General features: G+C 35.0%; 3 protein-coding genes across 5 annotated transcripts in view; 2 read left to right on the plus strand and 1 right to left on the minus strand.

Moving 5' to 3' along the window:
* Window positions 1-40,344: 40,344 nt before the first annotated feature.
* Window positions 40,345-112,834, plus strand: LOC149805921 (lysosomal alpha-glucosidase-like). Of its 2 annotated transcripts, none has more exons than XM_089950701.1 (20): window positions 40,345-40,676; window positions 43,098-43,448; window positions 45,636-45,784; window positions 47,998-48,166; window positions 54,824-54,920; window positions 57,989-58,227; window positions 66,254-66,385; window positions 71,833-71,943; window positions 77,072-77,185; window positions 77,925-78,012; window positions 81,443-81,560; window positions 84,046-84,179; window positions 85,802-85,953; window positions 90,053-90,201; window positions 94,780-94,870; window positions 100,320-100,501; window positions 101,311-101,402; window positions 104,055-104,104; window positions 105,596-105,748; window positions 110,873-112,834. In XM_089950701.1, exons 1-20 carry the CDS (start codon window positions 40,485-40,487, stop codon window positions 110,930-110,932), a joined length of 2,823 nt encoding a protein of 940 aa, XP_089806827.1. In that variant the 5' UTR covers window positions 40,345-40,484; the 3' UTR covers window positions 110,933-112,834. The 2 variants fall into 2 exon arrangements, with proteins under 2 accessions (XP_089806827.1, XP_089806825.1); XM_089950699.1 differs by lacking the exon at window positions 57,989-58,227 and adding an exon at window positions 58,518-58,756.
* A 4,557-nt stretch (window positions 112,835-117,391) lies between these two features.
* Window positions 117,392-126,842, minus strand: LOC149805922 (transcription termination factor 4, mitochondrial-like). The gene is made up of 2 exons (XM_089950702.1): window positions 126,735-126,842; window positions 117,392-120,542 (listed from the first exon to the last, which is right to left on the minus strand). Exon 2 carries the CDS (start codon window positions 120,540-120,542, stop codon window positions 119,340-119,342), a length of 1,203 nt encoding a protein of 400 aa, XP_089806828.1. The 5' UTR covers window positions 126,735-126,842; the 3' UTR covers window positions 117,392-119,339.
* Window positions 126,843-127,133: 291 nt separating this feature from the next.
* The window catches only part of LOC149805923 (nucleosome-remodeling factor subunit BPTF-like), a 90,659-nt gene continuing 73,613 nt past the window's right edge, over window positions 127,134-144,179 (plus strand). For both annotated transcript variants that reach the window (XM_089950703.1, XM_089950704.1), the window contains exons 1-4: window positions 127,134-128,523; window positions 133,711-133,831; window positions 138,045-138,166; window positions 139,862-140,067. In XM_089950703.1, the coding sequence (XP_089806829.1) occupies window positions 127,490-128,523; window positions 133,711-133,831; window positions 138,045-138,166; window positions 139,862-140,067 (1,483 nt within the window). In that variant the 5' untranslated portion in view covers window positions 127,134-127,489. The remainder of the gene's footprint in view (window positions 128,524-133,710; window positions 133,832-138,044; window positions 138,167-139,861; window positions 140,068-144,179) is intronic.

Genomic DNA, 144,179 nt, shown 5'->3' on the forward strand with positions numbered 1-144,179 from the left:
GATGGGCATTCTGTTATAAATACAATTTACTCCAAAATATTCCGACCAATCAAAAGACTGCATTGACCATGCTAATGTAAATTTCATTGCTCACGGTTATATTCACGTACGCTGTAACTGTTTTATAAAGTTGTACACTTGAACAAATATTCCGTATAAGAATCATAATAGTAAAGACCAGCTATTTAGAGTAGAACTGCATGCAGATTATTATTATTTTTTTCGATTTCTTTAAAATTATGAAAACAATGTTGCATTCTTTGCTCAGCGTCAGTCACCGTAATGGATCGTTTCCAAACTCAGTGATATGGCCTAATAATCATGGTTTGAATTCATGTTAAACGCTAAATGAACTTGTTTTAATTGCAGGTAATGTTTAGACGCTATTATTATATGCTAGAAATGCAGATAATGTTTAGACAGTATTTGCTAGAGTTGCTGATAATGTTTAGACGCTAATGGTAACTGATAAAATGCAGGTAATGTTTATACGCTAACAATAGATGCTACCAATCAGTTAATGTCAAGAAGCTAAGGGTCGCTGCTAAAATACATTTAATGTCTAGAAGCTAAGGGTAGCTGCTAAAATACAGTCAATGTCTAGAAGCTATATGCTAAAATTCAATGTCTAGAAGCTACGGGTCGCTGCTAAAATACAGTTAATGTCTAGAAGCTAAGGGTAGATGCTAAAATACAGTTAATGTCTAGAAGCTACGGGTCGCTGCTAAAATGCAGTTATGTCTAGAAGCTAAGGGTAGCTGCTAATATACAGTTAATGTCTAGAAGCTAAAGGTATATGCTAAAATACAGTCAATGTCTAGACGCTAAGGGCAGCTGCTAAAATACAGTTAATGTCTAGAAGCTAAGGGTATATGCTAAAATACAGTTAATGTCTAGAAGCTAAGGGTCGCTGCTAAAATACAGTTAATGTCTAGAAGCTAAGGGCAGCTGCTAAAATACAGTTAATGTCTAAAAGCTAAGGGTATATGCTAAAATACAGTTAATGTCTAGAAACTAAGGGTAGCTGTTAAAATACAGTTAATGTCTAGAAGCTACGGATCGCTGCTAAAATACAGTTAATGTCTAGAAGCTAAGGGAAGATGCTAAAATACAGGTATAGTTGTTAAGAATACAGTTTTATGAAGTTTATCCAAATTAAATCCGAAAAAAATTATGTTCAAGTCCAAAGAATGAAAAGTTTTGTATAAACTTCAGAACCAAAAATATATACTGGTCCGCCAAATATCTTGACTTTATCAAAATGGCGTTGTCCAGAACTCTTGACTTTATCAAAATGGCGTTGTCCAGAACTTCATTTCTTCTCTCGAGAAAAAAGCAACACAGTATCAAACAAAAAATGAATGCCCAACAATTTTATCTGAATTAATCACATATTGGTATCTGCAGTCTATGGTCATTATTTATCTATTTGCTAGGCATGACAGAGATTTACCCCAATTGTTTACTACGTTGTGCATATAATCAGGTGAAAAAGTTTATATTCCAAAGTAATTTTTATCTTCTTGGTTTCTTCTCGTAATATGTAAAATACAGTTTTTGACTAACCATACTTTGTACTTAAAGTTTTTAATGTCTTATATATATACAAAATAGCATTAATCTTAGAGTAAACCTACTTTGTACATACGACTGCGTGTCAGTACGTGCAAAATTGTCTTAGTTTAAGCCATTTTAGTCCGGCTGCTTTCGGGCACTGTATATGTATATATGTCGGTACCTACTGTATGATTGTGAAGCATATAAACCAAGTCATTATGTATTTCTATAGCAAACAAGTTGTGTTGCTATACCTAGTGTGGTGAATCTAAACTTTACGATACGTTGAAACGCAAGTAGGTATGAAAAATCATCTTTAATGTTCATTATCGATGCACCTTTTTTGTCTTACATGGTAAAGTAAGGAGAACATCTGTCAGAACTCACAAGGGATTGACTTCAAATTCGTCTTTCACAGGTATAAGTTGATTACATTAGCAGATAGTTCTTACTCCAAATTTGAGAGACAATCGAAAATCTTGCGTTCAAAGATGTCGCCAGTATCGGTATTTTTCCTCCTGGCTCTCCTTGCTGGTGCTAAGGCAGCTACTTTATGGTAAAGCATTCTTCGGTCGAGGATATTAGTAATAAATACAAACTTATGACATGGTTGGTATATAATCACAGCACAAAACATGCATATATGCAAGGGTTTTACCATTGCGAAGACATTATCAAATGTTAATGTTGAATCCGCTCTCTATCTCTCTAACAACGTACAATTTAATTTTACTGTGTGATACCTAATGGCGTAACAGTCTGTTCAGTAATGCTCACATGTTATTTAGTTCAGTGATTGAATTTATCTCTTAAAATTAGGAAATAGCAAAGCTTGGATGAAGCACATTTTTGTGAAATATATTGCGCACATAAAGCCGTCAAATTTTAATAGTTATGCTTTTCCAGGATTCGATATTTTCATTTTGATTTTACATGTTTTCTACCTTTGAAAGAGCGTTGATCCGTGGATCTCAATGCTATTTCTTAAAATCTTTTTATTACCAGTCCAGACACTGATATTTGAAATTTCAACCTTTAATATTTAAAACCATAAACACACTGACATTGCATCCACTGGTTTCATTAGTCAATGTGTGAAGGTAGGTGTTGATTGAAAGTGCAGTTCGACCTCAGCACTTCAGGCAGTGAAATGTGCTTGGATATTTTCAGTATAATACGTGTGTGTGTGTGTGTGTGTGTGTGTGTGCCAGCAAAGGTCCAAATTCATATGGGCTATATCAGAATAAATTATAGTAAAGTTTACACATGTTTGCCACTGTTGGAACGCAAGCATTTGTTTGGTCTATAAGTATTTAGGTAGCAAGTTTACAGAGGTCGATCAGCATTAGGACTGTCTTATTGGGAATGAAATATGGGACCAATCTGCAGAGTATTCCGTGCTGTAGAAGGGCAGGTTTAATAATGTTTCGCTGTACATACAAAGGTAATTTCACCCCCCAAAAAATTCTTATAACATTCTTGTCTCTTAGCACTTAATAGAAAAGACAAAAGCCGACAAGGTGAATGTAGAAAAGAAAGATAACGAGCGATTAAAAACAATCGAAACACAAGACATATGTTCGCTGACATAATACTTTATTTTAATCAAGTGAAAGAGATATATGACAAATGATCTAAATATACATGCGCATGCATCCTTCATGCTTCTTGCATTAAGAGACATAGGAGCAAGTAATCCACTTTATCAAAAGAAAAAGAAACTCCATTTGCTAATTGCATATTATCCCATAAGCAAAAGTGTTGTAACATCAAGTCTGAAGACGTATTTTGTGTTGTACTTAGCTATTATTTAAGAGGAAAAATATTTCTTTGGGCTGTGGAAATAAAACGTTCTCATTTCTTTTACTATAATATTATTCTGGAACTATACTGATTTAATCTTGTTTTCATTTTATATTATCTTTATTAAAACGTTGAAATGACTAAACGTACTCTAAAGTGAGCTTTCAGTTACAAAACAAGCACTCTTGTTAAGACTCTATGGTCTTAAAGTATGAAACAGGAAGACGTGAAAACATCACGTTTAGCAATATTCAACTTATAATTTTCCTATAATACAATGCGAAACTTCAAGTCATTTACAGCATTGTGAATAAAATCCTAAATAATCCTAAATGTTCTATCACAAGTCCAAATTTATAGAATGTTCCGAATGAATTACAATAATTGTGAATGTACTGTTGTAACTGTAGCCTCGAATGTGATGATGCACTCAAATTCCTGATTGTGCTGATTTACCAATGCTCTTGATGTATCACAATGATATAATCCAGAACGTTTATGAACGAATTTACAACAATTTCACAGTAGTAGTTTAGTCCAAATAGTTCATAAGTACCTTGTAATTCCAATGCAAAATTTAAATAAGTGCTTCCTCTCGAATTACATCTGAACACAGAGATAATCTCTGGCCATAGGTTCCCAAAAACTGATATGAAACGGAAGAATTATTTACAAACAGTTTTATAACCAAACTCACCTGACCTATGATGCAAGAGAATGTTCTAAAGAGAAATGAAATGGAAAAAATCACTAATTTGCAAAAAAGGTCAGACCTTGATCTTAAAGTTTAGTAAAGATTTTGCTTACCACTTATTACCACGACAAAAATCAGGGTGACGTTGACCCAGGTGATCGATGTAGATGCAACTGTCTATGTCAAAATACAACACACTCTCTCTTAACTGGTGTAACGCTTCGTACAATTTAAGCGAGCATGGGCTGTCATGATGATATTTCTAAATTCGTCAACCTGTACAAACTCCAGTTCTTCGTAATTGACCAGGATCAAGTCTTCAGGAAGGACGTTCACGTGATTCATGTATTTTATTTTGTCGTGAATCTTTTGGAAGTAACGGGAAGATTCTGTCAAATACTCCAAATTGGGTAAACACGGTAGTTGTGCCAATTTTCCCCCACAATCATATCAACATCACTATGGCAAACGATCGCCTGCCTTCGTTTTTCTCAATGTGGTCTAAAGGGATGCCCTCCTGCTCAAAGTATTTCTCTTTGAATTTCTCTTGGTTATCGGGAGTGTTGCACCAGGAAGGATAGCCGCTACAATATTGTTTCAGTTTCAAAAAGGCATACACGTAGTCTGCGAAAATGTCTTTCTAAGTCTCGTCATCTTGTGGTACTGTTATGTCTTAGAAAAGTGGTGAGTTGCGTACATTTCTAACAATTGGTATCCCAGATCCAGAGCGTTCCACATTTCCACGATGATGCATGTTCCCGTCTTCCTGGGTGTGATGACAAGATTGGTCTTGGTTGCACGTTTAGGCACAAGTGCGACACGAAGGAACCATCAGTTTTCCTTGGCAATGGTGAGGTAAAACTGGGTGGTTCAAGTCTGTGGGAGGCAAGACTTTACATTTAATCAATCCTTCGTATTGTCGAATGTTGTCCACGTCGATGTGTTCCGTTAGCATTTGTGGGAGCCATGAAGAAAACTAACAATGTTTGCACACGTATGAATACAGCGATGACACGTCCATGTATTTGATTTCTTCTCCTTTCTCTTCGTCGGCGGGGTACAGCAAACAGCTGACATTCGTTCGTCCTCCATACAAACTGTACCGCGGGTTCAGAGGGTCCACCAGCTTGTAACTTTCCACGATGCATGTAAACTCTGGATCGGTTTTCAAACGGTGATTTACTCGTGTTCCCACATTTCCACGACTTGGTATCCTTGCTGTTCTAACTTCAAGTGCCGTTGACATGAGGCCTAATTGAAATCTTCCATGGTACGTTGCAAAAACGGATTTTTAGTGTCACGTTGAGGGTAACAGGTCGGACATCTGTGAAATAAGCATCCGTTTAACTCGTGCGCGATCTTGGGGTTTGCTAAGTCTCAGCCATCCACCGAATACGTTCCGACGGTATTTTAGTCTTCTCCGTTTCGGGAATGTTGAATCCATTTGGTGAACTTTGGCATGGTGTAGACTCTCTGGGTCTGGATTCTAGTTCACTCATGTCATCTTGAAAATCACTGGCACGAATCTGAGCCAAAACTTCAGCTACCGTTCGAGGCAATATAGCACGTTTCTGCCTCTTACATTCTTCTCCTTTCTCGACCAAATGATACGAGTGTTACTGCCCTAAGAAACAACAGGAGCAAGAGGTAGAGAGGGGTTCAGAACAGGAAGAACAGGTACTCTCTAAAAAGAAATAACCCAAACACGTCAAGAAAGAGAATAAAATAAGACGAGAAGAAAGTGATGATGAAGAAGAGGAAAAATCTGTGGAAGTCAAGAAAGTCAAGAAATTGAAAAAGAAGAGTGAAAAACGAAGAAGAAGCTAATAAACTTTTTAAAGTGATGTGTTGTGACATTGGATTGTAAATTTGTACTTGAATATACCAAAAAGAAAACGTTAGTGTCCCTTAGCTTTGATTTTTATAATTATATGGACCTACACTCACGCACACACACACACACACACATACATCATGGAGCAATAAAGGGATTTTGAGTTTTAATTGATTTTGGCAAATGAATACTATCTCTTTTCAAGTGAAATGGGTGGCCCTGAAAAGGACTGTTGGGAGTTTTTTGTTAAACAACAAATTCAGGAACGGGAAGTAATGAGCTTTAATTGCGTTATCCATTTTCCACGACCAAGACCTACTTCTGGACCTGCTACTGTCGATGAATAGGTAGAATTCACTAGGGTTGGTATCTCAGACGTAGTAGGCGTGTGGAAGGGGTTGGCTCGAGAAGGTCTTTTACTCTTGGGACGTACTAAAGAAGTCTGATACATTTGTTTCAGTCTCCTTAACTCTGCCAAATGTCTAATAGTACCGTGACAGTTTCACATTCACTGTCTTATCTCTCTCCTAGACCTTGTTTCTTCTCTACTTCTTCTTCTTCCTATCGTTTTCTTCTTGCCTCTTCTGTTGAAACAATCGTCATAGATATTAGATCCAACATCGAGAATACAGAAAAGACATTTCGGACCAACTGTTGTATTCACTGAAATGCTTCCGATCCATCCTTATTGTAGAGGTCTTCGACATTCCTAGGCATGTAATGTCTACCGCTGCTGAAACTTCTGCATTAAACAGTAGTATCTATGTTCTATACAATACTCAAATGCAGGAGGTCGTGGGGTCGATTCCCATCAATGTCATATCAAAGACTTATAAAGATGGTACCAACTGCTGCCTCACTAGGCATATCGGCATTAAGAGGTTAGTTTTAGGACTGGTTGGTCTGGTGACAGGAAAATGTTACTGGGTATGACATCATGCTGTATGTCTGCGGCATCATGCCCCAATGCTAGACATCACTATAAATTGACATTACAGACATCGTAGCTATATGACTGAAAAATTACTAAAGCTAGATTAAAAATCCAAATCACACACACACACAATGATTTCAACAAACATTACTCTAAACTCTTGAGCTTGGCAAATGTATTACCTCTTAAAATTTCCAACATACTTATATGATCTATCAGTTTTTTCTTCAAAAATCCTCTTACTCTATGGGCATGTTAACACTTTGAAGACTCCAGTATAAAAGCATCCATTTATAGACTACAATCTCTTAGGTATCACTAGTAGTAGAATTTAAGTGGGTTTCGTAGCCAAAAAAATCGATAACTCTTTATTTCACAACACACTCTCTAAGGATGGTCTCGTATAAATTTTAGATCATTCGTGATTGTCGGATTTCACGATGGATGCTCTAACAAAATTATTTTACACAGCCAATTGCCGAGATATTCTTAAAATTTCAGCTTTCTCTATGACAGAACTTTCATCATCCTGACGGAACAAGCACAGATTAATCTTACCATTAATGAGAGAGGTTCTAGATGCTTGACAAACTTTCCACGTGAGACTATTGATTTATCGACATAATATTTTTTAAATTCGTCATCGACTGTGATCTTAGTATGTTTGTTCTGTTATATTGGATTGTAAAGATTATCAAAAGCATTAGAAAATGAGTCTGTAACCCAGGCAAGCTTGCTAAAATAATTTTAATTTTCTGTGCGAACCAGAGAAAATTTTATCTTATTTCTGTTTTCGAAATGCGTGTTGTACTTTTCATTGTCAAACATAATCGTCATTATCTTACCTTAGAAAAGAATTCTTTTCATCTTTAACGTAGTATCTTCTACTGTAATATCTTCCATTATTTTTCATATTACACACAAAATTTTACAATCCTTTTTTTACCTAAAATCTTATTATCATGATTTTTTAAATGAAATCGCAAACGATTTCACACAAAATTTACTGAGTATCGTTTTTTGTATTTCACAACTCTATTCGATATTATATCAACAAGCAAATCGTCTTTTACTTGCAGTTCCTGTATCAGATCTTACATTATAAACTTTTCACCTCTGAGATATGCTTGAAGTTGATTAATGATTTTATTATAGGTCGCGATTGGTATTTTACAAGACGTATTTTTGTTCTCGTATTTTGGACCGATCTTTTTATTCACCGCTAATACAATACCTACCCCTGACACTATCAACAATAATGGATTTGCGGTTCCTCCCGCTGACGTAATTCCAGATGTTTTTAATATCATAGGAATGTAATTTAGCGCCTTTATTATTTTCCTATAAAATTTCAATTTGTAGCCGGTTTTACTCGCACTCACTTACAGGATAGTATTTGCTAATTATATCAAATTCTCTAATTCCGTATCTCATTTGAGGTCCTCTCTTTCCTGAAACTCTAGCAACGTTATCAACTGTTCTCACTGAAACCGGGTGAACCTATGGTTGATTTTTTCACTCGAGCAATTATATTCACCGCTCTTGCTTCCTCAACACTTTCTGGGTCTAGGGAATCAAGATCAGATATTTCGATCTCGGGTTTAGTATAAAATTATAAAACTCTTTTGTGACCCTGATCGATCGATCATAAATATACATTATACATTACAATTACATTAAATCATCAAGTGTATATACCTGAAACATAGATAAACCTGAGTAAGTACTTCTAGCGGTGAAAACATAAATCCGGAAGAACGAGGGCTTGTTTGTGGCTAATTCAGGACAAAGTGTAATGCTGAGAAGTACTAAAATGATCACCCAATCTCCTATACCTATACAGCTCATCCCATGTCGAATCATCATTTGATCCTTCTAATTACCAATTAGAAATGAATCCGACATTAGCACTTATTCTACCTCGCAACTGAAATTTCCAAATCGTAACGGCTGCTGGACACCTTATTTTAATCCAAAGTCTAGATGTTTCTCCGTCTGTTACCCAGTCCAACCTGTCAGGTAGAGGGCTGTTAGACGCAAACACATAATCTGGATTATTTTCCGAATAATAAGTTGATGCACTTGCAAAAAAAAACCCAACGATTATTTATAGCATTAGCGAGATGTGGAATGTGGCCGACACTATTTACAGCTCGTTTTGTACTAACTCCAATTGCTTGTGATTTGGTAAGACTATGCACGTACTGTTTATTGACAAAATCAAATGCAGAAACAGGCACATACTTAGAAGCTGTCTAGTTAGCAGCCATATCGATTGCACATGTAAATGTGCCTCCGGATTTTTTAAAATAATTGGCATCTGTGTCAGTAATTATACTCGTTGATGCTGCACTTTTCTCAGTGCTAACATACAACTTATTTGTAAGATCAAATAGAGCGACTAGATTATAAGTCGTTATTTTACTCCAGCCCATGATTAAATTACATGTCATCGTACACCGGATTCTCCTACTCGTGATGTAGTATTTTCTTCTATCATATTGTCGACGTAATTTTTATTTGTTAAATCTGATGTTGCTGATGGAATCGCCGTAGTTGTTATCTTATTCGATCCTATGTCCAGATTTCCCACCATAGTGTCGCCGGATTTTATGACAAAGTTGTCCTTGACAAATTTGAAATTTGTTACAGAATCGTTATTAGTCAAAGTTGTGTTATCAAGTTGAGTATTAAATATTAATTTCCCGCCCATATCTATATTTCCAGCAATTTTCCCACCAGTTAGTGGCAACTTATTATTATCAACCGTGCTAAGATGTCCGTAACTTACTGCTTGTGAGATTGTTTCTTGTTTATGTCAGCGGGGTATTCAGTCTCAGGATTTACAATTTGTTTTACTCATATTGATATTTCCAGTTATCTTTCCACCAGTTATTGACAACTTACTATGCTGACCGCACTAAGTTGTGCAAAGCTTACTGTTTATGAGCTATCTGGGTTGATTGGTAGATATCTTGTTTCAAGGTCTAACACTGACCTGACATATTTAAGTTACCTGTCATTGTATCTCCAGATTTTTAAATGTGATTTGCTAAATCTGCGCCGGCCGTAGTGATTGTAGTTGAAGCTATTTTATCCTCTGTTGAGCTGGTGATTAATGCACCAAATTTTGTGTAATAGCTTACTCTTATTGTTACTGCGAGATAAAATTTAACTTTGACCGACTGACAAAATTTAACCATGACCGCGAGATAAATATTTGTGAAAACCTGGTATAGAATGAACAAAATGAACTTTGACATAGAGCGATTAATAAAACATCAACAGAATCACGACCTACCAGACTGCCATTATCTGATAGCAGGACGAAGTGGATTGGGCAAAACTAATATTCTGATGACTTAACGACTTCTTCAACTCCGATCCACTTCATATATACACAATCAATACACAGTAGGTTAAGTATGGGCTGATCAGCGACTGCAATGGAAAAACTGAAAATGAACTTGGCGTAGGCGATGATATACGTATCATAAAACAAGCTGAAGATTTAACTTGTATTGCTGAGCTAGATTCTAACGAACATAAAATAATTCTCTCCCGTGACATTCCGCTAAGCAATGCAAAGATGAATAAGATAAATTCTTGTTTTTCACTATCGCGCAACAGAAAATGTAATGCAGCCTACCTAACTCATGGATTTTATAACATGGATCAATTTATCAGGCGAAATATAAGTTTTTTTCATATCATTTGCTGGACAGGAAATATTGACGTACAAAACAAAGCACGAGAACATTGCGGGGGTGTATTAAAAGACAAATTTGCCGAACATTATCATAAACCTACTGGTGATGGCAGACACAACATTTTCTTCTTTGATAAGCTAGCACGAAATTAAAATCGTATGTTTAGATGTGGAATAGATAAGTTTTTCGATTGTGGAAACTAAACTAACGGTAGACATCTGAAAAGTAGTCTTCCGGTCAAAATCTAAAATTAGTCTAACAAAATAAATAAAACGAAAAAAGGATGCGAAACGAATAAAGGTTCTAAAGAAATGTGTTGCAACAAGAGCAGCTTTCAAGAGGAATGTTGGGCAGGAACGTCGGGGTCTACAGCAAACTGCAGAATAAACTGCTAGACTTTTTAGAACAGTGACCGAAGCTGTACTTGATAAACAGCCAGATATTTCTGCGGTATCACGAGAAGTCACCAAAAAAAATATCGTTAAAAGGATTACTTTGTCTACTTGAAGAGGAGCACACAAAAAATTGCTGAACAAATTACTGAAAATAGGAGATCCAGCTGCACGACAGATTGTAGTATTACAAAAAATTAGAGAGAGTAGGTTAAGGGTACTGAAGAATATGTGCTTACGTTAAAGGAAACGATTAATAATTTAACAAGGGAAGCTAAATATCAAAGAGGATATTAGTGAGTTAAGAGATTTTTAGAAGATATTTTTGGCGTAAATAAAATGACAGTTGATGATGTAAAATAATGGGTCATAATAAGATAGATAATTACACTGAACAACTAAGAATTGTGAAAAAAATAAAGAAGTGGCTTTTGATAAGCTCAAAGAACTTACTAATTGCGATGACGTACGAAAACATTTTAATATACATTGAGAAGGTATTATTGCTGATTTTTTATGATATTATATTATCAATCATGAAAAGAAAGAAAAAGGTTTTAATTACAGAATAACATCATTCGAAAACTTAGCTTAAAGACGAATTTAGAATAAAAGAGAAAACAGATTATGGTATTATGTTTTTTAATAACTCGACTGCATAAATAGTTGACTGCATGATGCTGTTAGTAGCATCAAAGGAAGTCGGAAATACGACCACAGAAATCGACAACGAAATTCTTGAAATTTTAGATAATCTCAGATCATCTAACAAACTTACGAATATTATATTTTGCACAACGATCTGATTCTCTAACAGCAACGCACAAACTGTCAGCAGTTCAGTTTCATCTATCAGATAAAATAGGAATATTATCAACCACATTACTACTTGATACATCGTAGACAATGGCGGACAGTGGAAACTTCTGTTATTTATAATCCACCAATCGAGCTGGACTCAGGAAATATGATTAACTTCAGCTAATACTTGACACGCTATGGCATATGTCAGAACTAACGTAGATGATGATTTCACATTTCAATCGATCCAGCCTGCTGACCCGGCTTGGATTTCTTCTAAGGTTCCGCAGGGCGCTTATAATGTTACAGATCTAAATAAAGCCATAAAGTTATTTATTGCATTTAAAGTTGAATCTACATCAGACAATTTTGAGATCATTCCAGACAATAACACACTGAGTGTCAGAATCACTTTGAAAAACAATTTTCCAGTTGATTTTATTATCGGCAATAGTATCGGGCCATTGTTAAGATTTGCTCAAAAATAATACGGTTCTGAATCGCAAAGTGCTTCAATTTCATACGAAGGCGAGTCACCCGTGGATATAAAAGAAGCAAATTAGATTTTAATAAACTGCTCACCTGTCAGCGGGTTGTATATAGCACGTGGTAGTAAAGGTCAACAATTTATTCTTTTTCCCCTGACGTACCACCAGGTTCACTGATGCAAATAAATCCAAGACAAATAATCTACTATCCTGTTAGTGTTGAAAATCAAATATCTTCTGTCATGATGACACTGATCAGTCCAACCGGCAGCTTAATCTCAATAACGAAATTGTAGCATATTATACACGAGGTCCATCAGCTAGCTGATTTTGTGTAATAAATTTTATCAGGCAGTTTTGTATTTTAAAAAAAAATGAAACAACGAAAAATTCAACACAGAAATATCGTAGGTTTCTTTGGAAATATATTTTCTGAAATAATTGAAAATGTCCCTGGAATTGTAAAAAATAGCACCTTTCGCGTTAGACGCATCTAAATCTTTTGCCACAGGAGCCTTTTCTGTGGCAGGTGCATTTGCCTGACAATAGATTGTTGATAAAATTATGGGCGGACAACAAAAGTGGTCTACCAACGGCGTCGGTGCCAAGCGACAGGGAGATGAAACAGGCAACTTTTGAAATATCCCCAATATCAGAAACTACTAAGGCGTTATCGACCAGATATTGTATCTTTCTAATTTGATCTAACAATAACTGATAAAAGATGTCTGTCAAAACTTACCTTGACCTGACCGAGGAAATAGCAACAGTTAACTCAATAACACAATTTGAATACGTTGAGTATTTCGATGAAAATTTAAACGAACCTAACAAAACAGGAATACAAACTTTTAATATACCAGACAAGGACGTGTTACTCCTACTTCATAAAGCCGTACTTGAAATACGAGTTAGTAACAAGTGATGATGTAGATACTGGTACACAAGTGACACTTGTAAAGAACGGTTGGAGTTGGTTCAGAAGCGCCAGATAGCAAACCGTAGAAGATAGTTATATGTACCTACCAATTGCAAGTACTGTTCTTAAAGTAGTTTCATTCAGCGGTGACTACTCGCGATCTATTGCAACAAATATGTTTGTGTTTAAAGATACTGGACTTGGTGATGCTATTACAAATGAATTTGCTTATTTTAGTTAAATTCTAGCAGGCGGTGATGTTAATGCCAATCTAGATTTAGTGAGAACTTTTCTTATTAATAATGCTACAACTCTTGGAATTGCTGCGCCAGATGTATCCGCAAATGAAGCTGCTGTAAGGACTCTGCTGACATATATTTGTAATATTAACGGAATTGCTACGTCAGCTGCTGATGCTACTGGAACTGCAATAGTAGCAATCGTAAACAGAACAAAAAAAAAATGGAACCAAAGTGTATAACGAGAGCTATGCTAATCGACGAACATTCACAAACAACTCAGATCAGATCACAATGATGCTGCCGTGGGATAAAACATACACTTATACCTGACCGAGCCAATAAAAACGATTGTCTGATGCATGATGCAGGTGTCGCTGATGCTCAGCTTGTAATTTTACGATTGGCGTTGTGGATGACACGTGTAGTCCCATTGATCGATAAATCAATAGAACTTGTTAGCATCATTCCCAAAAAGATGCATTTATGCAGAACAAATGTATCAAACCGCAATACCAAATTCGATCATTAACACCTGTCGAATAACAACAGTGCCAAGCGAGCAGTTACCAAGGCATGTATTTATTGTATTTAAGCTACAGAATAGACGTGGAAGTCAGCTTCAAAACAATTATATAGTGGATAGTCCAGATGTCAGACGAATATTTGTCAGAATAAATTTTAAGCAGTATCCAGTTATTGGATCAAATTCAGACATTGAAGTTTCAGGGACTCTTGGATAGGCTCCAGAAGCTGTTGCGTATTACGCATACAAGCTAATTGTATCTGACAGATTCTTAACAACAGATTCTATAAAAGGTTGAATGACCGTAGGGAGGAAAACTTTTTCAGACACGCGGTGGAATGTATTGATTTTTCAGCAAGAGAATGACTACCAGGTGTTAGGTCCTCTGCATTTGAAATGTACAGCATTTTACAGCAGACGTGTATTGATTTTCTAGTAGGCTGTGGAATATATTGATCCACTAACAAGCGGCGGAATGACTGCAGTACAAATTTTATCAGACACAAAAAAAAGAAATACATTGCACACGAAGTGAATTTATAGCAGGGACAAGTTAAAAAATTAACGCAAGCTATTATCATATGACAGTATGTTTTGCTGACAATAGATTTCGTGAATGTTGATTTTCTGAAATTTATATTACAATTTACACCTAAAAACCAAGCTTGGGAAACGATATAATTGCAAATTGATCTTACAAGCAAATACAAAAATGACCAAGTATTGCTTGAAGTGCCGAATTAAAACGGAAAATAAAAATTAAACCACGGAAACTAACAAAAATAACCGGCTAATGCTGCAAAGTATCTCTGCTGCCTGTGGCAAGAAAAAGAACATATTTCTCAAATGTGGCTCACTAGTATATGGTTATCAGGGAATGCCCTGAATTCCTAATACTATTTTAGTCGACTATTAAATTATAACAAAAATGCAAAGCCATAGCGTGTACATGTGAAGAGGACCACGATATCTGTATAGATCAAGATAAAATAGTAACTTATGGCCAGTGTTGTAATAGCGAGCTCTAATCGGATCCATCTTAGATATTCACAAGTTAATTGACAAATTACCGAAACCCAGCAAGGGATGGACCCTGCCTCCCCATCATTATACGGTACCTAGAATCCGCTCAATAAGCAACTTGATGAAAATGATATCCCATCCCGGGAGCTGTACAATCAGGTCGACGAAATCGCAATGCGTCACGGCATAATTTACCGTGACGACGAAAATAATAAATCTGGTTGCGACCGAATTATGCTTGATGACCGAAGGAATATGAAACCTAGTGGAATAAGAGTGAATTGATTGTAATCTAGTACAAGGTATCATTGGAGCGAAATATAAACTTGGGCTCGGTAAGGCACAAGTGCCTCAGCCCCGCCTTGGTAAAGATGTACTTTATGACGAAGGATTGCAGGGCGCTCGAGCACATGAACTTCACAGGTCTGAAAAATATCATTGACGAAACGTTGTCGCAAATTCAGTTGACATGATATGGGCAATAGATCTAGCTAATATGTCAAATATTTCACGGTACAATGAGAACAAAAGGTATCTGATGGATGCAGTTGATATGCTTAGCATACACTCGCTTATTTGACATGTTACAGATAAAACAGGAAAAACCATATTTGATGCGTTGAGAGAGATTATGATCAGCACAGAATAAAACGAATAAAGTATGGACAGATCACGGAGCTGAGTTTGTTAATAGCAATTCATGCACGTTCTGGAACAGAATAACACCATCAAATACATGAACTGTAAAAAGGGGAAGATGTCAACGTCGAGATTTAATCGCATACTAAAAGAAATGATCTACAAGCAACTTATAGTCATAAACACTAACAGGTATGTTGATGATCTACCAAAGATTATTTCAGATTACAGTAGCACAAAACACTTGGAATGTCGCCAAATGGATCCATTAATTATCCAGTGCTTGTGAACGACAATGTATACCGAAGACATATGTTTAGGGGGGAGGGTGGATGATAGAGTTAGAATTTCACCAGTGAAGAAAACATTTTAAAAAGGACTCACCCGAATAGGTCTGAGGAAGAATTCGTTGTGGATAAAAATGTAACAATAATACCTGTAACTTACAAACTAAAAGACTCAGCAGGAGAAGAGATTGGACGTTCCTACGAACAGGAGCTGTAGCGGACAGAACAGGATATATTCGTCATCCAGCGAGTAATAAAAAGGAAAGGTAAGCGAAATTTGGCAAATGGAGAGGCTACGGTGATAGTTTTAATAGCTGGATATCAACTAGTGAAATATAAAATTTTTGATCAAATCGCTAGTGATTCGATACCTCGGTGTTATACATCCCCACGATCAAATCCAGTCACTATAAATCTCTTCGTATTTCAAAAGGACAGACTTACATTTCACTGGCCTACACAACGGTATCAAATGTTCTCTTCGCGTTGTTTTTAGTGCGCATTATCCCATCAAGTTAAAATCTTAGCAAACAGAAAATCAAATTTTATATTTTTTCCACGGCCATAGACTTCTAACTGTTCACGATTCACAAAAGGCCTTAAGAACTCCCACAATATCTGATATTCAGAGACAGTAACATTAAACGTTTTGATCTTTTTAGCGACGTGATCTTTTACATTATACCGTGATTTTACTGCAATAGAAATTTATTCATCTACACCTGGCTTATCTGCAAATTTATTCTCAACGACAGGGAATAAATAGGTTTCTAGATCGAATTCAAGATGTTTTGCATGACTGTCGATATTGGAATTCGAAGAATTCTGATGCGCTGACTGATGCTCTGCATCACGATCGATATCATCTGACAGTCGTTTTGGAAATATAAAATTTGTTTGAGACATCGCAAACATTAGACTTTTATATAAATTACTGTAACAGAATGCCGGAAGAAATAAGAATAATCGTCAGAGCTAAAATCTTAAATATGAACTTCTTATTCGACGCTGTCAAGCTGTTTATGAGTAATCAAAAAAAAAAAAAAAAACAACAGATAAAGTATGTGAATTTTATCGTTGACTACGATCCTAACCCGGCGTTTGATATATTATTGACAAATTCTGAGGTATCAGAACTTGAGAAATATATTAAAAAAATATTTGCTAGATATGACATAGACACTATTATGAAATGGATTCACTGCTGCTTGACAAGGGAAGGTCTGAAAATATTCTGAATTTTAATCTGTAAATAAACTGCAATTTTGTGTTAATTATCAAATAATGGATATATTTGTTACCAACTGGAAAATGCGGTAATAATTATATTCCGCTCAGACAACAACGTTGTAGCTCATTTTGAAGTAGAGAGAGAAAAATAAATTGATTTTGTTAAGCAGCATAGAACTTGATTTCATGCTGAAATGCGGAAAGATATTTGTCAAATACGACAAAGAAACCTTAAATAAATATCTGAACTTCTACTTGACAAATAGCGAGATAGCAAATATTTGAAATAAGTGATTCGTATCGAAAAACGATTCTATGACCACTTGTTCTTGAAAAGGCGGATTTAGCGATGCCATCAGCACTAAATGTTATTGATTTTGTTCAAATATTAAAATATTTTGATGCATCTGAAATACAAGGAAACTACATTTCTTCGTTAGTTTCAGAGTTAGTTGATACCACCCGTCTTAGAGTTTGAATACGTTAGGATTTCCATTATTACCTTGCTTTCTATTTTGTTTCTATGTAACAAGATCAAGATTCTGAAGTTGATTATCGATTTTGATAATGTTGATATGATCAATAACTAAGGCACTTGCGATGAATCCAAGAAATAACTCATAAACAAAATATGTAAGTATAGTCAACATAACCGGTATTAATACCTCGTATTATCACCTTAAAATAACCCATATTATCAACATTACCAACAACTTTTTTTGTTTTAGTATATCTGATAATAGCTTTGTCGTTGGTTTCGTAATAATCATAAATATGATGTGGTTGAAACTCGCCTTGTAATGGCAAATTGGCTGTGTTATTGACAGTAATACTCTTATTTACCTGTGAGGCTCGCATCCCAGTTGGAATGTCATCACAAAACAAGGAATAAATGATGCCCTTGATTAACATCTCTGTATATTCGGTATCATCAACACCTTTCACTTTTATCCTATAACCTACGGGAGTTCGAATCCCAAACGAAGCCTTAGTTTTAAGAGATTAATCACCACTCCAAGCATATTTCCAGCATAGCATTTGTACTTCTATTGAATGTAGAATATCTCCTGATCTCTACCTGTTGGTGTGAGTAAACTAAGCATAATTTTGCTCATGTTATAATAACAGCAATTTTGTTTCTTTAATTGACAATTTTCACAGCACACTCAAAGAAATATAAAACAGTAGATATTGCGATGTTGAAACTTGCCAATATCGCAAAGAGAAGTGTATTCTCGACACAAAGATATCAACCTAGAAAAATTACAACCGCATTTTCTGAGTCTGATAACAGGGGACAATTTGATAATAAGTGTTTGCTTCAAATTTCTCTGCCAAATATTTATATCATTTGCTTCTGCCAACAATTAAATCTGAACTTGCCACGCATAAGGGTCTAATGATTATAGTTCAGTTTAATGTTTAATTTTCCAAGGTAAATATATCTCTGGAATACCAACAGAAAGCTGAGGATGGGGCAATCAGATGCCTAAGCCAGGACAGTTTACTGCTCAGCAACGTGAAGAATTTGCCGATCCTTATATTACATCAAAATTTAATTGAATTCTAACAGGGACGGATTTATTATCGCTGTCAGATAATATATTTCAGGAGATATGGAAGAAAATCGATGATTACACTGCATATGGTTTTGTCTGGAAATGTGATAAAATAACGGAAATACTTTTCACACTATGAAATATAATCCATTGCGAGGTAACTCTTATGTCGAGCTGCCAACTAAGATGAAAAAAGTCGAAATGTTGTATTAATGTAAACAATTATGATTTTAAAAAATGTTTTCAATGGCCAATATTATCAGCGTTATTTCCAGCACGAGATCATCCTTATCGAATATCAAATTATGCTGGTCATGTTAATAATGTAAACTTTAGCGGGATGGACTTTCCCGTTCATGAGAATCAAATTCCAAAATTCGAAAAACAGAACAATCTCCTGTTTCCTGGAGGTATTAACGTTTTTGGTGTCAATGATAAACAAAAGATATATCCAAGATACATCTGCGATCGAGCATGTCAGCAGACAGTAAATTTACTATTTTATAAAAATCATTACTCGTGGATCAAGAACTTAAACGGGCTAGTAGGAGGTCACCATAACAAGCACAAGAAAAATAAATATTTCTGTTTCAGGTGCTTGCTCGGTTGTAAGTCTCAGCTGATTCTTGATAGATATCTAGAATACTGCTCTAATTAATCAGCGAATATATATGTCTTGTGAAGATGAAAAGATATAATTTAAAAATTACAGACGCAAGATGAATGTACCTTTTATAATATATGTAGATTTCGAGTATATTTTACTTACAATGCAAGGAGCAGAAATAAACACTGATACATCTTTGACAAGAAAAATACAAGAGCATATTCCTTGCGGAGAAGCTTACAAGGTCGTATGTGCTGCTAATACATCTTTCTCAAAACCTAATAAAGATTTATAGAGGTAAAGATCCTGCTGTCTGATTGCTAAGAAGCCTTATCGATGAGATCGATGCTATTATGATGTTACTCGCTAAGACAAAAAATGAAACCACTAACAGTAAAACTTATGCATCGACTGTTTTTGTACTTAAACAAATTCTTTCTGCATTCATTGTGTCATCGTCAAGAGACTCCTCCTTGTACAAGCACTTAAACATTACAGTCAAAAAATTCATGGCAGTATGCCACATTTAAAATGTAATAGGGTAAAGGTAATTCAGTTTCTCTATTTCGATGAAGCAACCAGATCTAAGTGCTTTGCCACCAGCAAACCGCTCTCTGGTAAGCTGATTACCCCCAATGTATACTGGCCATTTCACTTCGCCACCAACCGTGTATATTTCTTCCACAGCTGGTTCATATTTGTTCAATAGAGAAACATCTGCATACTTTTGCTCATTCAGTGGAAAACCTCTAAAGACATCACTAATTTCTTCTTTGTCAGCTCCTCACTGTTGTTATATTTAATTTATTGTCAGATTTAATTGTTTGTAAGTTTTAAAATCTTTATATTTTTTAATTTCATTTTATGTCAAAAGAATGTAGTTCTGTTTACTAGGAACTCGATACTTTTTCCAGACCATACATGTTATAACTATTTCCCATATTTTATATCCCGCCTTATTTTCTTATTGTTAACTCATATATGAATATACCACTGCTTGCTAAATAACATATTTATTCCGAATTAGTGGGGGGGGGGGGGCACATATGCTCTGTGATACATTTCTTCATGCCTTCCTTTAATTTAATGATGGTAATTAATGCTTATATATACGGTACATTAATACCAGGTGTTGACTGATCTAAGTTTCATTGTGGGTATGGAGATACTACTTTGCTTGTCGAGAACAAAATCTACAGCATTGATCATTCGTGGGATTTATGAAGCAATTCACTGCAAGCAAAGCATGTAAAGCGCGGCAAAAATAAATTTCTGAACTCCTGGTTGACGAAGATGTACTTTTTGAAGCATGCCCTAAAATTGGGAGGGGGGATTTAATTACTGAATGCATATAACCGACGGTCGCATGATACGTCACTTACCTTATATTGCAAAGGGTTTTAGTATAAAAATGTCATTAACTGAGAAAAATATTCACTTCTTGTTTTGGCAAAAAAAGTTGAAAATTGGCAACAAAATATTGACGTTGGCGACTTTTTTGGACAACTTTTTAAAAGCCAGGACGATTCCTGTATAGGTTCTTAGAAGAAAAAACATGACTTCCAATGAACTTTTATAATGTTAAGTTATAATGAATGTTGATAGTACAAGGAATAAATCTATAATATGTTTTCAAACATTAAGTAAAACAATGAGAAAGGAGCAAAATATGTTAGCATGTCCAATATAAAGTCTGCAGTCTTTTGATCTGTAATCAGAAACAAAAAATACTCGGTGACAAAAACAATACTTGCATCACATTATGTCACTGTTATCAATGTATCAAGAAAATATGTTTGACATGCTAAACAGTATTAAAATACCACTCAATTACTCAAGGGTAATTTTTTTTTATCAAAGTAAAAACCATCCAGTCATTTTGCATATTTTACCAAACAAACTAATATTTATAAAGACCTATTGTGTCTCATCAACCTGTAACTATTATTTCATCGGTAAAATAATAATGTATTGCTAACCTTCAGTTAGTAGGCAAACATCACTTTGTAATGCCAAGCAGGACTCTCCAACCAGTGACAACAAAATTATGACATCTTTGTACAAAATTAATATGCCAATGAAATATGGAAAATTAGACCAGCACTTTCCAAATGCATAATACTGTTGTCATACAGGGCAAAGGGAATGTCTGTCATATGGAAGAAAACTAAAAAAAAGAAACAATAAATTATAAATGAAAATGTTTTCACATGCAGTTATTCAACATTTCCTGCCTTTTAATAGGCAGACTTAGATGACAACCCCACAAAACAATTAAAACAGGTATAGAAATAATCTTGTAATTTTACTTTAAAAAAATTCAAAACAGATGCCGTTTTAATGTTGCCTTATATTATCAACCACTAAAAGAAACTTGAGCAATGAAATGCTTTTGTTCTTAAAGCCATCACTTAAATTCATCATACTATATAAGCAAGTCCCAATCTGAGTTTAAATATTTCTCTTGCATTTTGCAATTATTTGTACACTCAAATGTAAACATCATGATTATGTGATTTTTTTCCTAACATTAGCTAAAATTAATTCTGAAGCAGATAATTATCAAAGTACAATAATAAAACGATCACGTAGCTATTGCAAGTATGACAAGGAAAAAATGGAATTGTGGTCCTATAAGAATACAATTTTCTTTTTCTTTATTTTCTGTGAAAAGAAGAAACCCAATAGTACTATTTGTTACATATTTACAGTTACAAGCAGAAATAGCAGAAAAACTAATCCAGATTAAATGGAACATTGAAGATGAAGTTATTCAAAGTGAAAAATTCAGACCAAATGAAAATAATAAATTTTCACTCATCTATGTTTTAATCACTTTTGAACTAATTACTTTTAGTTTTCTCTAATATTAGAAAGATATATATGAAGTAAATCTTAAAATGGTACCAAATAATACTTCTTTTTGACTGGTCAAGAAATCCTTTGTTAATGCACATGTTAATGTATAACAATAACACAATCTGTAAGTGCAAAAAGGTATGCAACATGTAACACTATGGATTTAATAAATGAACTTTTTAGGGAAACTGCAACAAGTAAACAAGAAAATACCAAAACGATAATCACTTTTTCATGAAGACATTCATCCAGTAGGCAATTGTCAGTACCCTTTGAAGTCAAGGGAGTTCGTGAAATCTGTAAGACATTTGAAGGCTGTAGACAAGTCCAAGGCGTGGAATCAGGTCTTGTATTAATTTAATACTACCAACTCTGCTTATTGGCACTGAAACAGCCAGAATGCTCTCCAGAAGAAATGGCTGACATGTTGCTATTTTGGCCACTAATTTGTGAAAATCAAACTCTTTTAATTCTGGATATTCTTTTAAAATAGATAACTGTTGTCAGATCTAACACACTTTTTTCAATATCCATTAAAATGGAATTCTTTACTGCCATTTTGATACTTTTGATTTGCAGTATTGTTTCAGCAACTGTGGCTGCATCAATATATAGCACACACTGCAATAATTCTACTCTGTCTTGGTTTGAAATATCCCCAGCAACAAACCTTTGTCTTAAAAACATCAATCAATATTTCTGCACCTGACTGCTGCTCTATGGTAATGTGTGGGATATTAATAAAACTCCAGTAATGAGAAGACGCGCTATAAAAATAATTTGATTACAGTACTGAAAATAAATTGGGTTTATTTCACAAAAGTTTCTAAGGAATTGAATATCACCTGCCATATGCTTATCAGAAATATCCATTTTAAAAGTGTGCGTGTTTGTGTGCTTGGATTTTTAATGTAGCTTTTACAATTTTAGTCATATCACTACGATATCTGCAGTGTGGCCGTTTATAGTGATGTCTAGCACTGCTGTCTGCAGCATCATGCCCCACTCTATCACATTATCTTGACACCAGGCCAACTAGTCCTCACAATAACAACTTAATACTGTGCAACAAGTGAGGCAGCTGTTAGTACCATTGTTACAAGTCTTTGGTATGACTCGGCCAGGGTTCGAACCCGCAACCTATTGAATCCAATGTGGATGATCTAACCTCTAGGCCCCTGGAACGGTCCCATTATTAAAAGTGACTGTGACCTTGACCAATGGTGGTAGGTTGCTGGATGTGTAGGCTATTGAAATGTCAATGATGTTACTGACTAAATATTGTAACTATCCCACAATGTTTTCTTAATTCATGATCGTGCAGAAAAACTGAAACTAAAACCTTCAGAAAAAATAGTTAATATTTTGGTAAAGTGCTTTGACTGAAAACTTACTGCTTTGCAATAACTGGAAGAACAGCATCAGTTTGTATCTCTTTTGTCAAGGAAAAAGTCTATCTGTATTCCTTGTGTAGTTCCAACTGGAAAAATATTCTTTACATTTCAGTATCTGCTGCGATACATCACACCTGAATTATGGTAATGAATTTGAATAATAAATTACTACTGTTCAATAAATTTCATGTAATCTGTACAAGCTGTCATAATGTTTTCACTCAAACCGGTTATTAAAAGTAACATACTTTAGGCAATCACTGATTTCCAATAGTCTTTCAACATCACAAGTACCAACATGGAGGGGCCCCCGAGTGGTCTAAAGCGCTCACCTTTACAGATCACAGCCATCTCACCTCTGGGTTCGAGTCTCAGATTCGGCCAATGTGGGTATGTAAGAAAGCTTGCCAGTAGCTTCTCGTGGGTCTGTGGTTCTTTCCGTAGTTTTCCATGGTTCTTCCTCCACCATTAATACTGGCCGCCATGTATAGCCTATCGTGTGCTGAAGAATGGCGTTAAACTCTACAACAACAACAACAACAACCAACTATGGAAAAATGAACCATTATTAACACACCTGTCTTTTATGATGAGGTCTGAATATTATAATACAATATATCTCCATGTTCTACCATATAAAATATAATCATACTCCACTCACATCTATTTAAAATTATTTAATAATATGTTAGAATACTACACACACACACACACACACACACACACACACACAATTATGGATATATCATTTGTTCATATTATCATCATCACACAAGAACAAAAGGAAAATAATTATGAGGATTTTCAGCATTGTCGAACCTAAATGGATATCTGCATAAAAAAAGAAGCCAAGAACATACAAGCCAATAAATATATAAATAATATGGCAATTAAGTTAAACCATTGATAATTTAAAAGTAAGCAGTCATCTCAGAATATGTATTCAGAATACTCAGTAGTTATCTGACATTAAGGAAACAACATCAAGACTCTACAAGTGTGTGAAGAAAACCAGTGTTTAGCTCGTTAGCACAATCATTCCAAAATGGATTCACTCTAGTGGTTGGTACTCCTCCTGCTTCTAAAACATGTGTTCAGAAAAATTTGTTTCTTCCTCTGACCGCTGTATTCTCGACAAGGTAGGATCCTGAATAAAATCAAATACCGGCATGTGTACATAATATTATTACGACAGACTTTTTTAGTACAAGTAATAAGATTGAAATTTTCTCTAAATTGTATTAAAAGTAAGTTTTGATTAAATTATATTGAAAGTAATTTTCTATTAAAATATATTGAGATTAAATCCATTTATTTCGGTATTACAATTATATACTATTTAACAAAGATTGCGCCCTTATGAACAAATACAAAACCGTCTTATACATGCATTTCCCTTGTATCTTAAAGTCAGCAAAAAAATATTCGGGAATTTGCGTAAATAGATGAACTAGACGAATTCTAAAGACTTTTCTAGATGAGTAAATGAGATGATCTTGCAGAATTACCTACGTAGTGACGTACATAGACCCAGACGATAATCTGTAAGAGACTATGAAACCTCACCTTGAGATTCTGGCGAACACAAGAGCTAGGCACATGTCCATATTTGGCTTGGTCGTAAGAAATTGATATAAAAAGCCCCAGCCCACGGGCACGCCAGTTATTCGCCAGAAACTCAAATAGGCTTCTGTCTTTACAGGTAAGATTATCGGCTATGTACAATTTTTCATATAGTATAAGGAGTTTTAGTGTTATAAAAATTTTAGTGTTAAGATGTTAATCTAACATCAGTACGTTTCAACATTAGATTATTTTAATATTTCTTTACTATTCTTTAATATATGTATTGGAAAGTTTAATTGTTTGAAGAACTTATATTTACTTATAATTATATTATTGATTATAGTAAAATGCAACGTTCGCCTACCAACTTCATACTCAGTAATAGTTAATTTAGAAATAAAATGCTCTTTAAATAATAGAGTTAAATATGTTGACATTTTAGAATAAATTCAGTAAAATATATTTCAATTACGGTATTAGTCTGAAATATTGAATTTTAGATTCTTTAGCTATCGTGAATTTATTCGAGATTTAATTATCTCTGTTATATTCTAAAAGGCAGAAATTATGCAACGTATGATGTTGGTAAGTGAAAGAATATCGTAGTTTTATTATGTATCTCTTATATCCGTAATTTAAGCTTATGTAGTTTGATATTGGAATGTTATTTTATATATTGAGTATTTCAATAAAGATTATTCACCAGAAACTCAAACAGGCTTCTGTCTTTGCAGCATCACAAGTACCTCTCGCCAACCAATTTCCCAGATGTAACCACATCTTCATCGTCAAGTGACACCTCTTTCAAGAGGACTAAACTCCCCCTCTCTCTCTCTCTCTCTCTCTCTCCTTTGGGTCTTGAAAACAGCTTGACCAAGAGTTTATGAGACAAAACATCTCATAAAAATAGTATTAATATCAGCTGGAAAAGTACAAAATAAAGTGCAACGCTGATTTTCAAAATGTTACCAACCATCTTATTTTTTGTATGTTGATTACACCATTCAAGAGGCATCCTCCAAAACCAGATTTTTTAAAACAAATGCTGTTAGTAATGAAGAAAATTAAATCTTTATTCTTAATTTCTTCTTTCTCTTCTTATTCATGTGATGAATGTAAAAGTGACATGTCCTGAAGTCAAGTTTAAGATTATAATTATTGTATGTGTATACTGATATCAAAATATGCTCATATACTTATTTCATGATCTTAAGAACTGGATACCTTTAGTAATTGTTTCCTTGACACTTGTTGAGGGGTCTTTCCAGTTGGCGATGAGGAATGTCTTCCTCTTTGTACCTGCTGAACATTAGATTGTCTTTGAACAAATGTGGAAGAATGTTGGTATTTTCTCCATCTTCAGACCACCTGCATTTACACACGAGTGTGTGTGTGTGTGTATATATATATATATATATATATATATATATATATATATATATATATATATATATATATATATATATAGTACAAGTCTGATAAATTAAATATAATATTTGTGCAAGAAACATGGGGGGGGGGGGCAGAGGTAGTCCTACATGTAAGACCTCGACCCTGATATTGATGTTGTGGGCGTCAAGGTCTTACAGCCTAACTAAAAGCGGTCTGTGGCGTGTTTTGATGTCGACTAAAATCGTTATGAAAGTAAAATTTTCAGGAATATTTCACACAAATGACAACTGAAATAACGACGCTTTTCTACAAAGTAAAGTCATAATGTTTTAGTCAGACTTTACATACTCTGATGTCTTTTCTCTTATAAATTCAAATTCTCACAAAAGAAATGGACATGTTTTCAATTTTCGTTGGCTGAAAAGCGATGAAAGCTGGGAATGCCGAAATCGGGTTAAGTTGAAATATTGTTATTTAACAAAATGAATAAAAATATATTATGCCTATTGGAACTGTAAGCAACTAGCAGAGTTGGTTGATTATAAAAAAAATTAGAAGAATTGGTTGATAATGAAAAATTAGCAAAATTGACTAATGTAAAATTGACTAATAAAATTATACCAAGAGAAGAAAAAAAAAATATAACAGCAAGTGTAATCGCAGGAAGTGGTCTTCGTGTTAGACTAAGATAGTTATAATAAAATGTTCAGGCGTATATCAGATCCAGCGTTTGATATGGACGCACCAGTTCTTAAAGATGAATCTATACGCGATTATCAGTATTATTCTTATGACGCACGACAACCAGATCAACGTGGTCGAATTGAATTACAAGGTCAAGATACAAGCAGATATTTTTTACCTGCTAAAGCGTTTATTGAAGTAGAAGTTTGAAATTTGCAAGATGATGGTACAGGAGTTGCAATTGGTGATATAGCTGGTTTTGTTAACAATGGTATTGTGGCGTTGTTTGATAGCGCTACGTACATAATTGACGGAAAAAATATTGAAACAATTAAAAAAATCGTTGATGTTGCTAGTTGGTCTTGCAAGATATTTATATGTATTGTGTAATACAAGATCAGCCGGCCCATCAATGATGTTTGCTATAGATACATCCAGAACACAGAAACGTAACACTAAATGCAGCTGGGGACGCAGTTGTATCGATGAACGAAAATTTCAACTTAGGCTTTGCTACACGTCGATCAATGTTAAATGACGAAGAAGGTTTTTCATGCCCAATTCCACTATCACATATATTTGGATTCTGTAGAAATGTCAGAAAAGTTATCTTTGGAGCTAAACATACAGTTGTACTTGTAAGAAAAGCCACTGACAATGATGCAATCTGGCGTCCTGATGCAGTTGTCAATCGTATCGTAAGACTAACAAAACTTTTACTGTGGATGACAGTAATGACTCCAACAATTGCTGAAGAAGAAAAGTTAATTAGTTTTATGAATTCAGGTGGAAAATCATTGCTATCATGGTTGACAATGACCACAGATAGCACTCAAAGTAATGTTGCCGGGTTATTTACATGGCATATTGCATCGCAACAAGGGGTTTCTGCAGCGAGGCATATATTTATCGCTTTACAAAATACTAATCGACTAGATTCACAACTACGTAGCCAAATGATATTTTACACCAAGAACAATCTGAAGGTGTATTGTTAAATTTTGACCGAAATCATGTAGCACGTGCATATCATCATTTAATGACATTTATTGGACGTGATCAAAATATGGATACTGGTTTACAAATATCACGGGATTTTACTACACTGTATCCAATCTATAATTTTTCATTGGAGCATGTATATGTATTCAAACAATCTGTTGTTGATATTCACTATCGAGCTCGTGTAACCCCCCCTCCTTGGTGCTAATTTCCGAGCAATTGCAGTTATACTCAGCGACAAAGCAATGTTACTTGAAGGCACTGGCGGACGAATGCGAGTTATTGACGCACCGATAGAAAACATATAACATCTCAGTTGAAAATAACATATTACTTATAAAAATGTCATGTTAGTGTTAGTCTGACTCCTGGTCAGATTTATAAGCTACAATCAAATTCAGCAAAGAACTGTGGAATAAAAATATCACCAAGAAAAGCTCAAATCACAGACGGTCATTGTCAGAACGTCAACGAAGACATTTCAATAACGCCAAACAATGAAAACCAGGCGTTAAACTCAATCTTTCTGGTGGTGCAGTTAAAGACTCAATCAAGACTGGTGGTATATTTCCACTTCTTGCAGCTATACCAGCAGTAATAGCTGCTGAAGCCCCAGCTGTTGAAAAAGCAGCTGCACTTGGTGCTGTTGAAACCGGGCTGAGATGGCATTAAAGAAAGCAGCAGGACAAGGATTTAAGAAAGACGCGGTCCGGGTCTAAGATTAACAGGAACTGATTATCGATATGGAAAAGGTCTGAGACATCCAGAAAAAGTTCGTTAATTCTTCCGATGTCAAATTTTGATTTACTTGATGCTGCTAAAAATTGAATGCAAAAATTTTCAGATGTGTTTTTATTCGCGATCAGTTAAAAAAACAATCGTACAATTTTGAAACTGGTATTATTAATCTCGATAATAGTTCTGGTCCTGGTACTCAATGGGTGACATACGCGATTGATCCACGTGAAATTATTTTTTTATATATTCGTATGGGTTGGATCCAACAAAAGAATTTTTAAATTACGTAAACACAATAAAACTCCAGTCTGGTATTCAACATTACCAGCACAAACAATAACCGATCCGCCAATATGTGGCCTTGAAGTAATTTCTGCATTCGACACTGTGTTGTCATCAACATTACCACCTCATAAAGTCGTGCACGATTATACAAGTAGGCGTGTCGTTTTAAACAGATCTTAAAGTATAATGGTAGATATTTACGGAAGGTCTTCATCTAAACAAAATTAAAAAACCGACTCATGAAAATTTAAGTAAACAGATTAATGATGAAATATCTGAATTATTAAACCTTGCAAACGTATATCAAAAGTGGCTGTTTTTCAAGATAAGCAAGGTAAATTAAAAACAAGCACTCTTTCACTGGAAGATATTATCGTCAAAATTAATGGAGTAACTGAAAATAGCATAGATGTGTTTGATAGTAATGGAAAAATTAAACCTAGTGTTATTATGTCAACGGTTTTATAAAGTATTCGTGGTCGAGTAGAGAAATCCTGTGATGCAACGACTGGTTCTCTCAATAAGCCTAATAATAAAATTACTGGTCTTGGAGAACCAGAATCAGACAAAGACTGTAACGAAAAAATACATCTTTCCAATGATGAACCCGTTAGTTTCAGTTAATAATGAAATGACTTCCTTTAGAAATTATTATTCTTATCATGTACAATTGTTCATGAGTTTCGTAGAAACATAAATATTCATGTGAACACATTTTTAGGTTTTCGTTAAAGAATACATGGGATTGTTGATGATTTTTTTTGGAAAACTACTAGCCGTCGATATTAAACTCTTTGACATAAATAATTACCGACAATGTAGTATATACAGTAGCGTCTGGACAAGCATTATGGTCACGACTTAATAAATCTTTCAAACATGGCGCTGAGGTTACCGGTATATACAGGCTCTCAGTACTTGTTACATTTTCAATATCCACCACAATTTCACGGCGTTATCTACTGACTGCGTCAGGTGGATCTCCTGGATTTATGTTATTGATGTTGGAGCAAAACGACGAGGAAACATTTATTGTGGAACCCGAAGAAAAAAAAAATTGGCTTGATTTATTATTGGTATCTTGAATTAGTCGCCAAATTCCCACCTAATTAAAATATAATGAACATTCCGATCAACGTTCAACATACAGAGCAACATTACAGATATAATCAAGCCTTGTGAATGGCAAACAAAACTAGAAAATATCGTTCATGAATATACAGTAAAAGTAAAACAATGTTGCAGACGTGTAGTTGTTGTTGACATAATTGTGCATTCGGCGTCTGCTTTTATTGCTGAAACTGGTATTTTATTATCGATGATAACAAAATCGTTAGTGATGGCAACAGCAATTGCAACAATTTGTGTTTCAGCTGCAACAACAACTGCTGGTCTTCTTAATATCATCGCAAAAAAAATATGCACGTGTACAAAATTAGAAGAGCACACAGTAAAACTGTGTGCAGTGACATTAGCATGCTCCAAATTATCCTCGTTATTATCAACAAGCTTAGTGATGGAACAATATCAGATTTTGAGTTCATGGAGATGACTAAAATCTACAAGGAAGAAATGACTGATAGAATCCACGCCTAATTTAGAAAATCAGGATTTAAATAATAATATCAACTCCGAACGATCAACTTCATCAGATTGTCTTAAGACAACTCCATAAAAGCTACGATGATATCAGTAAGCTCAACAAATCCAGAATTTAGTGTTAAATTTCCAACAGCAATTCGAGCGAAAGAAATAGTACTAGCACAATTACGAGTTTATTACAACTGGCCAAGTATCAGATCAAAATCATTCGGTGGATTGTCAGCAAAAAAATTCACTTTTATTTTCATACTAAAATAAAGATGATGGAACTCCCGATTGGCAAGTTCTCAGAATTCCAATAGGTAATCATCAGATTTAACAAATCAGTGATGATTTCCAGCGCAGAATCAAATCTATAACTGAAAAAGAATCAAAAATAGCTATCACCGTTCACGAACCAACTTTATCGGCTGCGATAGAAATATATTCGCAAGATTATGTTGTAGATATTTATCAATTGTCAATCCGGTCGGTTTTAGGTTGGTCTGAAATTCCGCCAGATTATTAAAAACCACCAAAACCAAACTTAAATGAATTCCTCACAAATGTAAAAATATTTTATACCAACTCCAAAATATCGAGAAGAAAAATCTCCAGTACATCCTAATTTCAATATTTATATTTTTCTGGTTTAATCAGATCAGTTGAAAGATTTTATGCTGTTAATGAAGAAATATTCAAATCATTAACTAACAAAATTAGAAATGAACATATAACTGCATCATTAGTAAATCTATTTAAAAATTATATTTTTGAGTATCCTAATGACGATCTAACAAGAAAATCATTGAAACAATACAAGATTTAAATCAAGTTGTATCAGACCTTGACTATATAAATAAAAAAACTGTTGAGCGTATAACTAAGGCAGAGATTGCAATACCACAATATAATAGAAAAGAAACTTATGAAGAAATATTTCTCAATTATTATAGATTAACTGAAGCAGAATTACCAACGTTTGTAATACCAGGATTTGAAACCGAAGAACCAAAAAGAAAAATCAACATCATTATCAATGAATATGTTCCACAAATTGTTGAGTCATTGAAAAAACACCTCCACCATCAATAATTTTCAAACATAACAATGATCCTGACGGTGGCGGCAGACATATTTCACCAGGAATTGTAAATTGTGTATTTTGTCATAATCCGCTGTTATCAAGAATAAATCTAAAACCTACTGACTAGAGCGAACACTTACTTGATATAAGACAAGATATTCTTAATATAAATCTCTACGTAAAATCATAAATCTTCACGCTCGTGAGATTAAAACAGAATGTATGTTTTTACTGATTTTCGGTAAATAGTTTATAAATAAAGAAAATCAGATTTGATGAGGTAATAATTATACGAAATTGTAATAATAAAAAAATTACATAATAACAGAATAAGAAAGATAAATTGACAAAGTCAACGATAAATCTAGCCACGACAGGGACCCCAGTTGCCATAACTTTCATTTTCACTACTTTCACTTTCAAAATATCCTTTACTATATTCAGTTTCACTTTCATTAATAGTTTTGTCATCATTTTCACGGTCTGACATAAACCTTTTCAGCTGCCTCACTCGCGTGTTAATAATTTTCTTCTTCTCATATTCGTCAGCTAATTCTGCTCTAATATCTCAATCGCGCGTGAGAGAGATACAATTTTTTAAAATTCTGTATCTTTGACCGAAGCCAAAGATTGGAACATGCACTGTTGGATTTGTTTATAAGTCTATACTCCACTCGTAGTGTATATATATCTTCCAATTTTTGTGTTTACTAAGATTCAAAATCACAAATATTTGTTGCTGGATCAAGCTGAATTTTTATGACGTCATGTTTCAATTTTTTAAATGCAGAAATAATATCATTCATTTATTCGTAATTCATTATATATTATATAATATCTATATTTAAAAAACATATTTACATATTTATTGTATTAAGCTATTTACATCGTGTATACAATTTTAATTTTAAGGACGGCACAACACATAATCTTAATTATATTTAATGCATTCATTGATTTAAATATTATTTATCCACCAGTTTCTACATTTCTGGATACAACTGCTCTGGCGATCTTACTACTACGGCCAGTATTTCCAAATTTACAATTTGGCTCGGACTAATGGCTCGTAAATTATCTAAAGAGTTATTGAGTTTTTCTCCATTAATATGATCGATCACAAGACCGTCTTCGATTATCACCCGGAATCATTCGTACACCAATTTATGACAAAGATATATTTTATTCCCCCGATACTGAATATGTGGTAACCAGTATTAGTGACATTACCAACTGGTTTTTTTAGTCGACAGTTCCTGATTACACCATCACGAAATGTCTCTTAATTCTTGATGATAGGATCTGTTACAAATTCTTTTTGCTCCATTTATATATAAAATTATTTGTCTAAACAATTCTTTTTGAATATCTAGCGATATAATCTTCTGCATTTCTTTTAACCTTGTCATTATTATCAGTATTACTTTTTTATCATAATATCTTTTCAGCTCTCTGTATTTTTACGACCACATTGCACACACAACTGTGTTTTACCTCTAACCCCAACATCACATTTCAAAAACGGCTTAGGTCGTAAACTCCCTCTAAGTACACTTTGTAAGTGAAGTCCACAGAATTCGTTTACGCAACATTTATTACAAAGAGTTGTAGAGCCTATCTTAAGTCATTTGCATTTATTCTTTGTTTGAATCAATCGGTCTATCTATCTATGTATCTATATATATATATATGTATATATGTATGTATATGTATGTATATATATGTATATATATGTATATATGTATATCTATATGTGTATATATATATATATATATATATATATATATATATATATATATATATATATATATATATATATACATACATATATATATATACATATATACATATATATATATATACATATATATATATATATATATATATATATATATATATATATATATATATATATGGAGGAATTTAAGATATTATCAGCGATTAAGATTAAACCTTCTGTATATAGATTCAATCTCGACAGAAGAACCCCTGACCCGCGAAGACGACCTCTGGTTAATCCGACGGGAACTCTGATTAAAAGTGTTCGTACTGCTAAGAAAGAATTTCGCAACGATGATGCATCTCATGTGTCATCAAGATTTAAAATACGCGACGCCAATGTTATCGATGCTGCAATGAACGACCAAGGAGCAACGACAATTATTAATTATCCCGACAATTAACGATATTTTTCAGAGTAAAGATTATTAAAGAAGCAGACGATATTTGGATTATCAGTGACAAACGTGACCCTGTCCTTCATAATGAAATAATCACCGTATTAAGTAAAATTTCCTAACCAGGAATGTTGACTTGTATGTATTGACAAAACCGTATTATGAAATAGCCTATCCTGTAACCGCGTTTATTTCTGGAATTTATCCGCTGAATGATAAACCCAGCGTTCATGATCTAAAACCAAGGAAATTTTCGAAAATAAATTGTGTAGCCGAACGAGTAACGGGACATTTCACAAACGCGATACGTGGAAATAAACTAACAGATCAGCGACGTGAAAAAATAAACAAATGGACTGAATCAGTCACGGATAAAGGAGCTAGAATAATTGATGTTGCTGAATTAGGAAAGAAATTAAAATTCCCAATGAAAGGAAAAAAACAATAACCGGAGAGATTTTATAGGAATCAAAGTATAAATCGAAAGGAGCTTCGATTGAAATTATTGATCATAATGCGTATGCGTGGACTAATGCAGTAACAAAATTTCCACGAAATCGAATTGGTAAATTTTACCAAGGAGATATATTTGATTTTATTAACGAAATAAATAAGAATTATCCTGTATCTTTGTGGCTGTTTCAAAGATAATGGAAACTATTATCAGTTTGTACGACCCATTGGAGATATTTATCGTACAGAACCTTTCCACGAATAAATGAAGAATATTGCGTTGAAATATACCCATGACTATGCTGAACAATTACTGAGTTGTTATTTTACCTTTCCGTCAGGTGCTGCTCGTTTTCCTGGAGAGAAAAATTCGTGGAATCCAACAGGTTTGGATTTTCTTGAAGAAATACAACACAGTTGTGTCGAATACGGACATGGTGGATTATGGAATACTAAATACGGTTATAAGGATGTTATTTCGGTTGATATGGTTGCATGTTATCCGTTAAGTTTTCTTGGTATAGGAGAGTGTTCTAAGTATTTTGAGTGATTTGGACATCCAACGCACGAGATGACCAGAGTATCAATAAATAGACCATTACCACATTTGATTTGACTGGATTCATTTTTATCGAGTCATTTAAGTTTTCCAAAAATCTTCATCCGATTTGTTATGTCTGGTTTGGCAAACATTTTTCAGAAAAAAATGTGAGCATCAGCCGTATTATTATGATATATGCTCGGTGTAAAACTATTAATATCGCTGATTGTAAGTGAAGCAATTATATCATATCGTCCGCAGAGAGAAGTTTGGTTACCACAGCAAAAGATATATTCTGAGAATGAAAATTCTGATATAAAACTGATTTTGAGAATAAAATCGTAAATGATCTTGCTAGAAAAATAATCGGTAAATTCTCCCAGGGAGAGTCATATGATCATAAACGACATTGTACAAGATTAATTATAGATGATGCTAAACTAGATTTTATAATTGCTGATACAACGAATAGAAAGACATTTATAAGTCGCAGTAACGTTAATTTATCAGACGGAACTAAATTAGGTACAGTTGTGAGTTATAGTGATGGTGAGTCACCGCAGCTTCCTCATTTAAAATCTTCAATGCTCGCGTACGTTTCGATAAATCTATTATAGATGATAAATAGAGTTTCTGAGTTTGCTGTCAGAGTCGCTACGGATTCATTTTATTATATCAATAAAAAATAAAAATACAGGACTCCTAGAACAACTACATATCGACACTTATGCATCATAGGGCGAATGGAGAATAAAACAAGAGAATATTCTTAATTATTCTGAATCAGCCGACGTTGAAATTAAGGATATCTTTTACCAAAAATATCAAATATCAAAATTGTCATCTGCACCATCTGTATTTGATCCTGTGACCAGAAATAAGACTGTTTATCTCAATTTAACAGGTAGTTGTGGTAAAAAGAACTCGTGTTATTGAATTATTCTTCAACAGTTGTTCACAAATAGTTGTATTAGCCCCTAAACACAGACTCGCAAGAGAAATGAAAGAAAGAAATATTAAATCATGCACTTATCACAAATTCTTTCCATAGAAGGGAGATAATGGACTCATGAACGAATGGGCGAGAAATATATTACAAGGAGTATTGTTTGGTATGAAATATGCACCGTTTCATTAGAAACGTTAAAAATATTTATTGATTGGTTATTGACAAAAAATACTGCTGTAATAATGTGTGGCGATCATGGTCAACCATCGCCTTTTGTTGGATTGTCTCCACATAAATGGCTGAGGAATTTTGTAGGTTATTATGAAGAAATAACCGATGATCATACAGCGCTTGCTCCAGAATTAAGAGAGTTTAAGAAATTAATTAGACTACAACCGAATAAAATTCAGTGTGAAATAATGCGTGAAATAATTTCAAAAACTCCTAATAACAAATTTTTTGGGAATTTATGGAGACCAAATAATTTGATAGTGGAAAGTAGAAAGATAGTTCGTGATACACTTCAACAACAATTATTTATGTTACATAAAGAAACATTTTCAGATCTACCGTACCACTGTGTTATCGACCAGAAGATACGCGACGACAAAATATCTCCGTTGTTTAACCAGGTTCGTCAGAGAAACAAATTCTTGTATTAAATGATTTTGTTTTAGTGCCTGTCAGTGTTATTGAGAGCGCGTCAACTATGGACAAAACTCCATGGACCCTAGGATAGGCCATGACGATTCATTCATCACAAGGATTAACCATCTCTGATACAAATGTTTGGATCGTCGATGATCGTATCGAATGGTCAAATTTAATTTATCTTGCAGTGTCTCGAGTCAGAAGAATATCTCACTTGCGTATGGTTGTCATAGTCTTCACAGAAAATAATGATCAAATTCAGGAAACTAACGATGATATATAAGAAAACAATTAGTTATAAACAGAGTGACAACAAAAATATGGGTTCGGGTCTCGGATTCAGTCAATGTGGGTATGCGAGAAAGCTTGCCAGTTGCTTCATGTGGGTCGGTGGTTCTTTCTGGGGTTTTCCCGTGTTCTTCCTCCACCATTAATACTGGCCGCCATGTATAGCCTATCGTGTGCTGAAAAATGGCGTTAATCCCTACAACAACAACAACAACAATAACAAAATAAACGCGACTTTGATCTCGATGCTGAATTTATCATTACATTGAAACAACGACAGAATAATCATTGTGCGAGCTGTAACACTGTAATGTTGTGGCAATATTCAAAAAATAATCCAAGAAAATTTACCGTAGATAGAATTAATAGTTGTTGTTGTTGTTGTAGTGTTTTACGCCATTTTTCAGATAGGCTATACATGCCGGCCAGTATTAATGGTGGAGGAAGAACCCGAGAACAAGTCCGGAAAGAACCACCGACCCACGAGAAGCATCTGGCAAGCTTTCTCACATACCCACATTGGCAGAATCTGAGACTCGAACCCACGCAGACAGAGGGAATTAATAGTAATTTTGGTCTTACACGAGAACATGTGATGCTGACCTGTCTTGAATGTAATCGCAGTCGATGTGCTAGTTTACAAAAGTGAATGCGGTGGTAATTGTGTGTTCTCATGAATTACTTGTAATTGTTAACGTACAAATCCACGTTGAGGAGCAGTTGAATCTAGTCTTATCTTGCAGGTCTACCCGTGGATCTTACCATGCTAGAAATTGTATGTGTCGTAATACTCCAAATAGGATCAGTTCCTCTTTTTTTTACCACCTTCAAGTTCACCAGGTTCATATAAATATCTCACAGACACATTACCTAGTACTGGTAGTTTTGAAAAGTCATGTCGTTGTACTGCTATGTGTATTTTGTAATTGCATTAATGGGTTTCATGGCAGTTGTTCGAGTAATTTCATTATTTAACGCAGCTATCACACTTGGTAATCTTGCAACACATTTGCGAGATCTCATATGTTTCTGAACTATTTCCATCGCATACTGATATCCAAATAACCGCTCAGCAAGTGTTCATTGAAATCGTTCAACAATTGCCTGATCACGATGAATTGCTGTATGTCCTCATCTAATTTTGACATTATGTTTTTTCATCAGAGATGATATTGCACCAAGAAATTCCTTGCCAGGATCAGCCTATATTAACTTTGGCCATCGTAATGGTCCTCGTTGATAAATTCGTTCAAAAGCAGATACAACTTCAGCTGCTGTTTTAGCTGATAACGTCTCTGCCTCTTTATATCTACTTGCAACATCAACGACAGTTAACGCTTATTTGTATGTACGTGATTGACGTCTACGTGTTTTAACAGTATCATGTGGTAAAACCAAAATATCTGCTTGATGAACTTCATTAAGAGTGCTGACATCAAAATGTGCATGCTGAATTCTTTTAGGTGGTAGAAGATACATTTGCCATATTGACTGTCGTGCTAACCAATTTGCAGCAACGGAACGTGTAAATTTGCTGCATATGCGAGTTTACTAATCGCTGCTCTATCTCTCCAATATCCTCTTGGTCTATAATAAATCGATTCAATTAATTTATAATAATCGGTTGATTAATTACCAGCCCCTAATACTAGTTTACATTTCATCGCAGATCTTACCAACCAATTAGCTAATGATTCACTAAAAGATTTATTTTTTTATGGAATTTAACGAGTGAATCAACTTCACGAATTCAATATGTCGTTGTTGCAGATCTGGATTTTTATAAGCTACATCATGAACTTGACATGCTTGATCAAGGACATTTATTGGATACACTCCAGGTCTTGGTTGATCTCGTTCGTCAAGTCGGATATCAACTCGGGTTCCAGGACCGCAATAATTATATCCAGGAAGATTTTTTTCTCTCCTGGGTATTTAACCCATGGAGTTCCTGGCAATTTTCCTAATAAAATAGTAATATCACCACCGATTTTATTATTGGAAATAAATTTATATTTGTTGTACCACATTTCACACACTTGCCTGTAAGTACACGCTTTGTATTTTTTGTGATTATTGTTGTTAATCCACTTGTGGGGGTGGATGCTCTACATCGGACACAGTATAAATCCATATTATTTATTATATTTCTATAACATGGATGTCATTGATTTCTCAGCGACACGAAAGCAAGAGCCAGTCAAGCATCATCCAGCACTACCAAATTCTATCAGAGCAAATTATCATAGGTTCATCTGGGTCTGGTAAGACACCAATTATTACTTAATCTGATAATGAGATGGCTCAAATGGTATAAGTTACATTCAGTGGCTCCGTCAGTTGATGGTCAGAGATGTTACGATGTACTTAAAGATTTTAATGAAAATGCAAGATTGTTGGGCTAAGATGGTAATGATATTATTAATTTTATCACCGATATTGATGAAGCCCCATCTGTAGATGACCTCGACGGATTTATTAATAATTTAATCGTGTATGGCGACGTAATGATGGACAAACAATCAAATCCAGCTAGAATATTTTCTCAAGGCAGACATAAAAATACTGATGTGATTTATGTTACTCAGCGATATACACAAATGCCTAATGTTCTCAGAGATAATTGTAATTTTTTAGTTGTGTTTAATGGAGTTGATACACTTACTCATTCATCAGACTTGGTGTAGTGGGGATATGGACATGATTTAAGTTCAAAAACTTCTTTTCAAAAGCACAGTCAACCCCACACGGATTTATCACGATAAATTTACATGATCCTCGATCGCGATATCGTATAGGTCTTGATAAAATATTTGGTTGAGAGACTGATTTAATAATGATGTGATTACTCACACATTACAGCAGCAGAGAGGATGCGACCTCAATGAAACGTCCGGCGGGTAAACGAACGCACATACAAATTTTAATTAAAAAAAACACGAACGACAAAGATAAAGTAACAAAATAAACCAACCCAATTAGAGAAACTCTCGGTTTTATTTAGAGGCTTCGGTTTGGCGTTATTGACCTTATATTTTTTATTTTCGTAGGAAGCTTTATTTTTCAGAAATGACGTTTCAGCAAAAGGTCTGTTCTGCTGCTATAATAATAATAATAATAATAATAATAATAATAACAACAGTAATAACAACAACAACAATAAAACTGATAATAATAATAATGATTATATATATATATATATATATATATATATATATATATATATATATATATATATATATATATATATATATATATATATATATATATATATGTATAAAGAATGCGGGATAATCTATGACAAGAACTTCACATTTAGGTCATCTTTTTAGGTACTTTAGATTAACACATGATATTTTAGGATCTGGATATTTGAGAAAGTTCAGTACATAGAAACAAATGTAACTCAAATGTATATGTATTACCAATCAAACGTGCCACACTTGTCACATGACATTCAAAATGGCTTACGCACTCTTGTATCCTGCGCAGTGAGAAAGGACTTTGAAATGTCATAAGGAAGTATTCATGAACGTTTGACTATGTCATGTGAAATATAAAGATTTCAGTTTGAATACATTTACTTGGATCTACCATGGGATTGAAGACAAATGAAGAAAAAGACATTTTGGTTGTGCCTGAGCCTGATGGTGTTTACTACGGAAAGTCTACAAAGTCTTGCCGTAGACAAAAGATTTCGCTGATCACCATCTTGACATTCACTGCTCTTGTCTTTTTATCAGCTACACTTCTTTTCTACACCGTCGTCTTTTTGACTTCCTTATGGGTAATTTTTGAGAATACGAAAGTTGTATATTCTTGCAAATAGAAAAATGTACCTTTGTTTATACTGTAGCATTGTAATGTTTGTTATTTTTCGACATTTGGTGTATTGGGAATAAAATTTTCACATGAAGATTATTGAAATTATAAATACTGCATGATTTTGAAATGTTTTACATTTTGATTGGGATACTGGTTTTTTTTGTGTTTTTGTGGCTTGAGTTTGCAGTCGTTGATGACCCCTGAGAGAAATCGCTGGAGCTTGTGAAATATTTTTGTTTTCAGAATGATTTGTCTTTAAGGTCAAATTCATAAGTTCAAGTCATACATGTCATGTATGCATTCAGTACAACCTATTTCGAAAATGGGTGTAATTTTGTAGAATTTGATTACATGTACATATGCCTTTAGATGGTGATTATTCACTTTATTTTGATCCTCATGGATCCATATTGCCTGGAAGGTAATGATATTTATACCCCAAGAATAGAAATACATATGGCAAAGTAAATTTTAATGTACCTGGACATTTATGGACAAGATCAAACTGAAAGTGTGATCCAGCACAAACTGGATAGAATGATGCATTCTGTGATGTCACAGTGAAAGCTGTGCTGTTGTAGTACACTTTTATTTGTTGTGATAAAACCCAACAACCTCATATTTGGACCTAGCTTAGTACCTGACCACATTTTAAATGTCCTTAGTGATAATTAATTTTTTGCCTGAAGTTGACTGATGATATTTAAGGTGCATAGCATTCAACAATCAGGATTGAAAACTATTGATACACATACACATAATTGGTTAAACTATATTAGCAATGCTAAAAAAATCTGATAGCCTGATATAGATTAGGCCACTCTTGCTTTTTTAGTGTGTTGCCATTGGGCCTGTCCCCCGCCCCCATAAAGATGTATAATTATTTCAAAAGAATTTTGTGTCTGCCCCAAAAAAGCAGCAGTTTTATTTTGAAGTCTTTAAAGACACTAATAAATTATTAATATTCAACTTCATGATGGGGTACCATCAGTAGGTCCTGCCCCATTATAAAATCATCTGCTTACCAGTATTAAAAGCTTGAAACTTTGTGTACAAAGCAAACCATGTGATGAATAAATGGGAAACAGTACTATTTCTCTTCAGCTTATTGGTTACCTATAATAACTACTCACTTGTATGGGGTGAGTAACAAAAAAACTGTGCATTAATCATGCTGACTTCGTAAATAGATCCAACAGTACCATTGTGATTTTTGACAGATATAAGCTAAGCTAGGGCATTGATGACTTATAAAAGCCTGCAGTACAATATTTTCACCTAAATGGAACTGAGACCATTACATTATGTCTATATTTTAATCCGTTTAGTTCACATAGTTGTTAGCAGTTGATCTGTTAATATCAAGTGAGTGTTGTTTTATTTGTGACACATGCACAGTACCATGACACAAACTTGAGGTTACCATTTTTACTGATATAAAAAGATCAAGGCCTCTTGGAAATAATTTCTGTTTTCAACTATGATTGAGAATTTTTCATTGCTAAAAACCACTACCCCCACAGATTGCAATGAAATATATAGACTAATCATCAGCCTGATGACAGAGCTGAAACTATACTGTTGGAGATAACAAGAGCAGATGTGTGTGCCACAAATTATTGAGAATTCACCAAGTGAGGATGAAGAAATTGTGAAGTTGTTGGAAATCTTGTTAGTTGTGAGTCCCTTTTCAGTAGGATGTGAATGAGGGTTCATTCTTGTGACTATCAGCATAGGTATAAGGGATTGACCATTTAATATTTTTGGATGGGGTGGAGATGTAAAACAAATATGGTCTTAATGGGTGAGGGGATTTTAAGTCAAAGTAATTTATTTTCTTTTTCAAGTCATTGTCACAAGCCTGTGTCTCAAACAAATTTCTCTGAGCACTGGAGCAATTGGCACACACATCTGCTCTTGTTAACTTCACAACGTGGAGGAAAACATTGCATGACATGAAATAATTTGAGGCAAATAAACACAGGTCAATTGAATATGATTTTGTTTATTTCATTGATATTTAAATTTCAGCGATTTCTACATTTTTTCTAAATATTCGTAAACAATAGGGCCTGAGGTTAGTGATTTGTTTAAAGTAACTTGTCCAGGGACTGTATCAGAAAAAATTATTTCAGCACTTTTAAATATAAGAATAATAGGGCTCTTTTGGGCACATGGAATTGGAGCAGGGCAGTTTGTTAAGGTCACCAGTCCTGGGCTTGTGTCTGAAAAACATTTCTTTGAGCACTTATTAATATTAAATTGTAGAACAACAAATGGACCTACAAGACTACATTGACATACACTTTAAATGGAATCTATTGCCATCTGGTAAAGATCTTGGTCTTTTACTTTTTATCCCTCACTCCTTTTTATTTTATAGAGTAAACCAGTTAATTCGACATGTGAAATTTCAACTCAGCCCCAGTGTGACAACATACCTGAAAGTCAGCGATTCGACTGCTTTCCTGAAACTTATTTAGTAACAAAGGAAAAATGTGAGGCAAGAGGCTGTTGTTGGTGGCCATTCCTGTCAAAGCCAGGAATGCTGGGTAAGGTGCCATGGTGCTTCTATTCTAGAAACTACCAAGGTTACATTGTGGACAGCCTTAATCAGACAGCCACTGGAATGACAGCCATGTTGTCAAGGTCAACTAAATCGGGTTGGCCTAATGATGTCATGACCTTACAGCTTGATGTGAACCTTGAAAGTAATGACAGACTTCATTTTAAGGTAATGCACAAAATTAATATTCTTCATGGATTTGCATGTATTTAATAATTTACACTGTATAAGATTAATGTGTAGCTAACATTTGTGAATTTGAAAGTAAAGGCAAATCATTCAAAAAATATTCAAGTCTCTCAAAGTTTCCTGAGAGCTGGTTTCTGAATTTTGATGGTCACAGAAGTGTAATGTCCAAATTCACTTTGGGTTGTGAAACGAATGCAGATAGGTGCATTTACATTACTGCATATTTCATGTTAAATTGATCATTGTTTATGGTGTTTTATGGATAACAAGATTTTAAATCAATAATTTTGAAATGCTATCAGTCTATTTTTCTGACTGGTTCTCAAATGCAGGGTCTAGACATGGATCTCTTCCTATTGTAGATGGTCAGCTGGTTACATTATGAAATACAGTGACAATTGTTTTCTGGATAGTGCATTGTTAATACGCTTATTACCATTGTATTCAAGGATTTTGCCCCTACGTTTTTTGGTATATTCCTCGACCTCAGAAAAAATTCACACCATCTGACCTGTCAAGAGTATACTGTATGGTGTAAGAGCTTCCTTTAGGAGATCAGTGTGACCCCATTATTTTTTTTCAAAGGATCAGAAAGGAAAACTAGAGGGTGTAAGTGGGACATAAGCTGGTCAATATGATAGAAAGTCACTCAAAGAAGACAGATATACTTATATAACAATATAAGCAAAATTCACTTATGATTTTGTCTTATATTTAATTATTTGGTACTGTATGTCACAGAGTTTCTGTTGGATGTAGCTGATGAAACTGAGGGTCCCGCTGAAAAGGAGAAGGTTCAGGGTAATAATTAAAGTACGAGTGCAAAAGAAAGATGAACTTGTCAAACAAGTAAATATGGTGATAGTATTTTACTAATACTAAATGACTTAGAAAACTGTCTGTTAGAAAGCGATAGCACTAGTGTACAAAATTTTTTGTCCTTTTTCTTTTCAATTTGTGTACTGTTTTATGCAGACGACACTAATTTTTAATACTGATGAAAAATCTTTCTAACATAATTTAAATGTCTTTTATGTATATTTAGAGTTTTGGAAAATGAGTTAAGTTCACAAAGATTTTGATTTTTGGAACATGAAAAGATGATAAGTATAGATCTATAGTTTTTTGTGAAAAAATATGCATTTGTGCTCAAATATAAATATTTAGGTGTTATTTTTCTAAAAATGAAAGACATGTTAAGTCAGTTAGATGTTTGACTAAGCAAGAAAGACCCTACATCTCCTTTACCGAAATTTATAAACTGGTATCGCAATCTTCCTATAGACCTGCAGTTTCAGATTTATTACTCTGATAATGAATGCAATAATAACTGTGTTATTTGTGGAATTGGAAATTTTTCATACTTCACAATGATATACTATTTCTTCTACATGTATTATATAACTTTTTGTACACTCCGGGATTGTTATTTTCTGTCAAAAAATGTTGTATTCATTTACCCAAATGTTATATTCATGTATCCAGATATTATATTCATGTATCCAGATGTTATATTCATGTATCAAAATGTAGTCATGTACCCAGATATTCTAATATTTCCTGTAAATGTTAATACACTTGCTTTGATTGTAAATGTTGACTATTACTGTGATGTGTATCTCCATAGTTTAGTGATGTCACCTTTTAAAATTGATGTGGTATTTTCATATGCCACTTAGGTGTGGACTGAGATTTACATTCATTAACAAAAGTCCCTTATTATCTGTTTTGTCAATTTTCCTGAATTACACTTCTATTGATTATGATAATCCCATTTTACATGTACAGCAACCAAGGGCAACAGAGCCTGTAAAGGCATGAGTGTCATAGATATTTATGCATTAGTTAAATTGTTACTCTCAACTGATTTATTACCTTATGCTCATTGGCAAAGGCTTTTGACATACGAGTCTGGCTTAGAAAATGTGCGTCTATGGGACATAGGACTGTAGAAAGTTGATGGTCCAGGTTTTTCTTGTATGTGTTCAGAACACTGGGACCTGCTTAGCTAGAGCTTTGTTTGAGATAAGAAATGTTCTGTTCTGCAGCTAATTATTTAATTTGGGTTTACACCATTCAGATTTTATTCTTTAATAATGCATAATTTAAATGCTATTTTTGATGTGAGTAAAATTTAAGGCCATGTGAAATTTCTTAATTGTTCAGATATATGACCCTCACAACAGTAGATACGAGGTCCCACTGAAGCTGTTCCCAGCATCAGACCCAATGGAGGCACCAGACTATGATGTCAGTATTGCTAAACAGGGTCCATTCTCCTTAACAGTGACCCGGAAATCAACTGGTCAGAAACTGTAAGTTAGTTATGTGGTTGGCATTTCATTAGTGTCATTATTATCATTTTAAAAATGGCATTTCTAGTGTGGTCACTTGTTACAAATGGCAGAGAGATGCACCTTACCCTGCATACAGCAAATTCCTGATGGCAGAAGTTATGTGTTCTATACTCAGTTTTTGTGTCCCAGTTGGAAGCAAATTATGATTAAATAGGTGTGTAAAACTTAATTATTTTATCCAATATGTCATCATATTTTCATATAAAAAGAGGATTTCTGTTGAGGAAGATCCTTCCATTTTCTATTATGTAGTAATTTTGGTGAAGTAAAATAATAATGATTTTAATAATTTTATAAACTTTTAATGACGTTTCATCATCATTTTAATTATGTGCTTTGAAATATGCAAAAACTTTAGCTGAAAGGGACTATTTTGAACTTTCAGCATCCACTTCTCCCTATTTTCACCAGCTTCACCCTATTCTGGCTGGAGAGAGGTAATTTCGCCCAAAACATATTAGGGTCCCTGTGATTAAGCTAGACATAAATTTTAGGGAGAAGTAACTTCTTCTTTTGGACAGAACAGGGAGAAGTGAGACCTGAACAGGGAGAAGTGGGAGCAAGGCAAGACATGCAATATGTGTGTGTGTGTGTTGTTTTTATTCTCTTATTTGAATTATGCCATCTATTTCACAGTATGCATATTTGTATTTGACACTGGTTTTAAGCAAAACTTTATTTTCAAGTAGAAAATTTTCTGAGTTTTATCTATATTATAAACACATTTTTTGTATGTCTAAAACTATCATATTTTGGCAATATGACTTAAAAAGAGAACAATAGAAGCTCAGCATTGTAATGAATTTTAACTGAGTAACTAGATTACAGTATTGTAATTGCAAGTTAGAAAAAATGCTTGATCAACTACCCTTAATCAAGAATTTATTTCTTTTTACTTTCAAAAGTTCATTATAAAATGGCACCATGTACATAAAATGCACACGTCTTTCAGATCATGTTGTTCGTCCCAATTTCTTTGTTGCCCATACATCTTTACTGTAACTGTTCATAGACAACACACTGAAGAATAAAAGTCAGTATATGAATGACCTAAACCTTATTTTCTTCAACCGAATCAACACAGCCTACATCCAAGTGCATCTGTTTTTAGAAAGAGGGGTTTTCTTAATGTAACCACTCACTTTATAGATTTGTTACAACAGGCCATTGATAGGATTGCAAATGTAAGATTTCATTATTTGTCTACATACTTGGTGTAACATTAGGCATTGGTTAAATAATATTTGCTTTGCTGTTTTGTTTTTTTCCTTGTATTTTCACAAAGTTTGTAAACTAAAAATACAACCTTGACCTTACAGCATCTCGTCAAATTCCAAAACATAGCATTGTCCCATATATTTATGACCTACATAAATGCATTTTAAAGCTAAATCTTTAATAACGTAATATTTAGTCTCTGCTTTCTTACAAGTTGTATATTTTCCTGAATATGTTTACCCAATGATTTACGAAAAGACACAATCTAATAAAACAGTACTTCCCAGAACAGCTATGTCTGCCATTACGGTTCCAAACAGCTTTTTATCAAGAAAATAATGTACATGGAGTAGTTACAATATTCATATTATTAAAACTCAAATTGCTATTTACATAAATTTAAGTTTTGAAACACAAGTTTGTATGTTTTTATCATCAAAGGATAACTTGAGGAAATAACATAACGCTGGAACAAACCTGGCCAAGGCAAAGGAGTATCTCAAAAGGGATGGTCATTTACTGTTCCTCTCTAAAAAAGAATCGCAGGGCAAAGTCATTATTGCTTTCCTTTACAGAAGAAAGCGAAGTTTACACTTTTTAGGCGACTTAGTGTCCTTTTCACACCCAATTTTAGTGTCCTTTTCAATCAGTTTTAGATTGCTTCAACAGCAGATTGTTGTAACCAGCATGACTGAAAACTATACAACATACATGTATTCTGATGTGGTTTTGGTATGTGTGTTTTCTCGTAGACATAGATGTACCTTTTATAGGTTTTTTGTTCTACTGATTACCCCTAACAAACTGCACAGACCCTGATCTGCCATTGCATTATGCAATGGCAGATCTGGGTCTGTGTAGTTTGCAGTTGGAATCAATTTGCAAGCAGGTATATACAGTAAAAACTTCCAGTGATATCAGTATATTCTTGCATTAATATCTTTTGATTACAGGTTTGATACATCTGGTACAAGTCCGTTGATCTTTGCTGACCAGTTCATCCAGATTTCAACAGTTCTTAGCTCGCCATTTTTATATGGACTTGGAGAACATAGGGACAGTTTTCTTATTAGTACAAACTGGACCAAGCTTGTATTGTGGAATGTTGACCAGCCACCAGAGGTTTGATACTTTAAATTGGACTATTTTGCAATGAAAAAATGTTGTGCTTTAAACTTGTTGAGTTTTCAGTTTATTATTTTTGCTCTGCTCTGTCAGACTATTTTCCCCATTTTTAACTTGTATGAATGTGTTACTTTCACTGAGGATTGAGCCTCAAAATGAAAATACTGTTTCAGGGAAAATAACCTGCTAAGTATTACCAGGGGTTGAAAATTCACTTACCTAACTTGGAATCTTAAGTGAAAATGTCCTACATTTGGGATGGTGGATTTTTCAATCACTTGTCCAATTTTGTGAGTGATGATTCATATCTTGCCATTGTTTAAGTGCCTCTATATTGATGTTGACATGGGGATTTGTTAAATTTAAGGGGCACATGCAGTTTGGGGTGGGAGTGTGTCCTGGGTTAGATATTGGTGTTTCTATGTAATGGAAAGTATGTTCTGTCAAGAATAATGCTGACTTTGTTAATTAATAATCCAGACATTCTCCTGGAAGTTTGTTTTCCATTTGTTTTAATGGTGTGCATACAATCACATCACTCCCACTCATCAATACTAAGAAATACTTACTAGAGGGAAAGCAGATGGCAGTCAGTTTGTAAGTACAGTGTGACCCCACTATAACACAGGAGTTGGGAGCCATAGAACCCAGCCGTGTTATAGACCGAACCGTGTTATAAGCAACCAGGTCAGTTAGCTGAAGAAAATTATGCATGTACCCCCATCAAAAAAAAAAGGTGGGGGGGTAGGTAATAAATGCAGGTAGTAAAATACGTGCTTCATCAGCACAGTTACTATCTTAATTAGATGCATATTAAATGAGAAATACACCTGTAGTGAAAACTGAGAAGGCATATATGTGAATACTGTTTATATATACATGTCTGAGTTATAGCCAGAATAGAGTATCAGTACCGTGTACTCACCCGCAAATCTCATCATGTACATTGAATCTACAATACATGCAATTCCATCGAAAATATGCACACACAGAGATTTAAAATATTCAGTAATTTTGTCACAGGTCATATTGGTCTGAATTCATTAGAAAAACATAGCACAATCATGTAATGAATGACGAAACACATTACTTTTCAGTACATCCCAAGTCAGTAAAAGTTAGTTTGCGTTTTAAGCCGCCATTGGTAGCGTTTGTAAGGATAATATTTTTCCCTGCAAAAAGGAAACTTTCATGGCACAGTTAATGTGTTCCAGTCATGTTGGAAAATGCAAAAATCCATCAGATTCCGTTACTTTTTTATAAGTTTGGTACTGACTTCTTTTGAAGAAAAGATCTTTGTTTTTATTGAAGATTGTAGTCTGCTTTCTTTGGTGAAGGGTGCATGCATTATTGAAGTCACCGCTAAAGGACAGCTTTGGAGAACCAAACAAATGCCCATTTCTTATTGTAGTGGCAACATCAAATAATTGTATTGCATGATTAAGACTGATTTTTTTTCTCCATTTGCTGAGTACATTTTTGTAACAATCGGTGCTTCAAAGGTAATCTGTTTCCTTTGAAATTTCAGCAAATTATTTTTAATCTTGGTACATTTTTAAAAAGGAATTGACCAACGTTACTGTTACTGTTCCTCCCTGCCTAATGAATAAACCAATAAGCAAGATTTGGGTTTTTTAACTTTTGTGATGCTGCCTTCCACGCATGCATCAGAAATTTAACAAAGGGTCAACAGACGATAGAGATGCAGGTGATCTGGTCTGATGACAGAGATTATTACAGAAAATGTGAGTGTTCTGAAGGATTTAATTCTGAGTGAAAAGAAGAGGAACTTTATTTGCCATCCACGTACAAAATGTCAGTCTTTGTAAATATATTAATTACTACTGATCGGCCGAAAATCTGATGAAAGATAGATTACGAGATAATGCCTCGTCCAGTTGATCTCCGTTACCAGAAATGTCGACAACAAAAAAGCTGATATCTCATAACATACAGTACTCGTGCTGGATGTCAAGATAAGTGGATTATGATATAACAATGCACTGTTTAGATGGCTTGTCAATATTGACAAAGAATTAATAATGTAACATTAGATAAATTTCAGTGCATTTATCCAGTTTGCAGCTTCCTTTCATGGGACCTCAGAATTTCTCCACTCCAAACCAATGGTTGTATATACAAGTTTAAATAGCCAACAATGTCGCCAATTAATAAAAATCACCAGATGGTATATTTTGCCACCAATAAGGAAAAAGATCCAAGTTTGCGACATTGCGAAGCCCAACCGATCCCAGAATACACTTTTTATACTTTATTTTTCGTATTTTTAAGAAATATACATAAAATTTCAGGAGCCATGCCATGATCATCTTGTGTTATTCATAAGCGATCTTTTATCCAAAATGACATTTAATGCTTTTTTTTGTACTTTTAAGAAAGTTTTTCTTTTCGTGTATGAGAAAAATACATGTATATAAAGTTTTGGGAGCCACACCATGACCATGTTATATCCGAATTTGTGTTATAATGGAGTGTGTTATAGTAGGGTCACACTGTACTTACATCAGGTGTTAAACAGTTCACAGAATAAGTTCCAGGAAACTACCTTGAAAATTTAGGTCATTAACATAAAAATTGTTTTTATCTTCTTTAAAAGCTGGTTGAGTTTTTTCTTGTTGAATGCAAGATTTTCATAATTGCCAGACTGTAAATTTCTCAAGACCTGGAGCAATTTCATTTTCTTATTGGTTCACAGAAGTTGATTGAGTGGTACTTCTGTCCTTGATATTTTCTTGGACTGCTTTCATTTTGTTTATATATTTTTCGTTGTTAATTTTTCTTGATTGTTTTTCCATCTCAAAGTGTCATGAGACTGGTTTAGATATTATTGGAAAAATAAGTTGTTCCCTTGAAAGGTGACAAGCTTATTTCATAATTATAGTTAAGATGGTGTCAATAAAAAAATTTGATGATTATTTCCTGATTTATAGAAAAATTATGGCTTATTAGGCAGTTAGAGATGAACCATTTTTGACTGGTGAGCAGCAATTAAAAACTGAAACAATAAAATCGCATTAATCTGGACAGTTTGGTTACACTTTTCTGTTGGATTATGAAGCAGTTCTAGCTTATGGATTGAAGATGTCTGTCTTTCCATCCATCTGTCCATCTGGCATCAACAGTGAGGTTAGAGTTTATGTCATTTTAACTTACACTATTGATTGTAGAGTCACATGATGTTATATGTATATGCATCATGAAGAGTGCTACATCTATTAGTGAAAATCAGTTCACTGTCATCTGTATTTCATGTATCAGTAATTTTTGCTAACCTTTGCATTAGGCAGAGTTTTCTCTGTATAATGGTTTACATTTAGCCCAGATTCCGACTGTTACCATCAGCATGTAAGATTCATCGTAAAGATTTTTACACAATTCAGTCAAAACTAGTCACTGTGTCCTATATATTGCTTCACTCTGACCTGTGTTAATCATTCAGAAACTGCTGTCAGCAGAGCCATGTAACTTGATATGTAGATGCATCATGAAGAGTATTACAGAGTTAAGTCAACTCTAGGTCACATTGACCACGATTTCACACTCCTTTGACCTGCATTAGCCTTTATGTTTATCTAGTTTCTCAGATAGTATTGCCTGCAGTCATGTAGCTTGGTATGTAACTGATTCATGAGAAGTACAGTGACTTTCAATCAAAACTAAATCATTGTGACCTATATCTGATATTCTAGTAATCTGCAATAACTTTTACTTTTAACTACATTTCTTGGACACTATTACTGTAGAGTAATGTAATCTGATACATAGGATACATTGTATGAATGCAAAATTTACTCAAAACGGAGCTTTGCAGTGTGAACATACCTCCATTGGTGTTTTTCTTTTTGTGCAGATAAATGAGGATTCATAATCTGTGAATCATTTTAAGCCAAATAAGGTAAACTCTGTTCCCAGAAATTGCTCTTCAAATACAAAGACATTTGGATATGTTGAGTTCAGAATAACAAGTCTTCACTGTATATACAGACATACATACTTTATCAAAATCCTGAAAAGTCTAAAATCAGCACCAGGTCAGGTGGTTTTCAAAATGAAACACTTACATATTACTTAGCACAGTGGACTAGTCATCACCAATCCTCAGTCAGTGTAATATAGTAACCCTTTAGAATATGCCTGCTTAACATTAAAAGGTTTTGTCTTTAAATGGGATGGCATGGTTTATTGCTTTTTTAAAGATTTTAATTTTCACACTGATCAAGGATGAATAATATTTACATCTGCCTTTTTGCTGAAGACCATTTCATTATAACCTGCACTTAACACTATATATAGTGCCAATAGTAGTCAGATTTACATGCTTACCTCCCATTAGTCTGATATTACAGAAAATCATTCCATTACAAGCTGCACTTAACACTGTAGATTGAGTATACGATAGCACAAATTGTAGTTAGATTTACATGCTTATCTCCCTTTCTGTGGATATCATAGGTGTCCTTTCCATTACAACCTACAAATTGCACAAATAGTAAACTGATTACATATATATAATTTAATAAGTGAGGGTTGAAATTGTTGTTATATTGCTTGCGAAAGACCTAAAGTACTTTTTTGTGCTGATTTTCATATAAGTTTATGTGTTGATAGTTTCATTGTAAAATACATTAATAAGCTGCACTGTTGGGTCTGATGAAATAATAATGTACCAGATTTTTTTTAAAGTCATGATTTATTTGTAGTAAGTACAGTCAAACTTGTCTTAATGGGCCATAAGAATAACAGTTCATTCCAACAGTGATTATCTTTATTCAGCTTCCAAAAATAGCAATTCATCCCAACAGTGATTATCTTTATTTAGCTTCCAAAAATAACAATTCATCCCAACAGTGGTTATCTTTATTTAGCTTCCAAAAAAACAATTCATTCCAACAGTGGTTATCTTTATATAGCTTCCAAAAACAACAATTCATCCCAACAGTGATTATCTTTATTTAGCTTCCAAAAATAACAATTCATCCCAACAGTGATTATCTTTATTTAGCTTCCAGAAATAACAATTCATCCCAACAGTGGTTATCTTTATTTAGCTTCCAAAAAGAACAATTCATCCCAACAGTGATTATCTTTATTCAGCTTCCAAAAATAACAATTCATCCCAACAGTGATTATCTTTATTCAGCTTCCAAAAATAACAATGGAGAAATCAGTCAGTTTAAAGTTACACTGACAGATTAACTTAGTTCAATGAATATAAGCAAGGTAAGGCGTTTTAAACATCAGTTCACATGACTTTACCTAAAGAATGCCTTTCTTGGGAAAATAAATGCTGCAGTTGCACAGACGATGTGGTTGAGTGATCTTACATTAAGCAATAATAAACCACATTTTGGTTGGTAAACACCTGCCTGATGGATACATAAATCAAGTGACCATTTAATATGTAATTTTTATAGATGAAATTTTATGGTGGGAAATTGCAATGATACTAAGTGACCACTATAAAAAGGTGACCCCACTAGGGAAGGTTTGACAGTAAGGTTAATTTGTTCATTTAAACAGCTGTTATCCAAAATGATCATATGGTCCTAGTTTAATGCATTGTACATGTTGTGCAATGGTTGTGAAAGACCCATGGATAACTATTATATGTATATGAGTGGAAAACATAAGTTGTATTCAGTTATATAAAAATGCCTGTATTCACCAAAGATTCAATACTTGTTGAAAAGTTAGTTTTTAAATAGGGATTCAAGCAAAATCTTTGTGGTCAATATTAGAAATAGTGTTGCCATGCTAGTGCTAAAAACATTAAGTGAATAGACTGTATAATTGAGACTATATTTAGGGATGATTGGCTGTATCAACAAAGATAAATGAGGAAAAAAAATGTCATGATCACCTGTGAAAGTTAAAACTAGGCTAAAAACAATACTTAGACCGTTATAAAATATTTGACCATTAAAGCAATCCACTCAAATTGATCTGGTAAAATCCTGAAGGCAGTGTAAGGTAAATTCCCTCACATTCCATGTTTTAATGCAGGCACCACTATCGTAACAAAATATTTATCTTTGAGCGAAATAATCTAAATGTGCTATCATAATGTTTTTAACTTAAGATATGAGACAAAAGACATTATGTTTTTCTGTTATAATTGGCATTTTGTCAATATCAAGTATGCCATCTCAACTTGTTATGACACTAGTGACATCATGGTGGCAGTAAAGGGATGTAAGCAAGTCAGTATGCCATCTCAACTTGATATGACTCTACTGACATCACCATGGCACTAAAGGGATGTAAGCAAGTCAGTATGCCATCTCAACTTGATATGACTCTAGTGACCTAATGGGGACAATAAAGGGATGTAAGCAAATCAGTATGCCATCTCAATTTTATATGACATCACGGTGAGAGTAAAGGGATGATCTAATCAAGTCAGATATTTCATATTAAAATGTAACTGCAATTTTAAATTCCCCTTTAAGCATGTAATTGGTTATCAGGCTTGTAATAATCTTGTTTTTATTAGAACATTTATGGCAACTGTCACTTCACCTTTAACAATGCCAGGATCACTCTTAATGAGAAAAAATAATATTAGATGGAATAGGATATATATAGTTGTTAATTTCTTGTAAGATTTCAATTATTATTTATGTTTGCTTTCAGAGAAATGTTAACTTATATGGGTTTCATCCATTCTACTTGAATGTGGAAGGAGATGGTAATGCTCACGGTGTCTTCCTGCTTAATAGCAACGCAATGGGTATGTTTTGTAATATCGCATGTATTTTTGTCTTTTGCTTTATATACTTACGGTTCAATATTATTCAGAAATTTTACGGGTGGGTGAGAATAACTGGATTTTTTTTCTACAAAAATGTTTACAGTAGGAAATAAAGTCATGTCATGGACATGAAGTGATATAAAAAAAATTAAATTGTAACTGTTAAACAAACTTCAATAATCATTTGAATACTGTTAACTCTTGCTTATATTGGAAGATCCAGTTTCATTTTTGTTGTTGAAAACTTGCCGGAATGTTAGTTTCTAGTAAAAACAAATCACTGATATATTACTTTAATCCTATGTTGTCTTCACCATCGCCTCATTTTCCTCTTTGTAATGACCATAATATACTGATTGTATTTCAGTTTCCTCAACAGAGAGCGACTTCTGTGCCAAGATGGTTTTTCCCAAGAGTTTTTCTATTGATTTTGTTTAAAAACTCCACATGATATACAGTCAATTCAGATTTATTCTTCTTGTATGCATGACACCATTGGTGTTGAAATTTTTTAAAAGTGGAGCATTGATTTGAATACCAGATTGAAAATGGTTGAGATTAAGAAATGGCTAGAGTACTGTTCTTCAAACTTGTTCAGTTTGTAAATTTATTTTAAAACAACTCTTAATCAGACTTGTATGCTGTCTACATCTGTTATTCTGTTTCCACGTACATGTATTACAATTCTACATATGCGTTTCCACATACATATGTTACAATTCTACATATGCGTTTCCACATACATATATTACAATTCTACATATGCGTTTCCACATACATATATTACAATTCTGCATATGTGTATTACAATTCTACTCAGAATCTTGTTATCTCTACAGATCATAGACTTGAATAACTTAATGAGATGACCTGTTTTCTGTCATCCATCCATCTCTGTTAGAACTGCTGTTCCTTCTAAACCACTTAGAGGATTGCCATGAAACTTTACAGTCATTCTGAGGTCTGGTTGGTCCTAAATGAAAATGGGCTGCTTGGAGATCCAACATGAGTGACCATCTTAAAAATCTTGTTATGGCTACTCAAACTGAATGGATGGTCAAATCACCATTAGATTTTCACTTAAGAACTTCTTGTGTCCAGTTGATCCTAAGTGAAAAAATGGAGCTAATGTGACATCCAGTATGGCCACACTACAGCCATCTTGAAATTCTTGTTATAAAAGGAAAGTTTAATTGGAATGGGGTTTTCATCTGGAGGCCTAATATAATATCTAGTTTGTACTAACTCAAAATGGCTGCCATGGGTCATTGTAAAAATCTTGTTATTGCTACTCCATATCATCATGGGTTTTCACCCTTCTGCTGGTGTGTAGTTGATCCTAACTAAAAATTATTCTGTTCTGACATCCAATATGGCCACTGCAGTAACCATCTTGAAAATCTTGTTATTGCTACTCCACCTAAGTTGATGGTCATATTGTCATGGGTTTTCACTGGAAGACTTCTGCTGGTGTCTAGTTGATCCTAACTAAAAATTACTCTGTTCTGACATCCAATATGGCCACCTCAGTAACCATCTTGAAAATCTTGTTATTGCTACTCCACCTAAGTTGATGGTCATATCATCATGGGTTTTCACTGGAAGACTTCTGCTGGTGTGTAGTTGATCCTAACTATAAATTATTCTGTTCTGACATCCAATATGACCACCACAGTAACCATCTTGAAAATCTTATTATTGCTGCTCTTTCTAAGTGGAATGTTGTATCAACATGAGTTTTCGCTAAAAGATTTCTTATGAAGTCAAGTTGGTACTAAATGAAAATGGTGCCACTCTGACATCCTGTATGGCCACTATAGCAGCCCTCTTAAAGTGAAAAGTCATATTGACTAATTATGATACATAGTTGGTATTGAATGACAATTGTGCTGGTCTGACCTTGAATATGGTAACCAGGGCAACCAATTTGAGCATCTTGTTCTTGCTAATCTTCCTCATATCTGGTTGGTCCTAAATGGTTTCAGCACTTAGCAGCTAGAAAGAAGAAATGGTTTTATCTTGAATTCCTAGAAATACTTTCTGGACCGTAGAGTGTCAATCCTTTCAATGGACCTTGTTTTGTCAGCTGTATCCTATTGCTGGGACAATGTACCACGAATGATTATTTTACCTAATTTATATACTCACCTTTATTTTTCTTGGGCCAGAAATAGGAAAGGATAGGTGTTTATTAGATGGATGGGCATTTATTAGAAGAAATATTGTAAAACAAGGTAATGTTTTAGCAAACTGTTAGTAACCAGTTTTCTTGCATGATCAAGTACCAAATTATTTATTCATTTGTAAATAACCTGCAAAAGATCTCTCTTAAAACAAGGGCTTTGGTCAGTGGTCACTTGCAATTTTAATAGAGTAAAAAGTTTTAATATTGTAAAAAGTTTTAATTAATAATGTAAAAAGTTTAAATAGATTAAAACGTTTTAATATAGTAAAATGTTTTATAGAGTAAAAAGTTTTAATGTAGTAAAAAGGTTTAATATAGTAAAAAGTTTTAATATAGTAAAAAGTTTTAATAGAGTAAAATCTGCCTTAGCAATCAGCCTAACATTAAGAATGTCATTTATAAACCCTCACGTTTTCATATACATCTCACCTGTACATAAAGGACATATATCTGTAATGGACAATATTTATACACCCTTTAAATTCAACGACACATCTCACCTCTGTATAAAGGACACATGTCCATCAAGGACAATATTGATAAAACTGTTAAGTTTACCTACACATTTCACTTCTATATAAAGGACATTTGCCCATAAGAGAACACATTCCACATGCATATAAAGGGCATATGTCCATAAAGGACATTTATTAACTCCTTAGGTTTACCCACACATTTCATTGGTATATAAAGGACACCTGTCCATTAAGGATAGATTGATGTGTTCCACTGAGTGACCTTTATACCCTTAAACAGGTTGCACTATATTTAAAATCTGAGCTCAAGACACAAAGCAAGTGTCAGACCAGATGGAACTGTCCTAATTATAAAAGAACTTTTGTTCTCTCATTTCCCTATGCAGAGGTTGAGGTACAGCCAATGCCTGCCCTTACATACAGATCCACCGGTGGCATTCTGGATTTCTATATTCTGCTGGGGCCAAGTGCTGATAATGTGGTGCAGCAGTACACAGGGTTGATTGGCAGACCCTTCATGCCCCCTTTCTGGGCCCTAGGGTTCCATTTGTGCAAATATGGCTACCAAAGCTCTGAAAGGACACAGGAAATTATTGATAGAAATCGGGCAGCAAATATGCCATATGTAAGATATTTTTACATCTATTTTTGTTGTTGAAAAACTGGAGATATGTAGGTTCCACATTGTCTGACTGTCTACATCTGTCTGTCCATTCTTCCTAATAGGCAGTGATTCCTATTTCAGTGCACCTTTTGTGATCAAACATGCAATACCCGAGTGCAAGTTTGGATAAAGACATGTTGAAAACTTAAAGTGGCTTGCTGTGACATACTTCAAGGCAAAATCACATGTATCAAACCAGCTATAACTAGAGTCACTATGTACAAATTTCATTCTTTACTTTCATAATGCAGAGGTTGAGGTACAACCATTTCCTGCGCTTACATACAGGACTACTGGTGGCATCTTGGATTTTTATGTTTTTATGGGGCCAAGTTCTGATAATGTCATACAGCAGTACACAGGATTGATTGGCAGATCCTTCATGCCTCCATTTTGGGCCTTAGGGTTCCACTTGTGCCGCTGGGGCTACCAAAGCTCTGAAAGGACAAAGGAAATTATAGATAGGAACCGAGCAGCAAATATGCCTTATGTAAGATTACTTATTGGTATTTCCTTTTACTTGCTTGCTATACATTATCTTTCACTCATGTAGTTACCAAATATCATGAAGTTAAAAGATTGAATGAAAAATAATCAGCCTGTAAAGAAATTGAAAATGAGGTTCTCTTTACATGCCTGCCAAAAACCAGGGCATATTATGTTATAGTGTTGTTCATTTGTCTGTTACCATTTTCTAGTTTTCCACCATCTACAGTTACCAGACAATGTGGGTGGCTTGTACTTGTGGTAAGGAAGAACCCTTTGATTTTGTGCTCAAAAGTTCCTGGGATAATGACTTTCAAATGGTTTCTGCACAGTAAATTGAGTTCTTAATTTTCTGTGGCTTCCAAACTTTGGGGATGGCTTGCACTTGTTATAAGGAAGAACCCTGCTAATTTGGACTCCAAAGGTCACTGTGACTGGAAAAAGGTTTCTGCACAAAAATATGACTTTTCTAAATAGAGGACTATTATGTATGTGGTAGGGGTGAAATGTGCTGTTCAACGGTCACATGTTCAGAAGTTCTTGAGTTGAAATTAGGAAGACTCATACCTAAAACTTGGAAGTCCAATCACTTGCTGGAAGCTAACAAAACACCTAGTAAAGCAAATATTAATTATATAGTATATATATTTGCATCTTGTTTCTACATTTAAGGCGTATTTAAATTGGACATGTATTGAATATAAATGGAAATACCAGAATAATGTACCTGTTTTGATTTCTGAAAGATCTGTACAGTTGATAAATCTGTTAATTGTTGACCATAGGCAAGACACCTACTAAAGTTCTTAATTTTTCAAGGTCATCAATTTCACTACATACACGTCATTTATAGTAATGAATATATATATTTGCTTATGAGTCGAGTCAAACTGCAAGCAACAAATATCCTGCTCTGCCATAGCATAATGCATCTGCAAATCAGAGTCTATGCTGTTTGTTCTTACGATTACTCCTAACAGATTGCACAGACCCAGATCTGCCATTGCATGGCAGATATGGATCTGTGCAGTCTACAATTGTAACTGCATATAAACGGTTTCTGGACAACTGTCCAAGGACTATTTACTGTGTTCATTGTTGTGATGCACATGTCTCTGCTGTTATGGAAGTTTATTGCAATTTATTAACACAACCTTGTGCAGTTATGATCTACTCTGGTATAAAATTTGTGAATTTGTCTTGCAAGAGTATTGACAGTTAAGATCTACTCTGGTATAAAATTTGTGAATTTGTCTTGCAAGAGTATTGACAGTTAAGATCTACTCTGGTATAAAATTTGTGAATTTGTCTTGCAAGAGTATTGACAGTTAAGATCTACTCTGGTATAAAATTTGTGAATTTGTCTTGCAAGAGTATTGACAGTTAAGATCTACTCTGGTATAAAATTTGTGAATTTGTCTTGCAAGAGTATTGACAGTTAAGATCTATTCTGGTATAAAATTGGTGAGGTCATGCAAAGGTTTGTACAGTTAAGATCTACTTTGGTATAAAATTGGTGAGGTTGTCTTGCAATGGTATGTACAGTATGGTATTCAGCCAAGCTGAACAGTGATTCTCTTGAGAGCTAGTTGCAGTAGATAGATTGGCTGGAACTAAAGACAATTTGTGTGGAGATTATGCTGAGATACCTACATAATGGTCAGCACCTTGGACTCTCTGATACGCTTTCAATATTCACTCTAGGTTAACACAAGAATAGTCACTAGGTAGGAAATGACATGCGAGTTGGCATTGTTTCCTTTACTGTGCATTGTAAATCAAATAATAGGCATAATATAACTGGCTCTGTGGCAGTAATCAGTTGCATTTCAGAATAGCTGGGATGATAGGAGCTTATTCTGTGGGCATATAAGTAGAAGAAAGGGAAGTCCCTTGGCCATTGATAAAATTATGGACATCAGATATGTAGTTTGCTGGGAAATCCATGAACAGAATCCCTGATTCCTGTTTGATTTTGGTAGGGGATGGTATAGTATGTGCAAATACTTGTGGTTTTACAAAACATTTTTTACCCATACACAGCTTAAGAGAGAGCGATAATTAAAACTTTGTCAGTATAATTGGACTAATTATTAGATGAGCACAACAGTCCTTAAATTTTGATCCATTCCCTTGGGGTGGGTTTGGAGTTAAAATATTGACATGGGAGGTGAGGTAATAAATAATTAATGAAAATGTTTAAACATCATGATGATGATGATGATCATCATCATCATCTGTCGGTGTTGATGAGGACCATTCAGTGTCATTGATTCACTGGGGGTGGTCTGGAGATGGCTGATTAGTCCGATCTGGTCCCAGAAGAGTCTTTGCAGTGGGAACATGGTTGTACAGGTTGCTGAATGGGAGTTGCAGAACTGCTGTTCCTGGATTTACACAGATCACATTTCTGGGCTGCGTCCACCAGTCTTTTCTGCTCAGAGGCATCTGCATCTGCATTGACTTGACATTGCCAAGTAGATCGATCAGCAGCGACACTCTCCCAGCTGTCAGGGTCAATGCCTAACTTCTTCAGCAAGGCCTTGAGGGTGTCCTTGTACCTCTTTTTTTGACCACCATGAGATCTCTTGCCTTGCTGTAGCTCTGCATAGAAGACCTTCTTAGGTATGCGTTCTACCAGCATGCGGACAACATGGCCAGCCCATCAGAGTTGTGCCTTGCACAGCATGGTGTGGATGCTAGTCATGCCGGCTTGAGTGGAAACATACCACCCAGTTGAAGATTCTTTGTTCTTTGCATCACAAATCCAGGATTTTTTCTCCAGGCACCCGAGATGAGAAATTGTACTTAAAATACATTACCCAATCATATGTACATTAGGAAAATAAACTTTGCTATCTGTTTAATCCAGCATTTTTTGAGAAAGATGAACAATTTTGACTTTTCATTCTGTATATCATATAAACAAATGGAAGAAACTTCCAGATTACCTCACTTTGCCCCAATTTACCAGATGTTATTCATTTTAAACTTTCACTGAAATAATATCAACATTGCATCACATCACCTCGCAATATCCATTATGCCAGTCTATCTACATATCAAAAGTTTTTGAATGATGGAAATTTCAGAATTATGGTGTGTACCACCATTTCTGAAAGTTATCCTCAGGATATATGGGTATACCTCAGGCATCACATTGTCAGTCACCCTTTTGAACAACAAAAACAGAGTAAAATGCCCTAATCTAGGCTGTCTGTGTATGCTGATGACTTTTTCTTGTGACGTAGATCAGAGAGTATGCATGCTATTAAATGTCAACTACAGATATGCTTAAAAAGAGTTCAGAAATGATCGGAAGAAAGTGGGTTCAAATTTTGAAATATAAAACTGTCATCACATGTTTCTTATTACATCAAATTCACAAAGACCCTAAACTTCCTCTTGAGGGTTCTCTTATCCATGTTGTGGAGGAGACAAAAATTTTAGGGCTTACTTTTTATTGTAAACCAAATTTCCTTCCACATGTTACCATATATACTCGCTTGCAAGTCAAGTCCAACTGCAAACTTCACAGACTCAGATCTGCCATCGCATAATGTGCTGGCAGATCTAGGTCTGTGCAGTTTGCTAGGAGTAATCAGAACAAACAAGATAGACCCTGATCTGCAACAGCAGATCAGGATCTATGGTGTGCAGTTTGACTTGACTTATAAGTGGGTATATACAGTAGATATCACAGGAACAAATGTAAAAGAAAATCCTGTATTTAATAATAGTCTTCAAACACAGATTTGGAAGGATATAGGTCTATAGTTATATCAAAATTTGACTGTGGCTTGATTTTGTAAAGATCAGCCTGTACATTTTACCTTCAGATGTTTGATCCAGTATACAGTCAGGGACTTAGTAATTATCTGGGAGCATTTAGGATTTCCCCCTCAGAAAACCTCTGTGATGAGGAGAATAAACCATTTTATCTCACACAAATGAAATTGGCTCTTCAGTATACGACCCAAATATCTTCTAATCCATCTAATCCTGCATATGATGTCATCATTAGGCCTCAATACCAAACCTTTTATGCTCTAAAATCAAATTTCATTCCATTTTTTGGCATAAAAATTCATCTTCAACTTGAAGCAGCAGAAATCTTTGCTACAAATGCTACAAAAGTCTATGCTTCCAGATAACTCCCTTCATTATCAGTTTCCACACAAAATATTTGATGCTTGCCAATTGAAAATGTCCTCAACAGATCCTATTTTTATTGGAGTTATTTCAGTGAAATCAGAGCCTCTTACTTTGGTGTTTTCATTGTCATTTCAGATATGCAATAGTGTCCAAATCTTCAATGTGTGAAGTTTAAAGCCCTCAAGGATGACATGCACCTCACCTGCATGAAACTTCTTCAATTTGCATTTGCTGTACAGAACGGACCACTGTCTTGCTGAAAAACATGACAGGTTGGAAGAGATGGGCTTAGACCAAACCTACAGACATATACCATATGAACCTTCATCCTAAAACTGCATCTGAAGCCAGCATAGTAGGGGATTAAACAATGGTCTTTGATCCTTTCCCCTCAAAGATTTCTAAAAAAATTTCCTTTGATTACCATCACATGGCCAGCTTGAAGTGGCAGAACAGCATGCAGCAGATAATAACTTGTCTAGGTGACAGTGAAGCAGCTTTTGTCTTTGGAAGAGTTTCTATCCCTTTTTTGATCATGTCTCTCCAATATGGAATTGTAGATGATGGGAGAATTTGCTTTCTTTTTTTGGCAGTCTGCTTGGCATAAGTTCCCAGCATGCCCAAAAACGCCCAGAATGCCTTTAAGTCTGCACATGAAGCCATTTTCCACTCTGCTTTCATTATCGGCTCAGCATGCAGACCCTGTCCTCTGTTTATTTGTATCTGAAGAAATTAAATTCTAGGTAGAACACTGTTTCAGTATGTGAAAATTATAACACCAAATGTACAGTCAGTGCTGGAAGTGTCATGGTCAACTAGGAGGTCCATTCCATCTGTTTGATAGAGTGGATGGAGTGTAGTTCTAAAGCAGCAGTTGAGGAAATTGACATTGTATTGTTAGCCAACTATCCATGAGTCAGGCCTACAAGATCAAGGCCATGGTAGATGCAGATGATAAGAACAATCACCCCTCCTTCCAGCTACTACCACAGCTGGCAAAGATTATGGATTTCTGTGGTTTACAAAATCGAACCCAGGAACTCCAAGGTTGTCTTGGAGATTCAGTTGCCAGTGTCTGTCTCACCCACTTGCACTATACCCATGGGATACCTGTCATGCAGAGGTACAGAGCTTCAATTAAATATTGTTGCAGTGAATATTACCACTGGCTTTCTATGAAGTTCCTTTGTTTCATGTTCTAAAGGATTATATACTAGTTTCACACTCCTATTTAGACTCATTCTCATCCCATTCAGTTTCATAAAGACCACCAATGATGTTGTCACCCACTTTATATTGACCTCATCAACAGCTACAGCAGTCAACCTGGATTACATTCTGCAAAAATAATGTCAGTTCAGTTCTTGTTAAAGATATCAGAAACGTTCTCTTAATTTGCTCAGCTAGAGTTTTTTGTGAACGGGGAGAAATAAAATCTGGCTCCCTCTTTGCATTTCAACCATCATGGTATTGTTGTTTGACTCATCTCACCATGTTTACATTCCTCCCATGCACACTGCATGGGTTGTTGAATTCCTGCAGGTAGTGGATTTCTACATGGGAGCTTTTGCAACTCCTCATTTGCTTAGATTGTCTGGTTGTGAGATAAAACAGTTCCTGCAAAAGTGGCAAGATGGCTTCTGGCTGGGATACCTTTAGGAAAAACTAAAATGAAGATTGCTGTATGGACACCAATTCTTACGTTTGGGCAGCCCACCTGTTGCCTAGCTTTACCACAATGAGCAGCAGTTGGGTGCCAGAGGCAAGGGCCCTTCACATCTTCATTCTGGAAATGAAGGCCATGATCAATACCATTCATGCACCGAAGGAACAGCTTTATGGAAGAGTAGACCTCACAATGTACATGTCTGTGATGATGACCTACCAGATCATATGGAGGCTGGGGAGTGGACCTAATCATCCACTCTCAGTAAACTGATATGGGACTTACTGCACTTTTGCTCCCAGCTCAAGATTATAGTCCAGATCTGATACATTTCTGGCAGGCTTAATGTTCTGGCTGACACATTGTTGATGAGGGACCAGACCTTTTAAGCTGGAGTGGTCCCTTCATCAGTCTTCAGCTGAATTTGTACACCTTGCAAGAATCTGACAATAGATGTCTCTGTGATAACTTGGTCAAACCATGGACTCTCCACCTCATCTTCTCAGCACTGGACCCAGAGGCCTTGGCTGAAAATATTCTTTCATTATGTTGGGATGGGTTTTGGGTTTACACTTCCCTCCAGCTTTTCTGATACAGAGCATAATCTGAAAGATAAGGGGTCAGATCTGCAAAAGGATTCTAATATCCGCTCTTCAATGGACAAAACTTAGGTAAACAGTCTACTCAACCTGGTGAGACATTCCCCAAAAATCTCTGGTGATGCCCAGTCTGTTCAATCAACCCCATTTACAGGTGGTTCATCCTTGCCCAGACAGGCTTCTTCTACATGCATGGCTTTTGTCAAAATAGCCTTATGCAGGAAGGTGTTCAGACCTTCAGTAGTGGAGGCAATTGCATGACCTAGAAAGCCTCCATTTTGAAGGCATTTCAGGGAAAGTATCAGTTTTATGAGCTAGTACTAGGTGAATAACATAGTCTCCTTGAAGGTTTGATCTTTCAGATTGCTCACTTTTTTCTTTGGCTTTCAAGTAGATGTTTGCTCCTTATTTTCACAAAGACTTACCAGTGTATATTTTCTGACACATCGTGGGAGAGGGGATATAGGCCATTTTCAACCTGAATTGGCCTTGGTCACTTACATTGTCCCTAACTGGAACCTATCATGTCCTGGGCGTGGTCAGCATGGGTATGTGAAAAAAGCTTGCCAGTAGCTACCTGTGGGTTAGTGGTTCATCCCTGTGTTTTCCTGGGTTCTTCCTCCACTAGATGTACTGGCTGCCACTATAGCCTATCCTTTGTTGAAAATTGACATTAAGCCCACAACAACAGAACACTCCCCTCAGCCTGCTTTCTTTGGATTTACCAAAGACTGCTAATGGGTAAGTAATTCCAAGTTTCTTTAAAATTAACTCCACGCAGTTAATATTTTTATTTGTCTTTAATTAGCTTTTTTTTTTTTTTAAACCTTAGCTTAAGAAGCAGAGAGTACAGAGAAATACCTTGCCAGTCCATCATGCTGATCATCCATCTTGTCTATCCATGCTGCGACTTTTTGTCACCATCTTTTGAGATTGAAGTTGCAGTGTGGGTGCATATTCAAAATGATCATTTGTCAACAGAATCAATGTTACTTGATTTCCAAAAATTATTCATTATTGCTTTGAATGACATGCCAATGAAGTTTGAGATATTCTAATTTTTCATCCTATTTCCTCCTAGGACACTCAGTGGAATGATATTGACTATATGTCTCGACACCTTGACTTTACATACGACCATGATCATTACTCCAGTCTCTTGGAGGTGGTACAAGATCTTCACAACCACGGACAGCACTATGTCATGATTGTGGTGAGTTTTTTTTGTTTGTTTATCACCAGCAGAGTTTAAGTGACATATACTATGATTTGTAGAATTACTTTCTTTATCCTGTATTTATCAACATCATCTTTATTTAGTTTCATTTCTCTGTTACATATTAGATAACCAGCATTTTAATTCATTCTTAGCAAAACAAAATAAAATCATAGCGACCCACTTTTCATGCTTTGGTTATTTTCAGTAAGAGTTTGCATTCAGCTCCGTTTATTTTATAATGTTGCTCATACAGTTTTGAAACTTCATTTATGCTTTTAGCTCTTTGATGTGAACTCAGTTGTGAAACTTATATAATAAATTTTAATCCTATATTTTAGGGATTTTATACTTTTTACCTTTACTTTTTATTTTATATACTTCTAAATTATTATTTTAATAACTTTAACTTTTATCTTTTATATTGTTTACATTTGGAAGGATTTTTCATCCAAAAGTGTTTTTGCAGGTGTTCATCTTTACATCTTTTATAACTTATAATTTTCACTGCATAGCCAGTATTGTGACATTTAACCCTATTTTGGACAGAGTTTGTTTAACATATAAAGTGGGTGTTTCTGGTTTGTTTTTATATTAAAAAAATAATTGCACTAAATTTATTCCTTAAAGTGTATTGAGCATATAAGTTGTTCACTATATGCAGATTTCAGACTTAGGTGGAAGTGCATATAAAATGCAATGTTTAAGACTCATTTTGAGTTTTTCCTAAAGCTTGGTAGAGTGAGATAATGTATAGTAGATTCAAATAAACTGCAAATTGGTACATCATCAGACTTCCACAAAATTGCCACTTGGAAATATAGTAATTGACCCTCATTTGAGGGGTGCAGTTATCTCCCCTGAGGAAACAGAAATGTACAAATATGTAATGAGTCATGTCATAATTTAGCATCTAATCCAAACAATGAAGTTAACATTCTGACTGAAAGATGTAAACAGTTGATTTGACAAAATTGAAAGAAATTTTTTTAACAACAAATACAAACAGTGATGAGGGTGACTTAATAAGTATATTCTGTTCTCCATTTAACCCATGTATGCAATACATGTTTATATATAACCATGGTAAGCAAAACTACAGGATATGCATAACCAGGTTCATATGCAATACAACATATACTCATAAGTTGAATCCAGCCACAAACTGCTTAGACCCAGATCTGCCATCGCATAATGTGCCAGCATATCTGGGTCTATAAAGTTTGTTAGGAGTAATCAGTAGGAAAAAAAAACAACATAGACCCTGATCTGCTGACAAAGCATGTTATGTGACAGAGCAGGTTCTGTGTTGTTTGCATTGGGACGCAACTTATAAGCAAGTACATATGGTAACCCTTTCCCATCCTAGCCATGCCAAATTGAACCAATTTAAATGGGAATCAATACACATCAGTCGCTTAGTGGGAATCAAGACAAGGCAGGCACTTAATTGAAATCAAGCCATAGCAGTCGCTTAGTGGGAATCAAGACATGGCAGTCATTTGGTGGAAATCAAGACATATTCACTATGTGGGAATCAAGACATAGCAGTCATTTAGTGCAAATCAAGACATAACAGACACTTTGTGTGAATCAAGCCACAGCAGTCACTTAGTGGGAATCAGGATATAGCAGTCATTTAGTGTGAATCAAAACATAATAGTCACTTTGTGGGAAGCAAGACACAGCAGTCACTTAGTGGGAATCAGGACATGGCAGTCACTTAGTACAAATCAAGACATAACATACACTTTTTGACTGCCAGTGGCATGATCACTGTCAGCAGTTCTGGTTTAGGTTAGAATTTTTTAAAATTAATGTTCTGATCATGCCCTGGCTGTTTTGTTCATTCCTATCTGCAAAAATAAAATCCAGGATGGAATACTGTTTCAAGACATGAAAATTATAATACTAAATGTACTATTGTAGGAAATAGACTTGCCAGGTAAACTGCATTTCATGTAAAACCAATTTTAAGTTGATATAATCAACATATAAGATTATTGTCTTACCACCGAATTCCCCTTCAAGTTAGGATTAGTTAATTTTTGTGAAAAACCAACTTTTGGGTTTTAAAATTAGTATTGATTAGTACTAAGAGATGTGGCACTTTTAAAAGTCAGGCCAATGTTTGTTTACCTGTATTGAGTATGTGATTTTTTTGTTGGTTTTTTTTTTGTGTCTAATAAATAGTTGTAGTTAGAATCGATAAGAGGTCTGGTATAAAAATCAGACATATTGCATGATATTGACACGGTGATTGTGAGAGCATGGGTAGGTTAGTGCTGGCTTTAAAAATCTTGTTGCCCAAAGAATCGTCAACCTCAATATGTTGTAGCCAATTTTCCAAAAATGTCGCCATTTTCATAATACAGTACTATTCATTTATCTTGACATCCTTGTGACCAAGGTAATATTTCTACATAAGTGGATGTTTAGATAAGGGGGAAGGGCTGAAAATAAATTGAATTTTTGCATACAAGTGAAATTTTTAAGAGGTGACCTGTTGTCAGTGTCTAGGATTTACAGAGAAAGAAAAAAAAAACAATGGAAATTTTTATTAAATGAAGACAACTAGCCTGAAATACACTTTTATATTGACAACTTATATTTGTGTAGTACACTCCACAGTGTGTTAAAATAATGTACATGTATATGAAAAATCCATGAATTCGAGAATTAGATCGTATCTTACAAAATTCATGTAACAGACAAATCTCATTAGAAAACACAGCCAACATGTATATATAAAAAATGGTCGTCCTCATTTAATCTATATCCCATTGTCAATAAATACGTTTCCCAAAACAATTCACTCTGATATTTATTATCCATGCAGCATGTGGCTGTATAGTTGTTTATATGCGACATATACATGTACTTAAATTGGACTAGATTTTGGTCAGCCAGAGACAACTACCATTATGCTAAGGCTACCATGGGGATGAGGCTATTCATTGGTAAATTAAAACCTGTGAACAAAATAAACAGTTTAACAAACATTCTTGCAAGATGTCCCACCTTCATTTAACTTGATGGTCAGATGTCTATTGTTTCAAATTATTGGAAATTTAATTTGGTATTTATGTCGTCATTGTTAGTGATCATAAATATGAACATTTTGTTGCAAACAGGAAACTTTTATGGCACAATAAATAATGAAAAATTATGAAAATTAAACAACACTTTTATTTACGTTTGATGCTGGCTTCTGTTGATCAAAGGTCGTAGGCGTGCTTTGATGAAGGTGCATGTGTTATTTCAAGGTGCCGTTAAAGGCCCTCTTTGAAGGACCAAGCAAATGCCCATTTGTTTTTTCTACAGTAACATCAAATAATTGTAGAATATTGACTGAGACAGAATTTTCTTTTATTTGCTTTGTATATAAAGTGTGTACAAAAGAATTGGTGCTTCAAAGGTAATCGGTTTTCTTTGAAGTTTCAGCAAAACTATTTTTTTTCTTTCTGAAATATTTTTCGTAGAAAAATATTTTAATCTTATGGTCAATTGTAGTCATTCCCATTCCCACGTTCAGAGGTGGTCGATTGTAACCAGTCAGGTGAGATGGCTATTTGGGTTATATTACAGCATACAGTACTAATGCCAGACATCATCATAAGTGGATTATGATATAATATTGCACTGTTAGGGTGGTTTGACAATATGAACAAAGGATTTGTTTATGTAACAATAAATCCGAGTGCATTTTATATCCCAGTTTGCAGCTTCCTGTCATTGTGCCTTTGAATGTCGCCACTCCATATGCAAGACTGTATATACAATACTTAACAGCCAAAACTGTTGTTCCAAAAAAATCACCAGATGGTATAATAAGGAAATATTAAGTTGCCAATAAGAAAAAAAATTGCAATTTGTGACACTGGTGAAGCCTATCACAATCCCTGATGTGCATTTTGCTTTGCCAACCCTTGAGTTAAATATTGGTTAGCATTTAACAGGCTATATGCAAGGTAATTTCTCATTAGAGTGCAAACCATTAGAGCTTATCACACCAGAGCGCAAACAATATTTTTGTCCTACTAGATCTAATCTTATTAGGGTGCATCCCATTAGAACGCGAAGAACTAGTATCACTAGAGTGCGAGCAATGAAAAACACATTTGTTAACTGTAACTTTATATTTATTTTAAATGGGTTGATTCAGAATGAAAAACACATTTGTTAACTGTAACTTTATATTGCACCAATCATGCCACCCAAGTAACTAAACCCATCAAAATAACAAACTCGTGAATGAAAACTAGCCCAGCCACGAAAACTCTGAATGCCTTGATGAATTTTTATGAATTATTACAATGAAGTCCCTAAATTATAGTGATTTTGACCAAGGATCAATCTATTACAGTATTGTGTTTGTGTTATATATGTATCTATATTGTTTTATTCAAGTAATATCGTGTTTGTGCTAGGAATGACCACTTTATATATTTTAATTTGCATTTCATTTTTTATCTACTTGTTTATTTGCGTACAAAAAAGAATAAACTGGTGTAAGGTATAATAGTTGTATAAAATTATGTGTATTGATGGTTCTCTGGTTTCTGTCTAGTAATTATTTTCTAATAGTGACGAGACCGCCGTTTTTGTACATATTTTAATATATATATATATATATATATATATATATATATATATATATATATATATATATATAACATCAAACGTGATGGCAATTCAATCTTGTTGAACTTAATTTTTTCTCTGCGCTCTATTGTGAATGCACTCTAGTGAGATTTTTTTGCGCCCTAATGGGATTAGCCCTAATGAAAAGAAAAAAATTGTCAGCGCCTCACTGAGCGGCACTGAAATGGGATGCGCTCTAGTGAGACCAAACCATATGCAATGCTGACCAATTTTTTTCTCCATTTAATAGGCTATATGCAATGCTGATAGATTTTTTTCTCCATTTAACATGCTATATGCAATGCTGACAGATTTTTTTCTCCATTTAACAGGCTATATGCAATGCTGACATATTTTTTTTCCATTTAACAGCATGTGTGCAAAACTGTATTGGGAATCAGTGGGGCTTTTGATATGATAACCTGTCCAGGGTCAGTTTTGAAGCTGAAAGTTTGAAGTGGAGTGGGGCTGATTCATCCCTCAGTTGAATAAAGGTGGAAATTTTCTAAGTATAGGGGTGATCCACTGAATAAACAAAAGTAGAGCTCTGAAATATTGTGCAGAGTTTTACTCATAATTTGTTTTGAAATTGCCCATGAATCATGCAGTCATGTTTGCCTGATCGATATGGAGTCCCCCTGGTGTCGTACTTTTTTGTCTGACTGTAAAAACATATTTCAGTATTCCTCTTTAGGAAAGCCATAAAAAACAAATGTTTTGTTTTATTACTAATTTATGTATGGAAGTCCAATGTTCTTTTTTGCACACTCAATTACACTTTCATCACTTTATTTTTCTAGGACCCAGGGATCAGCATGGATCAAACACCAGGTTCTTACCTGCCTTACGATGAAGGTATCAGCGACAATGTCTTTGTTAAGGATTTCAATGGGTCACTGATTGTTGGTATTGTAAGTATATCAGTCATATTGGTATTATAATAATTAAACTTTTCTTTATAAATTAGATTCATGAAAATAATTTTGACTACTGTTATATGCACATTACTTATTAGTTTTGTTGTAAGAAATTGATTGTTTTGTAGATGTTTAAACTAATTAATTACTTGTATTTTCCAAAAAAGATTTCGAAAATGAGATGACAGGATTGAAATATCTTCTTCATGTATCTTGCCGGAGATGTTTCACTTTATTGTAGTTATTGTCACATTCTATTGGATGGTAGCTGTTACATTTTTTGTGAAAGAAAAAGGGAGTTATCAAAAATGTTTTGCCAAATAAAATAAATTTGGTTTAAATTACCTGTTAGCCAATATTGCATACATTACACTCTGTTTTATTCAGCTGGAAAAGATTCAGTAAGAATCGGTGGTGGTACATCACTAGCCCAGCACAATCAAGTCCATTAGTTCTCAGTATCCCTAAAACATTTTGTCACTTACAGCGCTTGTATCACATGCATGAGAGATGAGGAAAAAAAGAACACATAAAATTCCAGCAAGTATCGCACTGACACATAAAGACATTCGTGCATGCCAGTTATTGCAGAATTATCAGATAAGATCTTTTTGGAATGTTCTAATGATATCTACAAATTTTTTAAGGAATACTGAATTTAAGGTCTTATAGGAATGTTCTAATGATATGTAAAAAAATACTGAATTTAAATTATTTTATGGCTCACAATTATTCAGTATTGTTTAATCCTAGCTTAAGTTTTAACTTCTATTTAATATAGTTTGACCCAAAATTAGGTTCTAACTTCTAAGTTCTATTCAGTATAGTTTGATCCTGGCTCAAGTTTTAACTTATATTCATCATAGATTGATCCTGGCTCAAGTTTTAAATTATATTTAGCATAGATTGATCCTGGCTTAAGTTTTAACTTATATTCTGGATAGATTGATCCTGGCTCAAGTTTTAACTTTTGCTGCTCAGTGTCAACTTGTATGATCCTACATGTTGAGATTGCACATAAGTGTCAATATCATGATCTATTTATGAACAAAGTCAGTGCAGTAAGTTTGAGAAACTTTGTCATGGATGTCAATGGGTTTTTTTCCCCTTCCTATAGTACTCATTAGATCAGAAAATACTAATGTCAAATAAATCTTATTATTAATAAACATTTAGGTAACTAAAACTATCTTCTGATGTTCCTAATCAGTTGGAAAAAAATCATTTACTGTGCTTAATAAAAAATTAGGGATAAGTTTACAAGTGATCAAACATGACAATGGAGATGACGGTAATGATGTTGCAGTTATTATTATTATTTTCATTATTATTATTATTCTGTTCCTAAAGGAAAGTTTTCATTTAGTAGGTAAATCAACACTGAATTGTCACTTCCATTCTCCCATTTGTGGACCACTAATACTCCATGAATGACAGCCAAATATCTGGTTGCCTAGGTGTCATTCATTTTGTAGTGTCCAGTGGCAGGATGTATTCTGGGGTGGGTCAGTGATGCACCCCAAAACTACTTAAAATTATATATTCCTTGACTAATAGATAAACGTTTTCTAAATTGCTACATTGTTTTCTTTATAGCATATTACTTCTGCTCTGGATTTATTTTAGCTACATTTCCTATCAGTAAGTCTTCTTCTTTTTTGTTGGTTTTTAATGGCACTTTTAACATATATTATTGGCTACATAATGCCAAGGAAATGGAAGCTAAATGCATTTCCCACGGACACACTGAGGCAGACGACCTGGAGCGGCCAGGATAGGTATTGAATCAGTGCTTTTGGATTATGAATCAGATGCTATACCAATAGAGCTACTGTATTTCCTCAGTTGTCTGTGAAAATAAAACATTTAAAAAAAATATTTATTAAAATTTAAGGCCAGCATTGCAGAGTTTAAACATTGAAAGATTTGCAAGATCAAGAGCTGAAATTTCTGCAATCAAGAAAAGGAGTCCCTATTCAGGATGTGTTTTATGTCACATCTTATCACGTGACCAATTATCTTCAATTCTTATGTAAACTAAAACTCTTTTTCTGTGTTATCTATGTACTCTAACATTGATTAAAATAAATTATTTAATTAACATTAACTTATTCACATACAGAAAATACCATATGTACTCACTCCTAAGTTGAATTAAACTGCAAACTAGAAAGATCCAGATCTGCCATAGCATAAAACACCTGCAGATGAGGGTCTATTTTGTTTGTTCTACTCATTACTGCACAGACCCAGATCTATTGGTGCATTATGTGTTGTTAGATCTTGGTGTCTGCAGTTTGCAATTGGAAACATCTTATAAGCGAGTATATATGGTACTAATGAATTTTGTTAAATGCTTTGTTTTCCAGGGGTTATGCTAAGGCAAATAATCATCCTCAGCTGAAGTTATTCCTCTACCCTCTCCCTCCTCCTTTCAGCTAACCTCCTCCAACTCCATCTAACATTTTTGAACCCACTGATATTTTGGCACAAATATTGTGAACTTTGTGTGGGTTGGCCTTGTTGCAACACTGCAGTTTGTAGGCCTAAATAATATAAACATATTTAAAGTGAACTGTTGACTATAATAGCTTTTGTTGCCCTCAAATAAACACTAATTTTACTGAAAACCTTGCAACTGTAGAACTTTTGGAAGCAAGTGAAATCCCAAGCTTTTTAAACCACCAAACTGAATATTGTGTTATTCTGAAAACTATGAAGAAGTTAATGAATTTATATTGAAAACCTAATGGGATGGGATGATTTGCCTTATGAGTTGTAGTCACATATTTTTTATAACAGTTACCTATATTCGAGGTTACTGTCTAATGCTGTTAACAAAATTTTTCAGATTTGAGAATGAAGTTTTAATGTCATGAAACCAGCCTTGGGAGACCAAACTTTCTGCTAACAAAAAGTGATCTCTTAAATACTGGTGGTCTTCATTCGAGGTTCAAACAAATCTATACAAGATCTGTGTACAAAAAAAATCAAGTCTTTCATTTCAGATGGTCTTCCAAAACAGTTGTCTCTCTAGACTGGTTTTTAACTATCTTTTCATAAATTATTGGACATCTAACTCATTTCTCCCAAATTTTTCCATTACTTTACCTTATTTGAAAGGAGGAAAAGGTGGTTTCACTCAGAATTTAGAGTCTAGTGTGCCCTCTGCTATTCAACCCTTTGTAGTTTTTTGCTGTTACATAATTTTAGTTGATGGTTGTCATTATGGAGTGTGCATCTGAAATATTAACCCACTATTTAACCTGATATATATATATATATATATATAAGTTACAGAATTAATTCAGTAGTGAATTATCAGTTATATTGCAGCTGTCAAAACTACATATGTTATCAGGAATTAGTTATTAATGCACAACGTTGTGAACACTCTGTCTTCAAATTTTCTGATATAATTTTAACCAAATTTGCTTCAATGCTTTATCTCAGCAAGACCTCATTGAGTTTAATGTTACACACATATTTCTTAGAAATATTGCACATGATCATCTTTGCATCGCACTCTAACATTTGACTTTTTAAAAAAGGGTACCAACAGCTGCCTTGCTAGGTACCCAGCATTAAGAGGTTAGTGTTTGGCCTGATGTCAGGATAGTATGACTGGGTGGGACATCATGCTACATGTCTGCTGCTTGATGTCCCAGTGCTAGACATCAGTATAAACTGTCACTGCAGGCATCATAGTGATATGACTGAAAAATTATTAAAGCTATGTTAAAAATCTAAATCACATGCACACACACACTATATTAACATCAATTGTAAGTGGCTAGGTTAGTGAAAGGTAATCAAGTTCCTTGATTCCTTCTGGACATAAATTAAGCTGTTGCTTGGTAACAGATTAGTCATTTCAATAAATATCAATTAAACTGTTGCTTGGTAATAGATTGGTCTTTACAATAAACATCAGTTAAGCTGTTGCTTGGTAATAGTTTGATCTTTTCAATAAACATCAGTTAAACTGTTGCTTGGTAACAGATTTGTCTTTTCAATAAACATCAATTAAGCTGTTGCTTGGTGACTGATTGGTTTTTTCAATAAACACCAATTAAGCTGTTGCTTGGTAACAGATTGTTATTTTTATAAATATCAATTAAGCTGTTGCTTGGTAACAGATTGGTCTTTTCAAGAAACATCAATTAAGCTGTTGCTTGGTAACAGATTGGTCTTTTCAATAAATATCAATTAAACTATTGTTTGGTAACAGATTGGTCTTTTCAGTAAACATCAATTAGACTGTTGCATGGTAACAGATTGGTCTTTTCAGTAAATATCAATTAAGCTGTTGCTTGGTAACAGATTGGTCTTTTCAAGAAAAAATAAATCTAGTTTTGAAAGATTGCAATTTCTTTAGAGATTGTTGGTTATTTTTTCTGCTTCTACAGATAGCTTGTATTAATTTTACTTTTGTCCTTGGGCATGAATAGTACTAGATATACTGTAGGACCTACTTTTATATTTGAATTGGTTAACTTTATCAGCTTGATAGTTGTCATGATCAAGGATGTAAAGATGAATTTACATGGTCACTTCTTTAAATAGATAAGTAAAAGCTCTTTAAAGCTGAGGGATGGACTCTAATCCCTCTTCTCATCACAAGTTGACTGGCTGATTGATTGTTTCATCACTAATATCTTGGAATGATGAGACTGGTTTTAGATTTTTTATTGCATGCAGTTTGTTTTATTAAAGCATCAGATTGGTATATATTGCATCAGAACATGTTCTTTTGTGTTCAAGAACTCCCCTTTGTAGGTACAGTGTATCTGGTATATGATTTACATATCATATATACTCACTTATGAACAGCAAAACTCCTGGTCTGCCATAACAAAATTTGCTTGCATATCAGGGTCTCTATTGTTTGTTCTACTGATCTCTCCTAACAAACGGCACAGACCCAGATATTCTGGCGCATTATCTGATAGCAGATTTGGGTCTCTGCAGTTTGCAGTTGGACTGATAAGCAAGTACATACTGTATATGTATTTAGTAATTTGATCATATAAGAATAATAGTTATTTATGGTTTGCTGTGTGCAAACATTTGTATATGATCTGTAAATTATCTTATGCGTAAATTTAATTGTTATCAATAGGTGTGGCCAGGGAAAACGGTGTTTCCAGACTGGACACATCCCAATGTATCTGATTACTGGTTCAGACAGGCTTCCAGGTTCCACCAACAAATCCCATTTGATGGACTGTGGATTGTAAGGACCAGATTTTTTAGTGTCCCCCTCCCTATACTTTGTACTCTAGCAGAATACTTTTGCTCTTATATGCTTTCTTCATATTTTCTCTCATAATAGGTTTAAAAAATCTTGTTTTTAATAAGGTACAAGCAAAATATTTTGTCTGGGAAGAAAATCCCATTCACCTTCCACAATTAAATGTTTGATGCTTGATATGCGGAAATTATAGATAACATCTTTCAAGCTGATATAAATTTGCAGTATTAAGATTTGAAAAACTCATCTTGGACAATGTTGACCTTATGGGCAGAGCATCATCGCATAAATTATTTTAAAGTTACATGCTGATCTGCAGATCAATATGACAACTACTACTGAAAATATCAGTGCGTTTAAATGACTTTTCTCAAAAACCGTTTGGTCATAGCCTGGGCATAACCTGGCATCAAGGACTATAACATTTTATGACTGTTGCTAAAAGGACATCAAATATTGCCATCCTTTAACAAGACCTTTACATTGCCACAATTCTTTAATAAGTTGGATCCAAATTTAATTGGTTGTATCAAAGGCCTGTTTTGTAATAATGGTAATATCACAGCCAGAAGGCCTATTTTATAATAATGGTAATATCACAGCCAGAAGGCCTATTTTGTAACATTGTTACAGATTTACAACCAAGTATGACCATATCTACTAAGCATAGCTTTTGCATCAACATCGGCAAGTATAACTTTTTATTTTTTCCCACATGAAGGACATGAATGAACCATCAAACTTTGTGGAGGGATCTACAGAAGGATGCATAGGAAATGATCTGGACGATCCTCCATTTGTTCCAGTGGGTAAGTGGTGAAGGAAGAAATGCACATTTACTCAATTCAAGTGTTGGATGAAATTGTTGTGTAATAAATAAGTGTCACATTAATAAAGTCATTGCCTGATGGACAAATATTAGGGATCAAAACTTCTTATCGATAAGATTTTTTTTCTTCTTTTAGTTGTTATTAATCATTCTCATTTATGAAATTTATAGTTATATTTTGAGAAATTTGGGAGAATATATCTTGGTATCATATAATATGGACAGTGATGTCCTGGCTTTACATTAGGCATCAGACACTGGGAACTAGATATATCACACTAACTGATGTGCACACTGTAATTTATCACATAACTACTGTCTTGTTTACATGAATATATCAACATGTAATAATATCTCATGATGTCACAGATGATGTTGTGACATGCTAAGGAAAGGGTATGTATGTGCAGTAGTGTTTTATGGCACCGCAGCACAAATGTTATGACATGTTAAGGAATGGGTACGTATATGTGTGTGTGTGTAGTAGTGTTTTATGGCACCTCAGCACAAATGTTATGACATGTTAAGGAATGGGTACGTATATGTATGTATGTGAAGTAGTGTTTTATGGCACCTCAGCACACATGATATGGTAAGAAAAGGACATGTGTGTGTGGTAGTGTTTCATGGCACCTCAGCACAAATGATGTTATGACATGTTACAGATATGGTATATACGTGTAGTAGTGTTTTATGGCACCTCAGCACAAATGATGTTATGACATGTTAAGGAAATGGTATATTTGTGTAGTAGTATTTTATGGCACCTCAGCACAAATGATGTTATGACATGTTACAGATATGGTATATATGTGTAGTAGTGTTTTATGGCACCTCAGCACAAATGATGTTATGACATGTTACAGATATGGTATGTATGTGTAGTAGTGTTTTATGGCACCTAAGCACAAATGAGGCTAAAATGTAGTACCAGCTAATGAAAAGGGGTAATGACTGAAGTCAATTCACTAAACTATTTTCTGGTTTTGTCAGATAAAAGTAGTACATTTTATCATGTGATAAATAGAATCTTACATTTGTGCTAATTTTAAATGAAATTATGAAACATTTGGAATAAATTGGAATTTTTTGATTGCTAATACTCATAAAATTATTCAATTTGTTTCATTAATTTCATTTGATATGAGCATTCATTATTCAGTTTGTTTCATTAATTTCATTTGATATGAGCATTCATGTCAGATTTCTTGATGTTTGTGAAAATGGAGCTAATATTTGATATAGTAATCGCTTTCCAACATAGGCAAATGATACTGATGGCCATCTTTATTGTTAGAAATTTTATATCAGCTTATCAAGGAAACAATTAATGTATTTGTCAATAACTGTGTTTTACATAGTCCCATCACTTTAATGTATCATCTGTCAGCAGCTTTTTGTTCCTTTAATACAGCTGTATGACACTGTGGATCAGTATTGTGGTTCATTTTTAGTCAGATCAAAGTTGTGGTTCATTAAGTCAGATCAGTACTATGATTCAATCAAGTAAATTATGGTTCATTGGGTCAGACCAAGGATGTGGTTAATTAAGTCAACTTGTCCTGTGGTTCATTGAGACAGAGCAGTGCTAAGGTTCATTGAGTTAGACGAAGACTATTCTTCATTGAACCTGACTAGTGCAATGGTACATTAGTTCAGACCAAGCCTTTGGTTCATTCAATCAGACCAGGCAATGGTTCAATGAATCTGACCAGTGTTGTTGTTCATTGTAATAGGCCAGTGCTATGTTTTTTTTAAGTTAGACAAGTGCCACAAGTGCCATGCTTTCCTGAGTCAGGCCATTGCTGTGGTTCATTGAGGCAGACAAGTGCTGTGGTTCATTGAGGCAGACAAGTGATTTGGTTCATTGAGGCAGACAAGTGCTATGGTTTTCATTAAGGCAGACAAGTGCTGTGGTTCATTGAGGCAGACAAGTGCTATAGTTCATTGTTGCATACAAATGCTGTGCTTCATCAAGTCAGACTGGCTTTGGTTCATTGAGTCAGACCAAGATTGGTTCAATGAGGCAGTCAAATGCTATGTGACATTAAGGGAGACCATTACTATTTTATGCATACTGGCACAAAGTCTAAAACTGTGGAAATTGCAGGAATTAACAATGCAACCATTTTTGTAAATAGCTGTACCACCTTCAGATTTGCAAAGAAAGGTTTGCAAATTGTTTATTTAAAGATAAGATGTATCCTTCCAAAATTAGAATAAGTAAACTTGTTATTTGTGAGAAAGGATCATTTGACATACTGGGCATCTGTGAAACCTTCCCTTTGACTTCTGTTGGTGATGAAACACAACATATTGTTGGATTTGAGTTGGAAAGATTTGATACACAAATTCAAGAGGGAGGAGGTGTTGTAATTTTTGTTTTCAGAATATGTAAATCTTTGCAGAGAAGCTGATCTTGAAATTGAAATCATTTCGATGGAAATCAGTCTTCAATGTTCAAAACTCATTTTATATTGTTCTGTCTACAAACCTCCTCATTTAGCTGCTGACTTGATATAACTTGATATTTACCAGTATGAACAAGAAATTGCTTATGCCTTTAGTATTAATGAAGATAAAAAAAAAAGTATTGTACAGTAAAACCTGTTCTGAGAGACTGCCCCTTCTGCCAACAAAAAATGGTCACTGAAGACAGGTGGTCTCTCCTAACAGGTTTGTACAAAAAGACCAGTATCCAAGGTCCAGTTTTAGTACAATTTAAAGAAAAATAACCACAATTACTGTACATATATTCTATTCTTTATTAATAGTTCTTGCTAAAATACTGTATGCATTCATCTGAAAACAAAATTATATAGCAATAAGGGCTGTTCCATTTAAACGTACATGGTACTCAGGGAAGGCAGTTTAAAACAAAAATATATATCAGGCTACTTTGATTTCACAAAGTTCATTATTAAAATGATACGAAAATTCTAAATTGCATCAGGGGGTAAGTACTGGAATTATGCCCGCAATTGCTCATCCTTCTAAGTTTGGTTTCTGTAGCATTGCTGTATTTAACAGTGTTGGATTTTAACCAAATTTGGCATGCAGTTTTATACTAAAGAGAACAATAATAACTTTGATTTCAAGCATTCCATACGATCCTGTAATTTAGTTTAGTAATGGTCCCAGTTTGCCTGTCTTCAGTTTCCACGAAATAATGTTACTTAGGAATGCTGAATAATCATGCACCTTTATTTTGATAATACCTGTTTGATTGATTGAATTAGATTTCCAGCATTCCACATTGTCATTTAGAAGAGATATATCACCTAATTACCTATTCTTCCTACATTGGTTTCCCAGTAAACTGTTTGAGGCTCTATGGGGGTAAAAAAAAATTTGAGCAATACCCTTTGTGATGTTCTGATTATTATTAGCTCAAGTTTCTTTGATTGCAGGGATAGTCGGAGGAAAACTGACTGCCAAAACACTCTGCCCTTCTGCTAAGCAGTACCTCTCATATCATTACAACCTTCATGCTATGTATGGCTATGGGGAAATGGTGGCAACTATGAGGTGAGTATAGATTACAACCATATATAATAAATCTTGTATCCAAAAACATATAATGTGGAATCATGGGATAGGAGCTTTCCTCTGCTTGGTGTATAGATATATAATTGATCAGACCTTTGATCCATTCATACATTATGTGCATCTTCCATTCAAGGCCATCTCTTCAAAGGAAGAAAGCCATTTTCCACCATCAAAACATTAATTTTGAAATCATGTGACATCTCTTTTCATAAAAAATGAAAACTTAACATATGTATGAATAACTTTATATTTACATTTTAAATTACATGGCCATAAAACTTGAAGTATGCATCATGGGTAAAAATATGTCATGCATGAAAACATGTTCATTTTGACCAGTCCTGTGCAGTTAGCCACATAATTGCCATTAAAAATGTCCCAGACTTTATCAGTGTTTCCCTTTACACATATTTGTGCATCAGGGGCGCACGCTGAAGAAAATTGATGTACACATTTTGTTGCCATGCATTTTTTTAACGCAAAGGATTCGCATAATGCAATCAGGATTTATTTAATACCCAAGGCTTTGGATGAGGGATGGCATCGTTTATACTGCGAGCATAGGCATTCACTGGTTCCCTGCTATGTTTGCTCCCTGCGTTACACTCCTCTATTCATATAGCGGAGTGCAACACAGAGAGCATAAGAAACAGGGAACCAGACTAGCATAGGCAATGTTATGACTGATTAGCTTCCCCTAATCTCGCGAGCTCTCACACAATTTCCATCGAGCTTAGCAAGATGTCAGGTTTCAGTACTTGTTGCACTAGAAAGTTATCTCCAACTTAAAACAGCATGCACTAAGAATCATTAGAGAAAAAAGTGAAAGAAGCAGAACACAAAAGAGTAACTGTAGACCTAGCTTTAATAAAAAATGGAGACAATAATTCCCTTGACTGGAATACAGCACATCCATTAGGATTACCGGTATGACTTCTCATCGCATGATTGCGAAGACTGCAAAAGTGAATAATCCTTTTATGACAAATTTTAAAATTTTTTAAAATCTGCCCTCCTTTGCCACAAGATAGCTGGGATAACCCAAGACATTCTTTCACAACAAAGAAATCAGTAAACTGGCCGAGACAAATGCGTTATTTGGATTACAAAGTCAGAGGGTAAATGCAAATTTTGATGGTTTTTAGCTTTGCTGTAATAAAAGAAAGCTCTTAAAGTTCAAGTGTAACTTATTAGAAAGAAGATGAATCATTATCCTCAATTTTTGGATAAATGTGTTCTAGGATGAAGTACAATGAAACTGATGATAGTACACATTTTATGACAGGCAGTAAATTAACTGCCATTTGATTAAAAAGATTTATTTGGCTGTTTGTATTGGCTTATATGTAATGTGTTGGTCTATAATATTGCTTGAAAAAGATTATAAGGAGACTGTTAAAAGTACGCCTTTAAAAGAAAAATTAGTACAATTAACCTTTGAATGGATGATGCATTTGCTTGTTGATGGTGCGTATTGGTTTAGAGAGAGGGAAAGAGAGAGTATGTTGTGCAAGTTGCAATATCCTATTTCAAGCTGAAAACGTATGGTTTAGATGAAAATTTGTCAGTACATTTTTGACCCCCACTATTTTTATTTGACCCCCAGTTCTGACACCAAGGGGTTTCTTTAACCCTCAGTTTTACACCCCTGGGGGATACACTGCTTTACTGTAAATCACAAAATTTCACAAATCACATTGCAGTCCTAATATTTGTTAATGATTTGAGCTTTCGTCTTAATGGCGGGGTTTGTCAGCACCCAGGTGATTATATTTCTCATAAAATTTTGATGAAACTTAATAAATGGTCAGGGTGTTGGATGAGTATGATTGTGAGCAAGATCTATGCATAATAATGAAGTAATCTTTTATCTGATTGGTTAAACTTGTTACCACTCTGGAAACCATGTTACATATTAGTATTTGCTCCACCTTGGTAAATAAGTTTTTATAAGCATTTTTATTGTCGGGTTGTATAAGTGAGATCTGCCTGTTAATAACATACCTTGCATTTCATGATGTTGAAACTATATTTCTTATCCCTTTTTTATGCATATTAGTTATCACTTTCTGTTTGGAATGATTTTTTTAATCGGGATATAATAAAATTGGTAAAATCAACATGATATAAAGTTTGGAAAATAGCTTACATAGGGTAATTTCTTACAATATTACCTGCAGAGTGAAACAGTCAACTATTAAGACTTTTTAACTGTGCAGGTTTAGTATTTACAACAGCATTTGGAATGTTCCTGTTTAACCCAATGCATATGATGGATTCTATTAATCTTACTGTTGGGATCGGAATTGGTGAGCAGAAACTTTGCCAAGTCTCAAACCTGCCTATACATTCTGATCTTCGGATGAGATTTCCCTTTCCAGTGCCATTGCATATGAGGGATTCTGTTAATCTTTATAACAATATTTGATGTATTAGCATATTTCAGATTGAAATAATTTTTCAGTGCCCTAAAGAAGATCATGCAAAAAAGGAGCATAGTGATATCAAGATCCACCTTTCCAGGGTCTGGGGTTCATGGTGGTCACTGGACAGGAGACATTAGGGCTACCTGGGATGATCTCATGTACTCTGTTTCTGGTAACTCTTCAAACTGTATTTCCTCAAAAAATCAGTGTCCATATGAAACAGTGTCATATCTTCCTTAATAGAGCATTGTCTACCTTATTATATTTGGATATAAGTCATGTCCAACCAAAGTAACATAGACCCTGATCTGTTATCACATAATATGCAAGCAGATCAGATTCTATGTTGTTTGAACTACTGTTTACTTCTAACAAACTGCATAGAGCCATATCTGCTGGACATTATCTCAGTGTTTATTATGCATGCAGCAATTGGGAGTGTGTAATTCCTTCTGGATGGGATGTCAGTCCTTTACAGGATAACACAACAAAGGGTGATGATACCCATGTATTGCCCAGTTGTAAATTGCAGGGCTCATGCTAGCTGGCAAAAAAAGAATTGAATTGTTCATTTGGCAGATAAGTCACCTTTATAATGCATGTGAGCGATTGTTTCAAATTCATCCAGTTACACATGGCTTCGAGTCATACCCTCATTTTGCCACAGTTGAATCACTGATTCTAGATCTTTGGTTCTTGTAGCACCTGTATGTTTTTTTGTGGATTCTTGTTTGTAGCAGACTTGAACTTGTCAACCATTGGCACGCATCGAACCTCTTGCCTTGCCCCTGTAATTTGTCCCATTTGGAGATGTGCTGAAGTATCAAGCTGATTACAACTGAGGTATCTGACATAACAGAGATCTGACAGACACCGTTACAAGGTCATGTTCTATTGACATTTTGATTCACTAAATTACAGTTTTCATATTTATGCAAGTGAAAAACTTAATTTAGAATATATAATTTCTAATAATAACTCAGTTAAAATGAAATGCAATGCATTATCTGATAGGTTCCTAAATATAAGTGGACTAGAAATTCCAGTAGAACATAAGCCTGTGTCAGTGCCTGTCGGATCTACTCATTAATAATATATCTCATTGTTAATTTTGCTGCATAACATAATTACCAGCTTAGCCCATTACATAATCATCCTTGTATGTGTTAAAGTGGCTTGATGAAATAATATAAATTTTATATAAAAAATTACCACTGACTTTATTGTTTTATTGATATATCTGTAGGGAAATCCATACAGATACAAGTTATTTCAAGGATAACATTTAAGGTATTTTGAATTGGGCAACTTTATTTCTAGACTGTAATCAACTGTGTCAACTGATTCCAAAATTATGCACACAAGAAAATATTTTGTGACAAAGTACCCAGTGAATAAGTAATTGAAATTTCTAATGTTTATCTAAGATTTAAAATGCTGCCTTTAAAAGCCCCTATTGTATATATGTAGATACTTCATTTTTTTTACCATCATTGGAAATAGACCTTTTCAAAACACATTCATTTTTTTAAACAACAATATCAAATGAATGCAATCTTGAATTTCAAAACATGGTACATTAGCAGTGGCATGTGGCAGTCTCAAACCCATATCCCTCTTGTCCAGAATTCTGCTGTGCCTGCCACCATAGGTCAGCAGTCCAGGAGATGCTGCTATCCATATACTGCTTATTGAAGCAATAATTGGCTGTGGTCCATGTACACACTCAGACCAGTTTTCTGCTTACCTTTACATTACTCGGCCATAGATAATAGTTTCAATGGTTTTTTATAGGAATAATGAATTTCCAGCTGTTTGGAATTCCCCTTGTTGGAGCAGACATCTGTGGTTTTTCTGGTGACACAACCCCTGAGCTATGTGCACGCTGGATGCAGCTTGGAGCTTTCTACCCATTTATGAGGAATCATAATGATCTAACAGCAAAGGTATCAACATTTCTTATATGGCATCAACATCTGTTATATGGTATCAACATCTGTTATATGGCATCAACATCTGTAATATGGTATCAACATTTATAATATGGTATCAATATCTATAATATTGTTTCAGCATCTATAATATGGTATCAACGTCTGTTGTATGGTATCAGCATCTGTTTTATGTCATCAACATCTGTTATATGGCATCAACATCTGTTATATGGCATCAACATCAATATTTATAATATGGTATCAATATCTATAATATAGTTTCAGCATCTATAATATGGTATCAACATCTGTTATTTGGCATCAACATCTGTAATATGGCATCAACTTCTGTTAGATGGCATCACCATCTGTTATATGGTATCAACATCTGTTAGATGGCATCAGCATCTGTAATATGGTGTCAGCATCTGTTAGATGGCATCAACATCTGTTTTATGGCATCAGCATCTGTTATATGGTATCAACGTCTGTTGTATGGTATCAGCATCTGTTTTATGTCATCAACATCTGTTATATGGCATCAACATCTGTTATATGGCATCAACTTCTGTTAGATGGCATCACCATCTGTTATATGGTATCAACATCTGTTAGATGGCATCAGCATCTGTAATATGGTGTCAGCATCTGTTAGATGGCATCAACATCTGTTTTATGGCATCAGCATCTGTTATATGGTATCAACATATGTTTTATGGCATCAACATCTGTTATATGGCATCAACATCTGTTATATGGCATCAACATCTGTTATATGGCATCAACATCAATATTTATAATATGGTATCAATATCTATAATATAGTTTCAGCATCTATAATATGGTATCAACATCTGTTATTTGGCATCAACATCTGTAATATGGCATCAACTTCTGTTAGATGGCATCACCATCTGTTATATGGTATCAACATCTGTTAGATGGCATCAGCATCTGTAATATGGTGTCAGCATCTGTTAGATGGCATCAACATCTGTTTTATGGCATCAGCATCTGTTATATGGTATCAACATATGTTTTATGGCATCAACATCTGTTATATGGCATCAACATATGTTATATGGTATCAACATCTGTTATGTGGCATCAACATCTGTAATTTTATTTTCGTATTATTTGAGAATTGTATGCCTGATTAAATAGTAATTTAAGCATGTGGATTGATGATATATGTCTGTCGTTTCATCTACCTATCTGATATCAATACTCGAGTACAGGTATGTCTTCAGCTCAGTTTATCATATACAATTTCTTGCAGAGTCATGTATTTTGGTATGTAAATGTGTCATGAAAAATACTAAAGTCTACAGTGGAATAATGTGTTGAACATTCAATTTGTGTCAGGCTGAAACACTAAATTAGATTGCATTGATTGTGATTAAATCAGATGTTAATTCAGAATTCAGGCTATATCATAATAACTTTTAATGAATATATGATGACTGTCAATGTTATGTGCTTAATATATTTATAAATATTCATTAGCATTTACGTCTTCTTATATCGATTACATAACTTATCAATGGAAAAATGGCACCTAAAATGTGATCTAATAAGACATGGTAAAAAAGATAAAAGCAAAACTGCTCACAGTATTTTTAGGAATAAATAAAGATATTAATAACACTAAGCATGATATGTTCTAAGTTAAAGTGCTATAAACTATATAGGTCTATTTAAGTCTTACATTACAGTGTGGCCCATCTTTAATTCCATTTATTTTAATTTCATCTTGGAGGAAAATAATAATATAAAAGCATTTAGTTAGAGTATAACAGTTTATTGTCATAGTAATTAAACAAGAACTACACAAAGCTGTATAACATGTGGCAGTCTTGCTCATTATATCTCTGTAAGGTTTGGGGCAATGAAAAGTTATATTTATTTTGTGTAAAAAATATGATTACAGTTATTTTATTGTGTCCCAAGACCTGCTTTCATGACAATGTACCATTTAGATGTGACAAAGCTTGCAATCTGGCCATTCTGGCATCAGTATGGCATTCTGGATAGGGTTGATTTGAGTTCAGATTGTGTATTAAACATCAAAAAATAACTTTTATTATTGCATATTCCCTCTTTAATTCTGTATCAGGAATTATTAAACTGCAGTGATGCTGTATACATTTTCTAATAAACCAGCCCCCTATACTGTATTGGTATGTTTCTAGTTTTGGGTCTGATTTCCCCTGTATTTTATGTATGTAGATTGGGGTCTGATTTCCCTGTATTTGTATGTTTGTAGATTGGGGTCTGATTTCCCTGTATTTGTATGTTTGTAGATTGGGGTCTGATTTCCCTGTATTGGTATGTTTGTGGTTTGGGGTTTGATTTCCCTGTATTGGTATGTTTGTTGTTTTGGGTCTGATTTCCCCTCTGTTGGTATGTTTGTGGTTTGGGGTCTGATTTCCCTGTATTGGTATGTTTGTGGTTGGGGGGTCTGATTTCCCCTGTATTGGTATGTTTGTGGTTTGGGGTCTGATTTCCCTGTATTGGTATGTTTGTGGTTGGGGGGTCTGATTTCCCAGTATTGGTATGTTTGTGGTTGTGTGTCTGATTTCTCTGTATTGGTATGTTTGTAGATTGGGGTCTGATTTCCCCTGTATTGGTATGTTTGTGGTTGTGTGTCTGATTTCCCCTGTATTGGTATGTTTGTGGTTGTGTGTCTGATTTCACCTGTATTGGTATGTTTGTGGTTTGGGGTCTAATTTCTCTGTATTGGTGTGTTTGCAGTTTGGGGTCTGATTTCCCCTGTATTGGTATGTTTGTAGTTTTAGTCTGATGACTCTGATTAAAAACTGACTGCTCCAGTGGCCTAGTGGTTAGAGCGTCTGCCTCAGATGCAGGAGGTTGCAGGTTCGAACCCTGGCAGAGTCGTACAAAAGACTTACAAAAATGGTACTAACAGCTGCCTTGCTTGGCACTCAGCATTAAGAGGTTAGTGTTAGGACTGGTCGGCCTGGTGTCAGGATAATGTGACTGGGTGGGACATCATGCTACATGTCTGCAGCATGATTCCCCAGTGCTAGACATCACTATAAACTGTCAAACTACAGACGTCTTAGCAATATGAATGAAATTTTTTTAAAACCATGTTAAAAATCTAAATCTCACACACACACACACAGACGTGCGCACACACACACACACACACACACACACACACACACACACACACACACACACCGATTAAAAAAACATTGCATATATTGCAGATAGAGTTTAAAGCAGTATATCAGCACATTTAGACTCCGTTCTTGTGGCTCTTGTGTTATGATCAGTTGTAGTAACCTATGGGTTATCTATACAGCATTCTTCCATATGAAATCCAATAGATGACAGCTTGTAAATCCACATGAAATCATGTAACCCTACCTTCCTTCACCATTTAGAATTATAGGGCTACATTGGCAGATTATCGAATGTTCCATAGTATTGAGTGGTGCAACTTTTACTTAGTTGAAATGGTTGTTTTAGTAATGTGGTTGCTCTGTGGATTTATTCTGTGATTTTTGTGTGATAAATATGCCATCATGTGACTTGTAATGATTCAACAATGCACAACATAACAAAGTGGTTGGATTAATTGATGGTGTTCTTTGAAATTTTAGTTAAAAAATAAAACAGATGATGTTTTTGACCAATGCATCTTCCCTTGTTTAATTTGTCACTGGCAAGACATAAATACAGTGAAACTCAATTAACCTGATGCTTTTGTTCCTTTTTACACTATACAGATAGTTAGAAATTTGGCCAAAATTTTTTTTGGAAGGAGTATGAAAGGGAATCATTTCCCAGACATAGTTTGAATATAAACATGGCATTAAACAGAGTTTAGATTTATGGCTTCACTATGTTATATAATTGTGACCAGTTTACCTTATAGGAGTACCGGGTAGCCTAGTGGTTAGAGCATCCGCCTTGGATGCAGGAGGTCCTGGGTTCGATCCCCAGCCAAATCATACCAAAGACTTACAAAAATAGTTAAATGAAAAATTGTTAAAGCTACATTAAAAATCCAAATCACACATACACACTTTATAGGATTATGGCTTCACTCCATTATATAACTGACCAGTTTACCTTATAGGATCAAGATCCTGCTGCATTTGACAGCAAGACACAGGATATAATGCGAGAAGCTCTTAAACTCCGCTACACCCTCCTTCCGTTCCTGTATTATCTTTTCTTCAGAAGCCATGTTGATGGAAGTCCGGTAGTGCGACCGATTTTTTTCCAGTGAGTAATGCTGTAAATTATAACACTTAGTAAATTTTGGTAAATTATGTTAATGTAACATATTTGCAGCCTAAAGCTGTAGCAAATTAATAATCCATAAATATGATTTTTGCACTAATAATAATTTAGCAAAATTGGTGACCTTACTCAATTATCAAAAAATATTTTTTTTTACAGTAAGTCTTCAATTTTCAGAATTAGTATTGAATTTATTAAACTTTGTTCAGTGCTTTCAAAGGCCATCCTTTATGACATACGTTTCTTTCTCTACAGTCTGTTTAAAAATCATTTGTACAAAGAAAAACAGGCCATCAGTTGTCCATCATGTATTTTTCATCAACAAATACTATTTTCAACTTCTGCTAAAAATGAATTGCCCATATTTTATGAAAATTAGTAGAGAGCATCCTGTCATTAAGGCTTCTAAAATTGGTATGAATGGTGCTGATTCGTTTTCTAAAATGACCACTGTTACTAAAAAAAGGAAAACGTCACCAACTTCTCAAAAATTGCTTATGGCTGTTCCATTTTTTTGAAAATATATGCTTGGGTACTTTGATTTCACTGAGTTCATGTGAAAATGAGAAGAAAATTCTAAATTACATTTATGTGTGAGTACCCTACATTAAAAGTATCTTCCCTGGGTCCCATGTATGTTTTACTGGAACAGCCATCAACAGAATTTTACCAAATTTGACAGCATGAAGAATGAAGGTCATTCAAGTTTGTATAAATGATGCTGGTCTACCATCCAGTATGGCCATTTTTACTAATACAAGAAAAATCTTTTAATGACTTTTTCTTAGACATTACTCAACACAATTTGACAGACAGTATGTAGAGCATAAATGCCTTTCAGGTGTGTAAATATGATCCAGATCTGCCAGTCAGTATGGCATCCATTATTAAAATATAAAAGTTTGAAACGACTTCTTCTAAAACACTATAATACTATAAGACTGGCCGTCTGACTGTTATCATTGTCCCTATATACCTCGTATCGGCCTCTTGCAGCTCCACATACAGGTGTTGGTCACTCTCCACAACCTTACAAACTCCCACAAGTCTCTCTTCCTGAGGTATTCCTATAGAAACAATTCGGAGATCGGCTGGTGCAGTGTGCTGTGACAGAATCTGCCCCCATTATGCCGACACTGATAACCAAAACTCGATAAGTCTGATCCTGAGGATTGCTATAATAACAAACATCTGCGAATACTCCATACATGCACCATAGGAAGCGGGTATGAAGTATATGGGCATAATAGTTGAGTACATTTAAGTACTGACACAAATAGGGGCTCAAAAGCAAATCTGTAAATGCATGAAACTTGGCAATGGCAATGGCAATAACATTAGCCGATTTGATAAAGAGCCCCTAGAACAGAGCTGGAGCGGTACGCTATGCAAGAAATGTCCCAAATGAACAACATGGTGGAAGGAGGGGAGGCAGGTGGTTCTTTCTGCAAATAATGTTAAAACTTAAATGCAGCATCTGCACTGAAAGGAATGCATCTCTATAGGTGTATCAGTTATATGAATGACACCTAACTGACGATGTTTAATCACATGCTTCAACTCAGTCATCTGATTGGTTCAACATGACAACATATCTAAATTTAGTTACTAGCTTATTAACATATATTGGCTGCAATGACATCATGTCTGGGCAGAGAACCATAGTAGACAAAGAGGGGCCCAGCAAGGAGCCAGAGAAGAATGCACTGTGTATTACTTAAACTACATTTAACCAATTAAATTATAACAAATGATACTGATCTATCAGCTATTCCTTGTACAAATGATACTGATCTCAGCTATTTCATGTACAAATGATACTGATCTATCAAATATTCCTTGTACAAATGATAATGGTCTTTCAGATATTCCTTGTACAAATGATACTGATCTTTCAGCTATTCCATGTACAAATGATACTGATCTCTCAGCTATTCCATGTACAAATGATACTTATCTATCAGTTATTCCATGTACAAATGATACTTATCTATCAGCTATTCCATGTACAAATGATACTGATCTATCAAATATTCCTTGTACAAATGATACTGATCTACCAGCTATTCCTTTTACAAATGATACTAATCTATCAGCTATTCCTTGTACAAATGATACTGATCTATCCAATATTACTTGTACAAATGATACTGATCTATCAAATATTCCTTGTACAAAGGATACTGATCTATCAAATATTCCTTGTACAAAGGATACTGATCTATCCAATATTCCTTGTACAAATGATACCGGTCTTTAAACTATTTCATGTACACATGATACTGATCTATCAGCTGTTACATGTACAAGTGATACTGATCTGTCAGCTATTTCATGTATGAATGATACTGATCTGTTAGCTATTTCATGTACAAATGATACTGATCTGTCAGCTATTCCTTGTACAAATGATACTGATCTATCAGCTATTTCATGTACAAATGATACTGGTCTATCAGATATTCTTTGTACTAATGATACTGATCAGTCATCTATTCCTTGTACAAATGATACTGATCTATCATCTGTTCCATGTACAAATGATACTGATTTATCCAATATTCCTTGTACAAATGATACTGATCTATCAGCTATTTCATGTACAAATGATACTGATCTATCAGCTATTTCATGTACAAATTATACTGATCTGTCAGCTATTTCATCTATAAATGATACTGATCTATCAAATATTCCTCGTATAAAATGATACTGATCTATCAAATATTCCTCATATAAAATGATAATGACATATTAAATATACCTGAAGATTTTAATAGTTGTAAAACATATAAACAACTTTTTGTACTGTCATTATCTACAGATTTGGAAGAATCTTAAAATAAACCATTCTATTAAAAATGATTTCTTGTTCATCTGCTCTTGTTTGTGGCTATTAGGCAGATGTCAGCCATATAAACAATCTTGGGACAACTCATATACCATCTTGTTAGCTCACCTGGCCATAATGCCAGATACAGTCTTACACTTGTTCTCTTTCAGATTAAATTTGTGAAACTTGTCAAATAATTTTAATCTTTTACTCAACAAGGGTTGCAAAAGATTAGAAATTATTAGACTCCTTTGATAAATTTTATATTAAATGAACAGTCATGTAAACTCCTGTATTTATCACATGTTTGGTACGCTTCAACTACAGTGTGTGTAGTTTAATTGTTTTGATACGTCAGCATGTTATCATTTCCCTTTATGTGAATCTGTTTGGTCCAAAACAGATCATGACATTCTTGTACCTTATTCTAATTAACAACTTGGCCATCTTTTCAGTCGGCTGCCAAAGGGGCTATTGGGATAAACAGGTTATGTATGCCAGAATAGGGGCTCATTACAATGAAATTGCAAGCATTGGTTAATGGATATAAGGATTGGGGTCCAAACCTGTTACTCAACCTATAGGAGTAAAATAACTCACCTCTCTTTAAAAAAGAATTTCAACAAATGCTGGTCTTCCAATTGTCAGAAAGATTTCCGACCACATATTCTACCAGAGCAAATGATACAATGTAGATATTCAGTCACCGAAACATCTATTGAGTTGATAACTACAGCCAAGTGAATGTAAATCAGCACAGGCAAATCTCCTCAGTTCTCAGCAATGCTTCTATGTCAAGCACAGTTTCTGCATCCAGTAATACACCCTTCAGAGAAATATCGAACAGCAGGAATGCTTTTTCTTCTGCCCAATCTAATCCAATTTGCATCTATGGTGAATGTCCTTGGTCAAAACTTTTTGGTGGAAATATTCTAAACAGCCACATAAAAATTCATGCGTATGGTGTTACAGTTACTCGTTTATGACTGACCTGGCCAAGCAAACTATGTAACTAGGAAATTCCAGCAGTGGTCCAATTTTGACAAATTATCCTGTTCATGACAAATCTGATATTGGTAAGATGGTCATTTGCCTTTTTAATAGCTAGTTATTAAAAATTATGCTTCTAAATGTTATTTTCTTATTAAACTGTTAAATACTGCTTCAGCTCACATCTGGGACCATTTTTGCATGTGCAAGAATAAAACATGAAATGCAGAAAAAGGCAATTATTATCTTTCTTTCCACTCTAAATACAAGCTGTAATAACAGATCTCAAATGGGTAATGATTTAATATTAAATTTATGAAACTTATTTAATAATTTCCTGCTTTTGTTACCAAGGCTCACAAAAGTTGGAAATTATTTAACTTGTTTCATAAATTCAGTTGATTGATTGATTGGATTTATGTCGCATGCACCCAGAAGGGCATGTAAATTCAATATTAAATCATTTTCCCATTTGATATCCTCTATATAATGAATGTGAATCATGATATTCAAGATATTTTTCCAGCATTAATTTGTTTAAAAAATTCTTTTAATTCATCATACTTTGTGGTATAATTTTTTATCATTTGCTTGATTAGTTGTATGATTATTGCATGGAATGTTGCTAAAAATATTAGATAGATCTTTTCAAAATTAGCTATCTTGTGAAAATTATATTTTAACTTTGTGAGAATAATGTCATTTATTGTATTGATGAACAATGTGCTTTACAACAGATATCCAGTGAGTGACTATAATGCAACATTATCAGTGGATATTCAGTTTATGTGGGGATCATGCCTTCTTATTACGCCAGCAATATCTCAGGTAGGTCATTTAATAAGCTTGACATTGTATATAACTCTAACCCCATCAGTTCATTGTATAAGCTTTGTGCTAGTTTTGTTTTGATGATATCCTTGATATTATTTGTCCAGAAAATACAGTTCCATGGTTTTCAAGAATAATAATGCTAATGACTTCTGGGTACAGGCTAACATAATATATGGATAAGATGGGGATGACATCATCAATCTCATACCAATATTGGTCCCCACTTATTCGCATTACTGTGATGTCTGTACATGATATTATCAGTCTAGTAGGCAAGCAATGAAGCAGCAGGTGAGGGTACACTTGCAGCTGTAGCCGCAAACCTGCATGCTAGTGGTTTAGACCATTAGGGTTGTTCACCACTGACACGGAGCAGCAGTGGAGTCCGGTAGCTCCCTGAGCGACTGAGCAGCCCTCTTCAGGAATGCACTGCTCACCTCCTTGGCATGAGGAAGTTGATAGAAAAGGTGCCCATAACATTGCCTGCTTTAAACCTCCCTAGCCAGCTTGCCACGGCTGGCAGGGACCCTACTCCAGTGGTCAAAATACAAAAGAAAATGAGAATTGTTCCTCCCACACTTGGTGCATGGAATGTGCGCACCTTACTGGACTGAGGTGACGCGGAAAGACCCCAGAGGAGAACCGCCCTAATAGGAAAGGAACTCGCCAGATACAACGCGGATATTGCTGCCTTGAGCAAGACCCAGCTTGCAGGAGAAGGCAGACTCTGTGAATTGGGCTCTGGATACACTTTCTTTTGGAGTGGCCAAGGAAGTGAAGAGTGCTGCGAGGCTGGTGCCAGCTATGCAGTGAAGACAGCACTGACTGGCAAATTGGCTGGACCTCCCAAAGGAGTAAACAACAGACTCATGACCATGAAATTCCCCCTCTTGTCTGGAAGAAAGCACCTTACCATCATCAGTTGCTATGCTCCAACCTTGACCAACCCAAATGAAGTGAAGGTCAAGTTCTTTGAGGATCTTCAGTCCATCATTGCTGATGTTCCAATGGCTGATAAGCTCGTCATTCTTGGTGAATTCAGTGCAAGAGTAGGCTGTGATCATGTTGCCTGGGATGGAGTGCTAGGAAAGCATGGAGTGGGTCACTGTAACAGCAATGGTCTCCTTTTGCACCAGACTTGTACCGAGCATGAACTGCTGATCACCAATACAGTCTTCCGCCTCCCTACCCAAAACCGGTCATTATGGATGCACCCTCGCTCTAAGCACTGGCATCTCATCGACTATGTCATTGTCAGGAAAAGGGACAGGCAGGCTGTGCATGTGACCAAGCCCTTGTGCAGCACTGACTGCTGGACAGACCACTGCCTCATCATCACCAAGCTCAACATCCGCATTCAGCCCAAAAGACACCCACAGGGAAAGAAGGCTCCTAAATGACTAAACATCACCAAGCTGACATGTACCAGTACCAAACAGTTTCTTGTGGATGCCCTAGAAGAATGCCTGAAATCCACCCCTCTGGACAACCAGAATGTGGAGACTGACTGGGCGGCATTCAGATTGCTGGTCTACAGCACAGCTTCAGAAATCCTAGGACCCTCAACCAGAATGCACCTAGACTGGTTTGATGAGAACTGCGACAAGATCAAGCAGTTGCTGGATGAGAAACACCAAACCTACCTCAACAACCCCAAGCCCACCTCCAGGAGTGATGTGTACAACAATATATGCAGAACTGTACAGCAGAAACTGTCAGATGTGAGACAAATGGCTGAGCAACAAAGCTGATGAGATCCAGTGCAACACAAATAGGCATGACATGAAGAACTTTTACAACACCCTGAAAGAAGTGTATGGACCTATATCCTCTGGATCATCCCCTCTTCTCCGCGCAGACATTCATACACTAATTACTGACAAAGAGAAGATTCTTCAACGTTGGGCTGAACACTTTGACAATGTCCTAAATCACCCTTCATCCATCAACGATGAAGCCATCAGTTATCTCCCCCAGTTACCATCATTGAAACACTAGATGATCCCCCAACCTTGCTTGATATGTCAATATGTGTGCTTTCCAGTGGCAAAGCCCCTGGTTCAGACTCCATCCCATCTGAAGTCTACAAGGAAGGGGGTACAGTCCTGATAGAACAGCTCCACCAACTGTTTTTACTGTGACAGCAAGAGACAGTCCTCCAGGAATTCAAAGACGCTTCCATAATCCAACTGTATAAGCACAAAGGGAACACCAGGACTGCTACAACCAACGGGGTGTATCCTTGTTCTCAATCGCAGGAAAGATACTCACCAGAATCCTACTGAATCGCCTCACTACGCACCTTGACCAGGGACTCCTGCCAGAAAACCAGTGTGGATTCCAAAAAGAATGTGGCACCATCGACATGGTGTTTGCTGTGAGGCAGCTAGAATAGAAATGTCAAGAGCAAAACCCGACCTCTTCTCCATCAATGTCGACTTGACAAAGGCCTTTGGTACTGTCAGCAGAAAAGGCTTGTGGAAGGTAATGGCCAAGCCAAAACTTATATCCATGGTGCAGCATTTCCACGACAGCATGCAGGACAATGGAGAGACATCTGAGCCATTCCCAGTAACCAGTGGCGTCAAGCAGGGTTGTGTTCTGGAACCGACACTGTTCAGTCTATTGTTCTTCGCCATGTTGACTAATGCTTTTAGAGATCGAGATGTTGGAGTTGGTATCAGGTACCATACAGTTGGAAAACTGTTCAACCCCAGGAGGCTTCAAGCGAAAACCAAGGTTATGACAGACACCATCAGGGAATTCTTATTTGCTGATGACTGCGCCCTCAACGCTGGCTTAGAAGCTGACCTGCAACACAGCATTGACAAGTTCTCCAGCTCCTGCACAAGCTTCAGTCTTACCATCAGTACCAAAAAGACTGAATTCCTGCCCCAGCCTGCTCCTGGAAAGCCCTATGTTGAGCCCAACATTGCCGTCAATAGCCTAAAACTCAAGAAAGTGAACCACTTCACCTACCCTGGAAGCACACTGTCACAGAGCGTTACTACTGATGACAAAGTGATCCTCCGCATTGACAGAGCCAGCTCAACTTTTGGCAGACTGTATGCCAATGTCTGGAGTAGAAGAGGCACAAGTATCCAGGCCAAACTAAAGGTCTACTGGGCATTTGTGCTCCCCACACTACTTTATGCATGCAAAACATGGACGGTGTATCAACGCCATGCCAGGAAGCTGAACCACATTCACACCACAAGTCTCAGGAAATTCCTCAACATTAAGTGGCAGGACAAGGTTCCAGACTCTGAGGTACTTGCCCAAGCAGATCTACCCAGCATCCACACCATCCTGATGCAGTTCCAGCTATGCTGGGTGGGACATGTTGTATGCATGCCAGACCACCGGCTGCCTCAGAGACTCTTCTGTGGCAAGCTGGAGAAAGGACAGTGATCCCATGGAGGTCTGAAGAAATGATTCAAAGACAATCTGAAAGCTGCATTGCAAGCATTCAACATAAACCTTGATTCCTGGGAGCAAACAGCAAGCGATCGAGTCACTTGGTGTTCCTCCATGAACAAAGGCTCCAAGTTGTGCAGATGTAGCAGTACAGCAGCTGCAGAGCTGAAGAGGCAAGCCAGATAAGCGCATGCCATCAACCCTTCTGGAAATGTCCCACTCATCCCTTGTCCCTTATGCAAATGAACATTCCGTGCAAGGCCTCATCAGCCACCTGTGCATGCACAGAACAGAACCTGCCCCTCCATCCCTTGGATGACTAGAGTGGTCCTCATCAACTTGAATGACAAACAATAACAGTCTAGTACCTATATTTGTGTCCGTGTATTTGCACTACTTTATTCCATATAAACTGTATGTCTGTAATTTTGCATATACTCTATTTCTTCATACACCATCCATCAGTTGTAAAATATTCCCTTTATGTCAAGCCTGTCATTATTTAGCTTGAATGTAAAGTGCTTTAATCTTGAGCTAAATCTAAATAACATTAATACTAACCTTAAGAAAGTTTGTGGACAGATGGCAGAAAGTACTGAGAGATAAACAAATATATGCATAGATGCCAAAATGATGGCTATGTCTTTAATTTTTGCTACAGAACTTTCTTTCAAAAGAAAAGGGTAATTAATATTTTACCTCTAATTATGAGAAATTCAGGAGTGCCAATACATAGGTACAAATATAGTAACTAGATTGATGATGTCATTTACAGACAGTACAGAAGAGCAAATATATGGGCACAATATTGATGATGTCACAAGCAGCCAATACTACTGCAAATGCATGGACACAAATATTGATGATGTCATGTGCAATTAATACAAGTGCTAATACATGGGCACTAATATTGATGATGTCACAAGCAGCCAATACTATTGCAAATGCATGGACACAAATATTGATGATGTCATGTGCAATTAATACAAGTGCTAATACATGGGCACTAATATTGATTATATCATGAGTAGTCAATACAAGTGCAGATACATTGGCACTGATATAGTTACTTGATTGATGATGTCATGTATGGATAATACAGCAGTGCTAATACATGGGCACCAGTATAGGTACTACATTGATGATGTCGTGTATGGATAATCCAGCAGTGCCAATACATGGGCACCAGTATAGGTACTACATTGATGATGACATGCATATATGATACAGAAGTGCTGAAACATGGACACTGATATACATGCCTGATTGATGATGTTATGTATGTAAAGGTCCAGTCATGGAGGTGATGCCACTGTATATGGTGTTGCCAAAATATGGACACCAATATGGTACTTGATTGATGATGTCATGTATGTAAAGGCTCAGTCATGGAGGTGATGCCACTGTGTATAGTGTTGTTTTGAAACTATCAGGAGAGAATATCACAACCTAATGGATTTTTATAATACTATTATTGGCAACTTTGATAATTGCATTTGAAAACAAAACTTTTAAAGAATGAATGCCATCTGTTTTCTTAGCACTTATATACCAGAGGTTATGCTTACTCAAGAACAGTATATGGTAATAATTTGTTATTTGTTCAACCCTGTCTCAAGACTAATGTTTTTTAGTTTCAAATCAATATTTTTAAAAGCTAGCCCTTCCTATCCAAACCTTATTTTCACAGAACATCAGTTTGGTGAAGACATCTTCTCACAAGTTTATTATTATTGTGGTTATTGGTGATGATGATGATGATGATGATGATGATGATGATGATGATGATGATGATTTTATATTATTATTTTATTTTTTACATCTTTTTCTTCAATTATTTCACAAGGGAAACTGCCCTTTAAATTTTTACACTGGGGTTGGGGAGACACATCAGTGAAAAACTTTCTGTAATCCTGGAATCATTTCTACACATTTTTATATCCTCCACAACTCAGGCATGGACCTGTTAAGGAAAAATTACTTATAATAATAAGAATAAGCTACATCATTATCATTACTATTACAGGATGAAACAGTTGGTTTAGGTTATCTACCCAGAGACACTTGGTATGACTTCTACACCCATGAGCAGAATCAATCATCAGGACAGTGGATCAACTTTGACACTCCAGCTGAAAGAATCAGCCTCAAGGTCAGAGGAGGTTCCATTTTCCCAGTGATGGAACCAAATGTCACAACAACGTTTATGTAAGTAAATATTGACTTATCTCTCAAATGAAAAGTAAAATCCATAGTCTTTAGAAGGTTTTTTAAAATAAATTTTAGAGTAGAAAATAGTTTTTAAATTATACTTGCACCAACTGCTGTATTTCCTATCAATAATCAAACACTTGTTCACTTACATAGGGAATCAGATATTCAGACAAACATTAGAAGTGAACTACAATTTACTCAAAACTGGAAATGTACCAGAGGAACCATAGTTACTCCATATACTTTGTAGAAAGTTTAACTACGTAGTAATATTTTTTATATTAGACAGTGTTTTTAACTTTTCAACCAGGTACACAGACAATATAGAGAAAGCTAACCCTAATATTTCATCCTGACTCTAAGGACTTCATCAGCAGACTGATTTAATCTCTACTGACTGTTCAGTTACCACTTACACTCATGTCAAGTATCAAACTCTCTACAGATAGAGAGGTCTTGCAATCCATATACAAGCATTTGAAAGTTTTCTTCCATGAAGCAAGTTGGAGGAGTGTTTTCTTTGAAGGGAAGTATACTCTTTCTCAGTTTTAACAATGAATCTTTTTTTAACAGTCAGTAGAGATTTAATCATTCTGCTGATGAAGTCCTTAGCATGAGGATGAAAGCTTCAGGTTAGCTTTCTCTATATTGTTTGTGTACATGGTTATAAAGTTAAACACACTGTCAAGTACCAGAAGACGTTATATTTTTTCATTTTTTAAGTCATACCTCAAAATTATTTTATTTTAAATTTTGTAGCATTCATCTATAGTAAATATTTAAATTGTTTATGTTATCTACAGGAGAAAGAATCCATTGTTTGGATTGTTTGTTGCCTTGGCAACAGATGGTACTGCATCAGGAGAGCTATACTGGGATGATGGAGACCAATTAGGTACATAATATTTGCTGCACTCCCTCTCTCACTTTCTTTGTCATTTATGCTCTGAGTATCATCCTATGCTTACAGTAGGCGTAGAATTCAACATATATTTTCTTTGCAGTCAGAAAGACAAGTAGACAGAGGAATGTACTAGTCCTGCTGATGAATCTTCACTAGTCCTTCCCACAGAACAATGTCAAACACATGTCAAGATTTACTAGCCATTTGACTATTTAAATTAAGAAAACTACTGGTCCAATGAGAAATTTATTAGATTTGGGCTGACAGACTATTACTAATTTTAAACCCTGTTACAGTCATGAAACGGTGTCTTCTCAAGGGCTTACAGTCATGAAACAGTGTCTCATCCAGGGATTAAATCATGAAACAGTGATAGTGAAAATTTAACTTGCACACAGTTTTAAGAAATTTTTATTTTCAGTAATATTACTAAAGAATGATGATAGAATTTTCACAAATCTGCATAAAAGTACATTTTAAGATGATTGCAGAATCTCATTGATTTTTTGTCAAATATGTTACCCAATCATAATATCTTGTAAGAACTACTACTCCCTCACAAATCCCACCCTCCCAGTCTAAAACTTTTTAACTAAAATTATCTGCCCATATACGTGGAAGTTAATAGAGTGCCACTTTTGAGTGCCCTGGTCTAATCTATTCAATGGCCAGGTTAAGAGTATCTGAAAACAAAACACAAACAGACCAATTTCCCCACAAATGCCACAGAGGAGGGATTTTTAGGGAAACAACAAAAGGATCAAAAGGATTCCCTTAGGACTCAATGCACTGGCAAACAGTCCCATCAACCCTACAATCGTAGATGGCCACAGTTCTCAAGAATGAAAGTGGACAAGAGGCAGTAATTTTCACCAGCGTTTCTCTCCACACCAGCCTCCCTATGACATTGTCCTCACACTGCCCTTGTCAGACATCCCACATGGAGGGAGCTTTCTCTTCTTTGCTGCTGAATTTGAATGTATTTGCCACAATGACATGGACCAGCAAGTAGTTTCAGAGGGACTCAGTGTCACCTTCAGCTCATCACCTCCACTATCCAGGGTCACTTCAGCTACCAACCTCCCCAGCAACCCATTCAAAGTAACTACTCTGTGCCAAGAAATCAATCTTTGCCAGAAAAGGGTGGTCAAAATTATTCACAGTATAAATTCGCCTGGGTTTTATTCAAGACTTTTCCTGCTCTGAAAGACCAACAGCTTCTCTGAATTGTTATAGACTTAAGCACCCTTAATCAGTTAATTTGCACCACATGGTTTAAGATGAAAAACACCAAGATGGATTTTGTTGTTTCTGTAGGTATTCACAACAGTCCCAAACAGTTGAAATCTGATGGTTGGAATGGTGGAACAGTGTCTTGGGGAAGGAAGAACTGAGGGATTTTCCTGAATAAATTTGGAGGCAGGGGTGGAGGGTGGGGATGGGATGGGTGTTGGAAGTGGAGAGGGAGTGTCTGAAGATATTTATTCAAAGACAGTTAGCCTGCCTGCATAGCACACTCAAAACAGCCTCTGTTGGTATACCATCACCAACAATATTTGATTAAATTGCCTTCTAATCTCCCCCACCCCACACACCCCCCCAGTTTTTTTTAATTGTGGACAGCCCCAAGTTAATGCAAGCATGTGATGATTTGGTTCATTTTGGTAATTTGTTCCATTTTCATTATTTTCCACATTTGAAATATCCTTAAAAAAGCTTTTTTATTTGTCTGATTGATCCTGTATTTATATCATGGTTTTATGAAATTATTTTGTTCTTCAGTTCTATTCGTTGCTGTTACTTATAATAAATAAAGAGAAGCACATGTTAAGTTACTTGACTTCATTTTGTAAAGGTATATATAGTCGTTATATGCCACTGTGATGGATTATATGTAAGCAGGTGCTTGAAGTGATTCTCATTAGTCAAGTCTAGCCCAGTAAGTTGACAAATTGACATACTAGATTGATTCTTATTGCCACTGTGTGTTTACTACCTTTATTTACCTTAGGGAAGATAAATTAAGTCCAGGTGATGATAGTATTTTCATCACTCTATATGTTATTGATATGACATTTAATAAACCAATTCATTTTTTTGTTGGACACATAATATTTGATTATGCAGTCATCATAGGTTTAGTTAATTTGTGTCTGTTAAGACCTCTGGCTGGAATTCAGTTTATATAACATGGTGTTTTGGCTTTTACCATAAGATAAATGTTAAACTGCTCTCAAGGCAGAATTCATGTTAAATATTTTCCCCACAAAGTATTGACAAACATAATTATTAAACTTAAGTTTGAAGTAAGATTATTACATGATTTTTTATTAAACAGGCAATTAGTAGGTACTATAATCTTATTGCATGGTACATATAGATATTAAGGTTATCACACAGAAATACTTAGTCATGCATTTACTTTTTAAAAAAAGTATTCAGACTCCAAATGAAAATAAGGAAATTAGAAATCAGGTGATAATGCTTGCTTATGTTATGAGTTTGACATTAGAAAATTACCTAAGGCTTAAAATTGCCTTTTCCTGAAATATAGACATAATTGAAATCAGTATTTTCTATTTTGATTTTGCTGTAGATTAGGTTACTGAAAATATGACTTTCATTCATTTATTCTATTTTCAGATGCATATGAAAGTGGAATGTACAACCATATCAGTTTCACAGTTCAAAAGGTAAGAATGTGTATTTTAGAACTAGTTCTCCAGAGTGTTTTATGTGCTGCCTTCCATCTACTGTTAACTGACCCTATCAATTGATTCTCTACTGAATATTTGCCTATAAAATGAACTTTTGAAAATGCAACATTATTGACATGGCTACTTTAGCCTTTGTGTTTAAAATTAGAAACAATTGTAGTATTGTATGGTTCAAGTGCACAGATTTTGTTGTTTCTAATTTGTTTCCTCTAGTAATTGTTGTACCGCAGCCCTTGAAAGAATCGAGGGCCCTAGCATCATAACAATGAATTGAAAACGTTTAAAATAATTTACTAACCTATATTAAATCTGGCTTAGTTTGAACAGTTATTTTAGGAATTCATCAAAGGAATGTATATATTATATATAAGAAATTTGTGTTAGTTGAAAATCTGTTGACTTTATCTCATCTGTCAGTCCCATATTATCCACAAGTATTAAAGAAACAGGATCTGCTTATACAGTCACTAGAAGTATGCTGCATTTTTGACTACCCCAGTCACATTGACACTAAGGGTATTGAGATAGCAGATAAAGTAGCATTGATACCCAGTAGGTACCAATTTTTAATTGAAGCTTCTATACAGTGCTTTACCCATTTTTGAATGGAAGATCCAAAATGGTGCTTTACCTATTTTTGAATGGAAGATCCCATATAATGCTTTAAGTATTACATGAATCAAGTGACAAAACATCCAACCACCATTAGAGAGGGCATTGTTTATATAGAACCTAATAGGAGAGATGAAGATGTATCATGTCAGTCATAAATATGACATGCATAGCTACTGAAGGGTATACCTTGAACAGAATATATACTGCACCAGTGTTTTCTGAGAGTTGAGCACATTCTTGTCAAGTGAATCATCTTTCTAAACTGTGATGCAGAAATCTTATAATGTTAACTTGATTGCCACAAAATTCTTTGACTTTCAAAGAGAATGTTGTTTATATAAAAGTTTTGATCCTGTATTTAAACCCTTATATTTCATTATACTTCTTAAAAGAACTTTGGCAACGTTTTTCATTTTATCTTTTACCAAGAAAATATTTACTTTATTTATAAGCATTTTTCTTCCTGAAGACTTTAGCAATTTTCAGTTTATATATTTTTACAACTTTTTTAAGATGTTTTCTTTTTTACCTTGAAAGACTACATAATTATATTTATTTGGAAAGGTTTATCTTCTTCAGTTTTTTTTCCTAATAGTTTTAGCCTTCAACTTTCAAATGTTGCTTTATAGCCAGGATTGTGCTATGTACTGTTAAACTCTGTAGGTAACACATACGTCCATTTAAGTTCATGTAATGTAAATTTATGAAAGAATTTGAATGATATCTAAGTTTTTCCATTTAAACAAAGGGCAGTGTGCACATACTTTAGTTTGTAGTGTCAAATAGTTAAAGATTAAAGGAATATGAATCATCTGGTGAACATTCAACTGATTCCTTGATCTTTTGTTGCAGAACACCTTGCAGAGTGTTGTGGTCAAGTCTGGATACATATCCTCTGAAGGGATGCCGCTCAATACGGTTACTGTACTAGGTGTGTCCAGTGCTCCCCAGTCAGTATTGATAAATGGAAAGAAGGCCAACTACAGATATGATCTTGGATCACAGGTACCGTACTTCACTTTGTAACATCACAGATTCATATTGGAATTATAATTTATATAAATGTATGTGTATTAGACCCTCATTTAATGCATCTGAACAATTTTATTACTATCCCATTGAAACATATGGTCTTACCAACATTAGTTTTTCACTAAAAGACTTATGCTGTCTAGTTGGTCCTGACTGAAAATGGAGCTAACCTGACATCCATTATGGCCACCCTGACAGCCAGTTTGAGATCTTGTTTTCACCAAGTGTTCTTATGCTGTCTGGTTGGCCCTAAATGAAAATGGTGCCATTCAGACCTCTAATATAACTGCCATTTTGAAAGTATTGCTATCACCACTTCGCCTGGATGGGTGGTCATATCAACATGGGGGTTTTCACTAATAGACTGCTGCTGAAGTCTGGTTAGTCCTGTGTGGAAATAATGATGCTTAGATCTCCAATATGGCTGCCACAAAGGTCATCCTAAAATTCTACTTCTCCTGAATGTCTGTTCATATCAGCATGAGGTTATCACTAAAAGATTTTTGTCATCTAGTGGGTCCTGAATAAAAATTGTGCCAATGTCACATCCAATATGGCCACCTTAGCAACCATTTTGAAAATGTGAGATCGCTACTACTTTTGAACAGAAAGTCATATTGACATGTGGTTTACACCGCTTTGCACACACAGAGTGGCCAGCTTGAAAATTTTGTTATAGTTCAAGAATATCAATTATGGTTTCAGTGCTCTTCAATTATATAGAAAAAACTGTTTTATCTTGGATTCCTGGAAAATAATTTTGGCCCATAGAGTGTCAGTCCTTTTTAGAGGCTGTTACAGCCAAGTGGTTTGGTCTTGCATCTATCATGCTTCAGTGTGTTATCTATTCACAATGGTATTTTCAACCTCTTCTCAAAAATTGTTTGGCCAATTTCATTCAAACATGGTATGAATGTTCCTTAGGACATACTGTACTCTACTAAAATTGTGTTCAGTATGGCACCTCTAGCAATGATATGGCTTCACTAGGAATCAAGATAGAAAACTTGTTTTGTTTTACTTCTTTTCTAGAGTAACAGAGCCAATTTTGATCAAAGTGGGTATGAATATTTGTGAGGATATGCTTTGTCAAAATTGTGTCTGGAGTGGCTCAACTGAAAGTGATGTAGTTTTCTTAGCAACTTTTTTTCTAGAATGGCAGAGCCAAGTTTGATAAACTTTGGGAGAATTGTTTTTGAGGACATGCTGTATGAAAATGTTGACCCTGGTGGCTTCCCCAGCATCATTGTGGCTTCCATAACAACCATGTGGAACTTATTCTCACGAATAGCTGAGCCAATTTTGATCAAACTTAGTTTGTTAGATTATATTCTATCAAGATTGTATCCAGAGTGGTGCTGCTAATAATGGTGTGACTTCCTTAGCATCAGATTAGATAGCCTATTTTTGTAACTTCTACAGTGATCAGACTTGGTTGCAATGTTTCTAGGAAATGCTTTATCAAAGTTGAATCTGGGTTGGCTTGCCATGCAATGGTGTTTTTCATAGCAACTTTGTGGAAAATATTTTAGACATTTTCTTTTGAATAGCAGAACCAATTTTAATAAAACTTGCTAGGAATGTTTGTTAGGTAATGCAATATAAAGATTTTGTTTTCTGTGGCTCTCCTAGCAACAATGTGGTTTCCTTAGCATCTAGATGGAAAACTTGTTTGTCTTCTCTTGAACAGTTGAGCTAATTTTGATTAAACTTGATAGGAATATTTGTTAGGGCATGCTTTGTCAAGATTCTATCAAGGATGATTCCACAGCAATGAATGGCTTAACCAAGTTTGGTCAGACTTGATATGAATGTGTCTTGGGACATTCTTTGTCATGTATATGTCAGAAGTGGCTCCACTAGCAATTGTGTGGCTAGTGTATATGTGTGTGAAAACATATGGCCAGTGAATATTAATGAACAAAATTCATAGTACTTGATGAAAATAAGCATTTATAAGCTTGACAGGGTCTATTTTAGATCAGAAATTGTATGGGGGTTACAGGGTGTGGGTGGAATTCCCCCTCCATTCCAAAAATGAGGTAATTTTCTGAATATAGGAGGAATTTAATAAGGAAATAAAGGTAGGGCTTGAAAATATTATTCATCAATTTCACACATTCTGATAATTCTTCAGCACTGTTACTCTTTATTGAGATGTTTGTTGTCTCCCTTTCCTTTCCATTTTGGAGGTATTTGACAAATTTTAAATGATTTTCTGTGTAATTTAGATTCTCTCATACAACATAAAACACAGATTGGTAATTATTTGTTTTTATTTTTCCTGCATAAAAATCTGTTATATTATTGATTGATTAATATTTCAAAATGTTTTTGTACATGTACATGTAAGTAACATTTCAAATCCCCATTGATTGCAGGTATTTGATATCACACCTGTGGATTTTTCTACAATACTGCAGATCTTTTTAATGATTTTTGTGGATTTGTGTTGTCTTTTAATATTTGTGGTTTTCATTGTGGAATTTTGTAAAATTTCATTTCACTTTTTATTAATTTATCACAGGGTTATCAGTGAATTACAACAAAAATTGTAAGCTTGAACTTGTTTCAGTTAATGATCTGACAGTATTATACATGTAGATAACATTTCATGACAGTGAGAATTTGTATGGTAGATGGTTGAAGAAAAAGCTAATATTCACCCGCAAGTGAGAAGCAGAAAAATTTTAGAAAAATTATTTGTGGATTTGTGTTATTTTTTGGAAGGTATTGTTGGACAGGTTCTCATGGTCACACATTTTGAACATATTTGAAAATTCTGAAGAAAAAAGAATATGTTATTTCCATCTTGGGATGAAAGGGGACAATGCATATGATAAATATCCACTTTTACCCCATGTAGAAAGGGTTTGTGGTCAAATTCTGACAAATGGTGCCATTGGGCCAAAACTTTGGGAGGCAAAGTCAGTGGGCTAACACTTAGGTAGGCAAATGGTGTCAGTGGGCCAACACTTTGGTAGGCAAATGGTGTGAGCCAAAACTTTGATGGGCAAGTGATGTCATTGGGCCAACATTTTGGTATGCAGATGGTGTCAGTTGGCCAAAACTTTGGTGAACAAAAGCATGGCAAGCTAGTGTTAAATATTGCTGAAAATATATAATTCTTAATAAACATTTTCATTATTTTGTCATGCATAGAATATGTCAATCAGTTAAAGCTTTTAAGTAATTTATTGGCTTTGATAATTTAGAGCAATTTTCTCATGTGTCAAACGCTGTTGCCATGTTTTCATCCTGCAATAGATCTATACAGGTCTGATAACATTATATATCAAGAAAAACATGGATTTGTCCAGAAAATGGGGGTGGGCAGCTTTCATGCATGTGGTAATGTCAGATTTGCACTGCTTATGCAAGAGATGACATGTACCATATATACTCGTTTACAAGTCGAGTCAAATTGCAATCAACAAAAATCTTTATTTGCTGTATCATAATGTGTCTGCAGATTAGGGTCTGTTTTCTTTGTTTTACTGATTACTCCTTACAAACTGCACAAAACCAGATCTGACAGTGCAAAATGTGATGGCAGACCTGGGTCTGTGCAGTTTGCAGTTTGACACGTCTAGTAAGTTTGTTTTTATGGTACTTAAAACAGAATGTGCAGATGTTGCAGGTGCAAGATGAGCTGTTAATTCCATGTGTAAGCTGTTACACTTTTTGGTACATTGTTTACCAAATATTCTTCTGCAAAGTAACAGGAGTAAATTTATGTTTACTTAATGTTTTAAACCCTTGTCCCCTGTTGACCAAAAATGGACTTTTCTAGGTGTGCAAACAGTGGGTTATCATATGTGTGTAATACAGCTGATTCATCTTATTTGTATACTGCTTATTTGCAAACCCTGGATATTTGTGTAAAATTTGACTGCTTATATGAATAATATAATTTGTATATTTCTCTTATTTAATACTAACATTATGCAGAACTTCAAAGCCTTGTTTGTCTTTTTATTGTCTTCAAATGTCAGTAATGCAGTGTTCCTTCCTTCATTCATTTAGGTGATATGGTAAGTATCATATGTATGTACATGTGCCAACAAAGCAATGTTCCTTCAGTGTCAGTCCATTAAGACATACAGTAATTATTATATGTATGTACATGTGCCAACAAAACAGTGATCTTTCAATGTCAGTCTATTACGCCATGCAGTAATAGCATCTGTATGTACCTGTGGTAAATTATAGTGTAATAGAGAGGCTTAATTGAACAGATTTCAAGCAGTGTAAGACTTTCTGATGAACAACATTGTGTGCTAACGTCATCAATGCAAGATCACACACTTTGTTTGATAGGATGGAAAGAATATAGGGTATCTGTCAGCAGTTCCTTTTAATCTTCCTATCTGAATTGAATTTTGAGACTTTGGTATTCTAAAGTTTTGAAATCTCATTATGTTTTGTGCATTTCTTTCAACTGTACCTCTGATATGATCTGCGTCCTAAAAGCTTGTAATTATTAGTACTGGATGCTTATTTTGTATTATATAATTTGTTTGTAATAGAATGTAATGTATGGTTTAGCTCATTCTTATCCCTAAGTCATTTATGTTTAATTGATCATGCAGTCATTCATGATATGCTATAACATATATTGTCTGCTACCTTATTTTTCAGTTTTTGTTGGAAAGGCTTTTTCTTTTTTTAGTTTCAGGCTGTTCTGTGTAAATGCACAGTCTGGTTAATTACATGTTTTTCTTGGCAATGCTATACAACTAAGAAGGATTGAATCAGAAAAATGTTGCAGGTGTGACATATACTATTTTTTTGTCCAAATGGAAGCTGTTATAGTTATTTTATGTAGTACCTACTGTAGTTTTGTGAAAATGTTTTGTAATGTAGCTTGAGTGAATTCATTTTTACATCATCATGTACTCAGTGTTAGTTCATTATTGACAAAAAAATGAATTTTGCATGTTTGCAGATAGTGGTTCATTAGATGTATGTATAGACTTGTCTGGCCAAAGAAATAGTCATGTGACACATGTAGAGCCAGATTGTTTTGAATTTTGTAAAGATTACTGATCTTATCTGAGAGTATTTGAATGTAATTGTTCCCATTTTTATTTTCAGACCATAGACATTGATGGAGGAAAGATGAGTCTGTTATCTCCAATTACCATTGGTTGGTAGTGCCAGCAAAGATGATCAAAATTCAAGAGTTATGTTGTCTTTAATATCTTTTTTTTAAAAAACTTTTTGATTGTTAATGATATAGTTTAATTTTTTATTAGACCCTCACTTTTTTGGCATTTTTATTTAAAAATTTTATTTGATAGGAATTTTTAAGTATTTGCTGTGTCATTCATACCCTAACATGTGCTGTTAGCCATGGACCATCGACCACTACTATTGATGAGATATCACTCAAACCCTAATGTGCTAACAGACATAGACCAATAGTATCAATGGTAAAGATGTGAGACATCATGGGACTTACAGGAAATTTTAGGCCTAATGTCTGTCACCTGACTCTATGGTCTCTGTATTATATGCAAATTCAAGTTTATAACTTCAACATTTTTCAACCATTTTACTGAAATTTTTCTGTCTACACTAATAATTATGACTAATTCACATGGAGTAAAAGTGTCAACTAAAATACTGTAATTTTAAATGATGTGGTATGCTAATGATAGCATATATACTCGATTTTAAGTTGAGTCCTATGAATTTTCTTTTGCCTGCTTTTAAATAAATCTGACAATCCAGACAAAGTCTTACAAACTGCCTACAGAGATAAAATAAAAAAGCAAGAGACTTTGGAGGAACAATTGTGGAATTTGCATTATGCAAAGTTTGTTTAAAAATTACTATGCTTGTATAAATATCTGGATCATGTTCACATATCACTGGTAAATAGCAAGGTAGTATGTCTTATGGATATTTTGGTTATATTGCTTGACAAAGTGCACAAAGGAATCAAAGAAGATCATTACTTATAGACATATGACTTAAATGATTCAGATTGCTTTCTTTAAGATGCAATGTAATGATATAGGAGTGTATATATCGCTTTGTTTAAGATGAAATGTAATGATATAGGAGTATATATATCGCTTTGTTTAAGATGAGATGTAATGATATAGGAGTATATATATTGCTTTCTTTGAGATGAGATGTAATGCTATGGCAGTATATATTGGAAATGTCAGTTTTATCATGGCAATACTATAAATTTTTCTTACGTATGTTCATAGGATATCATTGTTACCATTTTTGCTTTCTTAATAGGACATCCCAAATTACATGTATGTCCAATAGTCATATTAATGTTTTTTTTTAATGTTTAAGATTTTCCAATTAAGTTTTGGAATTATAAAGAAGTCCATACTTAAATTTTTGTTCATGCCTGTAGGTGCTTTCAAGTCCATTTTTAAATATTTGTTCATAGATGTAAGTGCTGTCAAGTTCACACTTTGCTATATTATTATAAACAATGTTGTTGGGATTTGTTTTCTACCAACATGTTATAAATTAATGTGCCCTATCATGGAATTTTATTGCAATTTTGTATTACTGTGTATTGGATACAGTGTTTGTTTTTAAAGATTGGCATTATTGTATTTTTTGGATACAGTTTAACTAGTGATTGTTGATAAAGACTGGCATTATTGTGATTTTTGGATACAGTTTAACTTCACTGTTACTGTGTATTGTAGACAGATTGTTTTTAAAGATCGACATTATTGTGATTTTTGGATAGTTTAATTTCACTATTATTGTGTATGTAAAAAGATTGTTTTTAAAGATCGACATTATTGTGATTTTTGGATACAGTTTAACTTTGTGAAATATGTGTGGATTAGGCCTTAGTGTTTAATTTACATTTCTCAAAGTTAATATTGTGTTTCAAAGTTGTACCAATTTTTTTAATGTTTGTATTAAATAAATATAAGAATGGCAGTACAGTTTTAACTTGCAGAATGTAATGTTTCATGCGAAAATGTATTCCAGATTTTAAAAAAATGTTTTTATATCAATTTCAAAAGTAAGCATAACTAAGAGAGAGACCAATAAAAGTTGTTTTAAATATATCTTTTTATTATACCCCAACCTCTATAAAAAATAGTGGTACAAAATAATCCTCATGTCATTCTGTCTGGCACAGAAGCATGGGTATAAAGTAATCCTCATATCTCTATGTCTGGCACAGAAGCATGGGTATAAAGTAATCCTCATATCTCTGTCTGGCACAGAAGCATGGGTATGAAGTATTCCTCATGTCTATCTGGCATAGAAGCATGGGTATAAAGCATTTCTTGTATATATATGTTTGACATAAAAGCAGGTGTTTAATCCTCATATCTATCTTTCTGGCATAGAAGCAGGTGTTTAATCCTCATGTCTATCTTTCTGGCATAGAAGCATAGCTATAAAGTAATCCTCATGTTTGTCTGTCTGTCTGGCTTAGAAGATGGGTACAAAGTAATCTTTATGTCTGTCTGGCATAGAATAAAGTAATCCTCATGTCTGTCTGGCATAGAAGCATGGGTATAAGTAATCTTCATGTCTGTCTGGCATAGAAGCATGAGTATAAGTAATCCTCATGTCTATCTGTCTGACATAAAAGCAGAGGTATAAAGTAGTCTTCATGTCTGTCTGTCTGTCTGACATAGAAGATGGGTACAAAGTAATCCTTATGTCTGTCTGGCATAGAATAAAGTAATCCTCATGTCTGTCTGACATAGAAACAGGGGTATAAAGTAATCCACATGTCTGTCTGGCATAGAAGCATGGGTATAAGTAATCCTAATGTCTATCGGTCTGACACAGAAGCAGAGGTATAATGCAGACTTCATGTATGTCTGTCTGGCTGAGAATCATGGGTACAAAGTAATTTTTATGTATGTCTGTCTGGCATAGAAGCATGGGCATAAAAAGTAATAGCATGTCTATCTGGCACATAAGCAGGAGTATACAGTAATCCTCATGTCTATATGTCCAGGCATAGAAACATGGGTATAAAGTAATCCTCATGTCTATCAGAGAAGTAGGGTATAAAGTGATCATGACATGAGGTCTATCTCTCTGGCATAGAAGCATGGTTATAAAGTAGTCAAGTCTGTCTTGCATAGAGCAGGGTTATAAAGTAATCCTCATGTCTATCTGACATAGAAACAGGGGTACAAGGTAGTATTCTTGTCTGTCTGGCAGAGAAATAGGGTATAAAGTGATCCTTATATCCATCTCTCTGGCATAGAAACATGGTTATAAAATAGTCATGTCTATCTGTCTTGCATAGAGCAGGGTTATAAAGTAATCCTCATGTCTGTCTGGCATAAAAACAGGGGTACAAAGTAATCTACATGTCTATCTGTCTGGCATTCTTTTATTAGTCCAACCATTTTCAGTTTTTGATGCATTGCCAAGAAACTTAGTAAATATTATAGTCATCACCTGATGATGTGCATATAGATAACTGTTTGCTTCCACAAGTTTTGATTGAGTTGTTGACTTTTTTGTCATGTAGCATGAAACAATGTCATTAGTACAACTAGTCTTGCAGTTTTTGATAGATTACCACAAATGTTAGTTAATATTGTGGTCATCACATGAAGATATATATCAGTAAAACTGTCATATTTGTTATTGCCCTGCTGGTCTTGTAGCTCAATGCAGTGTGACAATCTTGTTGGCATAACTTGTTCTTCCATACATTTTGATGGATTGCCATGACATTTTGTAATATTATGGTAACCACCTGAAGGTGTACATATCAACAAATCACTTTACATCCAGAAGTTTTATTTGAGTTACTGTACATGTTGTCTTGTCTTGTAGCTCCATACAGTTTATGACACAAATTTAATTAGTGCAAATGGTCCTGCAGTTTCTGATGGAGTGGCATAAAACTTGGTAATCTCCTGCAGGTGATCATATCAACAAGCTGTTAGACTTATTGCCCATTTTGTACTGCAACTTGCCTTGAAGTTTTATGGATTGCTATGAAGCCTGTTGCATATTATGGACATCATGTAGAGATGAACATAGTGACAAATCTTTCTGCTCCCTAGAATTTTAAAGAGCTATTCCTCTTTAGACTTACAGCTTAATGCAATATGAACAGATTTAGTGAATGGAAGTACTCTTGCAGTTTTTTAATGGATTGATGTAAAACTTGATACACAGTATGGTCATTAGAACAAGATATTCATGCTGATTAGTCATTACTGCTGAAGTGGCCTAGCAGTTACTGTATCCACCTCGGATGTAGAAGGTCGCAGATTTGAACCCCGGCCGAGTCATACCAAAGACATAAAAATGGTACTAACAGCTGCCTTGCTTGATGCTTAGCATTAAGAGGTTAGTGTTAGGACTGGTCGGCTTGGTTTCAGGATAATGTAACTGGGTGTTTTTCAGATTTTGAAATTTCATTTGATCGTACATTTCAAGATATAGTTCCACTTTCTAAACAACTTTTAAGAAGAAATCAAGAGTAAAACAGATAGACAAAATCTGAATCCTCCTATCCATTCATGCCCAACATTTAAAAAAACAATGAATGCTTACTGGTCCATCTAAAATGATGGCACACATGTATACAAAATAATTAACCTGAAAATTGAAGATAAACCTATTGAGAATATGCTTTTTGGCAGAGCATGTAAACAATACCTGTAGATTTCTGACAATGCTGCTTTTATTATCTTTGACCACATATTGAGCAAATCAAAAGCTGTTTTCAGTGTTCATTATTCAGGTCCAAAGTTATGGAAATCAGCTTCCCAAAATGTCAGAATTGATAACTCAACAGAAAGTTTCAGCAGGAAATACAGTGAAACCCTCAAAACCACATCAGTAATGGTGGAGTGCTTGTGAATTTCCTCTATAGTTTTTACTTCATTGTTTATTGGCAATAACTTCTGATAATTTCTCCCCATTCTTACACTGCTCCTTTTCTGCAGTGTTGTATTTAATTTCATAATATGCCTTATAACAGGAGATGGGGTGGATGCCACTATTATATTAACACTAAAAGTATCTAATTGATTTACTCATTACTACATCCATTATCACTGGTGACATATTCACTGGTTTGTAGCTAGATTAATTCACTAATGTCAACAATATTAAGTTTTATTACACAGTATCAAACAATGATATTTCATGTGTTTTCTCATAAACTGGACCAAGTCTACATGACTGTGCTTTCAATATAATCTTTTGACTGCTCTGGTGGTCTAGTGGTTAGAGTCTCTGCCTTGGATGGGGGAGGTGACAGGTTTGAACCCCGGCCAAGTCATACCAGAAACTTATAAAAATGGTACTACCAGTTGCTTCGCTAGTTGCTCAACATTAAGAGGTTAGTGTTAGGACTGGTCAGCCTGGTGTCAAGATAGTGTAACAGGGTGGGACATGATGCTACAATTCTGCGGCATAATGCCCCATTGCAAGACATCACTCTAAACTGCCACAATACAGACATCATAGCGATGTGACTGAAAAATTGTTAAAGCTATGTTAAAAATCCAAACCACACACATACATCTTTTGAGCCTTTTTAACAAATCTGTATGATGCATTTAAGTTAGAAACACTCCAATATTCAGGTAATATAATTCCTACATTAGATATACTCAAATTCTTTCAAAATACTATATGCATCAATCTGTGAAGTTTTTGTGAACTTTAGAAAAACAATATCTCATACACAGTATTAAAGTGATCATTAATCCTATTCCAGCAGAACTATTTTAATCTCACAGAAAAGGAATTCCATATATGCAGTATAGTAATAATAAAACTGGCCTGACTGAAAAGTTCATTTGAGTGCATAGGTTGTGTAATTCTAATAATAGTGGTTGGTTTGTTCAACACACAAGTGATACAAATCCTGACAGTGGTCAGTGGATGTTAATATGGATGTTGTTTTTGGTTATTGCCATTTTTTGTGCAAGATTGGATATATATAGTGGCGAATATAAATGGTGAAGAACACAAGAAAACCCTGGTAAAAACCACTGACCCATGGGAGGCTACTGGCAAGCTTTCTCACATACACACATTGGCCAAACCCAAGACTCAAGCTCATGTGGACAGAGGTGAAATGGCAGTGATCAGTAAAAGTGAACATATTAGACCACTTGGCCACCCTGGACATGGATGCACTTGTCACACTGATGGAGCTTGTAAAAATCTCAGATGTGTATAGCAGTATAATGATAATAGTTTTGCTTGGTTTCTAATCTAAGTCTTCTATCCCATATGACTATCCTCTGGCATGGGCACCTCTTAGTAACATTGCGGGTTTGTATGTGCTGGTGTGATGTTGATGACAGTTGTTGGGGTGTGGAAGATTATGACTAGCTGGTAACAAAAATCTAAAGCTACTTTTATCATACTACTGCTGTAGATTGCTTTTGTATTTTTTTATAGTTAGGGCATCAAGGGAGATTACCTATGGACTGATCGAGTTACTGTTATAGTCTTTATTTTGAGCTTCAGAATAAATTTTTCTTTAATATCTTTCAAAATGACGATTGTGTAATTTCCTGACAAGAGTTAAATTCTTTAGTATTCAACTGTGTGCAAGAACTGGTATTTTCTGAACAACTGCTTAAAATGTTGAAGGAAGAATAAAAGATAATCGAATGTTGTACTTTTTATTGTGAAAAATCTTGGATCTGCATGGCTAACACAAGTGAAACACTGTACAAAACAAATACTGTAATTCAGTTTTACTAATTGTTGTGGATTTTGAGGATCCATCAAGACATGATCTACCAATATACAAAAGAGTACCCCCTCTCTCACAAGAGGCAAATGAAACAAAAGTCAAAATGTCATCACTTGCAAGTCACAAAAATGGACACATAGTTAAAAAAAGAAAAGAAAGTGTGCATATAAATCTCAATAAAAATGAAATCAATTCAGGTAAACATGCTACAGGATGGGAAGAAAACATACTGAGAGAGAGAGCGAGAGTTGGGACCAGAAACTTAATGTCCTTGAAGCCAGAACTCTCCAAACCATACTGAGCAGCTGGTTTATGATGTCTCATATTATAAAACCAGAGTTGTGGTCATAAACTAAACATCCTACACGCCATGACTCTTCAAACTGTTTCTACTGGGCCGCCACTTATCAATTTGTGGTCCAAATAATATTAATACCATCAAGAACACAAAAATCTTCATGTCTCCTTCCTTTTCACATTCCTTCTATCTCCATGAAAAAGGATAGGAACTCTAAATGTAAAAAGCTTATGATATCAAATAGTTTTCCAAATTCAAATCCTTTTTTAAGTTTTGTATAGAATTGTATTTTGATATTCATACCTTGATACAAATTTGGAAAGCTAAGCACTCTAATTTGTCTTTCACAATGTGTAAAAACAAGTTCAGTGTTAGATACATGTCCATACTCTTATCAATATAACCACGATTTCTGATTTTCAGAAAAAATAATGCAAACATTTAACACTGCTGCTACCTCTGACAATGCAAAATAGACTACTGTATCTCACCATACTTAAACATCTGGGACAACTCCCTATCCTGATCTAACAATACCTCACCCAATACTGAACTAAAAAAAAGATCCTTTATGTGAAAAGTCCCAGTTATTATTCCTATATTATCAAAACATTTCAAATTTTATAACATAAAAATGGATGTCTACATTCATCCGTATTTATAACTTTTAAACAAAGCTTGATACCTTTCATTGTACAGTTAACTGACCATGGATGGATAGTGACCCAACTCCCCCAATACACATGCATTTAAAGTATTTTTGTACATTCAAAGGACATAATTAACAAAACAGTTTAACATTTTCAACACAAATAACAAAGTCGTATTTCCATAATCCATAAGCATATAACTTGTTAAAACAGTATAATTAAGAGTAATATTTAGACAGCAAATTACATCAAAAGCTTTGGTCTTGTTTCCTTTACTACCTAATGTACAATAGGTTTGACACCATTTCAATGGGGAGGAAAATATAGTCTGTAAATGCTTAAAAAACAAATATTCGACAATGTCCTTATTGTGATGTACAATTTTCATCTTTATCTGCCCTCCTCTTCTGAAAACCGTTGGTTTTGTTTTAGACATTTACTTTCATCCCATAATTATAGCAGAAGAATGCTGATGTCCTGGGTTACTTGACAGGGTTTCTTCCAGACCTGGATGTGTTTAGAATTTCCTAGATGACTGTAAAATAAGAGGCAGTCAAAGTACTGTAGTAACTTCCCTCTCCAGTATCATAAAACCATTTATTATGAATACAGAAGACTGATAAACTTGACCACCCTTGCCTGATTTGTTCTTAAAACTACTGATGTTTCTAGCACATCAAGGGGTAAAATAATTACCTGGACTGTACTGAAAAATAATGCCCAGCGTTAGTCAGCAATGTTGTTAGACTCGCAACAAAACAATCAATCTTGGGGTTCTTACTATCTTTCATTCCACACACACACACATTGGGACTGAAAAATTCCTTTTCATCTATAGCTGTCACTCAGAGTGTCTCCATCTGAAGTTTGATTTCACTTATACGGTTCATGTCAATTAAATGGCTGTACTGATTAGTCATCTGTTTCATCCTCTATTTCCTCAGCTTCTTCATCATCAAATAAACCATGCTCTTTTTCCTGTAGGAATAAACTGTAGAAGGTTCTATATTCTTCTATACTTAAACCACCAAAACGCCTTGCAAATACTGCATCTGGTGTACTGACAATGTCCTGCAGTAGAGGATTTGAATTCCTTTCCCCATGTCTATGTTTTGGTTTCATGAAGAAACCAGCCCTTTCTAAATAAATGTGTCTGGCCTGGATATGTTCAAGGGGAAAGCTAAACAGCTCTGCATGCTTCATCTGGGCCTGGGAAACTCCCATTCTATGATACACATAATCAAATTTTTCTTGTAGCACTTCCATGTCTTCAAATAAAATATCTGGATACTTCTTTGTCAAGGAAACAATATCGCTGGTCTTAAACCATTTCTTTAAGGCTTCCACTCTATTCAGTACTGCTTGTGAATTCATGTTAAAAATGTCTGGATAGTTTGATAAAGCCTTAAGAGTGCTCTTCTCATTATAGCCAAACTCTCGCATTGTGTTCATAACCTCTGTAATCTTGCTGATGGATAAAATCTCAATGTTTGTCACTTTCGAAATAATTTGTGCAATGTGGTGCTGTGTAAAACCATACTCAGACAAATGCTGTGCAATAACATGTAAATCTGGCTTCCTTAACAATTCTGGATTGGTTATAAATACATTCTGAATCTGATCTCTAGTGAAACCTAACCTAAGAAATGTCTCTATTTGTTTCATTATGCTGTTCACTGGTACCGACTGGGCCATTACATCTTTTTGTGAGGCTTCAGAAACAATCATCCTGGCAAATGTTTTTAAATCTTCACATTCATCAGCAGCAGTGATTGCAGTAGATTCCAAATTTTTTGTTACACTGTGGCAGTAACGAACATTTTTAATCCAATTCCAATTTGGGTGAAGATTTTGAACTGGTGTTTTTGATGATATGATTGACACTTGGTTGAGGAAAGGCTTATTTTTTAAGAAACCTCTTTGGTTATATTGTTGTACAATATTTTCATGCAAGCAAGATGTCAATTGTGGCTGATTATGAAATGAAATACTCCCTCTAAAATGTCCTAGAAGAAATTGCACTGAATTGTTTCTGCTGGTCCTAAGGATTAATTGATACACTCTCTGCATTTTGTACCATGAACCCCAGTCCAGCAGCATCCTAGTGATGATCATCTGTAATTTAAGATGGGGAAATTAAATATAACTGATCACTTAGATAAATGGCTATCACTGGACAATTTCAAAACTATAAATCAGTAGTCTCTTTGCTGTCACCTGACTGGCCAAAAATTTTAGCTTTGTAAAAATTTTTTTTTTACAAATGACGATGAGCCATAAATTTTAGTTTTGTAAAAAAAAAATTTTTTTAAAAATGACAATGAGCCAGCTCGGTATAAAAATTATTCGCATAGAAACTTTTTGTTAACGGTATAAAATGTTTTGTGTGTTCATGAACATGCACTATTGAGGAATTTACCAGTCAGTGTTACTCAGCAAATTAAATTGCACTGAGACAAGATGTGGGGGGCCCCCAAGTGGCCGAGTGGTCTAAAGTGCTCACTGTTCCAGCTCACTGCCATCTCACTGCTGTCTGTGTGGGTTTGAGTCTTGGGCTCGGCAAAAGTTGGTACGTGAGAAAGCTTGCCATTAGCTTCTCATGGGTCGGTGGTTATTCCCGGGGGTTTCCAGGGTTCTTCCTCCACCAGTTATACTGGCCGCCATGTATAGCCTATCTTGTGCCGAAAAATGGCATTAAACTCTACAACAGCATGATGTGATTGGCTAACCTGTCATGACATGCAGAGGATGGTTTGTTTGTTTATTTGTTTTAGGGTTTAATGCCATTTTTCAGCACAAGATAGGCTATATACATGATGGCCAGTATAAATGGTGGAGGAAGAACCATGAGAAGCTACTGCAAGCTTTCTTACATACCCACACTGGCCGAGCCCACAACTCTAACTCAAGCAGACAGAGGTGAGATGGCAGTGATCCATAACAGTGAGCACTTTAGATGATCCTGCCACTTGGGGACATAGGATGGTAGTACTGGCCCTAGCCACTGCACTAATTAATCTAAATTAAGTACATGAATACTATCATTAATTACTAACCCTACTATTTTCTGCTCCTGATGTAGAGATGCGCGTGAATATATGATGACAAAGAAATTTTTTTCTCCTGAAAATTGCTAAATTTATATACCAGAATTAGAACTCAGTTCAAATAAACTTTAAAGTATTTAGATCTGTTGTGTAACTTTTCATGCTATGTAAATTTTATATCTAGTCATGGCTGAGGAAACATAACTACACGTATACAGGATTAGGTGGCATTCAACACATGTTACTATTATTGCTTTAAGTTACATCATCATAAATAATGTTAAGACATAATGTGACAGGACCTAATAATGTGACACAGCAATATTATTGCTATTATATAGTATTATATGTTGTCTATACAAATGCAATTAACACAGACCCTGATCTGCTGTCATATGTTGTTTGTTCTATTGATTACTCCTAATGTATTGCACAGATCTGCCTATGCATTATGCAACAGCAGATCTGGATCTGTGCACTTTTCAGTTCAACTTGATTTACAAGCAAGAATATAAGATTTAATATTTTTCACCTTTATTCTCCTATACACTTTTAAAAAAATTTGAACATCTAGACCAGTGCTGTCCAACCTTTTTGATGCCATGGGCCACTAAAAAATGTTTTTCTTGAAGCCGAGGGCAGCAGCAGAAAACTGAAAAGCAACGACTATATAGCTGCTCAAGCTCTGGCGGGCCACAGGTTGGACTGATCTAGACCATCTATCTTTCATCTAAGACTACATTTACATACACCTGCAAGGTTTTATTTTCCTCATTTATTTACAATAATTATGTTTACATTTTCAGATCTTAACTTCTAACTAGCACTACACAGGATATAACCATTATTGTGCTGATATGCTGTTAAACCCTATACTACACGTTTGAAATCATGTGATGAGGGCAATCTTAAATTGTCTTTATTTGAACTTGATATCAGGAAACTCACTCAAATACAAATGTCACATGCTGTAAATAAGTTGTGCCACATACAATTAATCATTTACCTAATTAATGTTTGTGCTTTTCAATATCTAACCATCCCACCTCCATTATCATCTCCAACCCTAAATTAAGGAGAGCATGGGAAAACCAATTAATTAAACGTGCACAGCAGACCACAATCGGATTAAAATCAGATCTCCACTATCCTATGTGAAGATCTGATTCTGGGTCATGTTCTTGTGACATGTATTACTACCATAATTTATAATTTTATCAGCCAATCAGATGAAGTCTTGAATCTTTATAGAAGTATGGCTGAAGCGCACCAATGTGTGCCAAATGATTTGATTCACTTTCCGACTTCTGAAAGCTGCATTTCCATTGGCTAATTCAAAGGTCACCAGAACATTACCCCTATGCCACTGCTGTCTGATCTTCAAGTACGACAGTGAAGATCCGATTTTAATCAAATTGAAGCAAACCACAACATGTAGACAAACAGTTGAAATCCAAAAGGATAACTTCCTCCACTGTACAAAATGAATTTGCCACATGGTCAACATTTAGTTCCAGACCAGAAGTCATTCCTCTGATGACAGCCTTGTGATTAGTTCAAAAGCTAAGGAGTCATAACCTGTTATGCTACAGAAAGATATCTATTCTTAATCATTACAGTTAAGGCAAAAGTACAACGCTCTCCACCAGACATCTAAATCTTGACTCAACATTGTATCAAAAGGCTTTAATATGCATAGAATGGTTGTTTAGGTAACTTCAAGTTACCCATGGGGTAGTAGAAGGGTTATAATTCTGTGAAACTAGTCCTTCAAAGGGCAGTGCTCATACAAAAATTTTAGGCACAGGCTCTGGGCTGCTGCCTTAAATAAACTCACATGCCCTGACTGAAATTCCACAAGCCCCAACAGTTCATAACTGTCAACTCTCAAGCTGGGAGAAACCTCCCCAATTTTGGAGGAATTTCCACACCTACCTCCTGATCTCATAATATCTACCAATTTTTGGCAGAGAACTCCCGATTATTATATCTGTGAAATTTTATTTCTATAAAAAAAAATAATACATAAATAGATATACTGTATGCAATCCACAGATGCAATACTCTTATTTTTTCACTTGTGAATACTGCTGTGACAAAATAATTAATACTGCGAAGCTTTTTTCTCAACTTTCAGATTTTTTAAAACCCCTACAGCAATACTAAAGTATAAAAAAATATATATAAAAATTTGTCACTAAATAGTTTCAATCCCATGAATGATCACTGTGAATGCTATGTAATTTTCTCTGCAAACAAAACTGCACCTCCATTTTTGTCAAAGAAACTCAGCCAGTAAACACCTGGCATTGCTCTACCGTATATGTAAACTTAAATTACCATGATAAAATTAAAAGAAGGAATAAAAAAAATATACCATGCAGAATATGTGCCCCCAAAGAACTAATTCAGAATAAATATTTTATTTAGTAAACAGTGTTACATGCCTTAAGAGTTAAACCTAAGGAAATAAGGTGGGATATAAACATGGGAAAAACAATTGCCACATGCACAGTAACTTGTGACTGCAGATTTTAACTGTTAAAATGAAGTCCTAGGCATTGTAAGTTGCAACAAAATATGGCATCATTTATTTGCCAATCAATTGCTGTTGCATATATACACACACTATAGCACACGATTTCTTTAAAGTATGTCCAAATGGCAGTCCTTTTCACAAGATAACTGCAGTGATTAGGATTAACTGTTCATTAGTCACATTGGCCTTATGCTTGTGTACTTAGGTCTAACCATTAGCTGTTGTACAGTTTAGCCACAGCTGACCAAAATATGATATTGGGGGCTTGTCTTGGGGGAAAATAAGGCATGTCATAGGGAGAAATGGCATGTCCCATGGATGCTCGCACAATGGGGCAAGGGGTAGGGGGCAATAGTCACCTCCCCAATTTCACCTTTAAACATGATTTGGTCTACATCCATACAATTTCATGGCTGACCGCTACATGCCCCCCCCCCCGGTTTCCTCTGCCGCAATGTTTGAGAATTTCACCTTTATTGGACCTGGAAGATCGATCAATATTTACTGAAACGGGCGCTTAAAAAATGCTGCATCAAAACCTCACTATTTTATGTCCCAATCTCACTATTTTATTTGTTATTCTCCCTACTTGGCTTTAGAAAAGTTGACAGGTATGCTGGACTCCAAGTTCCATAATCCCAAAATTTCCCCTTTTTTAATATTGTTATACAACACTGCATTAGCTACAGTTTGAATATAAATTTAATAAAAATGAATTACTCTTGAACACTATTCCCATAACTGAAATAATCATGCTTTGCATTCAATATATGCAGTAAAATCAACAATGCTGCTAAAAATTTTCAATCAAGGCAATAATATGTAATAACTTTTGTTTTTGTACATGTATCTATCATTTTTGATTTACCTATAATGGCTTATTCCACTTCCAGATCCTACCTATGCATATTAGTACAGTGGGTTCACCCACTGCAACCTTCAACACATCTCACTAGCTTTTGTCAGCCAGCTAATGTGAAAGCTTGATTTTATACCTGACCTCTTTTTCTTTAATAGCTGCTATCTAAACTGCCCAAGGAATAGTTTTATATCAGTTTCAGACTACTCTGATGGCCTAGTGGTTAGAGTGTCTGCCTCGGATGCGGGAGGTCGTGGGTTCGATCCCCAGCCAAGTCATACCAAAGACTTACAAACAGCTGCCTTGCTTGGTGCTCAGCATTAAGAGGTTAGTGTTAGGACTGGTCAGCCTGGTGTCAGGATAATGTGACTGGGTGGGACATCATGCTACATGTCTGTGGCATGATGCCCCAGTGCTAGACATCATTATAAACATCACACTGCAGACATTGTAGTGATATGACTGAAAAATCGTTAAAGCTATGTTAAAAATCCAGATCACACACATATATCAGTTCCAATCATTACAAATTACTGTTTACACATACTACATGTAACAGGCATAGACTGAAAGGGTTTTTTTTGCTTGCATTTTTAAGATTACTGAAAATTGTGTTTTCTCAAAACATGACCATGTCTGGGGGCTGAGAGCACAAAATCATATTTTTAGCTGATCTACCATTAATCAGATCTTAATTTCATGTAGGACAGTGGTAATCTGATATAGATTGCCATGTCATGGCATGTATCATCTTGAAAGTAAATTTAATCATTTCATCAGCAAGATCAAACTAATTTTTGTTGTTGACAAGCCCGATGGGCACCTAACTTGGAATACAGGATGGGCCCAAACTAAAATTTGAGGGGCCCGGGCATCAGATTTTTTTAGCACTGAAGAGACTGACATTCTTGAGAAATAAATGGAATTATTACAGCCATGAAAAAATGAAAGATTTTTGTTGTTGCTAACTGATTGTGCTAAACTGTACAAATCTAAATTATAATTACCAAACATTTTATCAAATTACTAATAATAAGAGCCCCTTGAAGGGACTTGCACACAACTGAACAAAAAGAATTTCAAGGAATCCAAGATAATACCACATATTTTAAACTGTTAAGTATTAAAACAATCACTAATAGTGTCACAAAACTCCAACATACCAATGTTGGGGAAAAAATATTTTCTTACATACTTTCTTAACCAAAAGCGATCTTAAGTGCATTAAAAATTCATTGTTGTTATGAAAATTATTATTATTTTGTCATAAATTTGGATTTATGATACTTGTTGTCATTTTTCTACAAAATATTCTTGATATCACAAAATAAAGACTAACATACACATTTGAAATTTGATTTTCAAAAAAATGAAAAAACGACAGTTTAAACTGAATCAAAAAGATATATTCATTCAGTTTATAACAGGCAGATGTTAGTGAACAGAATTTGTTTGAAATTTGTGAATCATCTAATCATGTACACAGAAATATGTATCTTTAGAGTCACTCATTACGAAGAGCTCAATTCTTTTTACACTTTCAAATAAATTAACCTCTAGTCTCAAAAAATACTAAAATAATACTTTTATGAACTTATAGGTTTATTTCCTACTAAAATGATCCTTGATAGACGTTACCCGTGTCAAATAATAAGAATTACGCTTTTACTGGGCTTTCTTATCAAGGATACTAGTACAGCTCAAACCAAAGTTTGAGAAAATCCCTCAGATGAACTCCATATTTTGATATACCCCCCCCACCCCGGTTCCGTTTGAGAAATAAAAAGAATGAAACAAAACAAAAAAAATACAGTTTATGCCATATATGTAGCCACTATACGCTTAAGATCAGTTATATATACATTGTTTATGAGGAATAACTCTCTTCTGTTCCCAAATTATTCTGTGTGTTGACCAAAAGTCAACTCCAAAGAGCCATTTACAAATGAATCAACCTTTTGGTTGCAATATCTCGTGAATTCTCGCGACGCATTAATGTATCGTGATTTCCGTCTTGACCGAAATGTATATGTAACTGTGTATTCCATTGGCTAATGTCATGTACTCAATATTTGGCCTTCAAACTTTACTGCTCTACCCATGTGGTCAATCATGCGTTTGATATGATGAATATAACTGTTCTAAATATTTTGTACGGCTTATAAACTCAGTTTGCTCCAAATTGTTAAGTTACAGCCATCACATTCAATATTTTCAATGACGAAATGTCCAATGCCGTTATCTGTTGCAAGAAGCACAGTGCATCGCAGTGCGGCTTCGACATAAAGCAAGCTAACCGAAATGCAGCAATTTTCGAATTTGTGTCTACATTTCTTTGTAAAAATTTAAATTTTGATTATTTACACTACGGATTGGTTTATGATTTACTTTATTAGGCCGAATTTTTTACTTAGTTCACGATCGGGAGTTTGAAAACGCCGCTTTTAGGTAAATGGACTCGTATGGTCACGTGATGTGATTAGAAAAATGGCGGCTTATAAAAATCATCAACATGGACCCTAAAAGAGCTCGAAACCGAAGGCGGAACACGTGTATTTGTTTACATTCATGTATGCGGCAAGACTGAATGTCCTAGATTGGCTTTCAGACGCCAGACATGTCATCCAGGGGGAGGCGAGGGAGAGGTCGACCGCCAAAGACCCTTGTTTCAACTGGAAGAACAAATTTTCTCAGAAAACCAAAGGCATTTGGCGGTGGATACGTCGGAGGCGATAGTTCTAGATCCAGTACCCCAGTTGGTGAGTCCCCAGCAAGTTCAGTGGGTCGGGGGAGGTATGAAAGAGGAAGACCACGCGAGGCCGCGCAAAAAAGCAGGAATTTCATACACAATGTTTTATTTGATGACGATGAACTGTCGAGGGATAGCTTGGGAAACGATCTGGACGAAAATTCTATGGACCAAGACATCTCCAGCAGAACTAGCGAACCCGTAGATGACATTTCAAATTATGATTATGACAGGGACTCAGATATAACGTATGAAGAAGAATCTGATTCAAATTACAGCGATGAGAGCTTCGGCACAAACAGCACTTCAGGACGGCGAAAGCTTGTCTTCCGTCGTCCAAAAAGTCCAGAAATTCCTGATGACAGAGAAATTTTGCCCCTAATTCTTCCACCAAGTTCAAATGATCTGATTATTCCTACAGAGCATATTATGCAATGTTTGGGCTTATATGAAGTTTTGAGACACTTTAGAGTAATTGTAAGGTTATCACCATATACGTTCGAAGACTTTTGTGCTGCTTTGCTAAGTGATGAACAGTGTGCACTCCTTTCTGAAATACATATCCAGATATTAAAAGCAATTTTACGAGAAGAAGAAAACAATAATTCAGCTTTTGGACCATCAGACTTGAAAGACAGTATAAATGTGTCAATATTTTTCATTGACAGTATGTCGTGGCCCGAGGTTGCAAGAGCATACCTTGATAGTGATAGGCATGGAAAGGATTTCAGTGAAGCTTTAAATGTACTACAAATGCCAGAATATCCATTTGTATCCATTACAGATAGATTAAAAGTGCTTCAGACTCTTACAGATTTATTTCTTGGAACCAACAGGGTGAGAGAAGAAATTGTTAATGAAGGAAATATTCAGTATGATGATCATTGCCGAGCATGTCATAAGTAAGTAAATTTATATTTTTGTGAAGAAAAAATAAATAAAACTAAATGTTCACAGATTCATCTAATTCATCTATGACTGATTAATAATCACTTGATTTATCTCTGTGTCTACCCCACAATAGGGCTTTTTTGTCAAATATCTTGATGTCAGAAGCATCATGAATTGATCACAAAAATCAGATTGTTAACAGGTTCTCAGTAGATTTTAAAACTGAAAATTTGACCCTTGACACCAAAATCTCGAGAGACATTTGTTTTTGTGTCAGAACAGAGGTCTCACTGGGATTTTAAAAGTCGGAATGCTGATATTTACAGTGACAGAATTCAGTAACTGAAAGACCCCTTGATGTACATATATGTTGCCATTATAAGAGTACATCAAAAAGAACATGATGGAATAGCTGGGTGGCAAATTCAAAGGCTTTGACTGGCGGCCGGTGGTAAAGTATACTGATATTTACAGTGATTGAATTCAGATGCAGAAAGACCCAGAGATGTACATGTGATCATTTATAAAAGTACATCAAATAAACAACTTTAGCTTTAGTTATTGTGTTCATTTCCGAATGTATCGGAATAAGTAGTGAACGTGACCTTAGAATCAAGACATGTTGAGACTTAGACAAACTGCCATTTGTAAATTTGGATAAGTATTTTGGGGTTAAACGGCAAACTTAGGAAGATTGTAATGAGATTGAGAAGAGTACTAAAGCTGCTAGAATTGATAGTTCGGATGGGACAATAGCTAAGTGTAAGAAAGTGTGTGATGCCTAGCTTAGTGTTTGGAATAAGTCCTTACTTGGATTGACAAAATTCAGTCTCATTCTGATAGATGAACAAGAACTATTTTAGAGGTACATTGACTGACCATAATTTTTTTTAAATACCCCTCGCCTTAGCCCGGTTAGTTTTAGTGTTGTAGCAAAATGTATTCATTAAGACAACAGTAGCTAGGCCTAGTCTGATATCAATTACTTTGACAAACAAACTCTTGCCCATTCACAAGCATAGCTGATTGACCTACACTTTTCCGAGTATGGTAGCAACTGTCAGTTTCCTCCATGATATCCTTTGATGATAAAACATACAAACATGTGTTTTAAGATCAGAATCGGTGATCTGGATGTATCTTAACTGCCTCTTGTACACTATTTCGTCATAAAATTAGTTTGAAACTGTAAGTGAACCAGTAGGCCTAACGGGAAATAAAACCAGTTTATTAGATTGTTTATTTTGATAAATCATGGGGCAAATATATCCAGAAAAATATGTAAATCATTGAAAGCAAAGCCTAGGTATTATTTTATTAAAGATTTAACTTTAAAATGCAAATTATGTAGGTCAGAAACGTATGGGACAATGTTGTGGAATTCGCGAGATGCGCTTTAAGGTCTAAACTGTTTTCTGACTTAACACATATTTGCGAAAATACGGGGGGAAAAAACAGCAAATCCGATACTATTTAACCATTGCCTAAAATTACTACAAGTACGTCGACAAATAAACCATACATTTGCAATCCTGTCAGTGGACTGTTATAATGAAGCTATATTAAAGTGAGTGATTACATTACGTAAACCTCTCCATCTAAAAATAGATGCACTCTCATCTGTGTTGATTCTGTAGGAAAGAAGGGACTGTAACTTTTGATGGTGGGACTCCATGTTTTACCAGAATGGGAGTTCTGGACTTCTAGTTTTAAAATCCTAGCGAGACATCTGGTTAAAATGAATTTTGTTAATTCAGTTTCAAGCAGAGGCTGTATTCCAAACACTTAGCCAGGCATCACACACTATCTTACATTTGGATACTGTTCCATCTGAACTATCATTTCTAGCAATTTAAGCAATCTTCTGAATCTCATTACAATCTTCGTCAATTTGCCGTTTAACCCCAAAATACTTATCCAGATTTTGCAAATGGCATTTTGTCTAAGTCTCGACATGTATTGATTTTGAGGTCACACGCACTACTTATTCTGCTACACTCTGAAATGAACGCGATAATGAAAGCTACATTTGTTCATTTGATGTTCTCTTACAATGACCACATGTATATCTCTGGGTCGTTCTGCCCCTGAATTCACTCGTTGTGAATAACGGCACATTTTCCCATCACTCAGCAGCTAGTAAGAGTTCTCTGAATGCTATTGCATCATGTTCTTTTGATGTACTCTTATAATGGCAACATGTACATCTCAGGGCCTTTCAGCTACTGAATTCTGTCATTTAAATATCAACACAGCTAAAATGAACAATTGATCAACACATTTTCACACTCAGCATGTGGTTGAAGCAGGACTGGTAAACCTTTGAATTTGCTGTCCACCTATTGAATGATTACAGAGGACTCCTGTGCAAGTGATTTTCTGCATCCCAGATAAAAAAAATTGTATCCAAATGTGCACAGTTAAGCGTTTCTGAGACCTCTGTAGGAGCTTATAGATGGCATTGTTACTTATTTGTGTAATAAACTGATGCTAATGATTTATTTTACAACATTAAGAGATTAATTCTCCTCAGAATTATTACAAACTTTCTGTTTCTTTGAGTCTGAGGGTTGGAATGATAGCTGGTCTTTTATTAGATTGAGACAAATAGAAAATAGGCTTGTTTTAGCCATAGTGAATAATTAATGCAAGCCATTGTATGGCATAGTTCATTGCAAAGATTTTTTAAAATAGAAAATCAACCAGCATTTTTAGTTGTCTTCACAAGATCAGACTGTTGGCCACTAATGACTATAATAGTGATTATTAAGTTGCTTGCGATAGTTTCATGCTAACCTTAATTTAGTTATGCCCAACTGTGTGACACTAGTGACCTCTTACCTCTTCTTAGTTAATATTAATTACATTAACCACAGGATGTTTTTGTCATTTTCGCCTGAAATGCGAGTAGGAACACATTTTGTGGGCTATTTCTGAATGCATCCTACTACATCAACTTCCAAGTGATTTTCCATTAACCTAATGCCTAGTTGTGTTAGAAATATCGTTTTTCATTGGCTGTTTTGCTCGTGCATGAGCAGAAAAGTAAAAGTTGGAGTTCATTTATTTTATTTTTTGCTTAATGGACCCATCAGTTTTATATCGAGACCACTCTTTATTCCAAATGCCCATCTTATCCTACTTTTTTCAAAGGTTCATCTGTCTGTGTGCAGTTCAGACCGGTCTGCCTTAGATCTGACACCAAAGAGTCTAAAATCCATACACAAAATCGGGACTCTTGACCACGAGCAAATTTTGGGTGGAAAAAAATTGGGTCCAAAAAGTCATTTTTTTCCCTCTGTATTTTGTAGAGCAACTAGAAGTTCCAGAATATTTGGTGTCATTGTAGCTACATGTGTACGTTTCTTTAATACCACCCACTTTAGTGTATCATACATGACCTTGATGCTACAGAGCTTAATGAGTTAAGGTATAGTACAATTGGCTGATAAGGTGTCAACTAGTGTATCTCCAAGTGATGCAAGGTTTAAGAATAGAAAATCCCCATGGTGACAAAAAAACCAGGGGTTCAAATTAAAAATTGGGTATCTCTAATGCACATATGAGGTTAAAGGGAAACATGTCTATCACTGGCACATAAAGTTAATTTGTTATGGACAGTGCATGCTCAGCAACAAAATGTGCCAGATTCAGAACATGGATAATTATAACTAATGCTTTGACCCAAATTCGCATGTGTCATAAAACATACAGGTTGGAATTTTCATACATCAGAAAAGGTTCCGATATAAATTCTGTGGGTGTGCATCAGCTGAGAACCATGATTTAACAGATGACCATTGCTCTAACAAATTTATTTTTTGGAACAGTAAACAACAAATGATCAAGACTAAAAGATAGGTCTTAAATGAAAGAGTTCAGATTTGCTTTTTTGTGCAGTTTAATAAGAAATGGCATCAAATGTTGTAAATAAATTTTAAAAAGTTAATTAAAATAGATTTTCACACTAATAATAAATACTTGTACAACTTTAGACATAAACATAACATATCCTATATTGACATTAAATCGAATGCTTTTGTATATGAACTCAACTTGATCTGTGCCCTTGTTCGTTCTCAGATTCAAGATGGAACACTGCTGAAGCCTCTTTCTGATCAATTCAGAGTAACTGCATTCTTGATTTGTTCAAAATTGTATATATTTTTACAATTTGTACATATGCATTGTCTAGGACATGCCGTTTTGGGGGCCATACTTATTTTTTATAAAATGTTGACGGCAAATGAACCAAATATGCAAATTATGTTGCAAGCATTACATTAAGCAGATATATCAGACCCCCAAAAATGCGCAGATGCTGATTAATGTTTTTTGGGAATGATCTTGCCTATTCATTAAATCAAGGAAATGATGCAGTCAAATGTTTCCACATCACATTGTGGTTCATTTTACATATATACTGGTATTTCTCATGGCTCTTGAATGATGGTTAACTGAAGAGAACTTTCATTAGATCTGGATATATCCTGTACAAGATCCATCAGCCCACCATAAATAAAGACACATGAGAAATTCTGGTATGTCTGAGTGTGTGATTTAGATTTTTAATGTAGCTATAACAATTTTTCACTCATATCGCTATGATGTCTGCATTGTGAAAGCTTACAGTGATGTTTAGCACTGGGGTATCATGTCGCAGACATGTAGCATCACGTCCCACCCAGTCACATTATCCTGATACCAGGCTGACCAGTCCTAACACTAACCTTTTAATGCTAAGCACCTAGCGAGGCAGCTGCTGGTACCATTTTTATAAGTCTTTGTTATGATACAACCGGGGTTTGAACCCATAACCTCCTGCATCTGAGGTGGACGCTCTAACCACAAGGCCACCAGATCGGTCCCTGGTATGTGATTCAAAGGTATACTGTGTTGTGGGCACATTTGTCTGCATCAATTTATTGATTTAATGAATAACTGAGAACAGCCAAAAAACTGTCAGTCAGTATCAGAACAGGTTGAGGGGGTAATTTATTGGCATATTGCTACATTGGTTAGTTCATTAAATCTCTCCTGTATTTTGAACAATTATAACTTGTTTTAATATTTGAGAAGAATTAACCCCCCATCAATTTTTGGGTTTTAAATTGACTTCATAATCTTGGACATTTTGTTGTTTGTATAAATATATGTTATTCATTATATTCCATCACTGTAATGCTGTATTGTTTCAGACTTGGAGATTTACTGTGTTGTGAGACTTGCTCTGCAGTATACCATCTCACCTGTGTGGATCCTCCAATGGAAGAAGTGCCAGATGATGACTGGTTATGCAGTGTGTGTAAGGCACATCAGGTTTGTGCAGGAAGAAGGTCGTTGTACCATATTAACTTGTATATCAAATGCACATAACTGATAATACCATACTCCAGGTCTACAGATCATGCATGAACTTTAGATTTTTGATGAATCAGTTACGAGAGACTTAACTTTTATAACACATGATATGATTGGCTGATGATAAAAACTACAAACGCAAGAGTTGAGCTCAGTTTTTCTTCTTATATCCAGACTATATTTGCCATTGAATAATATGAAAGCAGATCAGTTTCTTTGCTGTTTTCTTGAAATCAAAAGTGAAACAGTTTAGAAAACTTATTCTGCTGCTACATTAGTAACACAGTACAAACTTGACTGAAAGTAAGAAATTAAATTAATTAAATGTGCAGTAATTATTGGGTAAAATAAATAAAGGTTCTGAAAACTCATTGAACTAGGTGATTGACTTTTCAAAGTCACTTGTGTGGATTTATTTCACACTCACTGTCTTCTTTAGCTGGTAATAAGAATGGCAAAAAATGTACTTTCTTAGTTCTGCAAATCTGAATTACATAAGGCATGTCATAGGTTCTCAATCTTGATTACACATTTCGAAATTGTACTGTAATTTTGAATATAAGTGCAATTACATCCTCCTTAATGCACTCAAAATGAAATAAGTATTAAATTCCATATCGTCTTTTTCATAATTACAATTGAATGACTTACTATTCTTTCCACGTTATGATTTCAAACATTCAATGACAGAAACAGAAACACATTTGCAGATGTCAACACACTTCTCACTCGCTTCTTTAATCCAATGTATTTTGTGTGGAATTGTCACATATAAATCCAGGCCATAATCAAGAAATTTTGTAGAATCGACAAAAATACAAAAATTTATTCATTCCAGATCAAATGCAAAACTTCTTGCAATGAGCATTCATTCACAATATGACTCCAAATTTCAATTTTAAGTAGACAAAAATGCCATTTTCCTTTGAAACTTATGTCTAGCACCCAACTAAGTTCAAATTTATCTGGTCGGAGTTATGTGCCCATTAATAATGTTGTGTAATGATGAATCTGCACTAGTGTATTTAGTTTAAAATACAGTATACATTCATTTACTTTTGTTTCTTGTAGTGTATTTTATTTATATAATTAAGCCTTAGGTAGAATAAGAAAATGAGCATATAATATAAAGGTTACTGCATTTGTACGGGAAAATATGCAGTATTACATCCGAAAAATTAGTTCATATTTTACCATACAAATGCAGTAACCTATAAATATGAAAGAACTTTTTATTCAGGCATTTGAAATACAAAATTCATTTTAATAATAACTGCATTGTAACTCCAGATTTTCTGTTTAGCAGCATTTTTGCACTTGCCAAGCTGGGTAAGTTACAGTGGCTCACAATTTCCTTTGACTTGCCATGAGAAGCAGATAAGCACTTATTTTGCACTCTGATTTTCACATTTGAGAATAGCTGTTCTCAAAAATCAAATTTACACAAAGGCAGTGTTAGCATCGCAAATGCTGTTCAGTGTATTGCTTAAACCTTTGCACAGAAAAGAAACTAAAGGTTTTCTAGATTGTTTTTATATATGAAAAAATTGTATCTTCAGAGAAAACAGGATATTGTTGAAAAAATCTTTAAAAAATGAAATGTTAGCATTTAGCTCAATTTCTCTTACACTGTTTTATGGCTCAGTTTTTTCAACATTGTTTTTTGTACATTCAATAAGCTTGATGGGTCTGTTGATCTTGATGGATGTTTGCATCCAACACAGTCCTTGGGTCATGGCTCAGCAGTTGGGGACATACCCTTGTTTCATATTTTTGAAACTATCAAGATCTTCAGCTATTTCCAGTAAATACAGGGGCAGTATTTAGAGATGTCAAAATTTTAGGAAGCTTCTACCTATTGATCCTAATGATCTGGGTACCTGAAGTGAACCTGAATGGTTTTGTTGTAGGTTTCATGCATGCCAACCCCCATGAGAGGTATAAACATAATTATTACTAATATTAGTGGCAAATAAATGTAATCTGAGCATAGAAAGAGAAAAATCTATATTAAATGACATAATTACAGAAAACTGTATTAAGAAATGTATATTTATTTTTGCCTCTTACCTGGCTGTGCAGTAAAATTCTTGTCACAAATCGGCTAAATCCATGTGTGTTAGTAGTTTGTACAGAAGTATAGGCACAAATTTATAAATCATTTATGCATAACTTAACTGGTCTACATGTCTAACTTTTGGAAATGGTTGTGAGTCCACAAATGATGAATGCTGTATTATATATTACATCACTGTCAGATTCTTTTAAAATTTGTAAAGTGCTATTGATTTATCCTTTGTCAGATGCAAAGTGTTTTTAAGTTTAACAAAATCCCTCTCCTCTTACATTTTTCAGCCATATAACATAAATGAAACACATCGATAAAGCATGTTTCTCTTAATATCTGGTGCCATCTTTTTGTTTCAATTTAGACTGGTCTGATATGTATACATGTGTCACAGTAGAATGTTGTTGTAGGGTTTAATGCCATTTTTCAGCACATGATAGGCTATACATGGCGGCCAGTAATAATGGTGGAGGAAGAAACCGGGAAATCCCCGGAAAGAATCACCGACCCTCTAAAAGCTGCTGGCAAGCTTTCTCACATACCCACATTGGCCGAATCCGAGACTCGAACCCATGCAGACAGAGGTGAGATGGCAGTGATCCGTAATGGAGAGCACTTCATACCACTCGGGCACTCGGGGCCCCCAAAATAGAATGAATCTGTGACACATGGTTTATTTTTCAAGAAACCTGTTTGTTTTCTTGGAACTGTTTCATGTACAGTTACTATATATTGAAATAAGGAAATTAGAAGGTCTAATGAATAAATGTGCAGCAGCCAATAGTCCCAAGTTGTGAGCTGCAAACTGCAATCGCTATTCTGTGATTCACTTGCTCCTGGTGTCTTTGAACTGAACTTGGAAACATGCTTTTCGTCTTTTGTTTTTATATTTAACTGGTACCTGGTTTTCCATTTTATTACCTGGGTAATTATCAAGGGTTGGGCACACAAGTACCTGGGCAAAAATGACATCTTAAACAGTAATGCTTATTGAATATTTTTTGTTCTGTCCCCAAATTCTTGACCATTTGCACGCTTTTTCATTTTTTTTTTAAAATCCAAAAATGCACCTTTACCCTATCATTAGCGGATGTCCATCCATGCCTCTATTGGCACTAGCAGTGGCCCAGTCTGATTAGAATCAGATCTCTGCTGTCGTACGTGAAGATCTGACAGTGATCGCTTAGGGGTCATGTTCTGGTGACTGTTGAATTAGCCAATGGAAATCATTCAATACACATTCATGCTCTTTATCCATACTACTCAGTCTCCAAACGCAATGATACAAGACTTCCAGCTGCATCTGATTGGCTGATAAAATTAGCGATTATGGTAATAACATAGGTTGCCATGACATGACCCGTAAGTGAAGATCTGATTGTAATCAGATTGGCACTATTAGGGTATTAGTAAGTAACTATTTTACAGCAGCGTATCAGGGTTACTAATAGTGCATCATATCCCATTACTTTTCTTTGTCCCTCTAAAACATATTGTGTTCCTCAGACTTGGTGGATGTGATACAAAGTGTCCCCTGTTCATGAGATCCTATGTGCAACACCTGCAGGGACCCAGATTGGCAGATTGGTCGAAGGCATGCGTGGTTACAGATCACTATTTCACCTCTGTCTTCATGACTTTGAGTCTCACTCACTGCTGGTGTGTATGTGAGAAAACTTGTCAGGAGCGTCCCATGGGTTGGTGTATTTTCCTCCACCAAATAGACAAGCTGCCATGTATAGCTTATCATGTGTTGAAAAATGGTGTTAAACCCATAACAACAGCAACAACCGTATCAACACATACTGGAAATGAGACAAATGCACATTACCAGTTTTGGCAACAATGTTCCTTGGTCAGGCCATACCCCTAGTTGCATAGCTTTGAAAGCGTGGGATTATGCATTGGCATGCCATTTACATAATTCTGTTTACATTTATTCCCATCATATAAAATTCATTTGATCCATGTTTTACATTAATAATTGAATGTCAGCAGCCTTTAAGGTTTTAAAAAATGATTTATTCTTTTATGGTGATCTTTGAAATATTAGTTATTTAAAAAAAAGAAAATTACCTGAAGTATATACAAATTGTTTTACAGGTAATGGGTGTGACAGACTGTATATCAGAAGCAGAGAAAGGAGGACTCCTTTGCCGTCAGGAACCTATTGGTATTGATAGACATGGCAGAAAATATTGGTTTTTGGTCCGCAGAATTATAGTGTAAGTTTGTTAATTTTTTTCATAATTATCCCTTTTTGATGACAGGAATCTGTTTATATTGATAGACCTGTCTAAAAATAATGGTTTTTGATCTACAGACTTACTGTGTAAGCTTGTACCTATTGGCAGAAAATAATTTTATTTATATTGCAGAATTATTTTGTAATGTTACATTTTTATGGTTTTATCTCCTTTTGCTTATTTGTCCTTTTTGCTGACAGGAACCTTTTGGTATGAATAGGCATTGCAGAAAATTCTGGCTTTTAGTCTGCATAATTGTTATGTAAGTGATTACTTAGCTCATTTATACTCCATTGGCATTGTTGCCTAAACCTTTAAAAGAAAACATTTTCGTTGAATTTTGCTGCTCATGTAAAAATAGTTCACAATTGTTGTAATGACAGTGTAATTCAACAAAATACAAAGTTACTGTCAACATTGCTACATTACAACACACCCCATCCCAACTTAGTTTTCTTTGCCAATGGCATTTGACATCCACATTCATTTGGATACTGATTTAGTGAAATGAGATCATAATTATATCTAGTCTAAGCATGATGGTAATCCATAGATACTGTACATTTTAGTGATGTTATACCGTGGCCAGTAGTTAGGAATTAGTACATTTCCCTTGTGGTAACCATCTAAAAGAGGCTATTTCATAATTGACTCCTGCCCCTGGAAATCCCAGGGAGGTCAAATGTGCTATCATTTCAGTTCCAATTTATTTTCGTATCTTTTCTTGTCAAGTTTAATGCATGCATTCGCTGCAGGTCACGTGAGGTTTTGCATTATGGCCTCTGGTACTAATGAGGTAGGTGTGAGTACGGGTTGGTGAGTAAGGTGTTGAATATGCAGTTAAAAGCATAGAATTAGTAATGGTTTCCCATTGTAGTTGCTGCAGTGATGAAATTGTATTGTATTCGAGTTCATTTGTTTTCTTTAAAACAGTGTGTATGGTTTTGAATTTGGTGAAAGTCTTGTGCTGTTCTGCTAAGATATTTCATTATGCTTTAACAAACATTGACTGAAGTAAGAGGCAGGACTTTGCTTTCTACTAAATTATTGCCAATGTTAACACAAGTTATGTTAACAAACAAAGGTGTAAAATAAAAAGGCTGTAGCCACAGGGGTCTCAGGTCTACCTCTAAAGCCATTTCTAGTATATCTTTCTCCCTTCTTGACATCTTCACCATCACCAGTATCTGAAGGCAGATCCATGTACATTTTTACTTCCACCATGTATTGGCCCTTATTAGCAATAATTCTGGGGAAGTGCTAATGTATTTTCCTCCAAACCTGAATGTCTAGATCACCATTATTTCCTTCATAAAATTGGCTTAAATGGGTCAAATATTTTATGATTATTTTGATCTGCAGTCATTTGTTCTTAAAAAGGAGGAAGATGCTCTAGGATAACAATCCACCAGGATGGGTTGTAATTTGGGGATATCCAGTGGAGAAAATACTTGGGTGCACTGACATTAGATGTGGATTTTACCTTCAAAGGGGAAGTGTTTTTCACAGGAAAAATCTTGTGTGCTCAATCACATAAAGATGTGAAAACTAATATATTGTAGGCACTGACTTTATTAACTGCAAATAGGTTTGGAGAGACTTTAACCTAATTTTTGTACCATGCTGTTTGTTTTACCTTATCTTTATTTGTAAGACTGTCTGTTGCAATTACAGAGAGGGTGAGAATGAAGTGTGGTACTACAGCACCAAGGGACAGATTGATGAGCTTTTGGAAGTTTTGGAGGGAGAGCCATGGGAGAAAGAGCTGGTTTATTCCCTTAGAGAGATGCGGGATGACATTGCCAGGCAGATGGAGATAACAGAAAAAATGACCACGCAGCACAAGGGAAATAAGAAATCAGCTCTTGATAATGAAATTGGTAGGTGTTTATTCTGACAAACTAACTGAATTTCTACCCTACTTTGGCAGATTTACTCTTTTACATGACTTCTTTTGGGAAGTCGGTGGTAACTGCAATGGTAGTGACAACTTTCCAGCATGCTTAAGAAGGTATACTCCCAAACTGGAAAGGCTAGGGCAGATTGGGAAATGTTTCAGTCTTTCAGCATTGGTTGATTTGATGGCTCACCATTGCAAAAATAGTTGATCTGATGCTCTTGTTTACATGTATACCCAAGGATGTTGCTGGTTATAAAATTCCAGAAACTTTGTTGATTCCTTAAGGCTATGGTTTGCCACAGTTTGACCATGCTTGCAAAGATTCCATCAAATAATTGAATAAGATCCTTCAATATATGAATGCTAATCCTACAGCTGAAAATCAGAATAAATACAAAATATTGACCTAAAGCATTTAATTCCATTAGAGAGCAAGAAGACCTTGAGATCCCATGTATCTGGGATGAACCTGCACTCTTTTGTTTAATTGGCATGTATTATGGTACCAAAAATTAAAAACAGCTGAATCCAAATCTGATAATTTAATCCTGACCCTGCCAGAAATTTCAAATATATTGGCAGAACTTTTCTCAGAATTCCTACAAGAGAACTGTTCTGACAACTCTTGATTGAAGGACGAAAGGTGATAAGCATTAACAGTTGCTTGATACAGTTCTGAATACAAAGCTAAACATTTTCATCAAAATTTGGAGCTTGCAACTTCCTGTCATCATCATTGAAAAAAATGGAAAGGACAATAGTAACCAATCCAGGTACCATGGGTTGAATGATAAGACAGACTGCTCTGGTATTTCAAGTCCAACAAACTATTATAGCCCTTCACATTAATATCAACATCACTTATGTTGACAAGAGACCTGTGTCAACAAATATACAGGGTCCCTTGGTCTATTATTACTACCAGATTTGTCATGCTTATGTTAGCCTTGAGGTTAAAAAAAAAATAACTTCATGTTGACAGAAACCCTCAGTCATAAGTTGAACAAATTCTTTATTTTCTTATCAGTTACATTGACAAGCTGTCAGTTCTGACTCATACTTTGCCCTGACAGTCATTTGATGTTGCCACCATGCTTTATTGCTGCTGTCACAATAACAAATGGGTACATGTTTGTTCCTCAAAAGCTGGCAGGGATGGTCCTGGCTTTTAAAAAGCTGTCGCAAAAAAAAATCACCAACCTCAATATTTTGTTGCCAATTTTCAAAAAGTGTCGCCAAAACAAGTAGTGTACATTTTTCCAAGTGTTAATTTAGTCTATTAATGTAACAGGCAATGAAAATTACAAAAGATGGGTTAGTTAATACTTTAATTACAACAAGCATTAACAAAATGTTACAAGTGTTACATGAAGATCTGTCGCGATTTTAGGGCTGCCCACTTGTTGAATGCAGTTTCAAAGTCTAATTTTTCACATCTGTACATGCAGATTCTCATTAAATTCTCGAGAGATGAGATGCAGAGCTTATTTCTGATGTCAGTTTTTATGAGGTTCATCATACGGAATCCACGTTCACAGTCTACAGTGCTGACAGGTGACACCAGTAGTTTCTCAGCTTCTCAGCAGCCCCCCCCCCCCCCCCCCCCCATGGCTAGCTTCACAAAGCTTGTAGCAAATTGCTTCCTAACTCCCAAAGAATGATCACTGAATGCTGTATAAATTTTCTCGACAAGAAAAATAGAATCTCCGTTCCCACGAATTAAACTTACACGAGTCAACACCTGGCAATACTGGACCGTATATATAAGCATAAATTCACACCCAATTTAGGGATTCTTTCACACCTGTATTTTGAGAAATAAATACTTATTATTAATTATGCAAAACTTTTTTTTTTTTTTTTTTTTTTTTTTTTGCTATTTCTTGTTGCGGAGTTTAAGATTCTGCAGCCGTAACGCGAGACTGATGGCAAAAGGAAAAGATCAATGAGTAAAATGCTGCACTGGCAACAGATGTAATTGTGGTTGAGATTTTTTCAATTTGTTTTGTATTTATACACAGTAGTCGGTACTTCAAAGGTTATCAGTTTTCTATGAAGGTTCAGCAAAACTATTGTATTGGTATATGAATGAAACAAACAGAAGGATTAGCCATACAATTAATTGTATCTGTTCTATTCACGTCTTCAGAAGTCGGTCAGTTGTAGGTATAGTGCGGTAGCATGATTGACTGTATCGCAGCATACAATCCTCAGCCCAGATGTCAGCATAAGCAGATTATGATGTAACAATGCACTGTAAAGATGGGGTTGTCAATACGAACAAAGGATCGTTTGTGTAACAGATTGATTCCAATGCATTGCTTAGTCAAGTTTGTGGCTTCCTTTCGTTCTGCCTTTTAATTTATCCAGTCCAAATCCATGAGTGTATGTACAAATTAAATAACCAAAAAGTATGTCGCCAAAAAAATCACCAGCTGGGATATTTTTGTCGCCAATAAGGAAAAAAATCGCAATTTGCGACATTGGCGAAGCCCAGGACGATCCCTGGCTGGGTTTTGTGGCACTTTAAATAGCATGCGCACCGTTCATCAAATGAAGTAGGCACCAAACTTGTATAAGAGCAATGAAATCTGAATGATTGTTGCATTTTCCAAAGTTATTGGTGATTGGAACGAATTTATTGTCATTCAAGCTTCCTGCAGAAAAAGTAACTTTATGCTTACGATGGCTACCAACAGCAGCATAAAACACAAATTTACAATCTCTTGAAACTAAATATCTGGCCATTAAGCAAACTGAAGGTAGGGGGTAGGGCATCTTGCAAACATACATACAAAAAAATTTCACTTAAACATAACACTGTCAGGATGGCTGAAAGATGCTACATCAATTAAAACTGACTTTTTTGAAGGCAACTACACTCCTTATAGGAAGAAACAGAATCTCATCCAGTCCATTTTGCTAATAGAATTTAATTTTGATTAATTTGAATTTTAATTAAATTTCATTTTAATTTGATGTATTGGTTATGTTATACACACAGACCTGCCAACCCTCATAATTTTGGTGTGAATTTCACAACTTGAGATAGCTATTCATGGATTCGCACTGCATGCAAAAAAATCATGAATTCCCAAATTCTCAGTCAGCTTAAATCATGAATAAAATAAATGTTATCATGTTAAGTGCAAGTCAGAATAGCAGCAGTGGTTGCTCATACCCATGACTGCTCCGGTGGCCTAGTGGTTAGAGTGTCCGCCTTGGATGCGGGAGGTCGTGGGTTCGATCCCCAGCCGAGTCATGCCAAAGACTTACAAACAGCTGTCTCACTTGGTCATCAGCATTAAGAGGTTAGTGTTAGGACTGGTCAGCCTGGTGTCAGGATAATGTGACTGGGTGGGACATCACGCTACATGTCTGCGACATGATGCACCAGTGCTAAACATCACTAAAAACTGCCACACTGGAGACATCGTAGCAATATGACTGAAAAATTGTTAAAGCAACAGTAAACACACACACTCATACCCATAATGGTCCTGTATTGCTAGTTGCGATGTTAGTAAAACTAGATTCATTTGTTACAGTTTGCCTTGTAGCAAGCATTGTAAAGAATATAATCTATATTTAGAACAGAAATTTTGCAAATACTCGTGAAAAAACTTGGGTCCAACAGACCTTTTTTTTAGTGGCACATGTACATACTCGTAGCAACAACTTTTAAAAGAAAAAACAAACACTAAATGAAGACAGTTTTTTTTAGTGTAGGAATTTTTGAAATACTGAAAGATTAGCATGTATTGTAATTTACTTGAGTTCATATTTTTCCATGCATGTGCCAACACCACTAATTGTTAATCGTTTCATCTTACGGAATTTATACAGTTTCGTAATTAAGCTAAAACAGTTAAAATGTTTTCCTATGAAAAAGATATGCATTCCACAAAAAGTGAAATATGATTGGAGTACACCAAAAATTGGCCTTTCATTCAGCCATCAAACATTGATGTACATTATGCTTTTTGTATAGTAGTATGCCGTGAATTTTAGAATTGGGAATGTGCACAGAGGTTCATATTGTTGCTTACAATTTACCTGTAATACATGTACTATATAATAATATTATTATAT

The sequence above is a fragment of the Sinohyriopsis cumingii genome, chromosome 2 (assembly GCF_028554795.1).
Source record: "Sinohyriopsis cumingii isolate HCF-2022 chromosome 2, ASM2855479v2, whole genome shotgun sequence".
In the NCBI taxonomy this organism is placed as follows: Eukaryota; Metazoa; Mollusca; class Bivalvia; order Unionida; family Unionidae; genus Sinohyriopsis; species Sinohyriopsis cumingii.

Excerpts from the sequence above, each read along its gene's own strand:
- LOC149805921 (XM_089950701.1), top strand. The coding sequence starts at position 40,485 with ATGGGATTGAAGACAAATGAAGAAAAAGACATTTTGGTTGTGCCTGAG. Across the intron at positions 45,785-47,997 it reads AAATCAACTGGTCAGAAACT|GTTTGATACATCTGGTACAA; the intron begins GTAAGTTAGTTA and ends TTTTGATTACAG. Across the intron at positions 66,386-71,832 it reads AGCACTATGTCATGATTGTG|GACCCAGGGATCAGCATGGA; the intron begins GTGAGTTTTTTT and ends TTATTTTTCTAG.
- LOC149805922 (XM_089950702.1), bottom strand. The coding sequence starts at position 120,542 with ATGATCATCACTAGGATGCTGCTGGACTGGGGTTCATGGTACAAAATG.